Source organism: Tachysurus vachellii, chromosome 5 (assembly GCF_030014155.1).
Source record: "Tachysurus vachellii isolate PV-2020 chromosome 5, HZAU_Pvac_v1, whole genome shotgun sequence".
Classification (NCBI taxonomy): domain Eukaryota; kingdom Metazoa; phylum Chordata; class Actinopteri; order Siluriformes; family Bagridae; genus Tachysurus; species Tachysurus vachellii.
In genome coordinates this window covers 14,930,075-15,074,253 of record NC_083464.1, presented here as the reverse complement: position 1 = coordinate 15,074,253, position 144,179 = coordinate 14,930,075, and the positions used below count along the sequence as shown (strand labels likewise).

At 37.7% G+C, this 144,179-nt stretch overlaps 6 protein-coding genes across 10 annotated transcripts; 3 read left to right on the top strand and 3 right to left on the bottom strand.

The window, feature by feature from the left end:
* Nucleotides 1-23,187: 23,187 nt before the first annotated feature.
* On the bottom strand, nt 23,188-30,156 carry paqr7b (progestin and adipoQ receptor family member VII, b). Of its 3 annotated transcripts, none has more exons than XR_009648444.1 (3): nt 29,975-30,156; nt 27,023-28,172; nt 23,188-24,214 (listed from the first exon to the last, which is right to left on the bottom strand). XR_009648444.1 is itself a non-coding variant. In XM_060869956.1 (3 exons), exon 3 carries the CDS (start codon nt 28,137-28,139, stop codon nt 27,075-27,077), a length of 1,065 nt encoding a protein of 354 aa, XP_060725939.1. In that variant the 5' UTR covers nt 28,140-28,172; nt 29,014-29,039; nt 29,975-30,156; the 3' UTR covers nt 23,188-27,074. The 3 variants fall into 3 exon arrangements, 2 of the variants coding, with proteins under 2 accessions (XP_060725939.1, XP_060725938.1); XM_060869956.1 differs by adding an exon at nt 29,014-29,039 and having other exon boundaries at nt 23,188-28,172; XM_060869955.1 differs by having other exon boundaries at nt 23,188-28,172.
* An 839-nt stretch (nt 30,157-30,995) lies between these two features.
* On the bottom strand, nt 30,996-35,435 carry stmn1b (stathmin 1b). Its single transcript, XM_060869953.1, has 5 exons — nt 35,347-35,435; nt 33,338-33,383; nt 33,040-33,212; nt 32,648-32,839; nt 30,996-32,551 (listed from the first exon to the last, which is right to left on the bottom strand). The coding sequence occupies exons 2-5, from the start codon at nt 33,351-33,353 to the stop codon at nt 32,480-32,482; spliced, it is 453 nt and encodes a 150-aa protein (XP_060725936.1). The 5' UTR covers nt 33,354-33,383; nt 35,347-35,435; the 3' UTR covers nt 30,996-32,479.
* A 19,074-nt stretch (nt 35,436-54,509) lies between these two features.
* Nucleotides 54,510-86,577, bottom strand: LOC132845731 (cAMP-dependent protein kinase inhibitor beta-like). Its single transcript, XM_060869952.1, has 4 exons — nt 86,403-86,577; nt 86,067-86,124; nt 56,535-56,675; nt 54,510-56,148 (listed from the first exon to the last, which is right to left on the bottom strand). Exons 1-4 carry the CDS (start codon nt 86,442-86,444, stop codon nt 56,066-56,068), a joined length of 324 nt encoding a protein of 107 aa, XP_060725935.1. The 5' UTR covers nt 86,445-86,577; the 3' UTR covers nt 54,510-56,065.
* Nucleotides 64,817-73,573, top strand: serinc2l (serine incorporator 2, like). Its single transcript, XM_060869947.1, has 10 exons — nt 64,817-64,975; nt 65,597-65,758; nt 65,860-66,053; nt 66,172-66,251; nt 67,040-67,177; nt 67,285-67,454; nt 67,852-67,942; nt 69,236-69,392; nt 70,220-70,429; nt 71,732-73,573. Exons 1-10 carry the CDS (start codon nt 64,937-64,939, stop codon nt 71,868-71,870), a joined length of 1,380 nt encoding a protein of 459 aa, XP_060725930.1. The 5' UTR covers nt 64,817-64,936; the 3' UTR covers nt 71,871-73,573.
* LOC132845728 (transcription factor HIVEP3) lies at nt 80,380-129,792 on the top strand. Of its 2 annotated transcripts, XM_060869949.1 has the most exons (8): nt 80,380-80,666; nt 110,062-110,246; nt 117,319-121,799; nt 121,910-122,058; nt 123,876-124,051; nt 124,236-124,337; nt 126,847-127,463; nt 128,116-129,792. In XM_060869949.1, exons 3-8 carry the CDS (start codon nt 117,678-117,680, stop codon nt 128,887-128,889), a joined length of 5,940 nt encoding a protein of 1,979 aa, XP_060725932.1. In that variant the 5' UTR covers nt 80,380-80,666; nt 110,062-110,246; nt 117,319-117,677; the 3' UTR covers nt 128,890-129,792. The 2 variants fall into 2 exon arrangements, with proteins under 2 accessions (XP_060725932.1, XP_060725931.1); XM_060869948.1 differs by lacking the exon at nt 110,062-110,246.
* LOC132845729 (endothelin-2) lies at nt 129,631-138,362 on the top strand. 2 transcript variants are annotated; one of them, XM_060869951.1, is made up of 6 exons: nt 129,631-129,741; nt 135,320-135,393; nt 136,078-136,219; nt 136,887-137,000; nt 137,438-137,611; nt 137,710-138,362. In XM_060869951.1, exons 2-6 carry the CDS (start codon nt 135,336-135,338, stop codon nt 137,798-137,800), a joined length of 579 nt encoding a protein of 192 aa, XP_060725934.1. In that variant the 5' UTR covers nt 129,631-129,741; nt 135,320-135,335; the 3' UTR covers nt 137,801-138,362. The 2 variants fall into 2 exon arrangements, with proteins under 2 accessions (XP_060725934.1, XP_060725933.1); XM_060869950.1 differs by having other exon boundaries at nt 137,420-137,611.
* Nucleotides 138,363-144,179: the final 5,817 nt, after the last annotated feature.

The following is a 144,179-nucleotide window of genomic DNA, read 5'->3' as shown; positions in this document are numbered from 1 at the left end:
AAAGGAGCGTGGTATTGCTTTAAAAAAACTGAAAGTAAAACAGGACAAAGAGCTTGAGGCGGAGGCCATTTCCATTTTCCTCTCAAATGATCCATGTTACGACTTGTGGGTTTTTTTTTTACCTCTTTCTTGGTAGTGGACCTGTAGCTCGACATCCATTAAATTGAGGGCCACATAAAAACATGGCTTTTAATGTTATTCTATATGCCAACATCAAAGAGCAACAACCCCAGACTAAAAGAGAATTACATTTTATTTTGCCTGTTAAATTGGCTGTCAGCTACTTCACAGTGCTAAATGCTAACTTGATTCTTCCTCTCTTGCATTAATAGAGGTTAAACATACTGTTTGCCATAATACCATTATATTATTATTGATGCTCGAGTGTTTACTGTGTGCTTCAGCTGAACACGTGACATTGTTCTTTGTGAGAGAGGTGATCTTGCCACCACACTGCATTTCAGGCTTATTGTGTTGTCTTCAGTGTTAATGCTACAACCAGGTTAAGCTGAGCTGCTGAGAGAGAGAGATAGCAGAGCGAAACAAGAGAAAGAAGATTGAACTTAGAAAAGCAATAAATAAAGAATGGGGATGAAACCTACAGGCTGCAATTACAGAAACAAGCTTATGGAGCACTATTGTTAAGACAAGTGGTGTTTTTTTTTTAGAAAGACACATGTGACACTTTGATAATACTTTTGAGTTAAAAAAAATAAATTAAATGGTAAAACTGAATGCATCAGCTATGTCCTAACTCAGTTAATATGAATATCATTTTCCAGTTACTGTTACTGATGTTCTGTAGTAACCTGTAACCTGTTGAGCTGTCAGCGGTAGCATTTTGGATGATAAACAGTTAAACATGTTAAAGCAAAACACACATTAGAATTACTTCAGTCTCAGTATCATTATAGAATAATATAAATTATATGTTTTGTTTCATTTTACTGGGATATATACAGTAGTTTTCTAAATTTAATTGTTAAATAAGTTGTAAAGAATGATTATATGACTTAACAGCTCCAACCACTCAGACCATTTTTCTCTGACCTCTCTTATGTAGAATACATGTGCAACTATGCTTGACTCTTAACTTTAGCATAAATCGGAGGAGTGATGTGTCAAAAGAGGTCATTGTGTTAATTTATGAAAGCTATCTGAAAGCATAACCTAAGAATTAGCATTAACCAGCAAGTTTTTATTTTGTTTTCATTTAAAATTGGAAATAAACAGATTCATTTTGTTTTCTGACCAATCAGAATCAAGAACGACATCACAGCGATTAATCACGTTAACAGCTCTGTTAATACTTTTATATTAAAAGGGTCTCCATCGTTACGTGTGAGATTCTAATCAATCACAAATCATGGCTAAGTGTACACTTGTTAACCCAAAAAGAAGACATATTGAACAAAATTAAACTGTGAAATCCATGTAAATATTTTAAAGATTCTACTTGTCAATATATCATTTGTATATAATTGTATATATAATTTGTGTTGTATATAATTTGTAATGAATGGTGTTGTATTCAATTAGAAAAGAATGCAAAATGGCTATTTTAATTTTAAGCCTTTAAGCAGTAACAGTATTAACCCAAAAATTCCAGTGAGAAGAAGATGAACCACAATATCATGATGGTTCCAGTACTACCACAAACACATATTTAACTTTTTAGAGATGATCTCTCCCAAGGAGATCAAATAGAGAGATATAATAATACAACACTGTTATTGAACATCCAAATGTAGAGCATTTTACACAGGACTGCACGGGATGAAATGCACTAGCTGTTCTTATTAATCACACAGTTGGACTGGTTCACATCCATCTATTTTGTTATGACAATAGGCTATACCAGATCAGATCGATTTCTTACCATAACATACAGCCTCCTCATCCTGGGTTAAAGCTAATAAAGCCCAGTTTTATTTCCCAGAGCTCCTACTTCAGCCAGATCTGTCCACACTAAAGAATTGCAGCCAGTCCCGGTCAGCACAATTTCCCTTTCATTATTCCACACTAGTGTTAGTCCAGGCTCATCAAATGCTTCAGGTAGTAAATTCAGCTCATAAAATATAGAAGACAGGGATAGAGAGGGTCCCTTAGGCATGGCACTGGCCTCTACAGGGTGATCAGAACAACTCAACATCCTGTCTTGACCCACCCTAAGAAAGGTAAACAATGTCTCTTCAATCAGAAGTGCAGTTACATGCATACAAACCTCTGTAGTTAGTGTGCAAGATCACTATTTTGACTAACTTTAGAAAATCTTATTAAATTAGGAATGTTGCTCTGATGTAATTAAAAGATTTATAAGAGTAATGCGTCATACATCAAAAGCACAGCAGGTGATTAGACACCAATGGTCTCATTTGCACAAATTAGTTGTTCATGTGATCCTGTATGCACTGCTTTCACACATTTACACAAAAAAAATTCTATTCACATACTGTATGCATGGCAGCCTAATGTTTGATTTTAACATTTTCTATTATGTATTATTCTAAAAATAAAATAAATAAATAACATAAATGTTTAAATATGTTCAAATTGCACATATTACAATTAGAAACAAAGAAAGCGTTAGGCTAAAGGAAAAACTGATCAAACTGTATTAGTATATCGGAAAACCAAATTATGCCAAATTTCAAAAAATTGTAATTATCAGCATCATCCTCATCTTTTGAGGAAAATTCACACCATTTAAACACAAGTCTCATCATCTTTTCATCCCTCAACTGATCTCTGTTCATGCTAATACCTGTGATTCATTTAATCAGCTCTGTACTCATGGCTAAAATTACTCTATGGTCATTCAAACATATAAAACTCTACCTGCTGTCACCTGTACTGAGTGTGTAAGTTTTCTTTTTTTAATGATGGTGTGACTGTGCATGAGGATCAGGAATAATAAGTCAGTATGTGATCACTGACTAAATTGAATATGCTTTTTGTTCATTTCACTATAGCACATTCTGTACAGTTGCCATGAGAAGAAACGATCAAAACACTTAGCTAATAAGGTCTCAGTCATCTATAGAGAAACTGATTGCGTACTCATGAAGGATCTGAAATTCTGAACAAATGCTTTGTGCCCATTTATATAAGTGCTATAAAAAATAAAATTGAATTGAATTCTCAGTGTTGATGGAGCATTAAACAAAAGTAGCTACTGTAAGAACGGGGAACAATGTATTATATATCTAAAAAAATATCCACAATACTGTAGATATATTCTTACGGTCCTTAAGCCTTGCTGAATTATTTTTAAATGTTATGTGTGCTGGGTTGAGGGGGGAAAAACTGTGCATGAAAATTTTAACTATAGGATGAAAATGGTCAGCCAGCTGCTGTGCTAAAAATGATTTACTGTGGTCCTGTAGAGATCTTTTTTCTTTAATGAAGAGTATAGATGAGTGCTGACAAATTGTACATAGCAACTGGCTACTGTTTGTAATTTTATATCTATCATGTGATGGGTGTACTTGATAAAATGTGATGTCATGTAAAAATAATCCTGGTATAAATAATCCAAAGATTCAAGCACAGGGACAAGGGACAAGCACTCTTAAGAAAAAGGTTCTGTTGGGTTCTAGATAAAATCTATACATTTTACCCATATTAACACTATTGAGAGCAATGACCCTTTAAGATTGAAAAAAGTTCTATTTTTCAAAGTTTGCATAAGATAAATGCTAAGCTAAATGCTCAGCTAAATGCTCATCAGTGATTCAGAGAAAGACAAAAAAATCTAATTGAAGCTAAACAACATGACAGGGAATAGAATGATACACAAGACTACTGTATACAGTAGCATCACAGGGAACAGAGAAAACCAGAATGCTATAGCATCACAGAACTCCAAGGCAGTCTAGACAGTCAAACAACACCTAGCCATAGCTCACTGAAAACTACACATACTACTGTAAGTGGCTAAGGGGGCATTCTAGTTTTAGCTAAATGCTAAGCTAAATGCTCAGCTAAAGGCTCCTTAGTGATTCAGAGGAATAAAAAACACTAATTGAATCTAAACAACATGACAGGGAACAGAATGATACACAAGCCTATTGCATCACAGAACTGCAAGGCGGTCTAGACAGTCAAACAGCACCTAGCCATAGCTAAGGCTATAGATGAATGGAAACTGCAAATTTAGCTGAGGGTAACGTGACTCGAGGCAGGCCTCCACCCACCCTGTTGTATTTTATAGCTACTGATTGAAAAAAATAAAAACATTGAAATATGACTTGACATATGACTTGACATGACTTGAAATATGACATATGAAATATGAAAAAAAAGCCATTTCGTCAATGTGTAAATAATGTTGCCAGATATTCTGAAATAATGTGTATAAATTAAATTTTTTTAAAAGCTCAAAATACAATGTTGGAATTTTTAACAACTAACTTAAAATCATATTATTTTTAAACTAAAAGAATCATCTAAGAAACCCAAGATTCACTGGGTTCTTTACAGTCAAAATGGGCAGTCAGTGGCAGTGGGAAAAGCCCATCCAAATTTGGGTCTTTCCCACCTAATCAAAGTATTATTATTTTTTTTTTTATTTATTTTAGACAAAGCATGATTTCTAACTTCTGATTGGGTTGGCATCCTACAACCAATGGACAATAATCTGCAGCAGCCTTATCCAAAGCCCCACCTTTGCAGTGCAGAATAGTTTTTCATGCTACTTTCAGTTTGACATGCTTACATGACATGTTTTTTTTTTTTAAAGTTTAGTCACTTTTCTCAATTTGTGATTGCTGTGCAGCAGCTAACAGATACTCATAATTTGACTGACATAAAATTTTATTATTAAGTTTTATTACGTTACAACTTGATATATTGTGCAATGTAACCTTTTTAAGCCTATAAAGCAATACTAGTGCTGCCTGTGTCTCTGCTGCTAGCACATCAGAGGATACAGCTAATTCCAGCTTACCCGTCACAAGCACTGCTCCTCCCCAGTCTTCAAAAAGCGCCCCAAGCAGACCCATCTCTCAGCTTCTCAACCCCAGTCCAGGTCGTTAACGATTTGAACAACGACCCAGAAAATGTTGAACACTACCACTGACTGCCCACCTATTTGTACCAGCTCACCGTAATGTAATTAATTGGAACTGGCCCTGCAATCAAACCTTCTAAATGGTTCAATTTAAAGCAACAATTTGGGGTACCATGTTTAAAGTAATTGATAGAACCACTTTAGGTTCTATGTAAAACCGCTCCTTTTAAAAGTGTAGCTAAAACACAATGTTTCTCCTCCAAATTCTGACTCTATCAGTCTCATTTTGCATAGTTTTTAAGACAAAAGTATGTATTGTGTTGAGAATCACAGCACATGTCCACTCCTCATTTCAGTAGCTCTTATGGCTGCTTGCCCAGGAACAACAAATCCAGGAAAATAATTGAAAGAGGATTGGAACGTGATTGCTATTTTCAAGTTTACTACTGCATTCTCCTCCCCACCATCTGAGTCAGCATCTGTCAGCACCACATTCACTTTAGCTGCTTTGCTTGGGAAATGTGAATAGGTGTAGGATCTGAGTATGACAATAGCAAATTATTTAAACATTTATAGCTATACAAGCTACAAACTATTGCATTAGTCACACTGTTACAGCAGTAAGATTATATTTCTTTATACATATTATTCACAGTTTATTGCATTTGCCTCTTCACTGTAAAGAATAGGAAGCAGTTTTTCTATAACTTTCTGAAGCTCATAAAGTAAATAAATGATAGTATATTCATATATAGTATATACTGCTGCATATTCCCTTTTGCCAATCCACCACTACACCACATACTGTACAGCTTTTAGCCAAAAGCAGAATAACAAGTGTCGCCATCTGCATCTCATCGGTTTTGCCAACTCTTCTCTCTGTACATACTGCAACTTGGCATCACGGGGGCCAGAGAAACCCTAGCATGCATTACCTGCTTGACTCTTGTTACACTGGCCTGCAGAGAGCCCTAGATCCTGATTAAGCCACATTTGCATTTTAATTTGCTATTTTGCACCAAGGTTTCTGTGTTCTTTACTACATTTTGCTTGTTTAATGGTCCTCAGTGAAATGAATGGCCAAGTTTGTAATAAACAGAGGACTTCATTATGCAAATTCAGAACTCAAAGTACACCATAGTGTTATAAAATTGTCTCTTGGGGTGGCCCTTAGCCCATGAAATTCTACATGAAACAGGACATAGTATACATGGATGTGTCTTTCTTTATTAGATAGTTGTTTTTGTAGTAGTGGTGATATTACTGCTGGAGATTTGAGCATTAGTGGTTGTGTTAGATTTGTTAGGGTGGGGTGGGGGGGGGGGTGTTATTGTTTGTGAAAAATGGAGTCAGTGAGAAAACATGCCAGTTTATCTTAGCGCTAGGCCATAAAAGCTTTTTGATAAAGAAATTATTGATTGTGTAATTTAGACATGAATGACAAGAGCAATCCTTTACATGGTCCTATAAGATCTTTAACTGTCCATAATAAATCTTAACTAGGTTACTTTTATCATAGAATGCAGCTATACATAAAAAAATAATTTAAACTTAAATTTGAAAGTTTTATCCAGTTCTATTTGGGGAAGACCCAAAATTTTTCTTCTTCTTCTTCTTTGTGTATTTTTAAAATTGTGTATTTGCTATTGTATTATGTGTATTATGCTAGATAAAGATGTTATAGGAAAATAATTAACAATGAGGTGGTATGATGCAATGTCAATTATTTTTATTCCATTTGTAGTAATGAAATTTGCCAACAGTCACAAATGCATATTTATTAAAGATGGTTTTATCCAATTAAAGTCACATTTAATGCTGTGTAATACAGTACCTTTTATTGATAAAGCACCAAGTGCTGTTACAAAGCTCTGGTGACTCCTTCCAAAAATGCTAAATAAACCTTTCTGCACCTGCAAAACCTCACCATATCATTGATTATACAGTTGCTTAAATCATTTTATGTGGAATGTCATCAGCACCGCTAAGGTGCCACTGTTGGGCCCTTGAGCAAGGCCCTTATCCTCTCTGCTCAAGGGACACTGTATCATAGCTGCCCTTGCACTCTGACCCCATAATCCAAAGCTGGGATATGTGAATAAAAGAATTCTACTTTGCTGTAATGTATGTGTAACAACAGTAAAGGTTTCCTACAATTCTAAATACATCAGTTTTTTTTAATAATTTATTCTGTTTTAATAATATGACAAAAAAACCATTGCTTATAGTTAAGATGTACTTATTACATTGTATTCAATCACTAAGCCTTTACCTGGCATTGTGTTAGAGAAGGAAAATTGTTATGCTGTGTTGTGATCATCCAGAGGTGGAACAATCCACATAAAAAGATTTATCGTGTATCTATGCCTGTAAATACCCTAAACTATAATAACACTAAGTCATTTTGCAGTCTTTCTCAAACCATTAAACAAATCAGCTCTTTCTCTAAAGATTGATAGCACAGATGGATATGATAATGAGAATTAAACAGGCTATAATTGGCATTGATTTACAGACACATTACTCAGTTCCCTGTGTGACAGACCAGGCATGGGTATGGCAGAGATAAATTGAAATTGCTCATCATTTTGACCTTGTCCTTTCCAAGGATCATGTTCCTGGCTTGAAAATGTTAGCTGCCTATAAAAAATGATACCCTCACTTCCTTGAAGAGATGACAGAATTATAGCTTATTTGAGTCACCAACACACCCCCAAAATCACAATCTTCCGCCAGTCTATCTGCAGTCCTCTGAGAATTGTCGTCCTACATCATGCCATCTTATACCATATCCTCATCTTACCCATATCTCTTTCTGAGGCTTTGAGTCTTGTCCAAAACCATTCTGTAAATCTGTTATTTATTTTTAAAGATGGTCAGGAGACTTTGAAAATATAAGAATATCTATTCCCTGTGGAAGATTTTTTTGCATTTTCAACATGGAATGTCCACTAAGTGATACACTATATTCTGATAGTTGAGTCACAAATACACTCACAAAAAAGGAAGAATCAACCTACATAATTTAGATGGTGGAATGAAACTGACAAACCAGGAAAGATTCTTGGGGACACAAAGAGAATGTGTAAAATTTATTAAATTCACAGTTACTTTATTATCTCATTGGATTTACAGATCTTTATTTATATCTTTATAAAAAACAACATATATACATGCAGTGTATTCAGCATCTAGGAGCATATAAGAGTTTGAGTACCATTTCAATTCAACGTCTTTCTGACAACTCTATATTTTCACCCTCCAAATGTCTGCTAACTTATTATCTGTTAATGTCTCCAACACTACTGCAGTTCCTTTAGTCATACTCAACAACCAGCTCATAAAGCACTTTTAGTACCAGTTCAGTGTGTATTGTAGATAACCCTGCTTCTAAACTCTCTATATAGTTTCATGCAGCAAAGATTGTTAACAATAGTTTAAAATTTTAATGCAAGTAGTTTAGACTTCAGGTTTCTGACCAATTCTGACCATTCTTTATTGGCAGAATCATAAGCTAGAAATACTGAAAGAAACACAAAATGTTTGTCTTTGCTATTATGAAATCATATTCAATGTCATTTTGATTCTGCCATTGAAATGGCCTATTAGATTTCTCAATGACATCCTCTTTTGAATTAAATCCATTTGGTAGCATGATGTGGGTGTTTGTGTATTTGTGCTGTAGATTGCCAGTTTAACAGGATATTACTGTGAACAAATCCTTCTAGTGAGCATCTTACTGGCCTTCTATCTGACTTCATTAGATTGAATGTTATATGAGTTCTTGTATTCTTCTGTAAATGATTCCTACAGAACTTTACAGACCTGTTTTATGTTTTAGCCAGTCCTGAATCAGAACAAAGATTGATTTAAGCAGATAATAAACTGCTCTCTCTCTCTCTCGCTCTCTCTCTCTCTCTCTCTCTCTCTCTCTCTCTCTCTCTCTCTCTCTCTCTCTCTCTCTCTCTCTCTCTCTCTCTCTCTCTCTCTCTCTCTCTCTCTCTCTCTCTCTCTCTCTCTCTCTCTCTCTCTCTCTCTCTCTCTGCAGATCTTCACATCTAGCCCAGTCATTCTGCTATTTCAAAGGAGTGCATCAGTTATGTGTTTCTGTCTTAGTACCTGCCTCTTTTTAGATATTAAAAACAACTAAATCTATGCATCTGTCCACTTGTGCTTTTATCAACATTTTAATAGCCTTCTCCAATACTGTAGATGACAGTCCACTCACGAGACAGGATGACGTATCAAAGACGTTGATAATGAGATTATATAGGGCATGATCACTTTATAGTTCTTTTTCATTTTGTAGATTGGTGCCAAAAATGATGAAGATCTCATTCACTGCCTGAAATACCAGTCCAGTACTAGTTCTTGGGTTACCTTGTTTACAGTGGAAATCTAACTGTAGACTAGGAGAGCAAATGCATGACGACTTGGCAGTTATTCTCTATTTCATAATCATCTACTGCCCAGGAAGTTGCGATTTTCCTGTGTGTGTGTGTGTGTGTGTGTGTGTGTGTGTGTGTGTGTGTGTGTGTGTGTGTGTGTGTGTGTGTATGTGTCTGTTGAGATACAAAAGCTTCTCCTGAGCTCCCAGTGTTTCTGACCAATTCTGCTCTCCGGACTTGCCTGCCCTACTTCTGGTTGAAGTCTCATCACTGGGAGTCCGTACACTTCTGCTGAGGATGGCCTCTCGTGGACTGCCTGGAGCTACATGGGACTGCTGTTCTTAGTATCACTTGGAGACCAAATTATTTATAATCGCATTCCCCAGTGTCACACAGATGAGAATCTTTTGAGTCTGTTTCCTCTCAAGGTTTCTTCCTTTACCCTATGCTCAATCCAAGGAAATTTTCCTTACCAGCATTTCGGTTTGCTAATTAAGGATAAATATAAATTTTAATTTTAAACTTTGTCATTTGTATTCTCAATTTTTAGATTACTGTTAAGTTGCACGGTGACATTGTCTACTTTAAAAGCGCTATACAAATAAATTTGAATTGAAAAATGAAATGAATTCAGAATTGAGGTCTTCAGCATGAGAAGAGCCACTAAACATGGAGTATCAAGAAGGCTCTCTATCAGGAATTAATCCATCCATTCACTTCCCAGGTTTACCACAGTAACGTAATCCTAAATAATAAGGCGGGTACTTGTCATTTTAATATTTATTTTTACTGTATCTTATCAAGCATGCAATTGACTGCCGTTGCATTCAGGGTGTCCAGGAGAGTCTCTAGATCCAGAGCTGAAACAAATGCAGGATAAAACAGTTACTGAACAAGAATGTATGCAGTTGTCACAGGGCATGCAGGTATTGCACACACCGCACAAAATGAACATTTTTACTTATTACAAATAATACCGCACTTATTACAAATAATACCGCACTTATTACTTGGCCATCAACTATCGATAAGATTATTTCTTTTTTTTTTATTATTACAAATAGATCTCTAAGTTTGTTTATTGAAGGAAACTACTGAGACATCTTGTAAGTGACATAGTCGTATGTTTAGCAGCACAGTGTAGGAGGTGAGAAGTTGCTGTAGACAGTAGACATTTCATATTGTTTTATTCCATATAAGCGTGGGTTTTATACAGTGCAAGGGTTCAGCATAGAAACTTCTCACTTACAGGTTTTCTATTGCTCTACATTTTAGCAGTGGAAGCCAAACTGAATGGTGTATGCTACTGATGAACATATTATACCTAATCGATTGGCTTTTGTCTGTAAGACAGCTGCTCAATTAAAGAGAACTTGTTGCCAAACTCAGTAGCCAATCCAAACATTCTAGGTATGCATGCATGAAAAAGAACATAAAATATTCTTGCACACAAAGTCAAAGTGCTTTAAATGTCTGTGTTTTATATACTGATCAGCCAAACACAAAGGCTAGCCCATCTAGTATGATTTCACAGAAGAGCTACTGTAGAACAAATAGCTGAAAATACTAATGCTAATGCATTGCATCTTGCAGTCTATGTGACTGCATAATGGCAACAGGTCAGAATGCCCATGCTGACCCTTATTTAGTGCCGAAAAAGCCGACAATGGGCACATGAGCATCAAAAATGGATCATGGTGTAATGTAAGAAGATTGCCTGGTCTGATGAATTACATTTTCTTTTACGGCTGTGTGTGTGCATTGCTTACCTGGGGAAGAGATAGTGCCAGGATGCTTGATGGGACCAGGAAAGCTGGCTGAACAGCATGATGCTGCAATGTTTTGCTGGTATTTTCACATTCATGTTCATGTTACTTTAGAATGTACAACCTACCTAAACATTGTTGCTGAGCAAGTACCAAGTTCATGCCAATAGTATTCCCCAGTGGCAGTGGCCTCCATCAGCAGGATAATGCTCCCTTCCACATCTCAAGCATTGTTCAGGAATGGTTTGTGGAACGATCCAATTGAGCACCTGCAGGATGTGTATGATAAAATTTCAATCCATAGAGGTTCCACATCACAACTTACAGGACTTAAAGTATCTGCTACTAACATATTGGTATCAGATACCAGTATATCAGTACACCTTCAGAGGTCTTGTGTTGTCCATGTGTCAATGTGTTTGAGTGTTTTGTCTGGTCTGGGCATATTTTACTCAAAGCTGTTCATTACATGAACAAGTGTTGTTTTTTTATATTAGTATTTTTTCCTTGTTTTTTTTTTTTTTCTTCTTTTTCTTTGTTTCTGTTCCGCTTCCTTCAGCCATCTGTTGGAGAGATAGAGAAGCCCCTCGCTCACTGGCAGTGGCTGTCAGGGGCCTGAAGGCTCACCACTACACTGTGTATCACTTTCTCCTTCTTGGCAACTCCTCCCCCACTCCATATGTGCGATACTCAAACTGCCACATGATGACAATTTAAAATCCATGTCAGACTATAGATAGAGGGAAGCTGTTCTTTGGTTCTTTACTCAGTAATTAAGGTAGGCATTTAGAATAGAGTCAGTCAGATGGATCTATTGAAAATTCTTCCAGTTACCTTTAAACAAAAAAGTAAAGATTTTTGTCTGAACCTAAATGAACTTAAAAGCCTACCAATGAATGTGCCAATTCCAAGATCCATTAAACTGCTGTTGAACTCCTCATACCTCATTACTTTCTCAATGAGTCTGATTAATCCTTATGTGAGAGTGTATCTGTGAGCAGGTCAAAACAATACATTGTGAAATGTTTATAACTGCATGCCAAAAATATTAAAGCCACAACTCCCCCTGAAACACAACCTCTATATAAACTGTATGATCAGATGGATTTGTAAACGCTAAATTACAGTGAAGTTTGTGTTATTTACATGCCTCTATGGAGCTAAAGGGGGTCAATTAAGCCTCTAATAAACCCATCTTAACCTTTACTGAAGCCATAGAACCAGTCCCACAGACGCAAAAAGCATTTAATTAAACATTCTTTCTCATATTCCCAGGTGTTATCATCAGAAGACCCCAACTGCTTATCGCCCTCTGCCAGTCCCTCTATAAATATTTACAGCCAAACTAGCTGGGGCTGACAAATACAAATGCAAAGCCAAAGACCTTTAAATATCAAGAAAGGACTGCATAGCATGCTATTGAGATTTTCACCAAGAAGGCACAGATTAATGCTGCAAATATTTCTCTTTAATCATTCAGTGGCTCTTTTTAATGTGTTTATTTAGGTGAGATATCCATTTTGAAGGAGAGAATGCTACTTGGGGTTGAATTTTAAATGCCCAGTGAGTGCACCTATGTAATATTTTAGACAGAAGTTTTTGGGTTTTTTTGGCCTATATGAATAGGCCACTATCATAAGAATTCTGTCTAACCTTAAGCCATATTGAGGAAATGGTTCATGTGATTGCCGTTCAAGGCTTTAAAAGAAACTTTAGAGAATATTCGTATCTGAATGTCCAAAGCAATGATAATGTATTTCTACTTATTTAATTAAGAAAATAAATCCTGATCTAGAGAATATTTCCTTACCTTATCTATAATTCTGAGACCTGTGATTACCAATATGCAGTTTAACAGGACAAAATAGGTACTGATAAGGCTTCAAAGCAAACTGCTTCATTTATGGAAAATATTGGCTTAAATTCTGAGCCGGCAACTTTCTCTCATAAGTACTTAAAGATATCCCAAAGCTTAAAGAGTATTGCACAGCAATTTGGACTAAGCTTTGTATCAGTAGTTTTCTAGCAATTTCAGAATTCTTATCAGAATTCTTTAGTCGTTGCTCTTGCTCTTTATGATTTAAGACCATGTGTCGGAGTGTCACCACTGACTCCATCTCTATGAATGTGTTGATCCAAAGACAAGCCATTTCAAGATTTCAGCAACTGCCTGCTAATTCCTTGAGCTCTCTCAGACACTTCCATTTAGATTTTGTCAAGATACTTGCAACACACTGTTGTGTTTTGTGTAAAAACTGGGGCAAGGTTCTTCTATGCGCTCCTTATTTTTATTCTGAGAGAAGTAATATTATTGTTGCTGATGAGAATTTCTTTGTCACGAAAGTGCTTAAAATTGAATGAATCATTGGCATGTTTAAAGTGAGTAAAGGAAAACACTGCTAACTGCAAACTCTTGAACTCTCTAAGTATAGTAATTGTGTTTTTTGCAAGTGAACATAATTGAATTGCTGGAACAGAACCACACTTGCAATGAAGAGGCAATTCAAAATCGCAAACGCTTTATTTCGATGTTCAAACCTGCCTGAACCAGCAAGATGTTTTTAATGGGCATTTCCTTTAGTTTATTTCAATGAAGGTTTTGATCATATAACTGAGGCTCTGTTTAAATTTACATCAATATTAAATACGAAACTAACCAATCATGTGACAACAGGTCATAAAATCATGCAGACACAGGTCAAGAGCTTTAGTTATTGTTCCATCTAACATCAGAATGTTGAAAAACATGTTGCGGTTGTTGGTGCCAGATGGGCTGTTAATCTGGGATTTTCTCACACTACAGTCTATAGAGTTTACACAGGATGGTGCAGAAAACAATCAATCACATGACTGGCAGTTGTGCCAACAGAAACACCTTCATGAGAGAGGTCAGAGGAGAACTGCAACTCAAACTGACACTCTATAATAGACAGTTTATATATAAAAAATATACAGGTCAATAACAGTATTTTTTAATCAATGAGAATTTTGACTATAAGGTGTTCATAAAATAAAGATGATATGGCCTTCTATTTCCAGAAAGGACTCTTAACTGCTGAATCTTGACTAATTTGAACTTGTTTATGAACCTACTGATACATCCAGACAAAAAACATTATAATAATCCAACCTAGAGCTATAAAATACATGAACTAGTTTTTCTGCATTGTGTAGTGACATTAAATTTCTTATATTAGCAATATGTCTGAGATGGCAGAAGGATGTTGCCTCAGGCTTGTTCATTAGGGATAAGTTTTAAATTGATAATTTATGCCTTGCATTTATATCGTTCTGTAAAGATTTCCATTCCATGTCCATTGTTAAAGGGGAAAATAAAATAAAATAAAATAGAATATAAATGAATTAATTGAAAACTGTATTTCAAACCTTAAGGCAAATGGGGCTATAACACTAGAACAGCTCAGACTCTATGAGTTTATAGTGGGCACTGTTTGGAAAAAGAACAAGTGTTTTTTCCAGGCTGTAATTGTCCATACTTTTTTGTACTTTATTATATACAACACAATTCAACGGGGGCACGGTGGCTTAGTGGTTAGCACGTTCGCCTCACACCTCCAGGGTTGGGGGTTCAATTCCCGCCTCCGCCTTGTGTGTGTGGAGTTTGCATGTTCTCCTCGTGCCTTGGTTGGCACTCCGTCCAGGGTGTATCTTGCCTTCATGCCCGATGACGCCTGAGATAGGCACAGGCTCCCCGTGACCCGAGGTAGTTCGGATAAGCGGTAGAAAATGAATGAATGACAATTCAACAGGTATTCAAACATAAAACTATAACATGAATTTATAACATAAATTAAGAGGTAAAAAGAAGGAACAAGAATAAATAAACAAAGTACACTGTAAAATATCTAAATATCACTTGACAGTTGTTCTACCAAGTGATATGTCCTTTACATTGTCCAATGCTGTCCTACTGCTTTCCCTTTGGGATTAATGGGAATGATTCATGATGCATGCTGTGTCTAAACAGTTCGCTGACATTTTCCAACTAGCTGAAGTCCTTACCAGTAGATATCAGCTTCCTGCCAACCTGCTCTACTACAGTGATTTCTCCAAATTAACCTTCTTTCAGCCACCTCAGAGAAGGGCAATTACTTAAAGCAAAGAAAATTACCTAATGTCAAAGTGAACACAGCTTGAAGCCATGCTTTTTAAGCTAATATGTTAAATCTCTCCATACAGCTCCCCTGCCAATCAGTTTCATTTATGTTTGCATATGGTTTTGAATGAATTGGAGTTGTCATAAGCCTCCTGTCAACTCTACCAACGGCTCATTCACTTTTTAATGTTACCAACATTGTTTTTTTTTTTTTAATTATTCACTGACATATTTAATTAATCATTTGCTCTACTGCATTTAAAGCTGCCTGGATTTAGTTTACATTTATTTATTTATTATTATTTATTTTATTTTATATATATATATATATATATATATATATATATATATATATATATATATATATATATATATATATATATATATATATATATATATATATATATATATATATATATGCTTAAATATATGCTTTTAACCACTGTGACTTAGAAGTCTCAGATTTCAATCAATTTGGCTGTATTTACCATTAGGAAAAAATGATCATGATCCTGCTGTAATACTTGCCAGTGTTAGAAAGTGTGTATTATTAATTAGTCTAAATTGAACACACTTATTAAACATAAGCAGAAAAAAAACTAATAATAATAAAGCAGACTACAGATCCAAAAAGTTTCTTTTTCTCCATTTCATAGGAATAACCAATAACAAGATTCAATAAAATCACAAAGTAGATGCTTAATATAACCTTTACACCAACACATTTATCATCAATTGATTGAGTACGTTGTTTGCTGAAGCTAATTTTGACAGATGCCACAAGATACATCATTAAAAAGCCTGCCACACAAATTAATCAATGATGTTCAATCACAAATTCAATCCAATCTCCTCTCTAACCTTCCAAACCTGCAAATGACCTGATGAGCAAAATATTAAGTCCAGTAGCTGAGAGGTTAAATTAAGGTGAAAATAAACAGGAGCCTTATTTCCCAGAACGCACCATGGCCTACTTACATAGACACTCCAGACTAGACTGCACACCTGTCCCTAATCTCACATAATCCACGCATGCACTGAAAAGAGAATTGCATTCCTGGTCTGGCTGAGAAGTAACACTCAGTGTATTTGTACCTTATTTTACTTACTATTTTTTTGTTTACATTACTCTCACGCTAGTTTCTGCCACTTAGATTTGCTCATATTGAATCTTTAGCTCTTCATCTGACCTTTTTTTGGATAATGATTTTGTCAGCATTTGCATTTGCATCAGTTTCAGAGTATATTTCCTGACAACTTCCTGTATAGAGTCAAAACTAAAATATAAAGCAGAACTATATATGAACAGTAAGTGTTTGATCTCCTGCTTAGACATGTCACTGACTCTTAGATCTATAGAGTTATTATTGTACTTACTGGTCAAAAATGGAAACTAAATATGAACAAAATCTAAATATTATATGGTTAGGGTTACTATGAATAGAAGAAGCAAACAATAATGCATACATACATAAACAAATGCACCAAACTTTTCTAGTTCAGAAATATTCTGCAGACACTGACCATTTTTATACATATAATCAGAACTAAATCTAAAAAAAAGTGTACATGATGTTTGGAAGGTTTTCTTTTGTAAGATAGAAATGTAAGAATGTAAGAATAATTCAAGACTAGGAAATGAAAAGTGGAATTATGGGGTGGATAATGTCTGTACCTCAGACATGCTTATGCACAGTGATGGCCTTGTTTCTTATATACAATGCAGAGAAAATCAAGAAATACTCTTCAGCATTATTTAGTGCCTGAATTCTTGCTAGTTTAGGCCTTTCTTAGTGTTTTTTGGTTAATTTAGTTGCTGTACCATCTTTTACTGAATCCTGGCATCCTTGGTTTGTTAGCTGTTTTTGCTAGCAAACTTGCTGTACCAAAAATAGGTGGACAAATGGTACAGCTTAAACTGTTCAATATCAGCTGCTATACTGTATTCTGGATGAATATATTTTGCCACCTCTCAACTGCATATTATGTTACTCTAAAAATTCACTAGATTTATATCGATTTGTATCGCAGCCTTATATTGTGACAGTTTATTGACTTACATTTGTTCTGAGGCTATGTCATTATTAATGTCGTCCTCACCCACCAAAATCTATGGTCACAAGCCATTGCTGTTCATTCATTTTCAGTAAATACGAGTTAAATCAGTAAATCAAGTTGGATCCAGAGCCTATCCCAAGAATATTAGACATAAGGTGCACTGAGGACAGGATATCAATCCCAGATTTATGTCCCATTTTCAATTATTTTACATTCAACAAACACAAATTGACTCATCTAAGAAATGATATGAAACTGAGGGGAAAATATTTGGACAAAACCTTCACTGTATGACAGAAACATTTAGTCTTAGCTTGGGGAAAGCAGAAAGGGGAATGAACAGGTTTTCAGCACATGGCCTCTGCCACAAAGCTATTACTCCTTCTTAATGAGGCCATTCACGTCAGTTAAGTCAAGGTAGACAGAGCACCTCTCGCAGCTAAGCTAAAATACAACTTCTTGCACAATCATTAGCCGTCTAAATGCCCATAATGTTTATGTTGATCTATTGAACCGTGTAGTCAGCTGAAAGCACTTTATCTCCTCTAAATTGATCCTGCTTAAGGATAAGCTTAAATCTCTTAAAATCATTTAAATGAGCAAAGTGATATCCTGATATTATGCTTCATTTGAGCTGCAAAAGATTTCAATATGTTTTGAGCCAAAGGTGTTCATGGCTTACATTTCTGACCCTGTCTACACCTCAAGGAAAGGACTTTTTTTACAGCCTTACTGGATTAGCCACAAGAGATTTTTTTTATGTTTTACATTTCTCCAGGAGATAAAATTAATAGACAACTGACAAAGAGAAGGTAGAAAAAAATTAACTTATTCAAGAGACAGCAAGATTGAAGAGAAAAGAGGGTAGAGTTTCTGGTCACAGGGAAAGGATAGGGCAATTTAATAACTCTGAACAAAGCTGAGCCTTCCAGTAAGTCCAAATTTTAATTACCCTGCATGATCGGACATGCGTGCTGTCTGATATTACTTCACCAACCTTGATACGAATCATGTTCTAACAGAGCAAATGAAACGTTTAGAAAAAGACATGCAAATTTGGAGAGGGTCTATGCTCTGGAACGGTGGCAAGAGGAAATGTGGACCGGTGAAGCGTCATTTCAAGTCTGAAGATTGAAAAATTGATGGGGACAAGAGACGGAATTGATAGTTTGAGTAGCAGGAAGCAGGTGGCAAGGTGATTATTGCTGTCATGCCTGTGTGATCTTGAGGACTCTAACCAAATAATAATACAACACAAGGAATTCATCAGAGCAGAAGTATCAATTTTCGTTCTTTATGTATCAGAGAAAATATCTATAGAAGCAAACACAAATTTGATGAGATGTGTGTGAGTATGATCCGCACAGTAGAGTCATTTATGCTATCTGCTCTCACATATGTGTGTGAGTGATAGTGTGTATAAGTACATACACATAGATGAATTTTCTATCTCTCTCTCACACACACACGCACATACACACACTTGCAGACAGGATGCGTTCTGCTGACATAGCTCTCTGTATAGCAAAAGGTTGAATGTGTGAACCACTTGTCTGGTTCCTCTACGTGGGCAGAATTTACAAAGGTATAATTATCTTTAAGCTGCACTTAATTATCACCTGCCCACAGAGCCTTCAACCACTCAGTCATTCATCTTTTCAAAAGCATAACTAAAATGTCTGAAAGCAAGAGATGTGGATGTGTGTGCATGTTAGAAAATGTTTGCATGTATTTAAAAACAAAATAAGCATGTAGAGCAGAGTGTCCTCGCTCCTTCTTCTTGGCGTAATTGCTGTTTTTAAAGTGTTCCTAACACTTTTAGACACTACATGTGTTAGTTAGATTTCATGCTCCACTTAAAGGTCATTTTTAGATTTCATAATTTTGGCAATCATGGACCCCTTTAACTGTCAAATAAATCCCACACACCCCGTTAGTATGGATTCATGTTATAAACATAATTCATAAATTTAAAAATTTGGCAAGTTATTTAAATGTTTGCAGTATTTTCTTCGTATTAACTGGAGGCAAATAACTCTTTTATTTCTAAATCTTCCACTGGCAGAAAACATAAAAATTTTCATTAGATTCAAGATGGTATAATGTATTTGTGGTGTGGTAGCTCAGTGGCCAATGCTGAATCACACAGCTTCAGGGTCTTGGGTTTGATCCTGAGCTTGGGTTAGAGTTCATGTGCAGTTCAAGCTCACCCTTTGTGGGTTTCCTTGAAGGAATTGTAGGTGGATTGATAACTAGAAAATGTGTGTGTGTGTGTGTGTGTGTGTGTGTGTGTGTGTGTGTGTGTGTGTGTGTGTGTGTGTGTGTGTACATATATGGGGCCCTTCACTTAACTGGATCCCATTTGGGGTAAAGCACAATGTTTCCAAGATAAAACAGTTACTATAATGATAATTAATAAGCTGTTTATGAGCTAGATATTGTAATACCATTGTGTTTATAACTCTAAAACTCTAGAAATGGAAATTTCCACCACTGTAACCAAATTGGTTTATAAAATCCCATTCCCACTAGCTAGTCTTCACAGACCCAACTCTAAACAATAGCTTCTTGTATTGCACCTTGTAAGTCGTCGTGTTTAAAGAGTTTGAAACAAATGAATAAACGCACAATTAAAATGTAGCACAAGGAATGAATAATACTTCCCTAAAAGAAACAACTTACACTTGTAAGTTTACTCAAATTTACTCAAATTTCAAATTTACTCCCAATCCTTCTCTGTTTGTTCTATTTTCTTATGTAAATGTGATGCAATCCTCGTTTGCAGCTGCAGTACATATCATTCCTCGCTGCCAGTATCGGGATGCAGACGCTATGATGGTGTGTGGAGCATGGTTTCCTCAGCGAGAAGTGACTTTTCAACTGTGTTCTCAATGAGGCAATCCATGACACAGTCTCTCATGAGTCAAACTGCATAACACGATGTGGTCCTTCACACTCACCATCATTCTTTGCTTAGCTTAAGATTTATAGGACACACACATTCTATTACCCACTGAGAAAAAAATCCCTGAGACCTAGAGGGTGAAAAGTAAGCACAGATTCTGGACTATATATATGTATGTGTGTGTGTATATATATGTGTGTGTGTGTGTGTGTGTGCTCTGTTTAAAGGGAAATAAGTGTGCTTTAAAATTCTGAATAACCTTCAGTAGCAATCTGTCTTTTTTCTTGACAAGTTTCTGTTGTAAAACTGGGGAGGGAAATTTCATATACGTTTAATATTGTTAACAGTCGTGCTACTGGGATAAACAGGGATGCTGTTTAAAGGTGAAAGCAAAAAATTTGGGAAAGATCACCAAAATTAGAAACCATGTCTATCATATCTGAGGCAGAAAAACCGTAAGATTGGAACAAGGTGGTCTTTTTAGATCATATATATAATCCTGCTAAGATGCAGCACTCGTATCACAGGTATCAGACCTCACTTTTCTTTTTTAACACAACAGCTCGAGAGCTTGAATGGACAGGAAATGGAAGGCTAAGATAGGCATTGAAGCGCACAAAGCTCTTATCTGAAGTCATCCTGCCCTTTCTCAGAGGGAAAAGTAACACAGCTCATGCATCTGCACCAATAAGAAGAATGACATTTCTGTTAAACAAGTTCATAGATCCTTGAGGTGTAATCAAATTCTAATTAAAATCTAATTACAGAGACTATGCAAGGACCTATATATTTATATTAACTGGAATTATTATGTGCTAATTCAGAGTGTTGCTCCATTGCTGTGTTCTTTCAGCAAGATAAACCTGTGCTGATGGTTTGGATGTTTCCAGGCTTTGGCAAGACTGCCACCTTGTGGTCATCTCTGTTACTATGGAGATTTAGTGCCAGATCTTAAGAGCACTTTGTAGTAACGTGATAGTAAATTGACACTGCAGTTGTTGCTGAGTTACATTTCCACATGCAAGATTAACATTTTTAATTTAAGATTAACATCATAAATGTTGTTCTCAACATTGTTGTTAGATTCCTTGTTCTCTCAAGTTTTTCATTATTTATTTATAGGATGGATTGCATTTATGTACCATACAAGCTTAGAGTTCTCCTCCTCAAAGCAAAGTTATTAACATTTATAACACAATACACTACACAATATACACTACACCATTTACTTGTTCATGTCTCATAAGAGCACAAGGCCAGAATTATTATTAATGATGCATTATACAAGAAATTGTTCCGTCAGCACACAGAGATATCATCACTATTACCTGTCAAAAAAGATTCATTTTATCATTTATTGAATATCGTAACTGAACGAAGGGCTTGATATCTGAAGAGCTGTGTATCTGAAGAGGAATGACTAATTTGCTGTCCTTTACTCGCTCTCCACTTGTCTTTACCCATTTGCAGTCCCACTTTTAATAACAGAGTGCAGCAATATATCATATTCCATTAAATAGTATAAAAGAGAGCTTAATAAGGACTGATGAATTGAGTGGTGAAACTAGAGGTCATATGGCAAGTTTAGTTAAGAATCTGTTAATCTTTAATTTAGAAGGTATCTCTTTGAATATTACTAATCATTAATAATAAAATATGAAATCGTTTTCAAATAATTACTTGTAATATTTCATTGACATAGCTGAAAAGGCTTGATGCTTGTATCACTTCAATGATTGTATCAACTCGAATTCATAGGTTTCATATACTGTATACAGTAGATCTTCACAGAAACTGCATTATTAACCATTTATCTAGACATATTCATCTAAACACCAATATATCCTGTAAGTGCTGCATTTGTCTGTGGATCCTGTTAAGATTTTTGTTGTTGTTGTTGTTGTTGTAATTATTGTTCTCTTTATTTCTAAATTAAAATTTGTTTTAATTTTATTCAATCCTCTTCAGTATGTATTATATCCTGTGCAGGGTCACACTGGATCTGGATCCCATCCTGGTAATAGTGGGCATGAGGCAGGAAAAACACTCGATGGGATGCCAACCCACCACTAACTGGTAGGTAGGAGGGAAGAGTAGAACCTGGAGAACCTGTATGTAGATACATACATATATACACACACAGTACTGTGCAAAAGTTTTAGGCAGCTGTGAAAAAATGCTGTAAACAAAGAATGCTTTCAGAAATATAAATAATGAGTGTTTATTTCTGTCAATTTACAAAATGCAAAGTGAGCAAACAAAAGAGAAATCTAAATCAAATCAATATTTGGTGTTACTACCTTTTGCCTTCAAACCAGCATGAAGCGATGGCACGGCCCCCACAGAGCCCTGATCTCAACATTATTGAGTGTGTCTGGGATTACATGAAGAGACAGAAGGATGTGAGAAAGCCAACATCCACAGAAGATCTGTGGTTAGTTCTCCAAGATGTTTGGAACAACCTACCAGCCAAGTTCCTTCAAAAACTGTGTGCAAGTGTACCTAGAAGAATTGCTGCTGTTTTGAAGGCAAAGGGTGGTCACACCAAATATTGATTTGATTTAGATTTCTCTTCTGTTTATTCACTGCATTTTGTTCATTTATGAAAATAAATGTTTAACACTTCCATTTCTGAAAGCATTCTTTGTTTACAGCATGTTTTCACACTTGCCTAAAACTTTTGCACTGTGTATATGTGTATGTGTGTGTGTGTGTGTGTATATATATATATATATATATATATATATATATATATATATATATATATATATATATATATATATACACACACACACTGTTGTACTATAGATTTATTAAATATTTGTGTAACAAAATTTATATTATTATTATTATTATTATTATTATTATTATTATTATTATTATTATTAATAATAATAATACCATGACAAATGCATGTATCACAATTTACAGGGACAACAATAGGACAGAACAGCACGTTTATTTATTTTAATTCCACAATGCAACAAGAGTCATTTTATACATTGTTGGTTTTGTTGCTGTTTTAAACAGATCCCAGACAACTGAACTCCCCCTTATGTCTCTGCAGTATGACATAAGAGTGTTAGTCAGCGTGAGAGCAGAGTTTACCACTGAACTTCCAGAGAACTGAACAGCGCAAACCCCAGTGAGATAAACCTTTCCCATGATGTATGTCTGGTTCTGACCATAACACAAACCCATGAATTGAATTTATTAACTAAATGTATTAAAACATTTAAAAATCTGCTCAGTTTCTTTCCTGAGCCAGATTAAATGTAAAATCGAGTTCACAGTTTAGTTGTGTCATTCATAGGTAGTGAGTTTTTCTCTTGAAGCTAGATTCTGACAGGCTGTTCAAGCTTGTTCGTGCCTGGCGTTGACCTCATCGATGTGGTATCCATACTGACATGGTGCCAGCTTTTTGCTTCCACTTAACATCTTCCTTTTGACATTTAACAAAGTATTTTGAAATACATAGCTTCTTTCACACACACACACACACACAGGCTAAAGATGCTGCTGTTAAAAAACTTAAATGAGTTGTTTTTGTGATAGCAACATGCACTTTTTTCTGTTAATAATACATATTACAAATTAGTCCCATATGGCCTGGTAAACCAGACATTTCAGTTAATAAGGAAGAGGCTGCAATCATTTTATGGCACAAATTTTTAACACACAAACCATCTTTGGTCCAACAGTCAGTCACTTCATTAGACTTCATGAGATGGTCAATGATATCATCAGTCCATGAATCCATCTATCAGTGACATCATACTTATTGTGCGCTGCTGGTGCACATTGGCTACATTAAACACACTTCATACAGTATACCAAAGACACACATTCCTAAAAGCACTGCAGAGTTGTACCCCTCTGTTATAGGGTGTTCAGACTGATGCTTTGTCTTGCACTTGTCGGTGCTACAAATCTTTTGGGGAACTAAGCCAACATCAGGTAACATGTTATCTATCAGAAAAAAAAGAAATAATAAAATCAGTTTAATGCCATGTGCAGAATGTGTGCTGAAACTAAATCTAATGAAGGAAAAAATACATTCTAACACAGATGACACCTGTTTATTAAGCACAACTACCCTGTAACTACACTCAATGGCCATTTTATTATCTACATGCACTTGTAGACCTGCACACAGGTGTTGAGGAGCGATTACTGACTCAAGCCTTTTCACGTCACGACGCTAATGCACCTGATACACTCATATTAGTGCCACCAATATGTCAGTGTCTCTGCTGTGCTCAGAATAATCTAGCACCCAAATAACATTTAGTCTACTCTAGGAAAGTCTAGTGGTCCTGTTATGGTCCCTTGCCAGTGACAGTAAAGGCAGGCTGAAAAACACTTCAGTCAATGGCATGTCCACATTCTACAAAGTGCAAGCTAGTGTAATGTAATAAAATGTAAAGTCAATGAATGAAGACATAAGGTAGGTCCCTCATACGCTGCTAAACATTATGTACTCTCACACTGCATTTATCACGAGCAGTCAAGTAGTGTATTGACTAGAAACTGCACATGCTCACAACATCTATATGTTCACTGGCCCACATAGATGCATGCACATAGCACATTATCACACACTGTAACACTAAACACTTCACCCAGGAAACAATATGCACAATGGCATTGACATCATGAAGTGCTAAAAGGCAAACTTCAACACTGTAGCCCTTTGGGTTCTAAAATAACATCTTGATGACAAAAGCAGGCATCACTTACAATTACATAATCAAGGGCATGCGAGCTGTTTCTCTAAAGCCCCCATAAACAAATGTTAATAATTGACATCATAAAGTAAACATCCATACCAAATCAATTCAGTCAACATTGGGTGCACATTTAACTTCATATAATATTTGTCTCTACACATCTTTCCAATCTCAAAATAAATGTCAGAGATCTGGTTTTACTGCAGTGCAAAGTAAAAATCTTTCAACCAGAAGCATGACAATAAAGCATATTGGCACATGTGACTTGATAAGAACAGGCATATTGATTTCATTTCTTCAGGGCAACACCAAATGGCAGTATTTAGAGGCACACACGACACCCAGAGATTGCATTCACACAATCATGGAACATTTTCAGGTTTGGAGATGCTCATAAGCATCAGTTGGTTATTAAAGTCACCAGTCAGCTTACATATATACAGTATAATCCTCAAAGCAAAACTGGTATCATTATTTTCTCCCAATTTTTTTTAGGATGTAAAAACTGATAAAAATGTCACTTTTGGCAGCCATGCACTAAATGCCCTTTAAAGCACCAATAAAGAAATTGTATTTGAGTCAAACCCATTTCCTCTCATGCTGCTACCTGATGCTATATACATGTGATAAAGAGCATCAGACTGAGAATGTTTTAAAATAAAAAACAAACATGGATGGTGTGCAACAAATTGGCAATTTTTGAGAGTAGAGCTGTGTCTCAAATGGCGTACTATGCAATACATATACAATGTATAGAGATGTGCATCTGAACTGGGATCCCAAAAAATCAAGTGTCATGGGAGCTTTTATTTTCACACGGATTGGAGCCTAGTCATGTGAAGCACACTAGATAAAGGCCTCATTCATTGACCGAGAGCATACTGAGTGCTCATGCGGCAGTGTATAAAGCATTCTCCATTTTCATTCATTCATTTTCTGCAGTGGTGCAGCGGTTTCCTTGAATATTTTTTAAGTATTTAGGGAAACTTATCCAACTATGTCCATTAACTAACCATAGCAGGTTGCTACTGCAGGGATTGGTCAAATGCCAAACGTCCTGCGTGAGCAGGACAGGATTTTCTTAAAATTTATGCTGGATAGGAAAAAACAACAACTCATGCACACATCTCTATTACACGCTATGAAAGAAGTACCTAATTTGTATATGTGTGTTTGTAACATCTCAGATCAAACACTAACTTATGAAGGCAGTGATGATTAAGGTTCAGGTCAGCTGATGAGAAGGCACGGCAGCACTGGTAAGCTCCTACTGCTGGCCCTTGAACCATGCCTGCTTCAGAGGTGTTTTATCAATTACTGATCCTGCACTCTTTCCCTGGCTTCCTAACAAGAAAAAAAATTATTTTACTGTAATTGTGTCAATAAGGGTTGTCTTTACCATGCAGGACCTCACATCACTGAACTACACCAGAACAGCAAAAGGAAGCATGTTTGTTGTTTAAATTTGTGTCTAGCAATGTACTCACTCAGTAAAATATACACTACAGCACCCCCTGGCGGCTCTGGGAAGTGGCGGTTTAGTGCAGAAAGTGTGCACACTCTTTCCCACGGTTTTAGTCCATCAAAGTATTACTAGTTCACTACATCTCAGGTTTCACAATGTGAACGCATTACTCACAATAAAATATGCATAGTACACCATCTGAGCTGAGGTCAGGATTTTTGTTTGTCAACATTGCAATTCAGTCTACAGTGCCTTTGCACCCACAAAACAGATCACACTTTCATGCAACTGGGCTTTCAGAAGCATTTTAGAGTAGATTTGATCAAAGTAAAATCTCTCAACTTGTATACTTTAGTTTTCTGTCTTCATGTGAGTATTAATCTATAAATGTTATAAATGGTAAATCACTGATTAAAAATACGAAGTTTGTTCGGTTGTTTGTTGGTATACTCCAACAGACAAACACAAGGCTCAACCTTCAAGTCACTTCCCCACCCACACAAAGGTCATTAAATGACAGCAAGTCCACCATTTTCAATCTACTTATTATATTAGTGCGATCAGTTGCTCAAAGTCTCCTACTTGATTCTTGCCTTCCCAAATCTCCTCACTCCTGCTTTTTAATTGTAGAAAGTTATTCTTGTTTTTCTTCAAGGTAGGTTTTCACTCGCTTCCGCACGTAGAAGGCTGTGAGGGCACTGCAGCAGGTTGTGAAGACAAAGAGAGCCGCAGCATCATGAGCCAAATCACCGTGCAGGCGCTCGTACAAGGGTCTGCGCTCAGTGTAGTCCATGCGCACAGCCTCAATCTGCATCAGTGTGCACAACACAAGAAACATGTGAAAGATCTGGTGGCCCTGGCCAATAAAGTCGCAGCGGCCAGGGAACCAGCACTCTGGATGAGGGTAAGAGAAGAAGAAGGCACTGACCAGAAAGAAGAGGATTTGATAAACGTGGAAATTTATTGCTGGGTCAGTGCAAGCTTGCTGTGAACTGTAGCATGTATAAATGCGATGCACCACAGGGCTGATATCTAAGCAGTAGGCCAGGGCTGAGGGTACCATCTGACAGAACTTGTGGCCGTACCTCTGTAGACTCTGACTGGCATACTTGCCATAGCAGCAACCAGCGCACGAGAGCCATGCCATAAAGGCAGCAGTGGGCAAGAAGAAGCTTCGAATATAAGCATGCCATGGTTCTTCCACCGCATAGTAGAAATGCACCAGTGCGCTGCCGTATTGGTACACAGCGACACCCACGTAGTCCAGGAAGTAGAAAGTGTAATTGGAGAGCTCAGACTTGGCAGACAGCAGGTGGGCGAGAGTGCTGCAGGCCAGATAGGTGAACGCAGTTAGGAGACCAATGAAGAGCGGCTGTGCATGTGGGTCACGCAGGAAGTCCACAGTCTCTGACACTTCCCGGAACTTGGCGAGTATGACTAGCGAGGCTAGCAAGTGTGTCCACACATTTATTGTCTCGTTATGCCGCTGGAAGAGTGAGAGGAAGTAATAGCGCCAGCTGTGATCAGGTGGCCGGTAGCCTGTAAGGATGTGCGTTTCCCTGAAGACGTGAGGCACGTCACTGATGCTCACAGTGCATGGTAACGTGGGAAATGCAGACTCAAGCAGCTGGGGAATCTGACGCAGTTGTTGCACGTTTATGAACAAACGGCCAATCTGCTCCATTACCACGGTCGCCATGGTGACGGTGAATCAAACAGAACAGTCTGGGATCTGTAGTGTGTAAAAGCAAAAAAATAAATAAATAAAACATCATTGTGAACAATCATTCTTGTTCTATTTGCCTTCAAAATATTGGCCAGTGTTCAGTGTACTGTGATTGTGTAGCCCTTTTAACTTTAGATATTGTCTCAAAGCAATTTTAGAAAGGTGCATAACAATGAAAGTGTTTAGATCTGGTCTTGTTTTTGGATTGTATACTGATAATATTTTAACCAAGTACATTTCCACTTGCAGATATAGTTCATATAAAATCTGTATACTGCAACCTAAAATATGCAAATTAGCCCATAACAAGTGAACACAGTCCAATAACCTGTGGTGTTTCTCATTCCCAGTTTCTGTATGCAAAAGCCTGCTGTCTAGTCACAAACTGCATTTTTGCATGTGGTTTATCTTATTAAAACCATCATAAGTTGCGATGGACTTCATTCATTATGTCTTCATGTCTTAGGAGGGTATTTATCATTACATTTTCTCATCATTAGTTGGCCTCTGACGTAGCGTTCCTTTCTCCTACCAGCAAAAATGGTCTACTGTACCAGTTTGACCAGCTCAGCCTGTAAAGACATCCTGGAGTCAGATGGCATTTCAGACAAGTTGAAGTGGTTTGAATAAACATTTTCAATAAAGCTATCATCAACATGTCAAGTCTGCGCTCATGTAAAACATTGGGCAAATGTAGATAAAATAAGTGCTAACAAAGCTAAACATATAAACCTTTAAACAAATTTAATGATTATAAATTTGCAAGTGCAAAGCCTGTTTCACAGATTGCCTTTTTTTAGATTATGCCTTGACCTGTAAACGATAGACTTGAGATTGTTCTGCTTACATCATCAGTCAGCATGATCTGGGTTCCTGCAGAAAATGGGGTTGTGTTATAAGTGAGGTTGAGATGATATGGATATTTTTCTTAACATTCGAAAAAATATGTGAATTTTCTATTAGGATGAATAAAGTATCTATCTATCTATCTATCTCTATTTGCATGTTTCTTTTATGTTTCCCTTGTCAGCAATAAGTTTGTAGCTACATTTTGCATAATCCGATGCCGCCAGTTTACTCTTGGAGATAAGTGTTGTAACAGAGTTCAGATAAGATGTGCAAAAGCAACATCTTACTGTGTAAAACCTTGATTAAGATCATTTTATGCTGAATTTGGAACAGCCATAAATGACTGACACTAGTAAGAAAGTAGTACAAACGAGCACATTTTACCTTTAATAGAACATGGAAGGATCAGTGATGAAATATAAATAGCTAATGTTCCGTTTGTGAGCTGTGTAATTTCTCAACTATTTTGAACAACGTCGCGTTACGTCACAAACCGTCACGTCTTCAGGTGGTGAAATTCGCCTGTTAAAGGGACAATAATGGGGAATAGAGAAGCGCCTGTAAATTAGCTGTAAGGGTAAATAAAATCGCACAGAGGCCTAAAGACAACTTGTGAATGATGTAGTAACGACATCCGACAGCAGGCCACCGTTCTCCACACCCTCGAGTAGGAACGCTATCGCTACTGAATGACTGGAGAATTTTCTAGATCATGTAGCTAGTTTCATGTAGCTAGATTAATAATGACAGACTATCAGATGTACAGTTTCTCAATTCAGATTGTTCTCCGTTATTTTACTTACTTTTTCGGCATTTCAGTCTACATGAAACATACATATAAAAATAAATACATAAAAAAAATCCGAGCTCTTGCTTTATCGAAGATAATATGGATGAATTGTATTAACATTTTCTCGACATTTTCTCATCAACACTCTTCGGTATTTATGGCAACTTACCTTTCTATGAGCCAATCAGCGAAAACGGATGCATGCAGCTTTTATACGTTTCTGTGAAGACCTGTAACATAAACATGATGAAGGAAGCTGAATATTCGTTGACAATTGTTTCCTGCGGGTGAGGCTCCTGTCAGCGCCCTGCTCAACCAGAGAGTTGTACAGACGGTTAGAAAGACAAGCGCCTCAGCCAATCCGGTCACCGCACTGTTTTCTTCTGTTAATCCACCAATGGTAGAGAAGTGTGAAACAGACCCGCCCACTCCCTAATAATTTCGCCTTTACAGCAAGCTTTGTAAAAGATTATTCCGTGCGGAAGACGTTTATTAACGTTGAAACTTGTCATGGCTTTGCTATGATATGAATACAGGGTTACTTAACGAGGGGAAAGGTGTGGTCACGATATTGAGAAATGTGACAGTCTAAGTCAACACACATCTTTAGTAACAGTGGGTGTCTGAATACGGGTGTTATTTATACACCCACAAGTGTGTCGTTTTTTTTTCTACCTCTCTTTATTCTAGGCCTAGAATAGGAGCAGGTAATGTGTTAAAATGTGCATTTTGTCCCTTTTGGTTGGGGACTAGTGTGTAAATGCCTCTCTGTTGAATCGTATGGAGGAGGGTGATATTAACAATGTTGCTTTGTAAGCCTGTGTGTGTCAATAGAGCTCCTTCATCATAAATGTAGACACAGCAGGTCCATAAAGCATTTAGTTCCCATTGTAACTGTGCCATTTATCATAGTGTGGGATATGAAGAGATTTTTGGCTTTGTTGTTGTTTTCACATAAGTGGACAGATTTTTTGCTTGCGGCTTAACTCCATTGCTAAAATAGTTACTTTATAAATAAAAAAAAAACTCAAAATAAATTATAAATAATAAAAGCATTTGAATGGCCACAAATGTCTTGTGTGACTTGACCCTCACAAAAGGGAAGTGTTGAAATTAGCAGCAGAACTAAGCATCTGTTCAGAAACAAAACCTGTTACCACATTTGAATAACCACACTTACACTTCAACACTTGAAACACAGACAAAATCATTTTTAATTCTTCATGCTGAAATTGGACAGTGCTAGAAAGGAGTACATGAAATTGCAAAAGGATTAAGTTGTTTTACGTTACTAGATTGAAAAATTGTCCTACTTAGTCAAAAAGGCTTAAGCGGTAATGTAAAACCTTAAATGTAATATTATTGTAGTCATAATAAGATTTAAGGGAAAGACTGTGTTGGGATTTAGATTTGGAATTTTGGGATCAGTTTGTAAAAAGTAATTGAAATGAAAGTAAAACAAATTCACATTGCATGGTATTTGATAAAAGGAAAATGTATTTACATTGTGGAAACATACAACTTGCTTTAATCAAGAGAGTCAAATGAATTCAGATTTGATTTGCATGGTTATAAGCTAATCATATACCCTCATGCAGTCGAGATTTTAGTTGCAAGTCATGTCTGACAGCCTCTTTGAAAAAATTTTCAAGAATGAAAAAGTGTCATGCCTTCAAATGGGCCACTAGGTGTCAACACATACAAAATAGACTAGACCTTACTGCCCATTATTAATAGGAATGTTTATACGAATGCTCAATTTTGGTACCTCCAATATAGAAAGCGTGTTTATGAATATCAAATACAGGTCATATTGTCTGAATCACTTGGTATTGGCATCTGGCAGGCCACAGTTCTTCATATCCTCAAGTGGGAAAGTTAGCGACATGGGCTGAATTACTGGAGAATGTTCTAGCTATGTGCAGATAATCAGATGAGGAAAAACACTGCAAACATGCAAAAAAGGACAGCCTTTTAGATGTACAGTTCCTCTGGAGACAATTTGCTTTGTTCTTTACTCTTTTATCAACACACAAAATGGACTAGACTGAATATCAAATACAGGTCATATTGCCTATGCACATGTTTGTCTGCAGTGTGATATTAGTTCTGATCTGTGTTTCTTCAAAAATATTAACAAGTTTACCAATGACAAGGTAAATGCAAGAATGTGCTTGTTAACCAGATGGAAAGAGAGTTACACAGACAAGCAGACACATTATTTGTTCATAAATGAACATCTACAAAAAAAAAAGAGGCAGATCTAAAACTGTTAAATTCTAATAATTAACACGCAACTGTGCAGCTTTATTAAGTTCAAAGAACTGCAGTTTGTGACATACACAGGTACAGGTCAACTTGCACGATGCAATAAACAAAGCCAGAGACCTATGTGTAACACAGGCATGCTTCCCAATATGATAAAAGACTGCTTATTTAACAGGCCAATGTTGCAAGAAGAAAACTCTACAGGTGATGAAGATATAAAGAAGGTCTGAGCACAGGAAGATAAAAAGATAATTATGCATCTGCTTCTCCCCTAACCTTTAGCCAAAAAGTGTCAAAACCAATGCATAATACTGGCCATATAATGGAGCAAAAATAAATCTTTGGATAAGTAAAAAAAAAAAATCCCTAAAATCGAGTAGCACAAACAGAAAGAAAGAGAAAACCCTCAGTTCTCATCACCCTCGGCTCCATCTTCTTTTGTTTCTTTGTTCTTTCGGACTTCTTCAATTTTCTTGTCCTAAATTGAAATATAAAATACAGAACAAAGTCATTAATCTAATTAATTCCAAGCTTCATGAGAAATTCATGAGAAATGTCTGACATGAAGGCTTACCTTTTCCTTAAATTTCTCATTCATTGCTGCCATCTGTTTTGTACGGTTTTCTTTGTTTGCTTCCATCTTCTGGTTGAGTTTCTCCTCTGCCATCTTGCTGAAGTTGTTGTTTTCTTCCATTGCTTTCTGGAGAACCTCCTTCTCATGCTCTCGCTTTTCAGCCAAGTGCTTCAAGACCTCTGCTTCATGATTCTGCAGAGTATTTTTAAATAATCACTACTTCAAACTAGCAATCAACACATAGAACAAAAACAGTGACAACCAGAATAACCAAACAGCCATTAAAGGTTATACAACATACAGTATACTGATGACATTATATACAGAAACACCCTCCCCTGTGACACTGTATTTATGCCTAAATAACTATGTAATTACAATCATGTCATTACTTTACGTCTCTCCTCTGCTGCATCAAGTTTCTTTTGGATCTCATCCAAAGAGACCTCCTTCTTTTTTGGGGTGGACAGTGGGAACTCTCCCTTGGCATCTGGTGCCGAGGGGCTCAGAATGACCTCAAAAGCTTGTCCAGAAGCACGCTTGTCCAGCTCCTTAACATGGATGTCTGTGAACGATAAGACCCTGTTGATAATAACTATAAAATATGATGCCTCGTATGGACAATGACTTCAGTAAGATGAAATAAAATATGCTGTGAAGAAGTGCATGACTATTTGTTTTCCAGATTACCTCCAGAGGACGCCATTGCACTCTTAAATTTGAGGGCTTCAAGTACCTACAGAATAAAAGCAAATAAAGGATTTGAAAAGATGTATCTTCATCATCATCATCATCATCATCTTGCATGACAGAAAGACCACATCATTCTCTCTGTGCAACAAAAACCAACAGTCTGTCAGTGACAAATGAACAAGATATTCTTTGACCATCCTGTTCTCCGGTAAACAATAGCATTGTCTACCCATGTTGTCCTCGATACATTATTATTTTAACAACGTTTCAGAGGTAAAGTCAATAGCTGTTGCAAAGATACAATGGACCTGATCTGCATTGTGTTTGTTCTATTCTTTATATCTGTCAATTTATTTGTATCTTTTGTCTATTTTTTTTCTTCTGTAGGCATGCTGGTATAATCTATAACTAATATGTGTATGTGTGTGTGTGTGTGTGTGTGTGTGTGTAATTGTGTATTTCCTTGGTACTGTATTGTCCCTTTGCTAGAGTCAGTGGGATTTGGGAGTGGTGTCTCCTGTTCAGCATCTTTTTTTCACTTCTTGTTTAAAACACAGCTGTTCTGTTTGCAGACATCGTGCAGATTTTTTTTTTTGATAAAGTTGGCAGTCAGGGAAGACAAAAAAAAAACAACAACAGTAAATTGGCCTCAAAACTGAAACCTGCTGTTCGAGCAATTCATCAAAGCTCAACACCTGAAGCGCCTGTAAACCTGCGGATGCAAACGACAATGTGAGGGGGCATTAAATATATTCAGTATTAACTAGAAATCAAAGTGCCTGATTGAAATGAGAGACATGGATTTGCAGGTCATAGACATCGAGCCTGTTTAGTGGAGTTTGGTGAACTGGGCGGCAGCTCAGGGACAGAAACAAAGGAGATTTTGTGTCTGAAACGAACAAAGGCGACGGCGGCGTTTTCCTCCAGACCATTTCACACGTCCCAGTGCATCCAGCATGACGACTTAACATCACACTGGACCTTTTATAAAGCCCCGAATGAGCAAAAGGAAATCCGTGTGTGGAATAATAACAATGTTATTGTTAACCATTAGACACGAGATTATCAGTCTGTGTGATAAATAACAAAATAGCTCATTCGTGCAATTCTAGGATTAGAGCAAAATGAACAATGTCGATGCACAACATAATGGCTGATGAGTTTCATAATCATTACAGATAAATAACGTGTCACGTGGCATGAACCAAGCGTCACACCCAAGCTCACTCGATGCTCCTGCGTGTAAAAATGCGACTTCCAAATGTCGATGTATATATTATAAGCTCGTTAGATATATATTTGTTTCTAAACAGAAAATTATAGCTTTGTATTGGCATTTCATCTGAGAACAATCACTGTGTTGAATGAAAGGCTGCGGAGACAAAGGCATGTGGTACTGAGCAGGATTGTTCCAGGTAGGGTTTGAGACATCACTAATGAGAAATCATTAAATCACTGCTGAGATGCGGATCCATGAATATTATGATTATTTTGTGTTTATACATATCCATCTCATCGTGTGAAAGCAACATCGGATCCTTTAGCCAAAGTCTCAGCAAAGAGCCTTTACGAAAACGTCGCAAGCAATGAAAGACTCGCACTGACCCCAAAAACAAGCACGTCAAAAGCTTTAAATTAGAATTATAATTTAACACCATTTTACAAATTCACCTCTAACAAATGATCAATTTTGCTTTTGATAATTCATACCCGTGGAATTGCAACATCAAGGTAAAACCTTGCAACATCAATCTGCAACATCAAGGTAAAACAATCTATAGCCTTCCTACTGAATTAATAACAAAATTCTACTAATCACCCAGCCAGCTCTCATTACTGGAGGATTATAAGTGACGTTGGAGTCATGCATATTATCTATTTCTAACATTTATTTGTTGATACAAATGTATGGAAACACGTTTAATGCAAAAGATTTAACACGGGTTTTACAATTACTACAAATCAACACAAAACAAAGCAACACTAGATCTAAAGAACACACCCACCTCGGATGCTGTGAAAAACGTACTCCGGGTTTGACTCCTCACGCGCTCAGGTTCTGCTCTGCATCAGCACCTCGCGCTCGCGCAAAAAAGGACCAAAAAGGGGGTGACGTCACATGTGTATATAATCGCGATTGGTTAAACCGAACGCTTGAATAACGCGATCGGTTTGGGAGAATTCTGGGATGTGTAGTTAGTGCATCTCTGTCCCTTATAATGGATTTATGAAGACAAAGATTTACTTAGTCACACATGGAGGGGAGTTGAGCATTACTAGTCCACATATGGACATGTTTATGGGAGACGGATAGAAAATTGGAGAACCTGAAAGAAACCAGTGCATTTCCAGGAAAATCATGTGAAACACCACACAGACAGCAAACCAAATCTGTAGCATACATACAATTCAGCGTACATGAGCTCACAGATGCCCATCATTGACTAGTGGAGGGAGAGAGAGAGAGAGAGAGAGAGAGAGAGAGAGAGAGAGAGAGAGAGAGAGAGAGAGAGAGAGAGAGAGAGAAAGAAAGAAAGAAAGAAAGAAAGAAAGAAAGAAAGAGGGCGAGAGAGTGATAGAGAGAAAGAAAGAGAGAGGGAGGGAGAGAGTGAGAGAGATAGTTTCTGTGGCATCATCAAGAGATAGGAGGTTTGAATCCTGACAATGGAAAAGCATGAACACTTCTGCTGTGCCATAGGGATCTGCAGGCAACAACATTTCATGTTTGGGCAAACAAGGCCATCTTTTCATTCAGGATATTAGACTTTGGTGCACTCCTTAATCTACTGATTGTTTAACATTGTCTTCTGGCTGTTGCTGTTTTCTTTATCTGTGCACAGGAAGCTCACATTTGCACATGCATTAATATTCAGTACTTTATTATATTATACAACATTACAGTCGTATGCAAAATTTTAGGAATCCCTGACTATTTCCATGATTTACATTTATAAATATTTGGGTGTTTGGATCAGCAATTTTTGATCTAGCAAATAACTGAAGGACACAGTAATATTTCAGTAGTGAAATGAGGTTCATTGGATTAACAGAAAATGTGCAATATGCATCAAAACAAATAACACAGGTGCATAAATTTGTGCACCCCAACAGAAAAATCACCAATATGTAGTAGAGCCTCCTTTAGCAGAAATAACAGCCTCTAGATGCTTCCTATAGCCTGTAATGAGTGTCTGGATTCTGGATGAATTTATTTTGGACCATTCCTCCTTAAAGGTCTTTAGAGGTAGTCTGTAGGCTGTTTTTGACCGTTCTCACCATCCTTCGCCTTTGCCTCTCCAATATTTTACGTGGCCTGCCACGTCTGGCCTTAACAAGAACTGTGCCTGTGGTCTTCCATTTCCTCACTATGTTCCTCACAGTGGACAGCTTATACTGTATCTCTGCGATAACGTTTTGTAGCCTTCCCCTAAACCATAATGTTGAACAATCTTTGTTTTCAGGTTCATTTGAGAGTTGTTTTGAGGCCTCCATGTTGCCACTCTTCAGAGGAGAGTCAAAGAGAACAACAACCTGCAATTGGCCACCTTAAATACCTTTTCTCATGATTGGATGCACCTGTCTATGAAGTTCAAGGTTTAATGAGCTCACCAAACCATTTGTGTGTTCCAATTAATCAGTGTTAAGTAGTTACAGGTATTCAAATCAACAAAATGGCAAGGGTGCCTAAATTTATGCACCTGTCTAATTTTCTGTTAATCCAATAAACCTCATTTCACTACTGAAATATTACTGTGTCCTTTAGTTATTTGATAGATCAAAATGAAATTGCTGATCCAAACACCCAGATATTTATAAATGAAAATCATGGAAATTGTCAGGGGTTCCTAAACTTTTGCATACAACTGTACAGTATATTCAATAAGGTCAGTACATACAATTTTAAACTTCACTCATTTAATGCATTACCTTGATTGTAATATCCTAGTTTGGTCTGAATTGTATGTAAATTAGGTATATGGCTTTACTGTATCATTTAAGCAGCATTGTTGCATTTTGGATGGTACTAGTATTGTTTTTGCTAGATTTAGTCATAGCAGACTCTCCCAGGAGAGGGGAGCAGATGGTACAGGCTGATTCACCCCCTGGGGGTCACTGCTTCATGTTCAGAGGCACAGAAAAAAGCATAGACAGAGAGATTCCTTGCTGAGTCTAGTGCTCTCTCCAACAGATAAAATATTTTCCTGTGGTGGCAGATCATTAAGTCATCTGTTTAAAATAAGAAGCATTCAAAGAAAACTAGTGACTTTGATATTCTGTTGTCACACGTCATTATTTGCATATTACGATTAGAGATTAGTATCAGATTCATGTTCATATTCATATGTGTTTATTCTTGTTAAGTATCTGTTAATCTCAGGTGTGAATATTTTGCACTACATTTGGATCTGTGAAGCTGAAAATATAACTTGGAGTTTTGTGAATCAATGTTTTGATGTTTAGCATTAGGAAGGGGTTTGTGTGTAACACCAAGTATGAGAGTGATTTCAGGATCTAGCTTTGTATGCTAGTGCACATGTCTGGTCATGTGAGCGCTAACAAAGAGACGTGACATCACTCTGTCTGCAGTGTCGTCTACTGAAGATCTGAAGATCAGACCAGAAGATTCTATTATTGTATTCCAAATAATCTTTATAAAAAAAAAATACTATGCTGACTGTTTTAATACAAACAGTCAAAATGAGTTCTTCAAGTAGTAATGCACATTCTGGATCAAATGCCATTCTGTCTGCAGGCACAAAGTGGGTCATTTGCAAAATCTCATGGTACAGCATGCTGAACAGGCATTAACACATGAAAGGACAGATTCCCATCTGAAGCTCCTGTGATTTTTAATCGCATGCCCTAACTCAAGTCCTGAATTCAACAGAGGAAGCAGATTTAAAATAGAGGCGTTGTCACTTTGAACACTTTGCAGCTTCATTTGGCTCTCTGAGTGACATCATGCTTAATGACATCACATCGTTATGTAATACGCAGCGTCTCATACTCTCTTAGAAGATATGTTCCCCCACCCACACCCTGCCAGGCATGACACACATTCACATGCTATGTTCATGCTGCATTATATAATATACATCATTCTCCCTTGTTACATCTCTCCCAATCAAAAAACATTCTCGCTCACACATATTAAGGGAAAATATTACTAAGAAAGGCATGTCATCATATGAGACAAAGCATTGAAATAACACAGCGAAAGGCAAGATTCACCAGTCAAAAAAAAAATTGCATTATGGTCATAAAAGGTAAGACTCACCAGTCAAAAAAAATGCATTATGGTCATGTGATGATACTGAAAGCTTAATGTATTGTAAACCATTAGTTTACCATCAAAACAACTCATATTCTTCCCCACTTTATTATATACAGACTCCTAAATGCTGTTTTCTATTATTAGCATATACCTCAATTATATGTGAGATGGAGCAGTACACATAATACTGTGTGATCATATGATTCTAAACATCATAAAAACCTCCTAATACAGTATATCCTAATTCATTCATTAAAATATGTTCAATTCTGTATTTATGTATATTTGTTCTATAAGTCCTGAAATCATACTAAGATCTGATGTAAAGCAATGTGTGAAAAAACTGTATGACTATTTTCTTCTTCTGATATCGCCTTTTCCCGTTCATCTGTTTCCACCACACATCCATATATCTCCACTTTGGACTTCCTCCTGGCCTCTTACCTGGCAGCTCCATCTGCAACATCATTCTACCAATACAGGGCTCTCAAGTTTTGAAGACAGGCAAGAGTGACATTCTGAAAAACTGATGCTGATTATCTGGGAAACATTCTCTAACAGCAGTCAAACTGTCATTGTTTGTGTCAAACAAGTTGTGAATTTGTTGTAACATTAAAACAGGAGATCATGACTCTGTGCTCAAAGTAATGCTCACAGCTCCAATGGTTTTCACTGTGGGTGAACGAGGATGATGCCGAACAATTCCAGGATATGCTTTTTTTTCATTGGTCGTTGCGTTAAATTTTACCCAGATACAATAGTGCTATTTTCTGATTGGTTATTGTGTAGCCTCTTTTTTGATTGGCTGATAAGTGTCAGGCTCGACTAAGAACTCCAGGGGAGACGCGCTTGATTCCTGACCGGTTCCATAGAGACAGCGGTGCGGAGTGATCCATTTTGGGTGCTGCGGTATATTAAATATATGATAAATAGTACGTTTTTCTGCATGAGGAATACAATGTGTGGTGGGAGTACGTGACAAAAGACCGAAATGAGTGACTGTCACGTTCAATGCGTGACACTTGAGAGCCTTGCCAATATAACCATCTCCCTCCTCTGTACATGTCCAAACCATCTCAATCTAACCTCTCTGACCTTGTCCCTAAAACAGCCAACCTGAGCAGCCACTCTGATAAGCTCGTTCCTAATCCTGTCCATCCTCGTCACTCCTAAAGAGAACCTCACCATCCTCATCTCTCCTACCTCCATCTCTGCCTCGTGTGTTTTCCTCACTGTTACAGTCTCTAACACATACAGCAGATCTGCACTCAATACTGTCTTGTACACCTTTCCTTTGATTCTTGCTAACACTCTTCTGTCACACAACACTCCTGACACCCTTCTCCACCCACTCCAACCCGCCTCTTGGATGGTTGACCCTAAATACTTAAACTACTGCACCTTCTTAACCTCAGCCCCCTGTAGCCTCACTGTTCTGTTTCCCTCACTATCGTTCAGACACATGTATTACTGTCTTACTATGACTGACTTTCATTCCTCTTCTTTCCAGGTGTTCCTCCAACTGCTCTCTACTCTCACTACAGATATGACCATATTTACTATATTTACTACTATACTGTATTTAATTAGGACTGTTGAATGAAGTATGTTATACAGTTGTATGCAAATGTTTAGGACCCCCTGACAATTTCCATGATTTTCATTTATAAATATTTGGGTGTTTGGATCAGCAATTTCATTTTGATCTATCAAATAACTGAAGAGCAATATTTCAGTAGTGAAATGAGGTTTATTGGATTAACAGAAAATGTGCAGCGTTATGCAAGGGGTGTTATGCGTGGCTGCAAAAGAACACAGCATTCCAAGAAAAATACTTGCTACCCACAGTAAAATTTGGTGTAGGTTCCATCATGCTGTGGGGCTGCGTGGCCAGTGCCGCTACTGGGAATCTGGTTAAAGTTGAGGGTTGCATGGATTCCACTCAATATCAGCAGATTCTTGAGGATAGTATTGAGGAATCAGTCACAAAGTTGAAGTTATGCCGGGGCTGGATATTTCAACAAGACAACGACCCAAAACACTGCTCAAAATCTACTCGGGCATTTATGCAGAGGAACAAGTACAATGTTCTGGAATGGCCATCCCAGTCCCCAGACCTGAATATCACTGAACATCTGTGGGGTGATTTGAAGCGGGCTGTCCATGCTCGGCAACCTAACTGAACTGGAGATGTTTTGTAAGACGGTATGGTCTAAAATACTTTCATCCAGAATCCAGACACTCATTACAGGCTATAGTAAGCATCTAGTGGCTGTTATTTCTGCTAAAGGAGGCTCTACTAATTATTGATGTGATTTTTCTGTTGGGGTGCCCAAATTTATGCACCTGTCTAATTTCATTTTGATGCATATTGCGCATTTTCTGTTAATCCTATAACCCTCATTTCACTACTGAAATATTACTGTGTCCTTCAGTTATTTGCTAGATCAAAATGAAATTGCTGATCCAAACAAATTGTCAGGGGTTCCTAAACTTTTCCATACGACTGTATCTGTAACAGCAACTAATTCATAGGAACTTGTATAGCAGATGCTGTACACAACAGCAGCAGCAAGAAGAAGTAGATGAAGAAGAAGGTAATTTACAGGTTCATATAACATTTATTGTAGGTGTTTCTCAAGGATCTACTGGCTTCTTTGAATCCTTTGAATCTTTGAATCCTTCTCTTTGTTTCGGGTGTGTGTGTGTGTGTGTGTGTGTGTGCATCTGTGCATATTGTCTAGTGTCTAGCTAATGTCAAGAGAAAGAAGAGATGTGCGGTGAGGTGAGCAGATGACTTTTTACAGCTGGGTTAGTCAGATGCAAATATATATATACTCGTATGATGCATACCAATATTTTTTGACACTATAGGGGTCACGCCAGCCTTCTTTCTCAGTGTCTGGCACTGTGATAGAAATTGCTGCCCCACTCACTCACTCAATATTTAAACACCAAATATTTCCCAAGAAAGCCCCGCTTACTGAAAGCCCATCAGCTAGCTGGCTAGCTAGCTCACAATGATTTGTACATTCTTGTAAAAGGTGCATCCTTTGAAATCGCTTCCTTTCTTTCTCTTTATCTTCATCTAACATGTGTTTAGATTTTGAATCAGAAGTTACATACTTGAATGTTGTATTGTTTACCATATCCACTGATGATGTTAACTCTACTAAAGTAACAGTATCAGTGGGACTGTTGCTGTTGGGAATGTATTTTTTACATAAATATTGCAACGTCCCAGTGGGATTACATTAAATATCGGCACTTTTAAGACGCAGCTTGATTAATCAAATTAGTGGACCGGAAATAAATGTTTAGTTCACAGTATAATAACTGTGTTGACTGGTCTATATAGAGCACTTAGGAGAAAGGCTATAAAAGAGACACCAGACTGAATTCAGACAAAATGAATGACATCACTGTGACCTGGCAATAGATCTGAATGTTCTGAATTTTCCTACCATCATAAAACCACAAAAATACTAGTCATTTTTAAAAAACTTTCATTAATAGTCATGTATTTGAATCTACTGTATATATGTCCCAGAGAGCTGTACACTAGCGCAATATAAAAAAAGAATAATGTAAATCAGTTTTCTTCTGTAGTAAACCAAAACAAAGCTTTTGACTGATATGTGACCTCTGGCTTGACTTGTAGCCTTTGCTACATGTGGGTAGATGCCAACTATGCTCTTGATAACATCTTAAAAAGTGTAAGTTTCCTTAATATATTGGCATGTTTTCCCCCCTCTAGCATGTATAATTATTCCCTTACTAGCCTTTCTTTCTACTTTCTCACTGCAGAGCTTTATTTGAATCTTTCAACGGCAGTCTCTCGAGTGGAAAAATACCAGCATCTCCTTGGAGGGAGGACTGAAAGAGTGACGGTTGCGCCAGTACAAAGTTGTAATCCTGGCAGCGTTCCTCGCGAAACAGTACAATGAAGAGGCAGATATCAGCTGCCCAGGCCTCTCCCAGCCAGAGGAACCCACCAACATCTAAACAAAAGATCTGATTATAATAGCCTGAATCAGATTGAATAAGCACCCAGTGGCTCACAACAGTGGGGGACATTTCAGTTAAATCTGTCCCCTTGCCTTTCATCCTAGTGAGTAATGACACTAAATGTTTTCTAGCTCTTGAGTAGGGTCACTGGGTTCTACATAATGTCGACATATTTTTAGACACACAATTTACTGAACTTTCACATGTAACTTGTGTGTTTTGTTTTTGTGTGTGTTTTGTTCACATGTGATTTTTCTATTTAGATGATTCAGTTATTTTATGAATTTTTTTAAACATGCTTCTAAACATTTTATTTTTCACAATTTATTTACACACGATTGATTTCTTTTCATATGTGATTGGTTACATGTGATGAATTTATTGTTTTCCGGTGATTTCTTTTATACATGATTTTATTTTCACAGGTAATTCTTTTAGATGATTCATTTATTTTTACATTATTTATCAAGCTTCACATGTGATTGTTTTCCAAATAACTCAGTCATTATTATCACTTTTCTATGAATTCATTTCTTTTAATATGAAATATTTTTCATGTGATTTTATTTGTCACATGCCGCAAATTCCTGTGCTCTCGAAGCCACATCCGAGGTTTGATTCCTGGGCAGGGAACCCACTTAGCCACTGAGGGGTTAACTATCAGTCGCAGTCCCAAGTCTAAATAAAATAGGAGGGTTGGGCCAGGAAGGGCACCCAACGTGAAGCCTGTGGCAAACCAATATGTGTGAATCAGATGATCATCTGTGGTGACCCCGAACAGGGAGCAGCCATAGGACAACAACAGTAACATTCAAATGATTTCACATGCAGGTGCTTAAGGTCAAATGAGTAAGTATGTGCTTCCCATGTGATCAGACTCTATTCGATTTGTGTTTGATCATATATAAAATGTATGAGATTTATCCAATAGGTTGACACTTTGATTTCTGTTTTTTTTTTTCTTCTTGCTTGTTAGTTAGTTGTTCCACTTTATCTACCAATGTTAAAATCATCAGTGTCTGACCAGCTGACCAAATCAATGACTGGGAGTGTCCAGTCTCAAATCGTTCAGGAACACAATAACGGGAATCTGGTTCAAGCATCATCATCATCATCGTCATCATCATCATCATCATCATCATCATCATCATCATCTTTAAGAGTAGATCATCATTATACCATCATGCCTCATCCCTATTTCCCATAACACATTCCTGTGCAGTCTGAATCCTTAATCTCAATCTTATCCTGCTCTCTCATTGGAGATGTGATCATGTGATTTTAGCCTTCAGATTTTTCATTTCTCATATCATATCATTATGCAGCATAAGACATTTTGGTGCTCATCTTAACAATCCTAAGCACTCCACTGTTTTGCACTTTGAATGAAATATTAGCTTTATATAAGCAACACCATTTTAGGATTATTGTTACTGCACTATGAGGTCTGCTAAGAGTTCAGTCTTTCTGTATTCTGGCTCTACTGCATGTTCTCTAAACCCTTTTCTCTGTGAAAGTGTGTATCCGTGTCATTTCCAACTTGTGTTAGAGCTTATATTATAAGTAATATATTACAAGGTGTTTACTGTGGTGATACTCAGTGGGATCAGTTGTTATAGCAGCAGTTGTCACAGTGGAGGCCGGGGACCCTCTGCGGTCTGTTGTTTTTTTATTTTATTACATTGTGGTACTACAATGTGGATCTGCAATGTACCTTTATCATTAGAGATTTGTTATATTTATTAAGAAGTTCCTATAGAGATTAATTCAGTGGAACTTCACTGGAAAGTTCAAGAATTAAAAGCTTTAACTAGCTCAAATATTATTGTAAGCATTTAACTTATGAGGCAAGATGGATTGTGTTTGTTTGTAATACAGTTAATGGGGTTTATAAAGTTTAGTTTATGTCTTATTTACTGTCTGCAAAAAGTTTGAACACCCCTGCGTTTTGGTCTCTCTCTCTCTCTCTCTCTCTCTCTCTCTCTCTCTCTCTCTCTCTCTCTCTCTCTCTCTCTCTCTCTCTCTCTCTCTCTCTCTCTCTCTCTCTCTCTCTCTCTCTCTCTCTCAGTGGAAGGCAGGCTGGCAGAGTGGCACGTTAAATGCCGTGTGCAGTGTCTGAGTGTTCACTGCTCACTCCCAGCCCTCCCTTACAGCAGCACTGTTCTAATTACATTTTGTTGACACGTCTCGATGCATATCATTTACTACACCATTGTGGGGCAGCCAGCACTTCTACCCTAGTGGAGCTGAGCTTTCAGGAACATTGAATATAATGGCGCTCTGATATATTGGTAGACATGCCAATGCTCATTGCATTCTGAAGCCACTCACCAAAGGTCAGCCATCAGATCAAGTCCTTACTCTAATTTATTGCTATGTTAGATCCAAGTGAGCTAAAACACATGCTCTCTGTTTCGGTTTCTCGAACCAGCCATGCTTGTTGTGATATGAGATGCAGATATTGACTGATTAAATGTAGCCAAGTAGTTTCCCTTATGTGTGACTAGACAGACTAGTTTCTTACCAGTAGGATGATGCTCTGATATTTTTAGCTCTGACTGTGGCCTTGCTTCAGGCATCACCCACCCTCCTGCCTCCACTCCCCCTACCCTCCTCCATGCACTCTCTCACTTTTTGCATATATCTATTGTGGTGTACTGTTAATACAAACATTGCATTCCTGACTATTACTATTCCTTGGTCATTATGCTGTAAAATGTATTTTCTTCAATAGCAGATAGATTAGCTAGAGGCAAGCATGGGCATAAAATATTCAAGATTTCATAACACTGATAAAAGTATTTTCAGCAGTGTTGTTTCATCAAAGATGGTTTCCACAGCAACATGTTACTATGGCAATAACATCAGCCCTCACCATCCTGGAGTGTGAGGTGGGGGGAGGGTCAAACCATGCTACTGTGATTTTTGCAAGGATACATTTGGGCCAATACTATACCCGGTATCTATGGCAACATGCTGTGCAAACAGTTAAGGGAAAATAATGCAGAATGTACTGTTGATCTTATTCAGAGTGCTTTGTGGGTAATAATGCTCTATATGAGTTCCTATAGTGAAAAAAAATATATTCTTTTGAATTACACGAGAAATGCATTATATCTCAGTGGTCATTTTGACAGCTAAATTAGATTTGATTATTAGTATTAGTATTTTGTGGGAAAAAAGAAGTTTCAATCAATTTCAGTCATTTGGATAGTTTTAGCTGAAGTAATTATACTACAGTAATTTTAGTCCACAAAAAAAAGGTACAAGTTTAATTCAGTGAAGACAAAAAGCTTCAGTTTTTTAATACATGAAGATTTAAATTTCAAAAACACAAATGCTTTCCATTTATATGATTTAATTCTCTCTCAAGCAGAACAGCAGATATCACTTTACAAATGCATCTTTCTACTCCTGGTTTCCCAAACCTTACTCCTTCTCTAAAGAGTTCTAGCTACAGGAAAGTTATCTACTGCAGTGGCAAAAACACACAATGTATCCTGCATGCAGCATCTCACTGATGGGGATATGCTGTATATACAACAATACCATAGTGAATGTATTTAATACATGGTATACATCTTAATACAGCTGAAATGAGGGTTATAAAACTGGGGCATATCATCTGGTATGATAATGCTGCTAACTCAAAAAACCATTGCACAATATAGCCAAGAGGAAACCATGTAGGATTAGACTTGCAGCTTAGCTCAGTAGCTAGGCATCCTAAAGTTGAGCTAATTAAAGTTTTGTGGTTTATTTTCATTATGGGTCACAAATATTTTGCTTGGTAGCATGTTTGGATAACATGCCTGCCTAGTTTAATTTTTCGTCTTTGCCCTGCATGCACAGAGTTTTCACATGCTCTCCCTGTTCTTTGAGGGCTTCCTCCAAAGACATGCACTGTAGGTCGATTGTAGGTCTTCTCTAAAATGTCTATAGTGTGTGAATGGATTTGAGTGAATGCATATGAGCAATTGCGTCTTGCAAATGGGTTGGCACCCCGTTCAGCGTGTCCCCAACCCTTGTGCCCTGAGTCCCCTGGGATAGACTCCAGGCTCCCTGTGACCCTGCGTAGGATATGCAGATCATGGATGGATGGAAGGGATTATCTTAGAAGATGAAACTGTTTGTTAAGGGATGTGGAGCTCCTGTGTAGCTGCTTTGTTTTTATAAAGATGGAGCTTAACCACAATTAAGCATATCTACTCTGCATTATGTATAAGTCAACTAGTTAGTGATAAACTCAGGTTCATGTCCTAATTTTAGCATGACAGAGAAAATGAAAAACTAATGCAAGATATATTGGTTTTGAAGTTGTTTGTTACACACAAGTCAGGATTGTTTCAGAGAATACTTTACAGGGGTCACCAACGCGGTGCCCGCGCACCTGGTCGCCCGCAAGGAGCACTTAAGGCGCCCGCGAGGCACGTTCTAAAATAGCACTGGTCAAAATATAGCTCCTATATAAAAACATTTTCTTGCTGTAGTTTTTGAATAAAAAACCCTTGCATTAACGTAGATTTTAAAATGACGATATTTAATTTCATTTTATTTAATTAAAAAAAATGAAAACAAAAATGTTTTATGTATATAACGAACTCTGGCCTTTTCTGAAGTCAAATGTCTATATTGCGCGCACGTCACGTCCGACTCCTGACACAAGGAATGGTGCAGCAACGATGAGGAGTTAGTTGTGATTTACCCCCAAAAACATGGCAGAAAAGCGACAGAAAACATAACCATTTTCACAGTGTTTGGGAGGAAAAGTTATTTTTACGTCAGTCAAAGAAAAGTGTGTTTGTCTCATTTGCGGGACGACTGTTGCGACGGCAAAGCGGCACAATGTGGCGAGACACTTCAGTCTGCGTCACGAAAGTTTCAATGCTAACTACCCACCCAGTGGGGCATTAAGGACAGAAAAAGCCGTTACAAATCCTTCCATGAAAGTGGACATGACATGCACTGCTGAGCAACTAAGTGCTCTGTTCAAATTGGATGCTGGACAGGTAGAGATAGAAATCCTAACGTTGCAAAATGACCTCCACCTCAAAGCCCATCAGTCTGCATCAAACTTCTGGTGCCTTGTGGACACAGAAAAGTACAGTGGTGTACTGTATGTACAGCAGCTATGAAAGTTGCATGCCTTTTTGGTTCAACCTATCTCTGTGAATCAGCCTTTTCTAAAATGAACTTTATAAAGAACAAACACAGAACACACCTTACTGATGCACATTTAGAAGACTCACTCAGACTTGCAGTGTCAAATTATTCACCAGATTACAGTACACTGGTGAGCAGAATGCAGTGCCAGGCTTCCCACTAACAGACATTTACAGACAAAGAAGAGATAACATGTTCATTGAAAACACCATAACATTAAACTAAAAATGGTGCACAGAAATGTGAACTTTTTTTGAAAAAGACTAAATTACTTGTGAATATTCCTTCCATCATTGTTGTATAAATCATTGTTAATAATTGTGGAGAATAATTAACATTGACATGTGAGCAGTCTCTTCACCATATTATTATTATTATTATTATTATTAAAAAGTGATCTGTGCAATTTTGCTCTTGAGGTAGTTTGTATCAAACAGGTAGCCCTTCATACTACTCAGTTCCCTTGAAGTAGCCCTCAGTCTTAAAAAGGTTGGTGACCCCTGCTTTAGAGCATAACCTATGCTTATCTGAACTACCTCGGGTCACGGATCTCAGGCGTCATCGGGCATCAAGGCAGGATACACCCTGGACGGAGTGCCAACCCATCGCAGGGCACACACACACACTCTCATTCACTCACGCAATCACACACTAGGGACAGAGATGCCAATCAACCTACCCATGTATGTCTTTGGACCAGGGGAGGAAACCCCCGCCCGAGGCACGGGGAGAACATGCAAACTCCACACACACAAGGCGGAGGCGGGAATCGAACCCCGACCCTGGAGGTGTGAGGCGAACGTGCTAACCACTAAGCCACCGTGCCCTCGAATTAACTAACAAAAGACATCATGGAAGCATATGAATTAAAATAAGCACAGTGCAGTTGGTTTCAAGTTTCTTTGTCTTTGTGCAAATTGTCTGACTTCCTGACTGGAACAGGTCAAGTTTCATTATGATACTACACAGGCAGGTTGAATGGGTAAGTTGCAGAATATGGCAGGAGGGAAACAGTTAGGAGTTTGCTAGGAATTGAACATAGAATCAGATAACAATGAAAACTTAAGTACAGGAAGCATAAGTTTGACAGTGCCATGAATTATGCTCCTATTTGTTAATATGAGTCATATCCAAAAGCACAGAGTATTTGAGAATCAGGTCAAAGTAGTGTAATTTACTGTAATTTGATTTGAAATCTAGGCTTTATGTGTCATATAAGGAAATGTTAAAAAGTGTTCCAATCATGATTAAAGCACCTCTAAACTTTCTAAGGCATTGTGACAGCTGGAAGGATAACAAATTGTAAAAGGGAAAAAGATCTATAATGAGTTGTTTTTAAAAATTAATGAAGACTGTATTAAAAAGTGAAAAATGAACTAATCTGTATGTCCTGAATACGAAAACAAAGTGGGTTAACTCTGTGTAGCTGTAGATCTTGACGTGTCACACATGGACATGCATGTTAAATGGGAGCAAACAGCCTGAGAGAAGGCGAGGGTAAAAGACTTGAATCATTCTGTTTGACATAAAAGCAGAACATTGAACTCGCCAGGTCTTTAGATCTATTAGTAAAAGTACTGAAGTTAAAGGATTAGAAGATGTAATGTGGCACAAAATATCAGTGTCCTTTATAGTTACTTCAGTAATCATTCAATTCAATTCAGTTTTATTTGTATAGCACTTTCAACAATTGACATTATAGAATAAACATTTTTAATGAAATTATTATTCATGAGCAGGCCTGAGGCGACAGTGGCAAGGAAAGGTGATATGAATAAGTAACCTTAAGAGAACCAGACTCAAAAGGGAACCTATCCTCATTTGGGTGATACAGGAGAGTGAGAATATACAACTTTTTATAGTCAAGTGGAATTGTGCAACCAAGAGCACCTTATACTGTACTTATAGGTCACGTAATTTCTGCATAAGTATCTTTCCGGTTATTCCCCATGTTGAAGTAAAAAACACTGATAGAGTAAGACATAGTGGCTTAGTGGTTACCATTTTTGACTTGCACCTCCTGGATGATTTTTGGTTGTTCTCCCCATGCTTTGCTGGTTTCCTCTGGGTACTCCAGTCCCCCCAGTAAAAAGATATGTGCTGTTGGCTGATTGGCATCTCTAAATTGTGAGTGTGTGTGTGTGTGTGTGTGTGTGTGTGTGTGTGTGTGTGTGTGTGTGTGTGTGTGTGTGTGTGCGAATATGCCCTGCAATGGCTGTGTAGGATAATCATTACAAAAAACTGATGTTTGGATGGATGGAAGACTAGTAGCACTACTCCATCACAGCTTCATGGTCCCAGGTTTGATCTCTGAGTTACTGCCTATGTGGGGTTTCAATTATCTCATGTCCATGTTGGTTTATTCAGGTTCTCTGATTTTCTTCCACCTCTCCAAAATATGCTGGGAGGTGAATTAACTAGGACAAATTGTCCATAGGTATGAATAAGTGAGAGAACATTAGAATGTAATTCCTATCAAAGACGAATGAATGAATTAATAAATGAATGAATGAATGACTGAATGAATGAATGCATAAATTAATAATTTAACGAATTAACCATAACACTACTGTTTTGAGTTACATATTTCACTCTCTATGTACTGAATTAGTAGTCATTTTTGGATTTCTAGTGACTTCAGCATGTTCAGCTTTACTGCCTACCAAGATTATTATTATTATTATTATTATTATTATTAATAATAATAATCATCATCATCATCATTTATTTATCTTACTTATCTTCCTCTTCTTCTCCTTCTCCTTCTTCTTCTTCTTCTTCTTCTTCTTATTATTATCATTATTATTATTATTATTATTATTATTATTATTGATTTCAATTTTAAATGATAAGCCAGAGAAATTCTGTTTATATTGATCAAAAAGAATATATATTCTTTCTGAACCATAGCCTTAACAATCGATTTAGTAGACATCCATTTTATTACAATCTTTTGTTTGTCTTGGGTTGCAACGTAAAAAAAAGGTTTCGTTGCTGGGACTCTTAGCGCCACCTGGTGGTAAGAGTTAAAAATAATAATAAATAAACGTACATTATTTATTGCACTCAGCGTTGTCCCTCAGGAAAACATAATAAATATATTAACATATATATTAAATATATTTTTGGTGCTAATTTGTTGGTTGGGGCTGTAATTTGTTGTATTTTTGTATTCAGCTATCTCTAACCACATCTCATTTTATATTTGCTATTTGAGACTTCAACGTGTTAAAAGTACATTTACATCCACTACTGTAGAGAGATTTACCAACAGTCTCCCAGAATTATCATCCATAGAGTCAGTGTTTCGCTTCAGTTAAACAAACTAAATTAGCAGCATTTCGATTAGCATGGAAGGAAAGCCTTCAGAGCTACAAAACATCTCGTAGTGCTGCTAGATCTCTGTATTTCTCCAGCCTTATCAAAAATAACAGAAATAATCCTACATTTTTATTTAATACGGTAGCAAAATGAACTAGGAATAAAATCAGTGTCAAAAAGCTCACACCATCTATTTGTAGCAGTAACGACTTCATGTATTATTTCAATGGAATATTATTTAATAACATCAGGCATAAAAGTCAGACCATTATACCAAACAAATTTATAGATAATGCCATAGATAACATTTCTATTTTTGATTGGTATTTAGACCGATTTAATCCCCTTCAAGGGACTGACTTATTTTTACTGATTTCTTCTTCAAAATTATCACCCGGCGTACTGGATCCTTTACCCACGTGTTTCTTTAAACAGATATTACCAGTATCTATCCAACCCATTCTAAAGATAATAAATTCTTCCCTTAGCACTGGCTATGTGCCAAAATCTTCTAAGCTAGCAGTTGTCAAATCTTTGATTAAAAACCTGACCTCGACCAAAGCCAGCTGTCCAACTATAGGCCAATATCAAACCTCCCCTTTATCTCCAAGATCCTAGAAAAGGTCGTAGCTCAGCAGTTATGCTCATACCTACATAGGAATAATATTCATGAAATGTATCAGTCAGGATTTAGGCCTCATCATAGCACAGAGACAGCACTGGTTAAAGTTGTAAATGACCTGTTACTGGCCTCTGATCAGGGTTGTGTCTCTTTGGTAGTATTATTTGATCTTAGTGCAGCTTTTGATACCACTGACCATGCTATTCTTCTTGATAGGATAGAACATGCTGTTGGTGTTAAAGGGACAGCCCTCTCCTGGATCAGGTCTTATCTGATGGATCAATATCAGTTCGTCCATCTAAATGGTGACCACTCGAAACAAACTAAGGTAATGTTCGGAGTTCTGCAAGGTTCTGTTTTAGGCCCATTGCTTTTCTCCCTATATATGCTACCCCTTGGTGCAATTATTTGTAAACATTGTATTGGTTTTTACTGTTATGCTGATGACACACAGCTATATGTTTCAGCTATGTCAGATGTGAGTCACCAGCTTAATGAGATTGAAGATTGTGTGAAGGACATTAGACAGTGGATGCTTACTAACTTCCTCATGCTTAACTCTGACAAGACAGAAGTGCTTTTATTAGGTCCACAGGCAACCACAAGTGTAGCCTTCTTTCATCTCAGGAATATTGCTTAGATAAGAGATATGATGCATTACATGATGCAGAAACACTAGTTCATGCATTTGTTTCCGTTAGGTTGGATTGTTGTAATGCTTTACCGTCTGGATGTTCCAGTTGGAGCATAAACAAACTCCAGTTAGTCCAGAACGCAGGAGCTAGAGTCCTAACTAGAACTAGAAGATATGAACGTATCACCCCTGTCTTATCCTCATTGCATTGACTTCCAGTTAAGTTTCGCATTGATTATAAAATACTATTATTAATCTATAAAGCACTTAATGGTCTCACACCACAGTACCTGAGAGATCATTTGTTTCTTTATAAACCATCACGCCTACTTCGATCAAGAGCTGCAGGCTATTTGGTAGTACCTCAAGTACAAAAGGCTACAGCAGGGGGCAGAGCTTTTTCTCACAGAGACCCACAGTTATGGAACAGACTAAAAACACATTTGTTCAGTCTAGATTTTTATGAATAGCTTTTCTTAGGTAAAGGAGTAGGCCTGGAGGGTTTATGGGCATAGAGTGTTTGGTGAACTGAGATGTCCGGATGTTGTCGGCTTGCCATCCTCGCAAGTCACTCAGGTTTGCAGACTGTGGAGTGGTGGGACGCTTTACATCCCAGGAAGCCCTCATGTCTGTCACACCTTCTGGCTCTAGCCTTTTAGTTATGCTGTCATAGCTAGTCTTGCCGGAGTCCCTGTTTGCACTTTGCACATAATTTACATTGTCCATAACCTGATTACAGTCATACCTAACAATTTTTCTCTGTCTCTATCGAGCTATGTATGCCACTCCCGAGCTCCCAGTGTTCTGAGTTCCTAGCCTGATCATCTCTTCTTAAGGAGCGACTTCACCAATCCTGATTTTTTTTTTTCCCGCTGGCTGGAGTCCATCGCCCAGTGGTCACCTTGCCAGGGATTGATCTGCATGGTCAGACAGTGTCTCAATGGATTGTTGTGGATGAATCCGCCCGGAGACTGTCATGCCTTCTTTTGAACTAATGTTGTGTCAGTCAACTGTATGGTCTGCTCTTTATCTGCAATCAGGTTTGTGCTGAACTCAGAGATTACGATGACCCATTAGTTCCTCAGGAGCTCTCAGCTGCACTATTATAAACTGCTGTAGAAAGGACATTATTTACATTTTCATTATTTACTGTAGAGTGTCTCCCAAATGAGGATGGATTCCCTTCTGAGCCCAGGATGGGTTCCCTTTCTGATTCCTCTCAAGGTTTCTTCCTCTTATCACCTCAGGGAGTTTTTCCTTGCCGCTGTCGCCTCCGGGTTGCTCATTAGGAATAGGGATAGATATACAGATATTTATATCTTAAATTTTAATTTTATCTTTTTTAAGTTAATTTGAAACTTTAATTGTATATATTCATTTGTTTATTTTTATCCTTATTTTTTCTTCTTCTTCTTCTTATGATTATTATTATTATTTTATATTTATTTCTTTTTCTCTCCTCTTTCCATACTTTGTTAAAAAATTGCACTATACAAATAAACTGAATTGAATTGAATTGCTATTCTGAGGTAAACTGGGACAGTTAAAATTTCAGAGAATTTCAATGTCATACATAGATACACGATACAGTACCGAGTTACAACAGAGACTCGGCTCAGATCGAGAACTATGTACGAGGTGACAATCCCAGTGGTGTTGATGGCAGCATCAGCACAAATGTTAAAGCTTTGGATCTTTATATGTTTAAGTAGAGTGAACAGATGAGGAGGATAGAGCTAAACAGACATAAAGACATAAAGTGCTTTTGGTAGAGATGAAGCCAGGGCTACCTCCTCCTGGCACTTCAAATACATTCTCTTTAAATATTTCATTTTAAAACAAATCACAAATTATAAATATTATATTTGTTCAGTGAGTTTTCCTTTATCTCCTTACTGCTACAACATTGCATTGTTACAATACGGTTCATAAGTAATTAGACAGTAAGGTTTTCCTTAGCACAAGGAATTTAAAAAGTAACAACAGCTAAATGTCAGTCTTTTAAAAAAATAATAAAATTCAAGACTTTAATTAAAATTGTGGTTAATCTCATAGCTATTGTTTCATTTTAAACCCAGCATGTCCGAGCAGAGAATCACAACAACTAAATCATTGTTTAAACAGCATGTACTGTAGTGTTAAGACACATTAGATAAGCTATATTCAGTAAGTACATGTTATGTGGCATTTATAATGATCACTAAACAATACTGATGATGGCATTGTCATGTTATTGAACAGAAAACAGTCTCATCCACAAACGCTATGGCTTTATTGATGTGCACTTTCACTTACATTTATAATAATGTCGGTTATTGCCATTTAAAAAAAATAGGTTGGCACTGATAAAATTTTAATACACATACATTTAACAATTTGTTGTATACTGTAGGTAAAACAGCACTGCAAAGTTTTTAGGACTTTTATAAAGGGAGGAAATGGATATATCCATAATACATCATGATTCACATCAACAGTCTCATCAGTGACATATTCTTCATTCAAAAACAGAAATAAAAGCCCCTGAATATTGTTAAAATGGCATACCACAAAAAGACTGCGGCTTTGATAAAGATTTGCTTAAATATTTGACCGATTTGCTTAAATATTCAAGCTTGATTTTGACCAAATAACAAAACGGGGAAAAAAGAATACTCACAAACTTATAACACAATAACTCTCAATCAGAGAAAGATTCTAGAGAAAAAAAAAGCCTTCTCGCTGCTGAACAGATCTTAAGCTGGCTTAAAGGTGTTTCCCTGTGTTAATAGTAGAAGTCATTAAACAGTAATTAAACTTGATGACAGGAGGATGGAGTATTAATAATACTATAACCTCTATAATACTATAACTTCATTGCCTAGTGTGTTAAGCACCTTTACTAATTTTTCTAGCAAGCAGTTTGAGCCACTCAAGTGTTTTACAGTACATTAATTAATCTTAATTGGCTCAGTGTCTTGACTTTATGCATAGAATATTTTCAATGTAGTGCTGGATTTAGCTTATTTATTAACTGGCAAATTTTGTGAATTTAATGGCTTTAGAATTCTGGATACAGGATAATGCTACATAATGTACTCTCTCTGTCTCTCTCTGAATCAAACACACACACACTCATTCTCTATTTCTCTCTCTCTCTCCCTCTCTGAAACACACACATACACTCATTCTCTATTTCTCTCTCTCTGAAACACACACTCATTCCAACTCTCTCTCTCATGCTTTCTTTCTTATAAGCGGACACATTATATAATAAAGACATATGAAATCTCTTCAAGCTGATTTTTTTTTTTTATGTACACTACTATCACACAATACAAATCGACTCTTCACAATAGGTGTTGGAAATATACAAAACTCATAAAAGAACAGCATCAGGTCAAACAACAGGAAAAATTCATTAAAGCACTCATTAGTGGTATCCTCCCATGATTTGGTTTGTCTATTGGCAAAAACTCAGAGTTGATCTTCGGAGTTTGCCCACTTTCAAAGTTCAGCTCCAGTCTTTGGACATACTCATTGCACTGTCCCCTATAAGACCTGGTTTTCAAGTCCCTTCTTCTATCCACTGCTTGCTATCTTTTCCATAACAGTCTGAAGACTCCTAAACCCAGTGGAAGCAATCTGCAGTCATGCAGCGAGGACAGCAGTGATGCCGCAGCTCCATCTCTGAGCTAAAGGCTTGATGCACACTGCTCTCCTTTAGGAGCCTTCCTTGCCCTCTGGACTCTCTGTGGGTGTAGGGGGCTCGTCCGTGTTAGGAGACTGAGCTCCTGCTGGCCCGTCTTAAAAAGAGAGAAAGGAATAAAATGGCAGAGATGTACTATTTCAAGCATTTATTTCTACAAAGTAGAAAATTATCTGGTAGCAAGAATATGAGCACATATAGCAAAGAATATAAATGAGCTTAAATATTCTGGATGTATCAATAGGACTGACAGGAGTGTTTCACCTTTGTTACCTTACACTTGCTGTTATTCTCTCCAGGGCATGCATCATAAAATATTTATTGTTAAAGGGCATTTTTTTATCCTATTTTTAATTTTTTTAAAGGGCAAGTATATCCAAAACGTTGCCTTTTTTCTAAACATTTCTGTTAAAATGAAGAAAGATTACAATGACTAAAATGCTGACTACTTATTTATGGCTTGCTTTAAATTCATCGATTTACCAGTGAGAGACAGTTCAGCCAGTTTGAGTGACAGGTCAGGGGGGACTCCAACAGGAGATCCCAAGATATCAGGCAGTGCATTGCGGCGGCCAGATCGGCCCGACGAAGCAAAGTCCAATACTGGCTCCAGCTCTGTCATTTCTAGGAGAAATAGAGGGGTGGGAGAGATGGACGGAAGGATGAACGGAGGGTGGGAGAGAGAAAAGAAAGAAGAAAAACATTGTAAGTATTACAAGGACAGAAAATGCATTGCAAGTACTAGACACATAGTCTTTATTTTCACATTTTCGTATTGTTAATCCCAATCACTGAAATAATAACACCCCTCCTGTCACCAGAGGGAGACAGAGCACTTAAAATATTACACATCCTGTCACATTCCCTAGCATTCCTTTTTGGCAGGCCTAGGATGCAACATAGACAAGGAAAAAAAGTTCATATTACAATATTTTACAACATATAACATGGATTTATAATATAGAAGATAGTTTAATGCACCTAATCTTACTCTGCTTTCTGGTTCAGTCAGGGAGCAGTAACCATAGCAACAACATGGGATCACCTATCAGCTACTGCATGGCAACAGGTAATCTCTTTTGACAAATTGCTCCCAGGCTGCAGTTTGGTTCCATTTTCTTCATCGGCTGCATTTTATTTTTGTCGTTTTAGCAGAAATGTCTGGACAACAGTCATTGCACTCTGTTTCACTTATAGCTCGTTAAAGTAATCACTGCTTTTTTTAGGGCAGTCATCTATAATAATTAACAAAAAAAACTGTCTAATATGTTCATGGTTCATTTAGTGTATGTCCTGACTGAACAGGTTGTAATAATTAATTATTAATTACCCAGATAATCATGTTTTTCCAGTGTTTCCTAATACAGGAGTCAGACAGTCTACATCTATGCTTTATTCCTTTAATAGTACATGTTTGATATGTCAGTGTTGATTGGTAAATGTGGCCACTAAAGTTGTATCTGGTATTAAGTGTTGCTGATTGCTTTGTTCCGGTGGGCAAGGCAGGTTAGAGAAAAGAATGTGTACGGTCTTGGAGTTCTTAAGTGCTAGGTTGTTATTTAAACTGCGGAAAAAGAGGGTTATGAAGTGTAAGAGTTAATTGTGAGAAATTAAGACTCATAAGAGGTCCAGATTGGAATGTTGTGTTATATAAAAAGTCTCTATAAGAATTAGTATTTGTATTTTGTATCCATGCCTACCTTAAGTAACAATCTGTATCTGCTGTCATATGTTATATAACCATTTTTAATAAGGTGCTATTTTGTGCACTACTGGAAACGCCACACATTTTAAATATGCATTATGTATGCAGGAATCGTTCAGTTACTTCACTGAATATAGACAGTGCCAATTAGGAAATATGCAATATGAGGAGGGAATCTGTGTGTGGGGGTGTATGTGTGTGTGTGTGTGTGTGTGTGTGTGAGTGCATACACAATCTCATCCCCTTCTTTCTCTCTGACCTTTTCGTTAACTACATTAACATTAACTACACTTTATAAGGTTTCAGAAGAGCACATTGTTATGTACTGTACTGACTACTACACAAAATGCATATCTGTTCCCTATAGCCTTGTACATTTTCCTTTTTCAATAATTCAGGTTTCTATTGGTTGGTTAAAGTCTAATATAATAGAATCTTCAGAACGTGCTCCCTCATCCGTTCACATGGATTTCATGTAGAATTTATAAGTTAAAAATTTATAATCTATTTCAATAAAGTTTCATTTATTACATAAACACGATCTGAGTAAAAGCATTTAAACAGAATTAACAAACATCCTACTTTACATCTTTTCAGATTAAACCCTTCCTTTTGTCACTTCCCTGTTTATGTTTAATATATTCCTTTACCAATTCAATCTCATAATGAATAATTCAATACTAGAGCTAGCAATACTAGCAATATTTGCCTTTCTAACTCATCATAATCATGGCTTTTTTTATCATCTCGTTTCTGTTTCTTCCCCCAATATCTCATTTCCACTGGCCTGTTTGCGGTCTTGCTGTGATTCAGGAAGCTTTCTAATCCATTTTGTATGAAGCCAGAGGATTACGGAGCAGTCAATGTTGCAGAGCTCATCCACTGCTCTGTAGAAGACTAACACACTTCTCCTCATGCTTCTTTCACTTTTTACAACATATGACATATGAAACATCAGAAAGATATGATTTGCTATTAAACAGTTAAAATGTATACCAGATATCATGAAACTCCTGTTGCTTCCGAATATAGATTAAGGTTAAAAAACGATGGAGTAGAAAAGATAACTGCAAAAACAATTAGATTAATAGATGATTGTGAGGATCCGACATATGTTGTTTGAGTCAGATAAAAATAAATAACAGAATATTAGCATCAATAAACTATACAGTTTTAGGTCAAAGACTAAAACGACAAAGAATGAAATATAAAAATTTCTATGTAATAGTATATATTAAACTGTATTTACTAAAATATACAAGGTGACTTGTCTTGTCATCCACCTAGTAATCTTGTTGTTGAATCATTTTTATTCAGAAAACAGTTTGAAGTGCCCACTGCTAGAAGTACACTTGAATGTTCTTAGGAAAGTAATCATTTAAACATGAAAATACTGGCTTTACAGGCTTGATTGTTCTCAAATAGCTAGAATGTTGTAACAAGGTAACACAAAGCAAAAGCAAGACTCTGTGGGGATCATCCTGACAGAGACCGTGTTAAATTTATAAACTGAATGTCTTTGTACCAAACCATTACACCTCTGTAATATAGATTAGGAATACATTGCGAACACATTACAATCAACTGCAATGTAATATTTGAGTATTTCCCAAAACAGGTTATTAAATTCAGATCCTTCCCTTAACAGGTCTCAGCTCCAATTTAGCTTGTCTGATAAACTGCTATTACAGTCAGCACTATGACTGCCTCATGTGTGTGACTGCCCCATGTGTGTGACTGCACTGCTCAGTTGAGTCACAACACCACTGAGAGAATACGTTTCCTCAGGCAGGTTGTCATGACTGACTGATGAAGAGAGTGTTTCTCGTAATACCCAAAGAAAACCATGTGAACTGTTATATTATATTTGTATCAGCCATAATGATTGTTTTACCAGTGCTGTAGAATATTTAAAGTAACCCTGAACTGTAGATGATGATTGTACATCCTAATTGAGTATAAGTTTGTCTACCTGTGATACATGTTCATTCATCTTCAGTAAATAGAAGATGAAAATCGCTATCCTTGGGCAGGAATGCCATGCATGAATATTCACACACATTCTCAGGGCTCTAGAGGCAATTCTGTGTAGCCAGTCTACCTACCAGCATGTTTTCAGGAGGAAATTAGAAAATCTGAAGGAAACCCAAATTGACATAGAAAAATTTGAGTTTATTTATTTTATTTTTTCTCTCTTAAATTTATTTGGCCAAAAGTGGCTTATGACGGAACAGTTATTAGTTAACAGTGATGCTCAAAGACTTAGCACTGGAAACTGAGTGGTGCTTGGATTTAAACTCACATCCTTCTGATCAGCAGCCAAAAGATTTGCAGTAACTACAGAGCCACAACTTCTCCATTTTTGTGAATCAACACTGACATTTCGTACAGACAAAATTGAACCCAGGGCCCTGAAACTTAGAGGTGGCAAAGCTACCTGATGGACCTTTGTGCCACCTACACCTCCTCCAAAAATAGAAATCAAATCCATCACATCATGCACAGTATTTTTGTAAGGCATGATCCCATCAAACGGTTCTCAATCATCTAAAAGCAGTACACAGCCAAAACACAAAAGTGTATAACGTCCAAAACGCAAGCTGAAGAACCCTAAATTGACTCCCTATTATCATGCCTCATGTCTTTTTTTCTTTGTAAGTTTCAAACAATAATATAAGATGAAGGTGACAGAAGCTAAATGATGCTCTAATATAATGTAACAATTTTTTTTTAAAGATCCATGCAAATATTGTAAATATTGCAAATATTGCACCTAATAGTAGCCAACTGCACCTAATATGCATATAATAGATATCCGTATGGAGGCCTGCAAACAAACATCGGATTTCACAATGGCCAAAAACAGCTAAGCTAAAAACATCTTGGCTATCTTAATGCTAAGATCGTGATATGTATGGAGCCTGTTTAATAAAAATGTTGGTTAAACCAGTCCATCTGCCTAAAGACGCTAAAAACATTCACACCTAAATGCTTTGAGTTAGTTTTGTATAGCTACATGCCATAGTGAGATGGACATAAAGCTAAGTAATTTAGTTTGTAATCAGATACTAACCCGATTAAAATTTAATTTTTAAGCGCCGTTCTTTCCGTTAACACTTTTGCAAGTAAACAAAATTGAAAATGCCTTAATTTGACTTGTGATGGAGATACAAGTAAAAGAGAAAGATATTTCATTTCCAGGATGCCTTTAGTTTACAGAACGTTGTATAGTAGAAAATATCTGCTCTTACAGCACACTGAGAGTGTTTGTGATACAATGCGAACTATCTTCCACTGCTTAATAAGCAAAAACACTTATCCTGATGCTCTGTATCAGTGTGTCTCCAAGCAGGCTCAGAGAGTGTGTTGCATAAGAGGAAAGGGCTGTGACAAACCCTAGATGACATTGTGGAAGTAAACACAGAGCACAGAGGGCTCAGGAGCCAGATCTGTTCATCGACTGACCGTCACAAATCCTTTGTGGTCTTCTTTTCAATATATAAATTATATTAAGGACAGCACACAGTCTTTAGCAATGCATGTGCCATAACTGTTAGTGACACTGAAAACAGGGGTACTTTAATCATCAGAATACTCCACAGACAAACCATGTATTCATTTAGGTTACTATGATTAGATATTTAATATACTAAGCTTAGTGCATCTTGTACAGACTAGTAAATGCTGTGCATAACATGTATACTCTTTCATACATTATACTTACTATGCAATCCGTACAATCAGTATAAACTGCACATTTTGTATTTGCTACTCTTATTTTTCATGCTTGCATTATGTATGGAACAGAATAAAAATGAATTTGTCAAACATATCCCTGACATGAGAAACTGAATAAGTTGAGCGAAAGATGACTCTTACATCAGAATAAAAAGTCACTGGAAATTTGTTTGGTCAAGACTTCAGCCATGTTCAAACCACACAACAGCCAGAGGCAGTTCTCGATACTGATCTGTTCACATTTGAAATGATTTTAGTCCAGAATAATATCTCATACATTTTGTTTTCTATTAGTGGCTAATGTCATGTAAAATAACTAGAGCTTCTCAGTCTTATCTGCTCCTAGTGTATAACCATACAGCTCTTGCTTGTCTGTTATTAATGTAAATGAACCTCATTAAGACAATGCAAGACCTTTACACACAGCCTGTTTAAATGCTACAAGCTGTCAGGGCAATAATGACCAGGAGGCTATACAGAGATCTTCTCTTACATAACGACTGTTCCGTATCATAACAAAACGTTGAGCCCATGTCGTATAACGCTGTGTAATGTGTCGGAATACATGGCATAGGCCTAAATAAAGCACGGCAATGATTGTAAAAAAAAAAAAGAAAAAAAAGGTTTAATAATAACAATAATAATGGGGAAATTAATAAGAAACAGCTTACCGGTGAGTGGAGTGTCCAGGCTCTATGTGCCCCCTATAACACACACACACTGATGATAGACATGGTGTTGAAGGACCACCTGCCTCTAATGTGTGATATGATTTCACCTCTCTCTCTCTCTCTCTCTCTCTCTCTCAGTTGCGAACTAGGAGACTACAAGTGAGGGGGTGTGTATAGATATAGACACTGCCAAGCAAACGGGACTGTACCATTACGCACAGGAAACTGGGTGAGAGAAAAGGCTTGACTTCTTTTGGTTGGAGCTTCCAGTCAAACAATACAGCCGACTGGGAGCAAGGTTGCCAGGTATGCAAACAAAATGATCCACAAAAAAACAAAATGCCCCCAAAATCATATGCATTTATTTTAACTATTTTTCTCACAATCGATAGTAGTGTTAAATGGCACATATAGTAAACACTCTGATATTATTTTGATATATATAATGATAGAATTTTAGAGTCGCCGTTGTATACAGTGTTGTTGTTATTATTATTATTATTATTATGGTTATTATTCTTATTAGTATTATTATTATTAGTATTATTATTAGAATTATGATAAAAGAGCTGTAGTTGTGCTGTCCATTTTATCTACCAGTGTTATTGAGAGGTGTTAATTGTTTGCCCAACAGGGGGAACTCCACCCTCAACTTTCCCATCATCCTGCTCACCAGCAGCTGAAACAGCTGAAACATGATTCACTCCATACAGAAACCCAACAATGTCCTACTAAACTTATAACAGTTTTACAGCAATAAAAAAAATCTTTATCTTTGTTTATACTGATTGAATCACAAATGCCGCTGCTATGTGTACTATCCAGAAGAGGTTCCCTTTTTTAGTCTGGTTCCTTCCTTTAATGTCAAGGTTTCATCTTCATGTCTCACAGAGATTTTCATTGCCACTGTGACCTCTGGCTTGCTCAATACGGATGTCAGTATATATATCTATATACATGTTTATTATTAAAGACGTGGATGCAAATAGAATTTAACAGAATCTTCATTCATATAAATTGTGTGGAGGCCTGAGATAAACTTTCACATGGTCAAACTTCATATTTAGCTTTTAAAACTAATTGTATGTATCAAAACGTTATTTAAGTGGTAGTTTTGTTTTGTTTTTGTTTTTTGTTGTTTGTTATTTACTTATTGAAAAACAATACTAACACGTGTTCTTCTTTGTTTTGATGATGATGTAACATTTCAAAATTCAGGATCTTGATTTCAAACAGAATTGACTATGAATTTCATATGCAGCAATTTTATCAAATTCTAACATTCGCTGTAAGAGGTAATCACACTAATCATTTAAGGTTTCAGTGCAATATTGCATTTACTAGTGTTAGAAAGAAAGAAAAAATAATTTAAAATGGACAAAAACTACATTTCTACATTGTTCAGATATATTTTTATATTTTTAAAGCTGAGGTGTCTCTACTTATCATGCAATTTGGTCGAAGTTCTAAGTTGTTGTTGTTGGGTTGTTTTTTTTTGCCAGAACCCCAAATACAAAATTTAAAACTCAGATAAAATCAATCAGTGCAAATTTTGATATTTTTGCAAAGTATAAATCCTTTAGTTGGACTTTATATGGTTCATATATTCCTTTTTAAGGCCTTAACTTCACTTCATGGTGCAAGAGTAACAGATGACTTTGACTGGCTAAATGCTTAATTTAGAATGCTTTGTTTTTTGGGTGTAAAACATATTACATGTATTACATGATCCCCTGCAACCCTGACTGATATCTAATGGTTGCTGAAAGTGATTACATGATCCACTGCAACCCTCTCCAGGATTACTGAAAGTGATTACATGATCCACTGCAACCCTCTCCAGGATTACTGAAAGTGATTACATGATCCACTGCAACCCTCTCCAGGATTACTGAAAGTGATTACATGATCCACTGCAACCCTCTCCAGGATTACTGAAAGTGATTACATGATCCACTGCAACCCTCTCCAGGATTACTGAAGATGAAGCAGTTAAAAAAAAAATGCACTAATCATGACAGGTGCTAAAACTCATGCTCAAGTTTCTTTGGTGTCTGATTTCCTAATTAAAAAGCTCTTTAACAGCATAATGACAAGCATCATTGTAACTTTTAATAAGCCTAGGAATGGCTCTTTTAATAGATCTAAGTTACAATCTATAATACTCTCTAAATATATACACTACAACTAGAATAACAGTTACTCAGTGTTTTGGTCGAATATTTTAGAGATAAAAAGCTTTGATGGCAGCAGTAAATAAATATGATAATGCGTATTTTCCTAATATTTTAATTGTCGTGTTATTTATTGTCAGGTTATAAGAATGTCTGAAATTCGAAGACTTTTATTATGTAGGGTTGCTTGTACTTGTCTTCAAGCAAATATTAAAATATAATACAAGCAAACCTACATAATAAATGTCTTCGAATTTCAGACTTATTCTTATAACCTGACAATAAATATCACGACAATTAAAATATTGTCTTCGAATTTAATTGTAGTGATATTTTTTCTCAAGTTATAAGAATAAGTCTGAAATTCGAAGACTTTTTAATTTATAAATATTTTAATTGTCGTGATATTTATTGTCAGGTTATAAGAATGTCTGAAATTCGAAGACTTTTATTATGTAGGTTTGCTTTTACGTGACTTCACCCTTCAGCTCGTGAAGCGTCATATTACTGCTAGCTAGTTAATAGTTAAAGTTAGCATAAGATAAACACCCAAGTGACAAAGACCTGATACTTGTTTAGCGTCTGTTCGAAAAAAAAATGGGCGCTTGTATGGCTTTATGTTCTCTTGCGAGCTGCGTAAGTGTTTTATTTCTTTTGTGGTTTTCTTGTTGTGCTCATAAGGAAGGTAAAATTCTGCTCTGTATAAATATAATGTTTATCAGCTACAATTGGGGCTAATTGCAGTGGTTCAGAGTTCAAACAAGCGAAATAACGATGCTGTTGTGTTTACTGTGTAAAAATTTGTATCTATTGTCGTTTATTTACATGTGACTGCGATGGCTAGTCGGTTCGTCACAAATCACCATCTATATGTTGTACAGTGTAACTAGTTCAGGTGATACATATTGTATTAAACAGTGATTAAGGCTTTATTTTGGATAAATCCTCCTGTTTGTTTAGTTCAACTGTTTTATCATCTCTTTACATTTTTACGACACAATCTTCAAGAGTCTTATTTTTACTTTACTTCTATACAAAATTCTATACAAAATTCTATTAAGAGAACTTTTCTCCTGATGACGTCAAGACTGTAAATAAAGAGAACACAATGCACCTTGTTCCACTCCTACACCTCTGCCATAGTCAGGATGTGATTCATTGACTGTTTGTCATTGTTGTCCATGTAAACATTAGAGAAAACTGGTGTATTTTTATTTATTTGAAACGTCTATTATATATGATATTATTATTCTCTAGGCATCATGTTTGTGCGGCTCTGCTCCATGTATTCTCTGTGGGTGCTGTCCATCATCCAACAACTCTACAGTCACTCGGTTGATCTTCTCCTTTTTCCTTTTACTGGGCACTCTCGTGTCTATTATTATGATCCTGCCTGGAATGGAGACTCAGCTTCGGAAGGTGAGAACGGCGTCATCCCATTTGTGCTTTTTTTTTTTAAATGTGGAAGTGTGACCACATATTGGTAGTGTGGCCTACATATTTTTCTGCTATTCCTCCAGATTCCTGGCTTTTGTCAAGGTGGGAGTACTATACCTATACCAGGAATCGAGAACCAGTTTAACTGTGATGTGATTGTGGGTTACAAGTCCGTGTACCGCATGTGCTTTGCCATGTCCTGTTTCTTCTTCCTCTTTGCTGCCCTTATGATTCGTGTCCGGACCAGCAAAGATCCTCGGGCTGCTATTCAGAATGGGTGAGCTGTAGGATTTTTTTCCACCTGCCTGAGATTATGATTGTGTTGTGGAAATTTACATCTTTCAGTAATTCCTGTGTAGTCTAAACTATCTACTCGATTGCTTTTATATTTACAGATTCTGGTTTTTCAAGTTTCTAATCTTGGTAGGAATCACCGTTGGAGCCTTCTTTATCCCTGATGGAACATTTCATAATGGTACGTCTAGCGTAGCAATATTATTGTGGTGTGGATTATCTGTAGAACAAGGTGTCAGTCGCAAAACATCAGATTCAGATATCAAATTAAAGAATTGTATAAAATAAGAAACTGAATTTAGGGACAAGGAACTTCTTTCAGTTCGTTTTCTTCCTCGTTTTCTTTCAGTGTCGCCATATATTAGGCTTCGCCTTTCTTGTTATCAATCCTGACTAGTTTCTCAACCCCTGCTGATGAACAACATCCCCACTGAACCAGTATGAACCAGATGAATGAGAACACTGACTGTTTGCCAGGCCTGCTAATCCAACATCAATGCCAAACTTACTGAGGCTCTTGTTTATGAATGATCACAAATCCCGACAGTCGCACTCAATTCTATTGGAAAACCTTCCTAGAATAGAGGAGTCCATTGTAGCACAATGGGGGATCAATTTGCAATGGGAAGTTCAACAAGCACATATGGGCATTATGGTTACATGTCCACATGTATTTGACCATATATCTTATTTATTTATATGGTCTGTTTGGAATGTTAATGGCATATAATGTATGTGTTTGGAGTTGCTCTGTGGAGCGGTCATTGCGTATTATTGTATTTAACATTGTACAGTTACAAGACAGGAAATCGCAGCATTAGTTCAGCAGGCAAAAATAAGGCATTGTACCAGTTGTTAAAAATAAGCACTAGATAAATATCCACCAGGCTAGTTGAGCAATGTTTATAATTAATGATCCTGAGCCACTTCATATGTCATGAAATTTCTTCTTTCTTTTTGTATACAAAGTTTGGTTCTACTTTGGCATTGTGGGCTCCTTCATGTTCATCCTGATCCAGCTGATCTTGCTGATTGACTTTGCCCACTCATGGAATGAGGTATGGGTTAGGAACGCCGAGGAGGGAAACGGGAAATGCTGGTATTTCAGTAAGGGTTTGATTTATTTCATTATTTTTTCTGCTTATGATTGCTTTTCTTAGGATACACCTATACCTGATGCACCTAATCTTAGTATGGGGTTTGTTTGTGTATAGGTCTCCTCTTCTTTACCATCCTGCACTATGCATTGGCTTTTGCTGCTGTGGTGCTTTTCTATTTGTACTACACCAAACCTGACAGCTGCACCGAGCACAAGGTCTTCATCAGTCTCAACCTCATCTTCTGTATCATCGTCTCCGTGGTGTCCATCCTGCCCAAAGTACAGGTATGATCACAGGACACTACATTTGTTGGTGTTATGAGATGGACGTGCTGTTGTATTTTGTCTTTATTTGATCATGAGCTTGCAAATGTTTTCATGCCAACACTTTGCCTGTGCTAATTTTAAGCTATTGTTGATGTTTCTTGAATGCAGACCCTCTGTGTTAATAAGGATTCATGGAAAGTTTTAGGTTTATTTTATGAACATAATCAAACCATTCAAATAAGAATCGTTTATTTAAAATCATGCAATAACAAAAGGTTTTTGTATAAAATGTAAGTCGCTCTGGATCAGGGCATCTGCTAAATGGCATAAATGATTAATGAATAAAGTTCTCTGCTCTAGAATCTGACATTTCAGATACTGTAGTCTTGTTTTCTTCTTACTGTCTGTGCCTCAGGATGCCTCGCCACAGTCTGGTCTGCTCCAGTCGTCCCTCATCAGTTTGTACACCATGTATGTCACCTGGTCAGCCATGACCAACAACCCTAGTAAGTCCTTCACAAGATGCCATTAGTTTTGTGCTGGTAGATTAATTCATGTTGTATATATTGTAAAAATGGGTAATCTTTATCTTCCTCAGGTTAATGGATTTGGGGGTGTGAGTATCATGCGGTAGAATAGGCTTGTGATCCTCGAATGTATCGTGTGTTGTTAATGTATTTGAGAAAAGGGCTTGCTTTTAGTTTGCTCTAGTTATCCCTCCCTTGTTAACATGTGTGTACATATGCCAAAAGATTTCCCAAATCATTAATAGACAATACTGTGCAAAAGTTCTATGCACCCGTAGTGTATTCATGCAAATTTTGACTACTAGATGTTTTTGTTAGGACTACTGCACATTTCTTTTGTTTGTTTGTTTCTAAAGTTTTTTCAAAATGTTAATGATACAGGAAATGTAAAGAAAAAATGTAAAGCATTACATAATGAACCACCTTTCAGAGAAAACGTGTAACTGTGAGGGATTACAAAGTCTTAAAATGAACCGTGTCAGGTTTTTATAAGATGCTGAGAACTTACCAGCCAGTGTCTTTTTATAAAAAGACAAATAGTCTACCAAATATTAGTGATTGAATTTTTTACATGGAATGGTTTGTTAGACCAAATACTGAATTTGTTTAGAGTACTGTAGTTTATTTCTCTCTGTAGTTTTTAGGTAGTCAGTGTTTCGTTTAATTATTTGTCAGTGCATTATTTGGTGTAGAACATTCTGTGAGACTTTTGCACAGAGCTGTACATACAGAATATATGGACAGAGCTCCTTTATGATCTATCTAAATGCTGTTAATGTATGTAGCCGATTTACAGTGACACAAATTATGCACATTAAGACCCTGCTGTAGTAAGGAAGCCTTCTGTAGGAATTCTTTCCTAGTGCATTTCCAGTTTCAAGTTATTACTCTGAATCGTTTAAATACTGCTTAAAACTTAAATGTACTTTGTGTATGGAGTACACACAGAGAATATGAAGCTATTTTTGGATTAGATTGATGTTTAAGATGCCAATTTTATTTCTCATTGCTCATAATTTAAAAATAAATAAATAAATAGCTTTTTAAATCAAATAAATAGCTTTTCATCAGAGGAGATATAAAAGCATTGTCCCACAGGCACTATACTGCTTATGTATGTTGTGCCATGCTGTCTAATAAAAAAGCTGATCTCACCTAGTAATGATCACCAGATACAGCAGTCTTATGCATTATTCTTTTTTACGTAGTAGACATTATGCCATAAGTTCATGTGCCTCCACTGAATTAGGTGTTTGTGCAAATGTCTCTTAGATCGGGAGTGTAACCCGAGCCTGCTAAGCCTCGTGTCCAACACAAGCATCAGCACTACGATGCCCTCACCAACCAGTGTCCCAGGTGTCGTGCAGTGGTGGGACGCCCAGGGCATAGTGGGGCTTGTCATCTTCCTCTTTTGCACTTTTTATGCCAGGTACATCATGTGAACAAATGCTATAAACTTGCAATTGTGTTCCAATTTCCCATGATTCTCGGGTGTGATGAAAGATACTGTTCGTCTGATGCAAGGATGTATCTTGTGGCTTTTTTACTCATCAACCAGCAATTCGGAAAAACTGTATTAATCATCCTCTCCAAAGCAACTGATTGTGGGCTGTGATTTTTTTTGTGGCTGTTATATTAGCGCAGTGAAATGTGAATAAACAGGCAAATTACAGCTATAGGCAAATACATATCCAGTTTCATTGCTCTGTTACGTTTTTAAAGACAAACAAATAAACAGAGCAGTAAAGCTGCAAAATAATAAATCTGTGTCTAGTTAAGGATATACCAATTCTTAAATGGTGGACACTGGTGGCTCAGCTGAAAATATTGATTCTGTAACTGAGATCTCTGTGTAGAAGCTGAGACGTCCTTACAGCTCGATGACTTTTCAGTTTTATATAGCTTATGGGCTAGTAAAATCTTTATTTCCAGGTCAAAGTGACATGTTAGTGCTAATATTCCATTAAATAGGAAACTAGTATGCTACTTCTACATAGTCTTACACAATATACAGGTGACTATAGAATTTACTTCCTCTTGTCTCAAATACTGCTGCTTTCTCTCCTGCCTTCTTTACTTCTGTGACCTCTCTATTTTTTTCCTTCCTCCATGATTAGTTCACTGCTCCCCACATCCTCGTAGCATTTGTATTAGTCAGCAAATCAGCCATTTTACGCAACCCCTAATTTGTTGTAAAGAAAGACTGTGCTGTTGTCAACATTTTCCTGACCAAGCACTCCTCCTTTCTGTACACAGCATCCGCACTTCCAGTAATGCTCAGGTAAACAGGCTGATGCAAACCGAGGAGGGTCACGGCTCAGATGCGGAGGGACCGGTGGGAGAGGACGGCCTGCGGCGAGTGATGGATAACGAGGAGGAAGGAGTCACTTATAGTTACTCGTTCTTTCACTTTCACCTCCTGCTGGCTTCTCTCTACATCATGATGACTCTCACCAACTGGTACAAGTAAGTGGGTCTGTTCTACTGGAATATATCAGGCTAGGACTTGAATGTGATTCTCATTGTGTAGTGTCTAGTAGCAGAAAGCATAGAAACAAGAACTGAAGGGTTGGGAAATTCTCTGGTGTTTTATCTAGTGTCAGAAATGTAAATACAAGATGTCATTAAACTTCGCCATGTGACGGATTAATCATATTCCAAATTTCCATGAGAAAGATTTGGGTTATAACTGAAACAATAAGTTCATATGGTGTGTCTTCACTGTGTCTGTTTTATCAAAACTTAGACCTGAAACCATGAAAATGTGAAGTCCAAAATATGAAACTTTGAGCTGGTTGAGGCAGTGAAGTTTGTCCTGCTCCTTATTAGTCAGTAAATCTCTGAAGGCAAAAAAAAAAGCAAATAACTGTTTTATTACTTTATTTTCTTACCCATCATTTTCTTTAATATACCTTTTTATGCTGACCTTAAGAAACTCCTAAACTTTGGAACCTGTTAATTCTCCTCGACTTTTTTGTTTCGGCTGTAGATTTGGCTGAATTTCTCATACTTCAGATGGGAGGAAGGTGTTTGTATCATTACAGCACTAGGAGTAAACGACCTATTGCCTTTGGGGCAGTTAAAAACTTAACACTTAATGTTATGAGACAGTGGTATGTTGGGATGATGAGTCTTACTGTAATGACGTTTCTGTTCACCTACAGCCCACACAGTCCTAAATAAAGTTTACTGTGAAAAATAGAGGTGTGTAGATGTAGGCTCGTGTACTCAAGCAAGAAGTGAGATAGACTTTAATAAATGCAGCAGGACAGATGGAGTAACTTTTACAGTTGTACGTGTCACAATGCTGCCGTGGACGGAATCATCACATCAAATAAAAGTGTAATCTGTTTGCTGAGATGAGGCCAGGACCAAGTTTTACAGTGGGAAAGTAACTGTTGAAGTTTTGAAGTGTGAATTGAAGCAAAGTTCTGCCAATTGGTGAGTCAAGATAAAATGTCTGCTTTCCAGGAAATGACTAATTGTGAAGGAACTAAAACAAATCGCTTTGTTGTACTGGGAATATCTGTCCCAATGCAGTTTGATGAAAGGTGTCTGTGATTATATTATTTTGCGTGTGTGTCATTTGAGTGGTTTTATTTATTTATTTATTTATTTATTTTTATTTTTTTATGAATTGAACTGCAGTAAAGCTACCTCATGTACAAGTAGCTAAAATGATTTTTTTTTAATGATTTAGTACCAAGATTAAATGCCATACAGCTTCTTTGCCTTAAGGAATATTCCTCTGCTTTTCTGTTCTCGCAGACCTGACACTACCACCCAGGCCATGCAGAGCAGCATGCCTGCAGTTTGGGTGAAGATCTGCTCCAGCTGGTTGGGACTGGCTCTCTACCTTTGGACCCTTTTGGCCCCAGTCATCCTCACCAACCGAGATTTCAACTGAGCCAGCTTTCTACTTTACATGGGGATGTGTGTGCATGTATATGAAAGAGGAGTGCGCTACTTCTTTTCTTAATATTGTGGAATCGCTGTCAACATAGAGAATATATTATAGGATAAATGGTTGAAGTATGTGCTGTTCATAAATTTCTATCTTGATATTTTCAGATTTCATGATGACTTTAGATGCATTTTATGAATTCTCTTTACCGGTGCAATTTTTTTCCTCGTATCTTAATTTACTTGCTATTTCCTAAAGGGAACTGAGAAATGAGGTGATGGTGCTGTACTGTTTAATTCATTTACTTCAGTGATCTAGCCACGAATATGAGTATGCATGTTACTGCTGCTGCAAACCTTCTCTACCTAAAAGTACACTCGGTAAATACACTCTTTACCGTAGGTTCATTTCTCTGTCGAGGTTTAATATTTCGTATTATTCAAGCACTTTGTCCTGAAGCAATTTCAGCAAGGATGAGAGAAAGCATGTGAGCCAGAACTTGCTGATCGCCAGGGGGCTATCTGAAGGGCTTGTTTATTTCCAGCCCTTACTGTAGCCCCACGGAGGCAGTGTGTGGGAGAGATAAGCACACCCTACTCTGTTGCAACTCATGCTGCATCACTCTTGCTCAGAACACTAAACACTAAACGGTTTTGCAAACAAGGTGACGATATTGGTGCTTTTCACCCTGTGTTGCTGTAAATGTTAGACGGACAAGCACAGGTATAAAACAAGAACTGTGCTGTATAGTGTCACGCAATAATTTGAACGTCATATCAATTCAAGGGAGGCCATGTTTGTAGTGGATTTTCGTGGTCGAGTTTTTAACATTTCTCACGGTTAACTGTATAAAACTATGCATGCGCTAAAATATTTCACTTCTAAATTAAAGGTTTCATTGGCAATGTCAACTATTCAAGGTACTCGAATAATGTGTTAATCAAAGTGGTAGAACTCGGTAGTACAATGCATCGAATTGCTGTGCATTTGATGCAGGAAGTCAGTTGTTTTTTTTAAATTCATTTCCTACTTATTGCTTTTGATATTGTGAAATAAGTGTGTGACGGAGTGTGGTTTTTTTTTTTTTTTTTTTGTATTTTTTTGTTAAGTGAAACATTTCCTCTTTAAAATGTACTTTATTTCTGTCATTAATTATTGAAGGTCGTCTGTATTTTAACATTCTGCAATGTATAAACTACATTTTAAGCCACTCTTTCATTTTAAATATTGTAGATTTTGAATCCTGTTGTGAAGGTTGAATTAGTGGAGTATCCTATATCCTTTATTTTGTTTTTTTACATGAGTATTGTAAACTGTGGGATTATACTTCTTGCATTTAGAACTGTCTTCATGGTCACGTTGGGAAATATCGGAAGATTAATAAATAAGCACGTAAATGCGTCTAGGTTACTTTGCTCAGCGAAAGCAATTAACAGAAGGGTTCTAGTGCATTCATGGTATTAATTTTGAAGCAACCTGCAAGGTTTTCAGTGGTGTCACAACACTTAAAGTGCCTTAATTGATAACCTGGCTTATCGACTACGTCCAGGCCTGGACACAGACCTGAAGACAAGTGCCTTGTTTAATTTATAACATCCAAAAGGATCAGTTCTGGCATTGCACATTGTTCAAGCATAGTGATTTATTGTAGTTTGATCTGCATGTGGCAAATCTAAATACTTCAATAAAACCCTCTCTACAACTAATGAATGTGTTTTTGTCTGTTTCTCCCTTTGTGATGTGTAGCAGGTATGCAGGTAACCTTTGTTTGGAGAGATGAGATTTATAGTGTCCACTAGGTGGACCTGAGGCACTGCTCATATCTGTTATAAGGCTGGAGGAAGAATTTTGCAAAAGATCCATACTGTTGATTATTATATAGAGCAAGGCTGGTGTGCTCATGTACTGAGCAAATAAGCTCTTCATTGATTTTGATGATCAAGACTGGCTTTTAAATGAGAATTTTTTGTTTTATATAAAAAATGGTAGGTGCGATGGGCTCTTCACATGCAAGCATGTGTTTCTGATAGCTTTTGCTTTAGCCTTTTTTATATACTGTAAAAATGCATTTTTGTGTTTAAGCTGTTCATCTGTGGCTTCATCCATTTTCAGTTTCAGGACCTCACTTTGGCCCCATGGAGCTTGAAACCATTTTTTATTTACAACCAATTACCGCTCTCACACTTCTGAGACGTTTGGCACGATACACAGCTCAAATGAGTTGTCCATGGCTAAGAAAAACACAGGCGTATAAATTTTAGGAATGGTTCCGTTTCAAAGCGGCGAGACAAAATATAATTATGTTTGGTAAATTCCACAGGCTTGGAACCGGACTTGTTTTAGGTGGCCGGAACACAAAGAGGATATTCAACATATTAAATGCTTTATCCTTAGCAATTTGGAAGTGTGTGTGCTTTAAAAACACATAACTGCACAAATTATTGTTGCTTATTTTGTCATACAGTAATATACTGTCCGTGTTTGCAGGTACCTTTCCCCCCATCACAAATGAGATGGTACAGTCCATCCTTCTGTCTTTAGAAATACAGTAGTGTGTAATGTGATGAGTTCTTGTTCTCCTACATTGCTCTTGTCAAATATGTGTAAGCAGTTAGTCATTTTTCTCAATTCAGACCCAGAGGTACCACCACTGTGCTTGTTTTTGGTGTTTTTTTTTGTCACATTTAACCAATCAGCTAATAGGCCTAAATTAGGTTGAGTTAATAAAAGGAAAACACCAGAAAGTGCAAGGCAGTGACACTTCAGGACCAGGAGTGTTAAACCGCGAGTTTGAACATCACCAACTGAATCTTATCACTGCAACGAGCATGACACCTTTAGTAAATGTAATATGTTCAGCATTGCTATGTGAACATATTCCATTTTAAACATTGAGAGTTAATTTGTTCATTTCAGGCAAACTGTTGAGCAAGTGTAATTCAAGACAAATGTTTTTTCATGCCTTGAGAGTGAGGAAAGTAGGAGACCATGTGGAACAGACAATCACATTAGCTGGTGATACTGAGTTAATCATTATACAGAAAAATACAAAAGGCTTCCTAATATGAGAGAAATTAGGAGTGTCATGTCATTATGAAGATTAGTCTAATACAGTATACAGCACACTATACTATCTAAAATCAACAATGAGGAGTCAGCAGTTCACTACTGCCAAGTAGTTGTACATTCCATTTTTGTCTGGCTCAGAAGATGAAAAAAAAACCTCATTCTGCTCCAAACACTCAGGTGAAGAATAAAGTTACCATGGCATATTCATTACATTTGGCTTCTATCCTCATTTTCTTGTACTCACGGGTTTATACTTCCTAGAAGCTCAGACCTATGCTGGGCTGTGTCCCAATAAACCAAAACTCTGACAACACAGCAAAACCATCTAGTTTTTGGCACTGATTACAAAAAAGATCAGATGAGGTCAAAGACTATAGCAGCTGTTGAACATGTATTAGTGCTGCCAAAATCAACACCATACTGTCTGGTAGAATGACTTGGGAAGAATAACTTGTTATTCAGACTCTGCTTGATCAGTCTAACACATTATTAATCAGTGCTATTCCATGAGACACACTAATTATCTGCTTTTTGTCATCATTACAAATACAGTGTTACCAAGTGCTCATTAACATCCAGTGCAGCTTTTTAGGGAAGACAGAATGTGAAGCTGTGCATCTGTGAGATGTTTTTCTAGGTGATACATCTCAATTTTCTTTACTCCGTCTCACTTTGCCCACAGAGAGACATTTAAAAATAACAGTCTTGAAGATAAGTGTCTGTACTTGTCTTAAAGCTAAAAGTCTATTGCCTGTCTCTTGTTGTTTAAATTTGCCTACAGTGACAATTTGTTGTATGAGAAACAGGGTTGTGCTGGGATACTCGCTCCTTCTCTAATGTTGAATGGTTTACATTTCGCAGTCAGGGATATCAGAGCCATCATAACGCATCCTGTAAATAATCGTGCATGTACCATTTAATTATGCAAATAGACATTCATTTTGGCTACCTCAAGTTAAATTTAAAAAGCTCTTTCAGGAAGATGATATCCTTATAAAGGGTATATACACTGACCCAATGGTGGGTGGACAGGAAATTTGTCACGGTTGCAGAAATTACATGTGGTAACCACTTTACATAAGCATTCTCATCCATTGAAGCCACATCATTAATATTAACCTGGAACAATTACAGAGCTTTCTCTTTTATCATAGGGCGGAAATAATAATCAAGCTGGAGAACAAACAGAACTTATGATGAATGTTCTCTGTACCGACCTTCCTCTGCACTCAGTAATTTTCTTTGTTCTTAATCCAAACTTGCCAAAGCAGCTCATATATCCTGCCATAGTAGCTTTTCGTTGAAAATATTCATTTTGAGAAGGACTGCACAAACCATGCCCTAATTGCAAAATGACTGAGCGTGCCTGTCAGAGGTGTAATTGCATTCTAAGTGTAAGACCCAGGCACATTGGATTACAGTGCAGTATACAGCACAGCTAATTGAGTTTGGGCACTGCTGGCACATGTGCTCAGAGAACATCTACCCGACATTACCACGCTATTAGTTTCTTTAGGACATAGAGTCTGAATGCCAGTATGGGTTTGTACGTTTGGAGCAGTCTGATTATCCTGTACCTGAGGGAAAGGAATAGTTCAGCAGTGTTCATATACTGCATATACACCTATGCACATATTCTATATAGTCTTGTAGGTAGGCAGGAGTATTTATAGGTTATTAAAGTACCACAGTAATAGTGTTAGTGTTAATGAAATGTAGGTATGTTGTGACATTTATTGTAGATGAGGTGTTGCGTATATTACTCAATTCACTGAACTTAAAAACCTGATATATGGATATGGTCTATTAAGTAATTACAGAGCTGAAATACACCTTGTTGTTGATTTACTTTTATACTAACATGAGTGCATGTTTGAGAGAGAGAGAGAGAGAGAGAGAGATTGATTCACCATAATTTTTAGGACAACATTATTTCGCTTATTGTTCCTTCTAGCTCTGCAGCATTACTGAATATGTTGGTGTCACAGCAGCCTGCAGTATAGTCTCTCTGCTTCTCTCTTTCACTATCCCTTCAGTGTACACTGTGCAAATGCAGCAGGCCTCTGAGGGGAGACTAATGTAGTTATATAATACTCACTGTGCTGGTCGTCTGCTTGAAGAGATGCATGCAGGTAGCAGGATTACATAAGCCTGCTACAATCTTGTCAATGTGTGGCGCTCTCACACTGTAGTGTTCTTGCTGTCCATTCTTCTCTTTCTGTCTGTCTTTCTCTCTCGCCCCTTTAGGGTACAAAGCTTAACATGGTGGACATGAAAATAAAACAGCAACACTGATGCCTTTTCAAAGCGAGCGTAACTACATGGAGAGTACAAAGAGTTTTTGTGATGCACACATGCGCAAACATTTGAGTGCAGATAAAAATGAACCCAACAGAACAGCTATTTTAGACAACATCTTCTTCTCCCCCCTACACACTTTACCCTCCATGCAGCACCATGTGTGAGTCAGCCTCGCGCAGTGGCTGCCATGACGATAGACACGCCGCCCCCTCATTCTCTGCGGGGAGTCTGAGCAGTGTTGGCATCCGATGACAAGGCCAGAGCCCGGAGAGCTGTGACTCATCACCTGAGTGCCAGGTGAACTTTACTGTGCGCTGCAGGAGCTCCAGAAGCCTGTCACCTCTTTTTCAACTCAGAGTGCCAAATGATATGCAACCACAGACTTTTTATCGACCGCTTTACCGTTTCTCTTTTTCCCCCACTATAAAGTCTGCATATTTGCATATATTCTCTGGTGATGAATATGCAATGGTTTTTCTGCTCTGTGAGCATTAAGGAATCATTTATATGTGCATTTGCCCTCTAGCCAAATGATCTCAGCACCATAAGAAATGAAACTGATGCAGCTTACAATAGTAATGGTTATATATTCGCTCGAATTAGTCCAATTTAACCAGTACATCTATTAGTTTACACTTACACTACTTGTGTGTGACACGTCATAAATATCTTCATGATGTCACCAGCGATGTATGAAACTGCACCCCAAAGACCACACAGAATGGACCGTGCTATAATTATGTATTTTATTCCATCTAACAATTTAAACAGGCTGATGTTTCACAGTAGGATATATGTGGAGAGGAAAGGGGTCTCTGGAGAGTGTTAGTGGAAGAGTGAGTAACTCCATGTGAAACAGTGGGAGTGTGGGCATGAGTAATTCCGTCTCAATCAGACCATGGGAGAGCAAGAGAGAAAGAGGAAACAGTCGTGTCTGTACAATGCTGCCAAAGTAAACTGACAGTCTCCATGCTGCATAATTTGAGTACAGAAAAGACTAATCTGACCTCCTGAAATGACAAGACACCAAACCAGTTAGCCCAGTAGAACGGGCTTGGTTTTAGGTTTTAGATGACAGGTAATTAATTCACTGCTTCAACTTGCTTTGAGTTTTGCTCACTTAGTCGCTTAAAAAAACTTCAATGCTGTTAATATTTTATAGATCTTCACAGTGGAATATATAATCATCATTATTCATTCTTAGGTCTAAAGAGTATTGCTACAATACAAGAATATAGAAAATGCAATAAAATATCCAGAGCTTCAAATAAATATCGCCACACATGACAATTGATTCTTCAGTCTGTTAAGGTTTACATGAATCTCTAAGAATAAATGGCGTGCTTAAAACTTAACACTGCTTAACTGGTTCTTTAAGGCACATTTTGTTAACGTTAACATCATATTAAATGGAAGATTTTGATATAAACGAGACAGATGTTCATTGCAACCTTGGCACCACGGATCAGCCTCTCATCTTAATCACCCACTTATTAACCATTCATAAACTGGGTTAACTGAAACAAAAAGCATGCCATGCAATAGTTCCCAAGTGGGCTATTTATTACTTAGGGTTGCATTAAATAGCTTTATCTCAAACTGAGGAAGCTAAACAGTACTGGGGAGTAAGAGTGCACAAGGGAATGAAGAAAAATGTGCTGATTTCAGCAACTGTCTCTTCCCTGACACATGATATACTCACTAAAAAAGGAGCCTTGTCATTTTTTAAAAAAAAAAATAAAATAAAAAAAAGACAGATTTTGAGTGATTGGTGTGCAAATCATCTATCCCACTAAGGTATTTTTTGACATTAACGGGACTAGGTATGTATCATTATGGGTGGCACAGGAAAGCGTTTTCTATTACAAATGCTACCTAAACTCTTACTTCAAATCATGGATCATTTGGACGTTTATTCTCTTGTCTTTCATAAATTCAGTTCATGTAAAGCATACGTTATCAGATTGCAAAATAATTAATAAGAAATTACTCCCTCATTAATTTCTTAAACCTTATTTAAATATCTATTCATCCCCTTTCATTGCTGCTTATTGTAACAAACCTGTAGGCTATGCCAGGGGACTTGGGGCACAAAGACGAGGACACTGGATGTGGTACCAAGTCATTTGCACAATAGCCCCAACCACCCCAACTCTGAGAATTTAGAAATGCCAATCGGCCAAAAACACATGCCTTTTAAATCAATGAGGAAACTGGAGTACCAGGAGGAAACAATGTAGATTTATTTAACTCAGTAAACACTTTATTATATACATGATTGCTTTGGATCTGGGGCCTATCCAAGAAACACTGGGTGCAAGAATGGAGAATTCAACATGGATGGGACATCAGTCCATATCAGGGCACTACGCACACACCATGCACATTCACAAACTTATTCACACCTATAGGCAATTTACTGTAAATTCAGTCCACTTTACAGGTGCATTTTTAGGTCACCATGAGCAAACCAGAGAACCTGGAGGAAACCCACATAAAAAGAACCCAGACAAACAGAACCAGAGATCTGTACCAGAAACCCTGGAGCCATAAGGTGATAATAAATATAATAAGTTTGATCATGATGGTGTTTCCACTGCTGTATGCCCCAGGTATGCTTCACAAACCACACAGACCGCTGTGGAACATAAATGTCCATGCCATTATGTAGCTATTCATTTTTGCATGAAGGACCAAATCAGATATTGTGCTAATGGAACCTTGTCCTGTACATAATCAGATGTTTCCATCCTCTTCAGCATCCTAGACACCCCACTGACAGTGCTGCCTGTGGAGCAGCAGTCATAAACAGAGCTTGTTAAGTGGGGCTCCATGAGCAAATATGTATCCCAGTGTGAATGACAGCGTATGAATGAAATATATATAGTTTCTGTACAACTGCGACGTGTGAAGTTCGATTCTTGAAGGTTCTCCATTGAAGAATGCTGCGAATTGGAATTTTTGGAATGTTCCATGACGTCATCTGACAGCGGCCTCAGGCGAGGAGGAGGGGGGAGAGGAAGGAAGAAAGAAAAAAAAAAACCGGAGGGACTTCTTGAGCCAATGAGCGCCGAGGATTGACGCTGCCTCATGATTATTAATGAGCATAAAACCTTTAAGAGTGTCCAGTGGCGGGAGGCAAGAGGGGGCGTGGCCCTCGAGGCGTCTCGTGCGGGGAGGTGCGCAGTGGCGCGAACTTGTTTTGCGTGGCTTTCAGAGTGTGTGTTGTGCTGCGCGGCTGGATGTCGGGATCGCGCTTCCCGTTTGACAAGAAGGAGGGGAAAGAAGGAACAGCCGAGAGAGAGAGAGAGAGAGAGAGAGAGAGAGAGAGAGAGAGAGAGAAGCAGAAGTGCTCACACGTCGTATAACAAGGATGCGGACCTCAGGACTCGTCTTTATGACGGAATAAAACGACCGCAGCAGTGACAGGTAAGAGCGGGCACGTGCGCTGTTTACCTGTGACATAAGGTGTACACAGATGACACACAAATCCATGCAGTGACACGGAAAGTACCATTAGTTTTTCCTAAGGGTTAGTCAGCATGGACTTCCTGTAACCCAGCTGGCACAAAGACAACAGCAAAGCAAAGTCTCGTTTGTCTGCAGTCTCAGAATCACACATGATAAATACAGGGGAGAGAGAGAGAGAGAGAGAGAGAGAGAGAGAGATCTCATTCTTGCTGTGTATCCAGAGTGTTCCATGTAACCTGGAGAACTGCTGATGTGAGTATTTATTTAACAGCTGTACTGCTATAACACACACTGACACACCAGCATGGTCTAGGTTCGTTGTTCACTCCTGGCTACAAATATTCCATGAAGTTTATACATTGTTCATTCAGTCAAACTGCAGCTCCTGGACTGACAACCCGATCTGCCTGAACAAACCGCCACGCTTTAATCTCAGTCCACGTTACTGAAACCTCACCACCCTTTATTTCGCCTGCTGATGCCAATAAAACTGATTTATAATTTAGAGCACATCTATTATTTGTGACACCTAAGTGTACATTAACATAACTCAGGTGTAACCAGTCAGACACCTGTGCAGATCACTTTCGTACATCGTCTTGTGCCGTGGTTAAACTCTGACGCTTGTTTTGGGGGCTGGATTGAAAAAATCTCCTAACATCAGGTGAGGTTCTCTTGACCTTGATACCGTTCACCCACCGCATCTCTACCATGTTTGTCATTGTGCTGAGCATCTTTACGCTTGTCTAAAGCAAGGAGTGTGAGCAAAGGGTCTGACCATTCAGTGCAGTTGAGTGTTATTATAACATGTTATGTGCCTTAGACGGGGGAAAGTGCTCAAGATTACTTCATATCTACTTGTACTGTTCTAAATACTGGAAAAGTGTTGAATACGGAAACAGATTTGACTGCGTTTTCCCCTCAGGATGAACCAATATTTTATAGGCTGCTTGTCCATTTTCATGGAAATTTGATTGTCAATCTAACGTTTTATATTTCAGAAAATCCAGAGTATTATTTCCTTTGTTGTGAATTTATCTGGTTGTGAATTTTTATTGTTTGTTTGTTTTTTGGAGGCAGGGGTGTTAAAATTGTTACAGTTTCCATCTCAAGGGTTTTTTAATCATCATACTCTGATCTTGGTTTGGAGATATTAACAAACATATTATAATGATTCAATAGACTCAATCTGTCCCTGTGGCAGAAAATTCGAGCTACAATACTGTCGCTTTACTCTGACAGACAATATATGAGGGATTTGAATTGAATGATTATTGTGCCAGAAGTTTTATATCTGTCAAGAATTTTAATGAATACTGCTTGCATTATTTTTTAAGCAAGAAGTGGCCCGGCTGCTGTTTTTTTCCCCCCTTCTTTTAATTACTCATTACTCTTGGGTTTTCTAGCTCTAGCATTGTACTCATTGGCTGAATCAGCAGCATTATAAATGCTAATGTGCTATTATGCTTGAACATGCAAAATGGGGCATTTGAAAGAAAATTTGTCAACATAAGACTGAACCTCTGTGTGTTTTTCTGGGTCAGTCCGTATTTTTACTGATTTGTGTGTATAAACGCTGCCTGACAGATGTTTGGGGGACACCTTGCTTTTCACAAAGGGTTGAAAGGGAGAAAATCAATAATGTACATATATAAATCTTTATAAGTATTTTTGACCGTTGAATCGTTATTTTATTAATAAAGCCTCCTGTAGGTGCCATTACTGTTGCACACAGAGATCGCAGGCCTTCCCAGACACTGGTGGAAAAGGATCGTCACCTTTTGATTCCCCATCTCTCATAACAGCTCGAGTGGGTTAAGGTCTTGCCAATCAGCTGGTCATTCCATTACATCCAGCTCCGTCTCCTTCCTCTCCACATATCCTGCACAGCTCAGAGGTGTGCTTGAGGCTGTTGAAAATCAAACACGACTGGCTGTGTATGTCTACAGATGTGTTCAACAGCTCAGGTGGTATCTGGTGAAGATTACCAAGTGACACTCTGACTTGAAAGATAATTTTTCTGAATGCTTTGGGATAATATTGTACAAATAGCACTTATTCAAACTACAGTTTTTACCTTTGACTTTCTCTCTTTGTTACCATAATGATTTTTGAGGTTTTAATGAGGTTTTGCTTCTGCTCCCTGGTCACGTTTTTAACTGCTTGAACAGCTCTGTTTGAATTGGACTTTAGTGCTTGATTGATATTATTATTATTATTATTATTATTATGAGTAGTAGTAGTTGTAGTAGTAGTAGTAGTAATAGTCAGTATTTTAACTGGCATAGTAGTGAGTGAAAAATAACTTTTCACTTCTTCTTTTTTGCCTTTACCCTGAAGAATTTTTTTGAAGCCTTTTGTAAATCCACAGAAAGATTTTAGTCCGATTTGCTAGTATTAGGGAGTCAGACTGGTGTTAGAGTTTGTAGAAAGCAGGGGTTGTAAACTGGTGGATGACGTGAATCTAGATGAAGACCATGCAAATTTAGTCAGTGGGTCAAAACCAAGCCCTTTACAACCAGTTTAAGGGAAAGAAAAATGCGCAGATAATGAGTTGATCACTGGATACAGTATCATCAGGTGACTGTTTCCAATCATATGTATTTCTGTAAATTATTTAGTTGGAAGCTCATCGAGGTAGAAGCATTTTCACAGACTTATAGATTTCTTTTATTTGCTCTAGAGACAACATGACTTAGAGGCGAAAAGGGAATGATGAAAAGCGATTGTACAGATTTTATTTTCTGCGTCCAGTTCAAAACTGACGTGTCTCACCTGTTCAGAGTCCATGGAACTAGACCTGTGTAGAGACCTTTATAAGCACGGAATTTTATTTCATTCATTCATCTTTTACCGCTTATCCGAACTACCTCGGGTCACGGGGAGCCTGTGCCTATCTCAGGCGTCATTGGGCATCAAGGCAGGATACACCCTGGACGGAGTGCCAACCCATCGCAGGGCACACACACACTCTCATTCACTCACGCAATCACACACTAGGGACAATTTTCCAGAGATGCCAATCAACCTACCATGCATGTCTTTGGACTGGGGGAGGAAACCGGAGTACCCGGAGGAAACCCCCGAGGCACGGGGAGAACATGCAAACTCCACACACACAAGGTGGAGGCGGGAATCGAACCCTGACCCTGGAGGTGTGAGGCGAACGTGCTAACCACTAAGCCACCGTGCCCCCCGGAATTTTATTTAGTTCACAAATTTTAGCTGCACACCCTAAAACTAAATCCAAGTTATAGCAGGTATAATAGATAAAATATTCTTATTGGTCTATATTTTTCAACATTTTGCCCCTGAGCCATTATTCAGTCTGTTACCTCTTTTCCCTTTAGGTGACAGCACATTTCTCAAAACACTTGGAACACCCCAAGCAAGTCTAACAGCATGAAATAGTGCACATAAAAACACTTAAAGGTCAGCACTGTACACTTCTCATTTCACTTATTAATCTCTTGCTTACAGCCTTGTAATATATCAACATAGAGAGAGTATGGCATGCGCAGTTAGGAGGATGGATGAAAGATGCAAGGACATGCATGTGAAGTACAAGGCCATGCTGCATAAGGTTGACCTACCTGAGCATCTACGTTCACCCGTGCCTCGATCTGCCATGCATGAAGATGTTACATGGCTGTTAACTCCTGCTTTGATTTTTCGATGTGTGCACTGTGGAAGAACAGTCTCTCAATCGTATTAAACCTAATTCACTGGCCATTGACACTCTGCCAGAGCCCTGTTTTCCATTTAACACTGGCTAGTTTAGATTATTACACAGCTCTAGTTTGATAGTTTGAGTATGTTTTATTTTGGTCTCATTATTCTTTTTTGAATCAAACTTTAATGGTTGTCTCACCTTGCTTCGATTAAAAAAAATAAAAAGATAAAAAAGCTATAAAACCAAGCGATGCTGCTGAAATATGAATGTGCTTGTGTTTAAAAACCTGGCATAAGAACTGTGTCTATTTTATGGCTAGTCTCGCACCTTCCTTGTGTTAAAATCCTGATTGAGAACACAATCTTTTCTGGTACAGAGAGTGAACAATTGTGTTCATAACACTGTTTCTGTGCATAATGGTATAAATAATACCTCTCTCTGTTATTTTGCCATCAATCCAAATATTCTGCTTCTCTTTCTCCAGCTCTTGATCAGAATCTTTTACCTCACTCCCCCGAGCAACTGCTAAACGTCTCACTCGGTGTCTGTGTCTGTGATCGGTTAATCATTAGCTATGCCATTGCAGCTCTGCATGCCAGCGTCAGCGCCGCCATTCCGACCACAAGCTCTTCGTTGCATGCGTTTTCATATCAGCATTGTGTGTTGGTTTGACATTGTGCAAGTTTCACAGTTTAGTTAACGTAAGGTTAATTTCATCATGTTATCCTAGAAACATATCACCTGCAAAGCAGAGGTTCAGGTCCCACATGAGAAGGAGGGAGGACTGGTTCTAACACTGTTGCTCTATTGGCAGCTGGCTTATTTATTTGTGGTGGTGTTCGCTTAGTATTAGGCCTGAGCTGCAGTGCCGTCAGACATGTATTGTGAGGTAAGTACAATGCAGTGTGGATTAGCAGTCAGGGTTATTCAGAATTATTTTAAATGTACCTGTGCTACTATAATGACAGTGGTATTGGTGCGATGGTCAGGAGCTCACACACATTTGGCCGTGTAGTGTAGGTGGATTGAATGAGGCTAATTTGGTTGGAAAGCCTACTGAAGCTATTTTATGCAGCAGCAGGAAAATCCATGACCATTTCAATGACAGTTACACCATAAAGCTGTACATTAAAAAGATGATATAGCTTGAACAAGACAACAGAATTTGTGCATTAACATCATACCGAGTGATTCTAATCATTACACATCTTTTGTGTATGTATATCATTCTATTCTATTAAAAAACTGACCCCATTAAACTGGTAAATAATTTTACAAAAACTTTCAGCCATGATGATTTACAAAACATTTCACGCTGACTAAAAGCGGATTTGTACATATTTGATTATTGCTGGTATGTCTTCTTATTCGGTCCATGTAATGTAAACCCATGCTCACACACTCACACTTGGAATATCCCTCAGCCATTGTTCGTAACGTGGCTGTGTACAGACAGGCTACAGAGTCCCCTGGGACAGAAAAAACTCAGGCTGAGACAATTTTTTCATGTCATTAGTTGTTGCTCATGTTCTTTAAAACATTGAGGAATAATTGAGCACCTGCACCCACGAGGAAAAGCATGCTGAGGTCTATAAATATAACTCCCACAACCACACACTCACACACACACACACACACACACACACACACACACACACACACACAAACACAATGTCCTCACTTACTCAGTCTCTTTTGACTCTTGAATATTCCGTTGTTGGCATAACAAGAAATATGATGCATCTAAGAAACATGACCTTGATGTTAAGATTAATGCTTAGCATGGGGTTTAGTATGAAGCCCTACACCTATGTGTAAGCTTGTACAATCACTGTGTTTCCATAATATTTTCAAAACATGCCAACACACACACATACACACACACACACACACACACTGTACCGCCGTTTTTAATGAAAGATATTCACAGTGCTGTCATGAGTGTATAGACCTTAACACTTGTTTACAGCAGTAACATTTCAGACTCCTGGGCCAAGTGGTAGAATTTTGTAATTTCTTACTGAAAAGAGCTCCTCAGCAAAGTATCGTCTCGTTGTCATCATTTTTGTCCATGGATAAAGCGCTTTTGTTGTGTCTCCTGTTCTTCGTAATTGTGTAATATATCTTTTGTTACCCAAGTGTCGGACACTAGCAGTAGTTTGCAGGTTTGTCCTGGAGCGCCGTGCTGCTGACTGGGTGTAATTTAGGTCAGGCGTCTAGGCGAATGCTGTGCGGTCTTGTTAAACATTATTTGGCCTGGACCCAGGGGAGTGTTGGCTACCTCTGCAGATGAAGATAGCATTTCCTCGTCTTTAGAAGCAAACTCAGCTGATCAGCCTGACTGCGGTTCCACTGTAAATAGCCTAGAGTAGCAATGGTGCATTAAACAATAAATATCTGCGTGATGCTTAAGTGACACAGACTTGTTATTGTTTGATGATTTACAACAGTTCACCAATGTTAGCCATGCTTTTAGCCGCGGTGACTGCATGAATAGCTGTGATTACTGTGTGTTCCGCTCACTTTTGCAACACTGCAGTGCATCACCACCATGAACACCACAAGTATGCCTGTAGGAACTCATAGCACTGTCCTCAGTGACCAGTCGCAGGACAAAAATGCATTTATAGCAAGACTTGTTTTAGAGGTTTTTATGGCTGGATGAAGACTTGTGTTTAAGATAAGCACATATATATTTCGTGCATGAGGCACAACTCGTGTCTGAGTTCATCTTATTTTAAGTTCTCTTCCATTTGCACCTTAGAATCTTTTACATTTTATCATGCCATTATACACAGAAATAGTGTATAAGGACTAAATCTCTACTAACTACGTTAGTGTCCTTTTGTGAATAACTTCGGATCTGCTTTTTTTTTTCTTCGGATTTTTTTTTTTAGTATTTAGCAGAAGTGCTTTGAAGTCTCCATCAATACATGCTCACTGAAGTAGATATAGCTCAGACTCAAACTATACTATGTAGAGGAAGTACAGTACAACTTGGGTTTTTTTTTTTCATTATTACTAATACTCATTTAAATTCTTGGCTTGAAGAAGTAGATCTTGAGCGTTTGTGACTCAGCTGTTTGAACAACAGGAGACAGACACTGTCTGCTTCATCGCTTCGCTTCTCTCACTGACGTGTACACACACGCACACACACACACACACACACACACACACACAAAACACCTCCACTTTTAAATCTCCTATGGTTTTCTGTATCTGACTTCCATTTTCTTTTGTTTGTAACCTCAACTTCCTTCTCTGTCTGTGTCCATGTGTTTTCACCATTTTTTTCCTTTACTTTAGCGCTCTCAGTTGTCTGAGTGGTTGTTTGAGGGAGTTGGTGAGATATCCTGGAGCATGCACGTTTAGCTGGAGCGATGTGCACTCAGGGGAGGAAGAGGTTTTGGTTGGATATTCCTCCAGCTGTGAGGCTTTAGCAGCAGTAGGCAGCACTCCTGAACACAATCCCTCGCCTCTGTGGTATTAGATCTTTGGGTAAGACACTAGGCAACCTTTAGATTTGTTGTTATTCTATCCCTGTACTATAGATGAGTAGCCTTCATGTGCTTCATAACCCTAACCCTAACCCTTGGTGTAGTGGTGTGTCTGTGTTTGTGTAGTCGTAGACATTATAAACCTAATTATTCAATAGAATAGCATCTTTTTACTTTGGTATGTTCCAATAAACAGCCAAATGTTTTTTGACACCTGACTATTGCACACTATGTGCATACCTAATACCATATGCCCATATATATATATATATATATATATATATATATATATATATATATATATATATATATATATATATATATATATATATATCTAGAGTACAGTAGTTGAATGTGAGTATTTGCAAAAAAGCTTATCAGTCTGATCCAGAAACCCTGGGTCTCGTCCTGTAAGCAGAGTGACTGAATCAGAGCTTCTGTCACTGCTTACATAACCAGGGGTTCTTCGAGTCCCTGCTCTCTGCAGCTGTCTGCCTTGCTGCCAGCAGCAAGAGTGCTGCCAAACCCAGTGAGAGATCACACACACCCACTCTGTCCAACATATCACACACCAATACTGTCCAGCATTAGCCAACCGTCACTGCACAGCTCTCAGTACCACCATCAGACCTGCTGTGCATTTTAAACCTGGCCTGGGTGGCTGTTTAATTGAACTCACTGCCCATTTGGTTTTAGGCTCTAAAATCAAATATTCTTGGTAAGTTCCCCTCTGAGACAGTCCATTATCTGGATACATGCTATAAATTTGATTTACTATGTTTTAAACTCTGCTGAAGTTTACTGTTTCATACAATGTTGTCTCTGCATTGTTTAAATGTGTAACTCATTTATGTAGTAAATTGTCAGTTTGTCAGCTCCACAGCAGCCTCTAGACAGCCATTTTAAGGTATCTTGATTGCAAAATCCTTCCAGAGCACTGGAACATTCGCTTTTTCAACCACAACCAGGTGAATGACTAAAGAACTTTAAAACAGATGTCTCTTTACCTGCACAAATCAGGTAATGTGTATGTATAAATACATAAAAAGGTATACCATTAAGAGCAGTAATGTTTATTTTATATTAGGCCTATATTTTATAATAATGGACCCTAACAAGAGGTTTCACATGAATGAAATTTCCCAGGAATTGCACCTTTTAGCAAACTTTGCCTCACATTGTGAGGATGATGAATAAAGAAGAAATGAGCCCATAATCATCCGTTAAACACCATTTTCATAACACCATTTGAAGCATTGGAAAAAAAAAAAATCCTGACTGAATCTGACACAATGCAGCATCTGAACATCGCTATAAGAGCTACAGTTGCCATTGTGTGTTGTGGTCAGGGTAAACCACAGTCAAACTTTTTGGTCATTCACACTGTCAAAATGTTGGCAATACTACAGGGCTGCACACAATGAAATGCACCTGATACCCGCTGTAAAAATATGGGGGTGGATCACTGATGCTTTGAGTCTGTTGGGAGTATGCCAAGCTTCCTGGTTTCTCCTGCCAGGACTTGGCCACAGTGTTGAGCAGGATGATGACTCAGGCATACTTCCAAATCAATACTGAAATGGTTAAAGAAACACAAAACCAATGCACTGTAATAATCACCTCAATCTCAGACCTGAACATTACTATAAACCTGTGATGAAAATCCAGATGCTCAAACTTAAGATTATGAAGGAGCATAAATGGTTCTCATATAATGGAATAATGGACCTAGGGACGATCACAAAATATCAATTGTAAAGATTTTGATCATTAAAGAACAAAAAGCAAACAAACAAACAAAAAAATACCAAAAAGCATTTGGTGCATCTAGCAAAATATTTTGAAAAATCAGGTTTTAAAAGAAATTCTTAAATTATTCCAGATTTTATGCTTTAATGCCATTTTATATTTAATTATCATGTTTAGTAATTTTGCATTATTAACTGCTCATGATGGATGGCAATCATTTCTGTACATTTAGGAGTATGAGTCTGTGAATCCATACAATGCACTGATCAGTGGGATGTGTTTAGTGTACCAGGCTGTCCGTTCTGTCTGAGGCCTTTGTTCCACATGTAGAACTGCAGCTTCACATATCCTACTATCTCATCACTCTCTTGTCTAGGTTTCATGATTCCCATAGCTGTGTTTGTGCCTGCTGCTGCCAGGTAAGGTCACCTAAAGAGCAGATAATTTTAGCAGTCTTTAATTATTCATTAAGGAGTTGTTCTAGAATAGAGGAGGGTACTGTAGTTGTCATGTGAACAAGATTCACGGGGGATGTGGTAGCTCAGTGGTTAAGGTGTCGGGCTACTGATCGGAGGTCATGGGTTCGAACCCCAGGTCCACCAAGCTGCCACTGCTGGGCCCCTGAGCAAGGCCCTTAACCCTTAGTTGCTCAGTTGTAAGTCACTCTGGATAAGGGTGTCTGCTAAATGCCATAAATGTAAATGTAAATGTAAATGTAAGATTCAGTTTTATCAAATTCTACAGCTGAGTACTAAAGTACAATAAGATTTCGTATTGCCTATCCTGGGGATTTATGTTTCCATATTGAGTTGCATAAGAGTATCAGTATTAAAAAGTACAGAGGTGTAAAATAACTGACAACAGTACACTGCTACATTTTAACACTAGTGGCATGAATTAATCTCCTGTTGTGTGTCTAGGGAATGAAGCCAATGACTGAAAACTGAAACTGTAAAAAAAAAAAAAAATAAATTCTAATTTGGGCACGAACAAGCAGTCACACAGGCACTTACCTGTTTTACCTGTTAATTATTAAAGCATAGATTCCCTTCACGTTAAACCACATCCATGGACACAACAATGAATACAACAGTGAAATGAAACCGAGTGTCGAGCAGTGAAAGTATAGCATAAAGTATTTGTTGGAAAATATGTACTGTAGGTTGCTGTGGTTAGAGTGAATTAATTTCTTTTTTTAACGCCTACGAATCAATCGAAGAACTGATTGAGTTAGCCATAAAGTCTTAGCCAGTTCTAGTGAAGGAGGAGGGATTTATCTAAGGATGCAAGACCGAGATTACTATGCTGTTAATGTAAAAAAGGAAATATCCCATGTTCTTATAATACAGGGCAAGAACTTAAAAATCAAAGCCTGTTCCTTATTTCCTTGCAAGTTGGTTTCGTGGTCTAAGGTACAGCATCAAAATGTCTCTGCATTCTTGTACTCATTATAAATGAGTAACAACAACATTATTTACTATTTAATGAATATTCTGAATGACCATGTTATGTCTTCTGTGTGGGTCTCCCTCTTGTAAACACAGACATGCGATTTGTTCACTTATACTCTAGGAAGCCCTATATTTTTATGAATGTCCTTGAAAGAGAGTCTCAGCTGGGTTTCACACACAGTAAAAGTTTGTGTGTGTGTGCGTGCCTGTCTGCCTGTGTGGGAGATGTAGTCGTGTATCCTCCACACACATACACACAGTGGTAGACTGTGCAAACAGCCTGGCTCTGTTCAGAGTGTATGGTCCTTCCAAATAAGGTTGGGCGAGTGGCCAGGTATGCAGTGTTTCCTAACCAAGCAGTCCACAGTTTTCTCAATATTTACAGAAAAGTGGTTTACACTTTAGTCTAAAGCAGCATTGAGGTATGAGAAGTATCATGCTCTACATGTCTGAGTATGATACTCGTAGAAAACCCATAGACAAACTGAAAGCTTTTCTACCAGACTGCTTTAGAACCAAAGGAACATATTTAAAAAAAAATTCTACCTTCAATAATTAATCGCATGATGTGGCAAAAGCCTTTAGACAAGAGCAAAAGACAGGTTGTGAGTTTGAATCCCACTGCCACCAAGCTGACACTCCAGGGCACCTACAGTAAGCAAGGCCCTTAACCCTTAATTGCTCAGCTGTTTAAATGAGATAAAGGTTAGTCGCTCTGGATAAGGGCGTCCGCCAAATGTCATAAATGTAAAACATATCCTTTTCTTTTTTTTAAGCTAATACAATAGCTAGCTAGCATTGGTCTGGTTGAGATTTTGTAAAGCTCAGTCCATGGTTGTTAGAAGTTAGGATATGAGTCTTTGCAGTAAAACGATTGCATCTGAGGATAACAATTATTTTGATAATTGATTAATCTCCTGGTGGGGTATGGTGGCTTAGTAACATGGTGGAATCTCTGGGGTATGGAGTTCAATTCCCGTCTCCACCTTGTGAGTTTGCATGTTCTCCAAGTGCATTGGGGTTTCTTTTGGGAACTCCGGTATCCTCCCTAAATCCAAAAACATGCATGGTAGGCTGTTTGGCATCTCTAAATTGTCTGTATGAGTGTTCATTTGTGCCCTGTGATAGTTTGGCACCCCATTAAGCCTTGTGCCCTGAGTACCCTGGAATAGAAGGGTCAGTGGTTTAGAAAATGACTGAATGGTAGGATCAATCTACTTATTTTTGTGGAATTTAATCAAATCAACAAATCCTACTGCGTTAGCAATGCTTACTAAACGACCATACAATGTTGTATCTTTCATAACAATTATCAACCACATGTTGAGCCTTTTTTTTTTTTAAACCAGACACCTTAACCAACATAAGGCCATGAAATGACTTACATCTTTACTGGTTGCACAGAGGAGGGTCTTGCCTGTATTCTTCTCTAATTTGTTCAATTCCGACCAGTCAGCTTAAAAAAGGCCATTGTCCTCAATATACAGCACTTGGATGCTAAGTTTACTTTCTTTTTTTTTTTGCTTGCAGTGTTGCATGGTGAATCATTTTCAGTGTGTGAATTTGCGTCTAAAGATTTGGAACTGACGTGTAGTGCCTGTTATCAGGGAATTGACTCTTTTGGTATTGACTCCTACATCCTTCCATCTGAACCAACCTTTTTTAGATATATATTTGGGTATGTTTTAAAAAAGAAACGATGTGTTGTTTGTCAGTCAAAATCCTAGGACCACCAAGTTGCCCCTGCTGGGCCCTTGAGCAAGGCCCTTATCCCTCAACTGCTCAGATGTGTAAAATGAGGTAAATGTAAGTCACTCTGGATATGGGCATCTGCCAAATGCCATAAATGTAAAAGCTGCTGGTTTAAATTGATTCTAAAAGCTTTGCTGCTTGTGGTGTGAGGTGAAGTGACGTAGTGCTTGCCTTAGCAGGCTTTATAAAAGAAATCAATATCTAAATTCTTTGCCAATAATTTCAAGTATTAAAGCTATCGAGTAGCTGTTTAAGTCCTAATAAGTACTTTGGCTAATGATGCGTATTGTATGAAGTAAATGATTTAGGTAATTGTCTGTGCTCATTGTCTACATAGAATGCTTACTGTACATTAGGTGCTTATAATTGGTTAGAGCTGAACTATTCCTAGTATTCACTACTTTTACTCATTATTCATTCATTCATTCATTTTCTACCGCTTATCTGAACTACCTCGGGTCACGGGGAGCCTGTGCCTATCTCAGGCGTCATCGGGCATCAAGGCAGGATACACCCTGGACGGAGTGCCAACCCATCACAGGGCTTTTACTCATTAATAGTTGGTTTTTTGGACATTGATGAGTAAAATGCTGGTTTATTTCTCCCGTTATTCCTGTTGCAGGTCTGTGCTCAGTATAGTGTGAGGCTTAAAAAATTAACTTTTTTGTTTTCTTTCAGCTTGCTATCCCTTTAAGACTCCAGAAGGAACTACTACTACATCCTTTCTTTCACAATGAGCTCATTTTACTAGTTTAAAATAATACTTAATTTCATTAAGACCAGGATCCAATAACATTGCATTACACCATGCCTGAGTGGAAGATTTTGTGGAGGGAAACAATCTGACAAACAAACACCCACGCACACCGTAGCAATCGTAGCTATAGTTGGATCTGCATTGTTAACACATTATATGAGCTCATCCTGTGGAACTGCAGTTAACCACATAGAGTATTTGGAGCGTGCATGCTGCTGGTGTTTTAAAAACAAATATGTAGATTTATGATTCAGGTCTCTTATAGTGCCCACTAACTTCTCAGGCCTCCTAACAGCTCAGATGCCAGATGAGGCCACCACATCATTTATATTTTGCTTCACACACAAGGAATGAAGAGAGATAAATATTGTACGTTACACATTCGTGTGGAAAACATGAGAGAATCTGAGACATCACAATTATCTTTGAGGAAAAAAACTGAAAGCCCTGAGGTAGGCAGATCGTATACAGCAATGTCCCATCTGAGCCTGTGCTTGTGACAGGTGTTGCGTAATTCACATCAGAGTCTTCATGGATTTGTTCTCCTGGACTGATAAAACTGTAGACGAGATGAAAGGGACAGTGGGAGTTATCTAAATTAAGAGAAGGTAGATGGTCCTCAAACAGAATAAAATGGGCCTCTTCTGTTGAGAGCCACATGGTAATGTGTCTGAGTTACTATGTTAATGAAGTCTCAGATGAAAATGTCATGCCAGGTTCATCGGCTTGCTTCAACTTCTCTCTTTCCATCTCTTCTATCTTTATCTCTTTGTGAAACATTAAAAGTAAGCATTCACAAAAAATGAAGCATACTGCTAGAAATACAGGCTGACAGACTATCCAGTAACCATGGAAACACACTATAAATGTCTGCAGTGGCTCATAAGAAAAGAGTAGATGTGCAAGACCCAACTTTTCCCTTCTCATTAAAATGAACTGAAATGGACTCTGAACAGCAGCACTGGATCTAGCTTCTTGTTGCTTTGATAAGTGGCTACAATAAGCTAAGTCTTGCATGCTATGATATATTGGTTATATTGGTGTGGCCTTTCTGATGAAAGTCTTTTTCTCAGGACTCTTTGTTTTGCGTATAATATGTTCATACCCGCAGAATTGTCGTGTGTGTATTGTCTTGTAAAACTAGCATACTTTATAGAGTAGTTTTTCTCCTCATGAGCCAGAGGGTTATTCCGCATGACCCCGACTGGGATAAAATGGTTACTGATAAATTAATGAATGGAACGCATGAAAGAAAAGTTGAAAGGTCATATCTGCAGGCAGCTCAGGGTAGATATGGCAAGTGAGCACAAAATATTGCTCTGTGTGTTTTCTATCCTCTAACCAACACCACAGTGGATAGAGCCAATAAAGATACAAGGTTTTTTTAGGCAGTTTGGTGGAAAAAATCCTCACGTTCCATTTAGACAGACAAAACCCCACTTGTGCGGCCAACTTAAATTTATGTCAGGGAAAACCCTGATGCTGGTCAGAGGACAATCACAAGAGCATCTGGGCTTTGGCATCAGCTACTACTGTGAAAAATGCACTCATGCACTCTGATTGTGGTCACCACTTGGTGTTTGGCGAGCATTCTGAGGATCTTAGCTCTATTTTGTTTCTCCTGCATGAATTCCAGAATGCAGAACTGCAATTTGCATTCTGTAGTGTTTTGCAAACAGACAGAAGCTCATCAGTTTCACTTTTAGTCTCATGTTTCAGGTGATTATTTCTGAATTTGGGTTCTGTATGGAGCAAAACAAGCATGGAATTGACTGTAATGATCATCTTAACAAAATCAGTGTGTAATCTTTTCTGCATAGGCACTATACTTTGCTGTGTGCCTGATGATGGCTTTCATTGTGTGCTTGCTGTAGGATGTGGAGACGTATATGTGAACAAACACTTTACTTTCTCTAAATATACTTTATCCAGGCTGTGGCTGATGCCTCCAGACAGATCTGTGTAGAAGAAAGGGAGGTGTTTGGGAAAGATGCAGTATTAAAACAACACCCAGTTCTCCAAAGACGGAGCTTTTTCACTGTCAGCACTCCACATTGTCGTATTTTCCATTCTTGTACAGGACATTTAAACATCTAAAAGCATCATGACCATCAAGCACAAGTTCTGATTGATAAGTGGGAGTTGAAAATGGCAGACATTTGACGGAAGCTGGTGGGTCCCACTGGGGTTCTCTCTCTCTCTCTCTCTCTCTCTCTCTCTCTCTCTCTCTCTCTCTTTGACTTATGTGCCAAAGCCTCATTTCTTCACTGGACTTGAAGTGATTAGGATGTTAATCTGGCATTCTATCAGATTGCTCGTTAAAGAAACCTTGATTGCATTCATTGTAGTCGTCTTTATTATGCTTTGGTTATATTTTACATTTAATAGCACAGTTTAATGGAAACAGACAGGAAATATGCGAAGGTCCATAGGGCCTCACAGACTGGAGAGACTTTGTAGTGCTTGAACAAACTCTAGAGTATGTCCATGAGCGGTCAACCACAAACTAGAACTGAATTCAGGAACACTATAGGGAGCAGAGAAAGAGAGAGAGATGATTTAGTGGTAGATTCGGTGCTTCAGAATGTAGTTCTATGGTAGGACACCCATAGGGACACTACACAGAACACTTTTGTCAGATCTAGCAGAATGTCAATCATTCAGCTTCTAGCTATTCTTTGATACACATGTACTTACGAGTTTGTACAGTATGTAACCTTACATTCACACGTTGTTGTTTCTCTTGTAGTTTGTCTCTTCTGGATGTATAGCAAATGCTGTTGTTGTTACTTAATGCACTGCATGCACTATCCAGTGCATTTCCAGATTTATCTGATCTGTTCTCCGCTTCATGCTACTTTGCAGATTAGCAAAGAATGGTGATCTATTTACACTCAACAGACACAGAAATCATCTCTGATGCATCTTTCCAAGCTGTAATTGTTTATGTCTCTATAATCAGTTTAGATTTGTTGTATTAAGAAAATTTTGCACTGTCGTTTTGCTGCTTGGCTGATATTATGGCTCTGTGTCTCACAAGTACATTATAGTGTGAGCATTGCTTTGTCACTTACTAGCGTGAACATAGGGTGTTGTCATAGTTGGTGTAAACAAGCTGGTGTGTATTTCCCACATCTCAGAGAGAGGGAGAGAGCGAGAGTGTTAGTGGTGACAGGAATCTTTTGACTGACTGATGGATGATTAATTGCACTGTTGTAATCTTTGTTCTATTACATACTGGGGGTTAATTTGGCTTTAGAGTGCACATGTGAAAGGAAGCAGATATGTTTTATCGAATGCTGACTCACAACTTTCTACCCACTGGCCTACACAAGCTAAGTGTAGTTTTATTTTTTAATTCTTTGATGAAGTGATGAAGTGACTTCAGCCCAAAAAGTAATCAATCAACCAGAGGCAGTTCTGACGACTGAGCAGATTTTTCCACACTACTGTTCTACATATTGATTTCCGAGTAGATTGAAGGAGGAAAGGAAACGGGCAGAGAAAAGTGAAGGGAAAGGCCCTGGTCCCCCACCAGCATTTTAGCCCTTCACTGAAGAAAGAGTTTATGAAACTATAGCAGAGGGAAAGAAAGCCAATAGCTTCACGTTTAGATTTACTGCACTGAGCCTCTGAGATTATTGGATATGAGTCAGAGCTGGAAGCCCTAGGATATCAAATATTGTGGTCTGGGATAACCCAAATTCTCAGTCTCATCCTCATGCTTGTTTGCTTTATATGCTTTTTGGATTTTCAACGTTTTGTTTATTCCTAATCTGTCATTATTTGATTTTTTTATTCTTCTTATGCAGTTGAATCTTATTTGAAATCTTTCCAAAACAATTTTAGCTTTTTAAAAACTTCAACACACTTTAAAGGTTTTGTTCAAAAATGCATTAATAAATTAGTATAATCATAATATTATCATAATAGATTCATTTAAATACATTCATTTTCTACCACTTATCCGAACTACCTCGGGTCACGGGGAGCCTGTGCCTATCTCAGGCGTCATCAGGCATCAAGGCAGGATACACCCTGGACGGAGTGCCAACCCATCACAGGGCACACACACACTCATTCACTCACGCAATCACACACTAGGGACAATTTTTCCAGAGATGCCAATCAACCTACCATGCATGTCTTTGGACCGGGGGAGGAAACCGGAGTACACCTCCCCCTGAGGCACGGGGAGAACATGCAAACTCCACACACACAATGCGGAGCGGGAATCGAACCCCGACCCTGGAGGTGTGAGGCGAACGTGCTAACCACTAAGCCACCATGCCCCCCATTTAAATACATATTAAAAATCCATTGATACAGAAGGGTAACTGACATGTTGGGCATTATAATAAAAATACTGATGCCCACAATATATCAAAACCAAAAGATTTTATTGTAACATTCAGTTATCATATTCTATTGTACCATATTATCTTAACAGTTTCTAATGAAGCACATTGGATTGGATTTTATGTTTCTGTGTTCCTGCGTGTTCCTGAAAAGATTGTCATCTCTCATCTGTGTATGCAAATTAATCCATCCAGAAAAATAACATGCCAACCAGAGCAGGCTGTGGGCTTCAGAATCTGTATCATGCTCTATAGTTACAGTGCTGAGGTGCTTCACATCAGGAAGTGCTTTACATTAACAAACAATGTTGTTGTTGTTCCCATAAAGTCAATTATCCCAGGCTAAGGGTTTATTCACCCCTGTCTTGGAGGTGCAAAATCTTTGAAAGTATAAAATTTAACTTGATGATGCTTTTACATATCTAGTGTATTCATGTTATCCAATGTATTATTCTTAAACAGATGATCCGATGCAGCCTTACACATGATGCCCAAGGCTGAATAGCACACCTCTGTTACTATAAGCTTTATAAGCTTTTTCATGACTCCTCATACCCTCTCTTTCTCACTCACTGTAACTCACTCTGACTCACTCACTCTCTGACTCAATCTCTGACTTACTGACTCACTCACTCTCTCACTCACTCTTTGACTCTCTATACTGTAGATACTCAAAGTATTTATCCATCTATCTATGTCTATCTGAACCGACTCACTCTCTGACTCACTTTATGACTCACTCTCTGACTCTCTGTCTCACACACTCACACACTCACTCACTCACTCACTCACTCACTCACTCACACACTCATTCACTCACTCCCTGACTCACACTCTGACTTTCGCTCAGTCTTTCTCGCTCTCTCTCTCGTTTTTTTTTCACACACACTCACACACACACACACACGCACACACACACACACACATTATATGACTATCAGATTTAGAGCTCTACTCCAGTTTGCTTTTTAAAAAAAGGTGAGATATGTAAGGCGAGGAGCGTGTTGCTTTTTATATCTTTTAAAAAAACTGTTAAAGCACTAGGTGAACTAGGTGATTTAGGCACACAGGTGGGTGTGCTGGATTGAAGTAGACCCCTCACTCACAACTGATTAAATCTCAGTAAGTTATTTTTTTAGTGCAATCAAGGTGTTAAAATAAGATGAAAAATAATTAGTAGAAATTTGCTGTTCGATATTCTACCACCTGTTCACGTCTGAGGCACAGCATTTAAACTGAGCCATCATTAATCAAATTCATACTCTTGTCTACACTCATGTCTGCACTTGTATAGATTCACTACACTTTACTATACTACACTTTCACTCTCAGACACACACACCCACTTTTGACTCTAGGGGCATTTTATTAAATCCACCTACATACAAGATGTTGAGTGGTGGAAGGAAACCAGAGAAGCCAGAGGAAACCATGATATAACAGACATAGACAGAACATGATAAAAAAAAATTCCACTCACACTCAGCCAAGCTCAGGATTGAACCCAGGACACAAGAGCTTTTAAGATCTAAGTAAATCAAAAACAAAGCAGAAGTAAAACAAGAAACAGATGCTTCAGAAAAGCAGTGAAATAAGGAAAAATATTAAAAGAAGTAAAAAATATTTACTTGATTATTAAATACATGGCCACCTGAAGGGTAAACTACGCTCTTTTCAGTGCCGTCATGAGTGGCAGAGTGTCCAATAGCTCTGTCTGTGTCGTGTGTTTATTTCATTTATTCGTCTGGGAGTAAAAAGCATCTATTTATTTCTATCTGTCTATCTATCTATGTCTGTCTATCTGTCTGTCTGCACCTAAAATGAATATTTATAATAAGTAAATATTAGTAATTAACCAAGTGGTTGATCAGGGCAAAGGCGCAATGAGAAAAACTCCTTTTGTTTTTTTGTTAGCACTGTAAATATTCTAGTTATCTCTGAAAAAGGTTTTACTGGTTCCTGAACCTGTCCTGTCTTTGAAAATTTTGACACTTGTACAGCACCAGGTCTCTTCCAGCATAAACATTTTTCAGTTCACTGACACCTATTTATAAATGTAGAGTATTCAAAACTACACATTTATACAGAGTACAGATTTATTAATGAACCTTTTTCCAACAATTTATATATTAAGCTCATTATTTAATGTGTGTAATAATATCTTGAGCCGTAGAGCTCGTTATTCCTGATGTTTCCAGTGAACGGATGTATTTGGTCCAAGATAACGTTATTTATAGTCCTACTGAGTTTTTGAGGTTTGGATTAAATCCGTTCAATTCAAGTGACCAGTCAAATAGACTCATGGCTTTAATACTACTGTAACAAAATGATAAAATCACAGACCCCTAATTATGCTTCATGGCGCCTCTGACCCCACTTTCCATGTCTCTAGAGTTACTTCTAATACCAATTGGTTTTAATCAATTCATAGATTTATTTCGATCTTATACATTTATTTGAACAGGAAACAGAACCTTGGGCCATTGCCAGTTTATATGCCATCTATATGAGTGAAACACTTTTTATACTTCTGCACATGATTTTCAGCATGAAGTGCTTATTTTGTTTCATTGTTTTTGAGCTTTGAATATCAGATGTGATTTTTATTGCTTTTTTTGGATTTCACATTCTGTGAAGTATCTGGTATCTAAAAGCCTATGTTTCGTTTATAAAAGAGTCTCCTGTCTTATTTGTGCAGGTTCTGAGTAAGTGATCAGTTAGAGAGCCCAGACAGGAGAAATGCGTTCTCCAGCATTTTTCATTAGAGAAAAGCCCTCGAGGGACTTCTTCACTGAGCTCTTAGAAAGACTTGGACTCAGGCAGAAGGACTGGAGGGTTAGAAGGTTTGTAAGAGAACTGCAGGGAGGAGGCATGGATGCTGTATGCAGGGTCAGATTTCCCTTCAACAGATTTTTATGAGCTGATGACAGCTGCCAGAGCAGGGTACCAATCCCCCTGACAAGGGTCATGTGACCTTAGATTCACTTATTTCCAACCGTTGTAATTTCACATTGACGCTTCTGGCATGATGTGCAGATATTCAGTTTCCCTATTTTCCCTGTCAGCATGCATAAAATGGGCATACTAATTCACTATTTCAGTTGTGTGACCTCCAATTTATGTGTTTTATATAAGTTGAATCATAGAACAGAACTAGTGTTAAGTGTCTGTGTGGTGTTTTCCTGTTTGAACATCCCTAAATGTGTGTGTGGGGGGGCCTGTATTTGTGGGTGTGTGTCTGGATCCCAAGTGTCCATTCTGACCTCATTTCAGATCAGTGGCGAGTTAGCTCCTGCTCCTCTGACACACTTCTTTCCATGTGACGGAGAAAAGTGGGCCAGTTGCAGTTGTAACTGAGAGCCCCCTGCAGTCCCTTAGCACATCCCCGGGACATTATTACTGACATATTATGTGTCACAGCGAGCTGGAGATCTTCTGGATATGGCTGATACTGCTGCGAGTGCGTATATCACTCTCTCTTTTTTTTTTTTTCTGCTTTCTTGCGAGATATGGCCCAGAGAAGTGACTTGTTTTCTGGACTTAGCACTTTGTTGCCAAGCAGTATAGAGGTGTTGACACTGGCTAGATCCCCAGTGAAGTTCTGTTTATTTCAGCAGTGCAGTGTATTCCCTGTAGCTGACCTCATGTGACTTGCTGTGAAATTGGTTGAGCAAAGTAAAGCCAAAACAAACTCTTAGCACAGTTAGAACTGCACAAGATGGAGCAAATGTTGTGTGTTGCTCAAGTTGAGATGTATGTTAATCAAATACGTCTCTTCTTACACTACAGTCACCAACCATTTCTAGGTTTTATACATTTATGCTATTCTCACTGAAGTATTTAAGTATTTTTACTGTGCTTTTTTTATGATGTTTCTTCTATAATCTGCTCTTATTGTGCAGTTTTTATGCTGACCATCTAATAAAGTAAAACTACAGTACTAAGATTGTACTGTCCTGAAACTGTTACATAATATTTATTTTACTTTATTTTGTGTTGTCTGTGCGTGTGTTTTCTGTGCGTGTGTTGTCTGTGTGTGTGTGTGTGTGTGTGTGTGTGTGTGTGTGTGTTTTGCTCCCTGAAGAGTACCATAGTGGAGCACAGGAATAGTGTAGTCCCTGTGCTTTGCCGTCTCTCTTTACCAGCATGCTGTAATAGTGAGCCAGGAGACCTGCATGAGAACAGAAATAACCTCTCCTGTCAGAGGAGGCCTTTCTATGAAAACAGAGCCGACTTGCGAGAGTGAATATAAAGCTGAGCCATCTGTATGTCTTAATGTAGAATTAAGTTAAGGCTCGTTCAGTCTAATTTCTGAAGTTTGTGTAATGAGAACTATGGGACTATGAGATTTCTGAAGAAGGCAGATTGCGGTTTTGTAATATTTTCCTCTGGCATCTTATCTTGGCAGTGCGGTGGTACAATTGGTAGCATTGGCATCTCACAGCTCCAGTGTCTTTGGTTTGATCCTGAGATCGAATTACTGTGTGAGTTTTTGCATGTTCTCCCCATGCATGCACAGTTTCCTCTGGGTTCTCTGCTTTCCTTGCATCACCTAAACAAATGCATATATGTGGATTGGCTCAGGTATATATGTGTGTGTGCATGGTGGCCTGCATTCGACTGGTGTCCCATCCGGGGAAATTCTTCTGCCTTGCGCAGTGTTCCTGGGATTTACTGAATGGGTTAAAGCACTTAGTAAAGATGAATGAATCAGTGAGTTATTACCCTTTGTAACAGTCATCACATATGAGCATTTCAGCATGAATTGCTCAACTGAGGTGACATTAACTCCATCAGCCTTGTTGTAATAATAATTTAATAACCGATGTGTCAACCTAAAAACAATGTGTTTAAAACAAGAAGAATTATTGTTAGAAAACAGAAGGACTTTGTGTATGTGATGTCATGTGTACCGTCTTAATGCAAATCATGGCAGATGGCATGTTGACACACATTTAAGCAGCATAAATGTACACTACTCAAAGCTTGCTTCAGTGCTACATGCTAGCCACTGCTGTAAAATGTCACTCAGGGACCTGAGTGCAAGCTCTCTGGCATGTGTATGAATGGAGGTGCTTGTAGGCATGGCAGAGGTGACAGAGTGGATAAATTGACTTTGGTGTGAGTATGCTTCCCACTTAGCAGGGCCTCTGAGTGCCCAGCAGGGTTGGGCGTTTGTGGTTGGAAGTTGGCTCACATTCTGCAGCCTGTTCTTCAGCCTGTGTACAGTATACGGTAGAGCAGTGTTCCATGTTCACCCTCTGCTACTCTTTGTGTTTTGTATAGCGTGGAGGTGTAGGTTGAGGCCTGTTTATGGAACAGATTGAATTAGCATTTTCATTAGAAAAGCCACAGTGTCTCCTGACCTGCTCTTCACTTGCCACTAAAGCTTAGGTTCTCTCTTGGGGTGAAGACCACAAGTAGGGTCTCCTGTGCGGATGGAGCTGCAGGAGGTTTTTTAAAAGCACTATTTATACCATAGTTCTAATGCTTAATTAGTTTAAAGTCTTGATTTATGGAGTACTTAATCCTAATTAATGCAATAGCAGTATTTATTATTCAGATAATGATGCAAATATTTGTCAGCTATTATTATTAAAACGAGGGCTTCATTCAGTTTGGAGCTCCTCTTGCACCTCAGCATATTGTCATGTAAATTAAAGTGGGTTTTATGCAGACACTGACAGAGTGAAGAGTGGCTATTTAAACAAAATATGTTTATAGTTTCTAGCTTTAAGAAAATAAAAAAAATCTGTATCAATGCTATATTTTGCCAGGTATGCCCATAATTGAACAATTTTTCAGTATTCCAAAAACTACAATAATTTAGTTTGTTGCTAACTGTAAGATCTTACATTATTTAAAATCAAAACCTTTTGAAATGACTAACTACCACAGAGAATAGAAGAATCTGTGGATTGACAAACTACAAACTTTATGTACTCTTATGCTCTATACTGGTAATGAATTTTTTTATTCATTTATTTTTTTAAATATTTACAAATATTTGAATATTAGATTTACTAAAACTAAGAAAGCACCGAAGTGCAACGTTTGCTGCAGGTTACTAAAACGCATCAAGTCAAATCAGCAGCACGTTGGATGGAGGAGATGAGCTAAGATGCAGCTTTGTCTCCTTGTTAACTTTGCTCTTTGATTTGAACAATTTTAACAGTAAAATTATGTGCAGTTTGCGTGTTTTTATTTATATTGATTTTCTAAGATGTTCCAGTGATGGCCAGCTAGTGAAGATAGGCTTTGAAAAGATTCTTGGATTGACTCAGTAAGCTTTAAAAATCAAGCAGCAGTTTATTTGAACATTCTACCCACAGCGTGTGAAACCGGTCTCACTATCACGCCCCCACACTTCATGCACTTTCTTGTGTCACACCAACTACAGTACCTGCCTCTGTGACCACTTCCTAGACATATAGGCCATGCCTTTGTTGATTGAAGGAATGTTGTAGAATTGTTTCTTTGTGGTTTCCTTCGAGTTTCATTTGCCATGCAGTGACGGCGAAATGAGTAGGTTTAAAGAGATCCGTGGGTGGTTTCTAAATATGGAACTTCCTCTTTCTATAAATATCTTGTTTCTTCTTGCGTATGACGCATCAAAAAACTTCCTCATTCAAACCTTCTGACTTTTGCCTCATTTATTTAGATTCCTATAATGACTGCCATGACGGTTGCCAGTTTCTTTTGATAGAAGTTTTTTTAAAATGCCAAACGGTTTATTTTATCTCATCTCATCTTCATAGCTTTCACCATTTTGCTCTCATATATTTTTCCTCCATCTGGTTCTTCAGGTTAGCCTCATTATTTTCCCAGTTAGATCTTTTCTTGGTCATAATCAATAGGGCATCAGAGTAGAGTTGTTGTTTTTTTAAAATAACATTTTTAACTAAATGTGAACTCACACTACCTCTTGTTTGAGTTGTGGCTACACAGATGTTTTACTGTCATATTAGCCTGTACCACTAAATCATATTTAAACTTACTTTACTCTGAGGTTCTCAAGTGTATAAGCAGTGGAGATGGCTACGACACTCTGAATGAACCACATCAATGTTAAAACTGTACATCTAGGTAATTATTATTATTATTTTTATTATTATTATTATTATTATTATTATTATTTCTGTATATATAACTGCCCTACCCTACCCTGGAGAGAATAAGACTTGGGTTTAATGCAATGCATTGAGATCACAGAGGGGAGGTCTGTCAGAGCTTTATGGGATCAGATGTCGGGTCCAAAGAAGAAATGTATTGATCTCCTATAAAAGAAAACAAAGCACTCACATTGAGAAGTCCATTAGGATGTGGCTCAGTGAAGCTTGCTGTATGAGTGGGTGTATCTGTGCATGGCAATTTACTAGTCATGTTGTGAATGTTCTGTTCTTCCTGGCCTTTGTTGTACCGGATGGAAAGCAGTCTCAGCACTGTAGTAAGGCAAGAGGGCGAGTCTTTCTCAGACATGTCAATCACTGTATGGTAACACCTGATGAACAATGAGACCTGAATTCTGACTTGAGCTGATTGAAGTGTGGATTTTTTTTCAGGCCTACTTCTGTTACAAGTCTCCTCTAGACTCTATCACTTTGCTTTTCTGTGTTTACACACATAAAATCCCCATGCAAATGTTTTTCTAAGAAAGCTCCATTTTTACCTTTAACACTTTTTACAGATCCCAGGGTTTTCTGGGAAACCAGCATAAAAATATATTCCATCTGTGTGCCTGTCTGTAGAGTCCAAGACCAATAATTTAGTCTAAATTACAGTTCAGCATCCTGCCAAAACAACATAAACGTGCCTCATAAAATTTGATATGAACATTTGGCAAGCCAAGTCTGTCGCCCCCCTTCAGAGCATGTGTAACCACGTTACATGCCCAACAATGCTATCAAAACATTTAATAACAAGTTACGGATCGTTCTGTCGCCACACAATGAAGAGTAATTATGGCAAATTGTCCCGTTGTTGGGGGAAAAGAGGTCATAAGTGACATTGTTGTTGGCTTGAATGCCTGAGATCGAGTGTGGTGGGTCAGTTATGATTCCCTCGCCCACAATGAAATCGAGTGTGAATAGGTTGTGGAGGTTGCTACCTCTTCAGGTGTTGATGTTTATACATTCAGGATGGGGTCTATTTTTGCTCTCTGCAACGCCACCCTCAGGCCATGCACTTTGAGTGAGACTGTGTGGCGACGTGAGGGAAGACAAAGGACTCCTGTGTCTTGTGGGCTCTGAAAACAAGCCCCCAACACACCCTCTGTCAGGGAACACAAACAGTTGAGAGACTAGGCTATTGTATGGAGGCTGGGAGAGTGAGCAACCTTGCTTGCCTCTGCAAATTAGATAACCCAACTATAAGACAACCCAAAACTCCATTTCTTTAAGGATTAGTCATTTTTGACAGGCTTTAAATGTAGCATGACAGTCTGAGATGCTAGTGACTTTCTGACACTCTTTAGAGATTTGGTGCATTATGCATTTTTTATGTAAGCGTTTCCTAATATATCCCAATATACAGTAGTTGACTCTGAAACTGGCTCCACAGACTTATTTTTGGTACTACATGATTCTGATTCTGATACTGAAATAAGTAACCTGTTATTAATCAGTTAGCTACCTTAGTTACCTTGGATCAAGTAGGGTTGCAGTGGAGAAGAGCAGGTTTTGTTTCTCTTCTGTACAGGTGTAAGGAAAGTACATTTTGTTGTTTTTATTGCATCAGAAGCTCTTATTGTCAGTGGCTGAAAAAGATCTGGAACAGTATATTGTGTAATATTCACTCACCTAGGTTGTCAGTAGACATTTTTCGCACCTTGCTGTGCTAATGAAAGCCTCATGCTGAGTTTTATGTTTAAGCTGTTTTTTTTTTTTCAGATTACTTCTCTTGATAGTTAGATCATTTTCTTGACTTTTCCGCAGAACAGAGTTTGCGCTGTGTTTTGCTTTCATTTTCAGGAAATGATGTGACATACTGTATGTCCAGATCATTGTAATTTTGTGTCTGTATATTAGTTCTGCGATGTAGGTTTACGTCACATATGTCAGATATTGGATGTTTGTATCAGAGCATATTTTAATGAGTATGAGTCTTTAAATGCTATCGGTGCATCCTTACTCTGAATAAAGGATTACATAAGCAGTTGCATAAGAGCAGGTTAGGGAATCCCAAAGGAACAGAAGTCATTAGGATAGAAGACAGATATCACAGATCTAACCCCGTCGTCTTGAGTAAAGCGAGTTAGCACTCAGCTGCTGCAACATCTGGGGGGTGGAGGGATCCATCTGACCATCTCTGAATGATGCCCTAACATCTGGCTTTTCCAGCAGTGATACCAACTGTTCTTCCTGTGGGTTTAGGTCTGAATAAAAGCACAGAGCCACAATTAGTTTCTTTTTTTTAATTGGTTTCAGTGCAGTATTGTGCATTTATTTAGTTATCTAGCTGATAATATCTCTTGCACAATTTGACTAGAATTGTAAATGTGAATCAAATGACCACAGGATATTAACAAGGTGCCGTTCAACTGCTGCCATTCAAATTATTTTTACACCATTTATTGCATTCTCTATTTGTCACCAGATTCACATGATGCATTTTCATAGTACATTTCTTGTAAGACAGCTGGAGCCAGAATGCATCAGCACTGATGCTCTCAGAAGCAGAAAGCATTTTATTGTTAGCCATGTTCTTGCCTCTGCTTTTATGAGATCAATTCAAGAACTTGTGGAAAAAATGGAGGAACAGTAAGATACTGGAAACCTGTAGCCATCAGTGCTTCATATAACCTTTAATATTGAAAAAGAGGCCATTTCTGAGGGATGAATTACAGTTAATGGCACAGTCTGTCATGTCTGTGTGCAAGCAGCTTCATCCCGTTGCTCACGCCAACACAGCCTCTGTTGTCTTTCAGCAACCCCATCTCTTGGAAAAACAGAAGACAAAGGTGACGGAAGTGCGAATTCCCCTCGCAGAGGAGTACAGTATGGCTGATGTGTGGTGTGTGGTCCAGGCAGGGTGATGCCGATGACCACAGAGATTGCATTCAGCCGCACACAATACGGTCACTGCTACAGGGCATGCACAATGGGGTGCACAATGTGCTGCACACAGCTGACCATTATCGCCAACAACACACTCTTTGAGCATGATTGATAGAGATGGAGAAGTAGAGGGAGAGGCAAGAACGAGTGCACACACAGAGAACAAAGCTTGTGAATATAAACATTTGGCGATGCTGAGGGCCAAGAGTCACAACTGAGGATACACAGCCTGTGATTTTGTACCAAAACATGTTGAGTAAGGTCATTAAGTCGTCAGGTTGTAAGCTACAAGCTACTTGGGTAACATGAGGCAACTCTAGCACCAAGTCAATAATATACTGTACAAGTACAAAAATACTGTGTAATTTAACTTGGCATTAAGCTTGGGATGGAAAGTGAGAGGGTTAAAATGACCAAGAAACAAGTAAGATAAGTTTGGTCTGTGTGATGATTTGCAGTATGAATACTGTTACAGATTTAGCTTAATTTATAAATGTTAATGAAACTAAGATTCATTTACTTGAAACGAGTGTCTGAAGGGCAGCACAGTGGCGCGGGAGATAGCATTTCTGCCTCAAAGCTCCAGGGTCTGATCCTGAGCTCGGGTTACTCAATGTACCGTTTCACATATTCTCCGTGGTTCTCTGTTGGTTTCCTTTGGATTCTCTAGTTTCCTCCCACCTTCCAATATATCAGTAGTTGCACTGGCTATGCTAGACGTATGCTGTGTGTGAATGTGGTGGACTGGTGGGTTTCCACATCTTTCCTTGTGTTTACGGGAAAGGCTCAGGATCTGCTGTGACCCAGACAAAGCAGCTATTGAAAATAAATGAATGAATAACAGATTTTTTTTATTTCTATATTTATTTTTCATTATTATTGACCTCTACACATGGGATAACGGATAGGCCGTTATAGGCTGTTTATTTAAACTTCACATTGTAGTTGTAGTGTTAGGAGGTCGACCACAGTTTAGACCTCATTTTAGGTCCTGATCATCTTAGAACCTCTTGGACACATTTCCACTGCTCTTCTTTTTGGTAAGCAGTGAGGAAATGTTTTCTCTTCTTTTCAGTTAAGTGGGAAATCCCCTTTTGAGACATATTTTTAGATCCAACACACTTTTCCAAAATATGGCCTAGTATTTTCTACAACAATCTATTCTATTCTTGTGTCATTATTTCAGCCAACAACATTATGTGCTGTAGCTGTCTGAGTCACATAAACACACTTGGACATTTATCAACAATTAAAGCTGTTCATCACTGCTAGGTTTTCTTAACAGATAGAAAATGCATTTGAGACACATCTGGGAATGCCGTGTCACCTGCTATGCATTTTTATAGTCTCAGTCTGTATTAACTGAAGTTAACATATCCTGCTTACTGAGTAAAACCACAGATGTTTTTGGGTTTACCGCTTCTTGAATGCAGTTAATTAAGCGGACCGATACACTTTATAAAGCCTGGCATTAAAATGAGTACATTATTTGTAATTGCATTAAGTGGAAAGTGTCAGACGGGCTCGAGTTCAGTTTCACTCTGTGTGTGTGCAGATTTTTCATGTTCTCCCCAAGCTTCTAGGGTTTCCTCTGGGTACTCTGGTTTTCCCCCCTCATTTAAAGTCTTGAGCATAAACTGTTTTTTGGGAAGTGCGAATCCTTAGTGTTTCCATGAGGAACCTCCCGCAGAAGCCAAGACAGCTTCCTTTATTGTATTTGTTTTAGATTTATTACAAAGTTGCTGTTATAATTGTAACAGCTTCTGCGTTTGAGTAAGAACAAGCTTCAGTGAGCTAACGTAGAACAATTCTCCTCAAATATTCAGCTCAGAACTGTGTATTTTAGCTAAACTGTGGCGATCCACACCGGCCAAAAATGCACTGCAGTGCTGTGTAAGAGCAGTGCTTTGCATCAATGACAGTGTGTGTCCTTGTTTTACACCTTATTTTCCTCTTTCTCTCTCTCTCTCTCTCTCTCTCTCTCTCTCTCTTTCTCTCTCTCTCTCTCTCGCTCTCTGTCTCTCTCTCCCCCTCCTTTTCTCCTCACTTATTTCACAGAAATACACCCACTCAAATGCAAACATTCATATCCGCTGTATCACTTGGTGGCTCTCATTCATGCTGTAGCTGTGAAGAGCAGGAGGACTTGGGTGGAGGATTGCACTGCCTTCTGGCTCTCCTCTTCCATACACTGTTGTGTTTGAACAGCTGACACAAAGCGGAATTACAAGCCTATTTTTACTGTGAGTACTCTAATGTATTTGAAATAAAGAGAAGCGGAGGTGGTTTCTACACGGGGTAATTGCGTGTACTTGTAATTACTTCTGTAAATGGGTGTTGAGTTACTAAGAATGTAGTCCATGACACAGCAGTACTTGGGTGAACTCTTATGGCATATATACTTGGCGTGAAATCAGTGTTTCCGTGTACTATTAGACTAGGGGATCATTTATCCTTTGACTTGAACTTGTGCTGATGTGCCATGTTTTTATGCTGTATTCTCAGCATACTTTGAGTTACATTTGTTATTACATGAACCACATTCCTAAAAGTGAAGTTGGCCTAGTGCTAGACTATCATAACCCAGGAACATCCACACACTTGCTCTAACACAAATATTTATCTGAAATGAGAGCCTTTGTCGTGATATTTAAAGGCAATAGATTTTCTAACAGTCATATTAACATGGTACCTGTTGAAGTAATGATCCACTCTCTAAGTTATGAAAACTGTTGTCAGTCATCACTTTGCAGCTTTCCTTTTTTAAATCCTTAATGTCCGTGACTGCCAGTACGAGTCTCTGTCTGTCTGGCTGGCTGGTTGTCTCTTTCTCTCTTTCTCTCTCTCTCTCTCTCTCTCTCTCTCTCTTTAGCTCTCTCTCTCCATCACGGAAAGGATAGTGAAGTGCAGCTAAAGGGCACTTCTGAAAGGCATAGTGAGACTTACTCATTAACCCTGATTTGTTTCTAGAAGGTTAAGCAAGGGGAGAGTGGAGAGGTGACTGTAAGGAGAAACTAAAGAGGCTCTGAAGCACCGCCGAAGGATGACTAACCTTATCAAAGCGCCCTGTGGCGGCTGAGGAGGCGGTTGTTCTCGTTCGTTAGGGTGCAGCAGGGTGTCTGATTCATACACGTTCTCACTGGCAGTGGCTGCATTTCATTCACTTCCTGATGTGGGTAGATTCTCGGCGTCACACTTGAAAAGGCAGGGAGCAGGCGATTGACGGGACCGCATCGAAAGTTGATGTGGGCGACTTGGCAGTGAAAGCAGCTTCAATTGTTCCAAAGAATAAATGAATGAGACCGACACTGCTTGTAAATTAGATGAATTGTTATCTTTTCTGAATGCTGTTCATATGTTGTTCCATTCACAGCTCAGCCAGCAGTAGTAGATGTTGCTTTGTTTGTTTGTTTGCTTTTTTTAACTTGTGATCTCAATCCTTGAGATCATGAAACTTTTGTTCTTCAGCATGTTCTCAGAGAAGGAAAGTAGCTTTTTGCATCTCCAGCTTTTCTGGAACAGTCTCAGCTCTCAGGTTCATAGCAGTGCAGCTCTGCAAAAATAAATTTTCCTGCTTTTTTCCCCTTCATTTGAACCTTCATTTGTTTGCCTGACTTTGCTATTGTATGCAAGATCCATTTTTTTTTCATTTGTTAAACCTCTCCTTTTAGGAAATCGTTTCATTTTATATACTGTAATTGGAGCTAACCATAAGATTTGGCATGGATTTAAAGAGGCAACAAGATGCAAACAGGTTGTGTCTGGGTTTTGTGTGTGTGTTTTTTTTTGTTTTTTGTTTTTTTTTATAGATTAGTCATAAGTCTTGCTTCCTGATGTTTAATATTGGTTACATTAAATCAGGATGGATTGTGATACTGAGACTTTTTACCTCAATATAAATAATGCACATGTCCACCTTTTAAGCTGTTTGCTTTAGTGTAAATACATTCATGTGTTTGGCTGAAAAATGAAGCCATGGTCTTTGTCGTGGATTCCGATCATTTTCAGTAAAGTCCTTCAGGGTGGTGATGTTTTTTTTTGCTCCATGATGGCATTGATGTCCCTGCCAGTTTGGGCAGGTGGTGAGCTGTGCCTTTGACTCCTGTAGTGTGGCATTTAAAAGGGTCGGCCAGTGCTGCCGGTTTATTTTGAATGAACATGTTGAACACCCTGCAAGGGGTAGGTGGGGTCATGAGACAGTGCCACTCACGTGCCGAGGTCAGTCTGATTGCCCACTTCCTGCTGCCAGCATGTTGCTGTACTCGGAGAGGATGCTGGGAGACAAATTTAGAGCTCCAACTCACCCTCCATCTGCCACGGCTAGCTCTAAGCCCGTCTCTATGGGAACCGCCACTAGGCTGCCAGGAGTGAAAATAGGAAGAGAGACAGTACAGTTTGTATATAAATATATAAACTATTTATTAAGAATAGATGGGTTTCCATGCAAAAATGAAAGCAAGGATGATGACATATTACTGTTCATCTGTTTCAATATAATCAAACAGTATGATAATAGTAAATTATAAGTGTAGAGAATATCAGCTTGCTATCCACAATAATGACATCATCTCTAAAACACAAAGGCTTCACATTTTCAGGGTCCACCTGCAAACTATAAACAAAATTCAACTGCAGTCACAGAATATCTGACATGAAAGTAAAGCTACCTTATGCAGAAGCAACTGGCATTCACTGCAGAATAGTCAGCAGAAAGCAAAGGAATGTGTTTAATAAAGAGCAAAATGCTTATATAAGCTTATGTGTATATATATATATATATATATATATAACAAGCTTTGGCATACACAAAAATATTTTTACCAGAAATGACATTAAAATTTTTACTTTTTTATTTTAAACCTTGCCTTGGCTGTCTGCCTGCAGAGTTTATGTTGGGTTAAAAAGCTACCTAAATCTCAACCTAAATATACATCATGCAAAAATCCAGTCAGCCAAGCTTGGGGCAGCAGTGCAGTACATGAAGCATAGACAGGTCAAGAGCTTCTGCTAACGTTCCAATTTGAGTAGGAGAAAAATAATTTTTTTTTCAGTGACTTTGGCCTGTTTGTTGGTGCCAGATGGGCTAGTTTGAGTACTTCAGAAACTGCTGATCTCCTGGGATTTTCATACACAACAGCCTCTAAAGTTTACACAAAATGGTGTGAAAAACAAAAACATTCAGTGAGCTGCGGTTCTGCGGGCAGAAATGCCTTGGCCATGAGAGCGTTCTGAAGAGAATGGTCAGGCTGGTTTTTGCTGATGGGAAGGATTTAGTAACCACTTGGTAAAACTGTGGTGAGCAGAAAAGTATCTCAGAATGCACATGGTGTACCTTATTGTGTATGGGCTTCAGCTGCAGAAAGCACATCAGGTTCCACTCCTGCCAGCCACGAATATGCGGCTACAGTGGGCACATACTAACCAAAACTAGACCACTGCAGCTTGGGCAATCATCATAAGATTCTATATATGTCCTTCTTGTTTATCTCAGATATTAGAAAGTTTAAAACCATGTGGACGAGCCAAGACAGAAATTATACATCCCTAAGAGTACAGAACGAAGCTCTGCTGTAAGACTACATTTCCACCTAAACAAAACACAATTGCGTAGTAAACATTGTGAACACAACAAAACACACAAGCCACAAGCAAAAAAAATACAAAGACACAAGAAATCGACCATTACACGATACAAACACAACCAGATTGTACAGATTCCAATGGTATAAGTATAAGCACTTTGTGACCAAAGAAAAACCCCACTTTTTTATTAACCACCAACTATTTATTTATTTATTTTATTTTATTATTATTTTTATTTTATTTTTTTTCTTTCAGACTCAGGCACCACCTCTTAAAATATTTGGCCTTGTTTCCTTTTATTTATTTATTTATTTATTTATTTAAGTGTTGTATGAACTTAGGCTTCTTTTTTTTTGATGGGATTCATTTTAATTGAAATTCTTTCATGTAAGAGTAAAAGAAAACCCTGATTCTAGCACATCTGCTTATTTTTTAGTAATTTTAATTATGAGGACTTGGTTTGCTGTCAATTCCTGAGCTTCTCTAGAACCCCAAGTACAGATCTCACTTATACACAGACTGAGGTGGTTGGAACTACAGTTATGATGTCACTAAATATTATTGGCAACAAAAAATTGACACTGACAGGAAAGCGTATTTACCAGTCGCATTCTGATGCTTTATAACCTTTATGCGATTACATTAAAGTGGTTTATTATAAGTAGTTGAATGACACATTATATGCTCAAAAAGTAGGAACTATCAAGGGAAATGCGTTATTGTCAGCAGCTGTGTTCCAGTATACTGTTCTGTTGCTCCCGGTTGGACATGGCTATATTCACTGTAATCAAACAGTGCATAGAAATTGGGTATTAATAGTATCTCTGACAGATTGTACCATGACTTGACATGAAATAAATGCTAATGCAGTACAGGTTGCCGATGACTTACTAGTTACTAGCTGCCAAAACGTTATGAACATGAAAGCATTAATAGGAAAGGTGCCTTCTATCTAACATTCTATTTTTTTTCACCATTCTTGGCCAAATTGGATACAATGGGTTCTCAGAACATGGTAAACAGAAAATGTGTTTATTTATGGCTCATCAGCTTACCTGGGCACAATGCCAAAGTATTACATATTTGCGGGAAATAATGGGTATCTATTATGTTATTGCCTTTTTATTTAGTGTTACATTCTAATATATACTCAAATAAACCTCGTCATTCATTTACAGATTTACAGTCATGCCCAATGTACCTCCTAAACACTTGCATCATAAATTACTTTATAAATCACCCATCTTTTTCCTTCATACGTACAGTATTTTGATGGACTCAATATGTGACTGCTGGAAAACTTTCAGTTTCTGTTGGTCATAAATCCACACAGAATACAAGACATTGATACTGAGACTACATAAATTAGCTGTAGTTTTCAGACAAGCATTATTTTCTTCAGAATATAATAAAAAAATTTCTGAGTATTTCTTAAAGTTGCAGGATAAATTATTTTTCTTTTGGTAGAACATTTCCATTGCATCAACATTGGAAGAACATTGGGTAACAAGGGTTGTAATTTCTACTGTGCAGGTTAATCTTGTGTGAGTGGAAAAAGTCAACATGCATTCAGAGAGAATTCAAGCCCAATAAAATGCACACCATCTAGTATGCCTAAATACTAACGATTCTCGTGGTCTGGTGAAACTGATATTAGTATAATAGTAGTGTTTTGGGACATAATAGATAATAATCAAGACTCTAATTTTGATGAAAATCTTCTTATTATGCACTTCACAGAGCAGAATGTTTTTTATCAATGGCAGTGTATATGTGTGTATATGGTGGTTGCTATCAAGATTAAGCTACTGAGTGGATCTATTTAGTGAATTCAGTGTTCTGAAAAATTTCACCAACTTAAGCTTCCACATTCTCACTGTTTAAGCTCCATCGGACTGATCATTCAGGTATCAGATTTTCTCTCCATTCTTCCCTTGCCCAGCAGTTCTCTTTTGTATTTGCATTTGCATTCACTTATCATTGTTTGTTTTCTGTCTTTTTGCGATTTCTAGACACTCTGTCATGTTATACTAAACTGCGTCTCAGTCTTGGAAGAGAAGCATATGGCATGTTTTTCATGTGAGGTGTTATTTCATAATTAATAGCAATATACATTTCTTTTTTTGTAATGTCTTCTTTCGGGTGAACCTCTGGTGACTGAGTCATTTTCTTGACTAACAGGAGTGGAGCTAAATAAAGAAGAACATTTGTGTATACATCACAATGAAATACTTTTTTTGCATATATCATATTGGATCAGAGCACAGGGTCAGCCATGATATGATATGGTTCTCCTGGCCCGAGTGTGGTAGCTTTATATTGTGAGATACTTTTCTGCTTAAAGAGTGATTATTTGAATCTTTGAATGCTTTGAATCATTCTGTCCATTCTCCTCTTACTGCTGTCATCTGTATGGCATTTCCACTCTCAGAACTGCCAATCACTAGATGGTTGGTGTTTTTTGCACTGTATGAACATTCTAGAGACTTCTGTGTTTCCCAGGAGATCAGCAGTTTCCAAAATAATCAGACCAGCCTGCCTTGCATGAACAACCATGCCATGGTCAGAATTAATTCCATTTTTTGTATATTCTGAAACTTTTGACCAGTACCTGTATGAATGATGAATGAATTGCACTTTTCCATATGATTGGCTGAATGGATAATTGCAAAAATGTTTAGGCATACAGTTGTTCTTGTTAAAAACCCTGTGAGTGTACTGTGGTGTGCACAATAAAGCTGAAATTTGTAAAATGTGCATAAGTTGTGATGTACAGTATATTTGTTGCTGATCATTTTAATCTGTACACACTATAAAGTTGTTAATGTATAATATGTCAATTGTAAACCCAAAACTGACTGGGAAACTAAAGGATGAGTTCTAATACATGACTGTAATCTCAAGAACTGTACTCTTTCAACAGTTGCAAAGTTTTTGTCGATAGAGTGTAAAACACAACTGGGTAATGATGTGTTATTACTGGGTAATAATGTAATAGATGATTAACTAATTATGTACTTGTTTAAAAACAAACACCAAAATTCATTAGCAACAATATGGCCTTGTGTTGCACCTTAGGGCTTTCAATCTAAGACTCTCATTGGCTTAAATCCACAGCACCATCTAATGGACATCTCTCAATAAGTCTTTCTTGGTGTTTCTTTTAATAGTTTTGTGGCATTCATGGGTTTAATGTAGTTTGCTTATAAGTAAGTTTGCATATGCACCCTTACATAAGAATTTTGCTCTTCTCTGTCAAACAAGTATTAGCAGTCAACATCAGCTAGGTAAGGCCAAGGTCTAGAGCTTAGTGTACTGTATGTGTGGCGCATTCTATAATTACTTAAAAATGCCATATTCTGCATCTCAATTTCAACACCTAAATGTGTCAAATTATTCATGCTGAACATGAATTGATAAATACATATTGTCTTTGAAATATGAAAATAGAAAAGGCAGTTTGTCTGGAAGCCAGAGACTTAGATAGAAATATAAGCTTCATAAATAGCTAGGTTCTTTTGAATATTTGTCCTGAGCATTTGGCACTGAATGTAATAGTGTAGTTCTTTTGGCTATGATATGTATTTTAAAATATACTGGATTAATTTAAAAAAAAATCTGGCTTTTGCAGCAATTATAATAAACTGCTAATGTGTTAACTGCTAAACTGTTAATGTGAACGCATGTAAGTTTACACAGTGAAATACCTTTCTTTTTTCTGTTTTTCTATAGGTGCTCTGCTGTGTGGTCATATGACAACTTGGGAGAAGAAAAGGGCTTGAATACCTTCTCAATTGAGTGGAGAAAATCATTCAAATATAGTCTGTATTTTCCTCTTTCCTTCCAAGTGCCAAAGGAATGACACGATGATGAATTTGGGCTGGGATAAAAGAGTATCAGCATAGAAAAGACATCTGCTCTTCTTTGGTCCAGTTTAATTTCTTCATCTGATCTGTGCACACTAGTACATACTTTGCAAGTCATGTGCTATTTTTCTTTAGATGATTCTGTGCTGTGGGAAATAATGCTAAGGGGTGAGGTTATCATAAAGGCATTCCCAGTGTGTCCATAAGGCCTTCTCCCTACATTCTATGGAGGCAGAGCATAGCCGGCCGTCTGATGGGGAGCGAGCTGGTGGACAACAATCTGTGTCTGAATCTTCATTTACCGGTAGACTTCTTCAAATACAGGAACAGTCTACCTTGCTACCAATTCATGGATCACATGGCCGGCATCAAAAAAGGCAGCCAAAACGACGTGATTTGCTCCAGAGGCAACAGCAACAGCAGTCTCAGATGGGGGAAGCTTGGCAACTACAAGATGTCCCAGGCCCCTCTGGAGGAAGATATTCTTCATCATCTCTTGAATCCTCTACCCATGTCAGTCATCTTCAGAGTATTCCATCTTGCCGCAGTCAGGAAGAAGGCACAACATCTAGAAGGGAACGTAAGCCCCAAAAACCAGGGAAATATGTGTGCTCATACTGTGGAAGGCCATGTGCAAAACCCAGTGTGCTCCAAAAACATATCCGTTCCCACACAGGAGAAAGACCTTATCCTTGTGTACCTTGTAGTTTCTCATTTAAGACTAAAAGTAACCTGTACAAACATCGTAAATCCCATGCCCATCGAATAAAAGCTGGCTTGGCATCTAGACGTGAAGAGTCCAGTTTCAGTGGAGCTGAAAGTGGTAAAGTAGGAGATGAACAGGAGGAAGCAACAGAAGCAGACAGCACAGAGTCTGAAGATGAGACTGGGCAGCATCAGCCACATTCTTCTCAAGATAGGCCAGCTCTAAGAAAAAGCTCCAAGTTTGAAATCTCATTTTCAGAAGAAGGACTAAAAACAGAGGACTCCCAGGCAATCAAGCAGAGGCTAGCTATGCGACTCAGTGAAAGGAAAAGAGCTCCCATGGAATCACCAGATGAGAGCCCATCATCTTCGCTGGGTCCTGGTAGTAAGGGTAGTACTGAATCTGGCTACTTTTCTAGCTATGGAAGTGCTGAACTATCCCAGGTGAGCCCTCCCAATGCCAATGTTAAATCTTATGCTGAAATTATTTTAGGAAAGTATGGACGATTAGGTCAGCAACAGAGAACTCCCCACCAACATCATCAGTCATCATCAGCATCTTTGGGTCATGAGGAAAAATCCATCCCTTTTACTGTGCCCAAAACTCAAGTCATTGAACATATTACAAAATTAATTACTATAAATGAAGCTGTAGTTGACACAAGTGAAATTGATAGTGTCAAACCTAGACGTTCTTCCCTCTCTAGGAGAAGTAGTATTGAGTCTGCTAAGTTTTCTTCACCAAAAGATCCAAAGGAAGATTTCCCTGGCACTAGTGGCACTACCGGACAAATTATTTTAAGTGGTTATGCCACTGACTTACAGCATTCACAATTAATTGAAGGCACACTTTCTAGTCATTGTCCCAGTGGAGTTCTTTTGAGGAGCCATTCAGTTCCATCCTCTAGTGTCAAAGATGATCCTACTAGCTCATCTTCAAACAGCTTTCGTCTCAGCCAATCTTTTGATGAGCAGCAGGCTGTATCAGCGGAGCTGAGAGCTGGCCACCATCATCGAATGTTAAGACGCCAGCCTGCCATTGAAATGCCAGTTGGTGTTGACCTTACAGCAGAAACTGGTCTCTGTGTTCCCACAGAATCAGGATGTAAGCAGCAAAAGGGAATGCAGCTTTATGAGTGTGAGATATGTGGAACTCACTTGATGAAAAAGGACACTTATGAAGCACACAGAGTTTTGTGTATGAATAAGCCTTCACAGGAACAGCAGTGTGAGAATAAAGTGGCTGCTGAACAAGATCATCGACAAATAATGCACTATAAGTTTAAAGCAATGGCCATGGCTATACGAAAGAGGAGGAAAGAAGAAAGCCTAGAGGAGGATCCTCCTAGTCCAGGTCCAGCAGCGATATCTTTTAGCAGCCATCTCACCACTTCAGCAATAGGGAAAAAAGATGATTTTCAGGGCTTCTCAGGTACTGCACCACATATTGAACCAGAAAAGATTGGCCCTTGCAAAGAAATATCTGTAATCCAGCACACCAGCTCCTTTGAAAAACAGGAAAGCATGTCTGTAGATATTCAGGAGTCAGAATTTGAACAGAAACAATCAGAGGAGCCCAAGCAAACCTTTACATCCAGGTTAGTTCGACAACCCAAAATTCAAGTGCCAGAGATCTTGGTGACAAAAGAGCCAGATCCTGAGATGGTTTCACCACCAGCAAGTACATATATTCCAAAAGAATTAGAGAAGGAGGAGTTCCAGTGGCCACAGCGTAGTCAAACTCTGGCTCAGCTTCCTGCAGAGAAGCTACCACCAAAAAAGAAGCGTCTCCGTTTGGCAGAAGCACCACAGTCATCAGGAGAATCTAGCTTTGAATCAGTTTCCCTATCACGCAGTCCTAGCCAAGAGAGTAATGTTTCCCACACCTCTAGTCGGTCTACATCTTTTGACGAATCAGGAAAGATTGACCCTGAAATGCAGGCTGGTACATGGAGCTCCCAAGGGTCTCACATGCTGACTGTACCAGGTGCCTATCAACATTATCACAGGGAAATGCATCGCTCTGCCTCTGAGCAGGCTCCTGCAAGTCCACCACACCCTGCACAGATAGTAGAGACAAGAAGCAAGTCATTTGACTGTGGATCTCTGTCTCAAAGGCCTACTTCATCTTCATGGAAAGAGAGGCGAAAATGTCTCTTGGTGAAACATGCAACCCTTGAGAAGCCAGATCAGGAAGAATTATCATCAAGTATCCAACAGTCTTATTCTGGCCATTCTGCTCTCACAGTTGGTGAGCACAGAGCAAGCACCACTTCCAGACTTAGCCCAGAAACTTTGGGGAAAACTTTGCAGCTTTTTCAGACTCCCCTCCCTCTTCCAACTACAGTTTACCCTCTGACTAGACCAGAAATATTTTCCTCACATCAGATAACAGGACTTCTACCAGTTACAACACTATCTGAGGTCCTTTCTAGTCATATGCTTCAGCAGGCTCTCATACAAACAGTGCCATCTACATTTCAGGCAAGACCACTTCATTTAGCTGAGCACCTAGGCCTTCCTGTTCAGCCTTTTCCTACTTTGCTCTCTCTGCAGTACCCAACAAGTGGTCTTATCATTCAGGATCCCTTGGCTTCACCAATTGGTGAGTCTAGTTCTTCTTCTTCCAGTACACATAAAAGAGGTTCTCCGTATCACCATCTTGTCACTCGGCACCAGCCTCGCCCCATCATTGCTACTTGCCTTGAGCAGCTTAGACCAGTGGTGTCACTTGTGGTTCCTGTGCGCTTACAGACTCACATTCCTACTTATGCGAGTGCCATGTACACAACCATTTCTCAGATTTTAGCCACAACACGGTCTCAGCAACCAATTTGCTGTACAGCCATGGTCATCATGGAGAAACTTGAGGGCACTAAAGTTCAGAGATCTTACCTTAGGCTCCCTACGCCTAATCTCAAGACCTGCATACCTTTATCCCTTCCTTTAGAATTTCGAACCGAAACTGCATCTGATGATAGTTGTGGGCCACTTTGTCCTGGAGGAAATAAGCGAATGCTTTCCCCTGCAGGTAGTCTAGAACTCAGCTTAGAGGCACAACGACAACAGAAGCGAATCAAGGAGGAAGAAGAAGCAGAAGAAAGTGGAGAAGAAAGTAAAAGCTGTGAGAAGTCTCTGGAGGAAAATCAAGGAACTAACAAGGAGGGGCTAAGGAACAGAAAAGGAGCAGAGGTAGTTGTGGAGAAAGAACAAGAGGGAGAAGGAAAGAAATCTGAATTTGTGGTGAATAAACCAGAGATTTCCCAGGTGGAAACTGGACCTAAAAAAGAAGAATGGCGGGAAGAGGGCCACAAATGTGTATCAGTGGTTGAGATTCCAGAGAGAGACACAGATTCCGCTGACCCTTTATACCCCAGCCTTCATACCAGTACATCAGTGAGCTGGTGCTACCTGAATTATTTGAAGCCTAACCCATCAGCCCATACAAATCCACAAACATCAGTTTATTCCTCTTGGAGTGTGAGCATGTATAACCCTAATCTTCCTGGTCTGTCCACCAAAATTGTAATGTCACTACTGTGTTCGAAGCAAACGTACAGCTCCGAGGTATATACCATGGCTACAACACCACCTCTAACAACTGACCAGCTGGTTGGCAACAAAACACCCAGAGTATCCGAGGTAAACTTTACTGTAATTTACTACAAAGTCCTATTGATTTTAGTAATATTGTATATAGTTTAGTATCATTTGGGTACAGATGTGACATGTTATGTCGGTTTGGGGTACAGGTACATGCCAAAACACCGAACACGCCTGTCAAAGAGAAAGAAAAGCCTCAAACTAAGAGGGTTGAGAAAGATGTGAGAAGTTCAGAGGAAACTCCTACCACCTCAAAGCAGCACAGTGAGCCACTTCGTGTTCGCATCTTTGAGGGAGGGTGAGTGATTTATTTTGCTTTCGGATAATAATTTATACATAATTATGTCATTTTCCAGTCTTGTTCCAATATTGTATATCTTGTACAACCCCACCAAAGTCTGCATAGATTGGAAGCTTGTTTTTAGACAGTTCATCACTTATATTCTTTGGCATTACTGGTTGCATTTTGAGTAACAAAGGCAAGCTATATATATGGACTATATTCAGTACTATCTCTCTCTCTTGGGCTTTATACTTCCAAAACAGAAAAAGAATATATGGAGAGTGCTCTGTTATCTTGAGAGAAATTTATGGCTGAAGTCTGCAGCTTATTGAAATCACATGAGCTCGAAAATGAGTGTCCACTGATTCATGACTGACCTTTTTTTTTAAGGTTTATTGGTTTTTCTGGAATAATGCCTATGGTACGGCTCTATGTGAATCCACAAGAAGATTAGGTCATTTGTTTTATATTTAGTTTTGAACACTGCTTGTTGTGGTTAAAAGAAGAACATTCCATCTTTACTGTATATTTGTTATTTGAGTATAAAACATTACATTTACATATTTATCTGTTAAGGTATCATTGTCTCGAATGGATAAAGCACCAAACATTTTTTTACACTTTAATGATTTCCTGACAATTATAAAAACTATTGTCAGAAAAAGTAAAGCACTACAAAGTAAAAACTATTAGTAAAACAAATGTATGTATGAAAATAAATTATTATTACTCGTGTATCTCACATACTGTAGGTTTTCTAAGGACATATTTCCAATTTTGTCATGTGGTGTGTTGTTTAAGTACCAATCACACCACACCGGCCTGCTTTACTTTGAAGAATTATGTAAGCGAAATAGATGCTGCATGAGATACAGTCACACACCCACATACTCCCTATTCACATCCGTCTCTTTTTGTACCCTTTCTCTTTCACTCTGTTTCCACTCCACCATTTCTCACATCAGTACTCCTGTATCTCAACATCTCTACTGTCTGCTTACCTCACTCTTTCTTTATAAGAGGCAATTACTGACACATTGAGAAAATGATGTAAATATGGTCCCTCAATCTGTCTTATTCTCTGCTCACTCACTCACTCACTCACTCTTTCTTTCTTTCTACAGTGCATATGGTTATTTAAACAAAAATTCTTTCTCCTACTGTATATCTGCTTATATCACTAACTACAAAACACTGCTAAAGAACTGCTACCCAATTTATGGCTATTATTTATTATCATATCAAACTGTGTTGTGGTACTTAGTGTTAAGCAAACAATTACATAACTGTGAGGTGATATTGCTCAAACAATAAGGTTAAATAAGGTTTTGATTAACACTGATTGAGATGCGTACATTTAAATTGACATTTACGCCATTTGGCAGACGCCCTTATCCAGAGTGATGTACAAAAGCGCTTTTAAGTCTCTGTGAATGAATACAAAGCTAACGTAAAGCCAGCCACTGGAACTTTTGGTAGTGCTGCTCATGCTACATCCTAGGGCTTCCGCACAAACTTGGAGGAACATGCTAACTGCAAACATGAGATCACAGATGCCTAAAAATTGGCTAGTGTCTCTTTGATTGACAGTAATGCCATTTCTTCCACCTGGAGAGCCTGACTGATCATGCATTATTAGACTTGGATGGCTTAGTTGGCCTTATTTTGTTGGGTGATTCAAGTGCCTTATGCATGTATATCATTGAGGACAAAGAAATAAAACAGAAACAAGCTTTAATTATATGCCAAATCATTATCAATCAAATTTTTAGGTAATTATTCGTTAAGATCTCCGTTAGAGTAAACATTTTTGTGTCTCTGTTTCTCTTTAGGTATAAGTCTAATGAAGAGTATATATATGTGAGAGGGAGAGGGAGGGGGAAATATGTGTGTGGTGAATGTGGCATCCGCTGTAAAAAGCCGAGCATGCTGAAGAAACACATCCGCACTCACACAGATATTCGTCCCTATGTCTGTAAGCACTGCAATTTTGCCTTCAAAACTAAAGGTGAGTAACCCAGTTTTTATGGCACACTCTACTACTCTCAGCAGATCATAACCACAAACCTTTATGTAAAAGAATAAAAAAATCCATAATGCATTACTGCTCTTTGTTAGTGATCCTTTCATATAACCTTTCATACTTAATTCAATTTTGTAAATTGCTCCTCTATTAATTTCCTTCCTGACAGGGAACCTCACTAAACACATGAAATCGAAGGCACACGGTAAGAAATGCCTGGAGAAGGGAGTGTCTGAATCATCTATAGATGAGCTGGAGACTGAGGACCCAGGTAGGATGTTCAGATACACTGGTCCAATAAAACAAATTTTATTAATCCATTGCTTACCCATTCAGAGTGCCTGTGTAATAAACAAAATATCTCTGATTATGGTTCGTTTTTTTTGTTGTTTTTTTATTTTATTTTTTTTATGGTGGGGTATAAATGAAACATTAGGGCATTATATTTATATATTATATTTCTTTTGTGGAAGAGCTTATCCAGGAAATTTGAATCACAACCAAGACATAGGTGTAGAAATTTGCCTAAAGTTAAGTGACTTTTACCTCAGTACTGTAGTCTAACGCATATCTTGAATTTGTATAAAATATGCAGGAAATAAAGAAAGAAGACTCCACACCATTTGTTTACTCTTCTGAGCATCTGTGAATGCTTGAAATTGTTTTATTTATTTATCCCCTGCTGATTTTATATGTTTTCCTTCTGACAAAGAAACGATCAGTCTATAATCTTAATGGTAGTTTATTTTAACAATGAGAGACAGAATATAAAAAAAAAACATCAAATGCATTTCAAAAAAGTTATAAATTGATTTGCATTTTAATGAGTGAAATAAGTATTTGATCCCCTATCAAACTCTTAAAGGGAGTGCTCCTAACCTCAGCTTGTTACCTGTATAAAAGAAACCTGTCTACAGAAGCAATCAATCGGTCAGGTTCCAAAGACCAAAGAGCTGTCCAAGGATGTCAGGGACAAGATTGTAGACCTACACAAGGCTGGAATGGGCTACAAGACCATCGGCAAGCAGCTTGGTGAGAAGGTGACAACAGAGGGTGCGATTATTTGCAAATGGAAGAAACACAAAATAACTGTCAGTCTCCCTCAATCTGGGGCTCCTTGCAAGATCTCACCTTGTGGAGTTTCAGTGATAATGAGAACGGTGAGAAATCAGCCCACAACTACACGGGAGGCAGCTGGGACCATAGTCACCAAGAAAACAATTGGTAGCACACTACGCCGTGAAGGACTAAAATCCTGCAGCACCCGCAAGATCCTTCTGTTTAAGAAAGCAGAGGTCCTTCAGAGGTCCGTCTGAAGTTTGCGACTGAACATCTGAATTATTCAGAGGAGAACTGGGTGAAAGCGTTGTGGTCAAAGGAGACCAAAATCGATCTCTTTTGCATCAGCGGAACTTGCGGTGTTTGGAGGAGGAGGAATGCTGCCTATGACCCCAAGAACATCATCTCCACCATCAAACATGGAGGTGGGGACATTATGCTTTGGGGGTGTTTTTCTGCTAAGCGGACAGGACAACTTCACTGCATCAAGAGAAGCTCCTTTCCTCCTACTTGCCAGGGCACTGAAAATGGGTTGTGGATGGTTATTTCAGCATGACAATGACCCAAACACGGCCAGGGCAACAAAGGAGTGGCTCAAGAAGAAGCACATTAAGGTACTGGAGTGGCTTTGCCAGTCTCCAGACCTTAATCCCATAGAAAATCTGTGGAGGGAGCTGAAGGTTTGAATTGCCAAACGTCAGCCTCGAAATCTTAATGACTTGGAGAAGGGGACAAACACTTATTTCACTCATTAAAATGCAAATCAATTTATAACTTTTTTTGAAATGCGTTTTTCTGATTTTTTTTGTTGTTATTCTCTCTCTCTGTTAAAATAAACCTACCATTAAAATTATAGACTGATCATTTCATTGTCATTGGGCAAACGTACAAAATCAGCAGCTGATCAAATAATTTTTTCCCTCACTATAAGTCACTCCTAAATTGTCTTTGTTAGGGTTCATTTTTATTTTGATATCTTGAGTTCTTTATACAAATTAAATAAACATTTTAATGAACAAAAAAGAATATTTAGAAATATATATCTACCCATATAACTACCTTTATTCATGACAAATTACTATTATAAAAGCAGACATTTTCATAATAGAAAATACAAAGCTTACAATTTTACAACCATGGGTTTTTGCATCATTTTTTTTTTTTTCACCCTTGATAGGACCCGTGGGTGAATTTTATCATTCAGTTTCTTGTTGTACAAACCTTGAAAATCATGTGTACCATTAATACAATAATAAATGTGGTCGTGCTTTCTTGGGCACTCAAGCACAGTTTGCTCAGTATATGTGAAGGCCAGTTGAAATTGACTGGTCTGACATAAAGAGAGGTTCTCTAATCTGGACTCCAATTTCTGTTGGTATGCTGTATATAGAACTGAAAATAAAAGACACCCATCTTTTTCTCCCTGCCAGACTGAGGAGCACCAAGGACACTGTATTCAAGCTTGTGCTATTCAGCAGGCTTTAAATATAGTCATGAATGGAGTAGGCACAACACAGTTGTTTGAACACACTTATTTAATTAATTAATGAACATTTATTGTCCGACTATATGAGGTTTTTTGTAATATACCTGCACTGCTTTGTCTAAATGCATTTGTCTGTGGCTCAGTCATCTGTGCATATTATTTACCTTTACCAGTGTGTTTACATTGTAGTTTAAATGTACACCTCTGTTTTAACAACACATATTGTGTGTGTCAGGGACCAGTGAGGGGCAAGTATATGAGTCAGAAGATCAAGAGGAGCATCAGTTCTCGGACATTGAAGACTCTGAAGATGAGGATGATGATGATAATGAGGAGGAAGAGGAGGAATTGTCCTCCCATGAAGATGCACCTTCATCCTGCTCTACAGATACCCACCAGTCAGACAGTTGTCCGGGCTCACAGACAGGTCCCCAAAGCCTTACTGTTTCAGAAAAAGAAGAAGGAGAAAAGCAGCTCTCTCTTGTCCAGGCGTGGAGGAGTGGACACTCTATATCTCCAGACAGCAAGAGGGCACTGTTCTCCTCGAAGGCCTGGGAGCATTCTCCACAAACCTTCTCGCCTACTAGTGAAGGCTCGCCTCTTCAGAGTGTCTCACCAAGGCTGGAACTGTCGTCTCCCTGTCGACATCTTTCCCCATCTCCTGAGAGAGGCCCATCTCCTCTCACAGCATCCCCGCTCAGGTCTTTCTCCCCACTTCGACCTCTTTCTCCTTCCCGCTACAGGAGCTCCAGAGCACGACTCTCCCCTGCGCCAATCAAAAATCAGCACAGAGCACACAGCTCTCCTGGACACTTCCACTGGGAAACAAGCACTAAGTCCAGAGAAAGCCAGGTGAGTCTCATGAACATGAATTAGGGATGCATGTGACTTTTCAATTGATAGCACCATTTCAACACATTTAGTATTGTTTGTCTTTTTATACTGTAAATATATCTTTATACTGTAATGAGCATAATATCGTTATTCATTTTGATTCCTTTTTGAGTCTGGTTCCTCTCAATATTTATTCGTCATCAAAGGAGCATTTTCTTATCCTTGCTGCCTCTGGCTTTCTCATTACAGATCTTGATCCAGATTTCCCTTGGGCTGCTTTTTATTATGTTGATTGTAAAGAGCTCTACAAATAAAAAATGAATTAAACAAAAATGAAATTTAGTATCAGCAGTCAGAGATAAATGGTTATTTTGTCCTGCAAGTTTGGTTGACCTTAAACCATCTGCTGGTTTGTCAATACTGTAGTGGAATTTTGGATCTCCTGACATTATTGCTGTTCTTGAAATTAAATCTGAGCTGTGGTTAGACATGTCTTAAATGAACCGTTTTTCAATTCTCATAATGTAGCCTTGCAAAAACTTTTTAAGTGATCAGCGGTATAATTTTGAAAAAAATTGAGTGATGGTAAAAGCTAGTCTGGATTAATTATTTTCATGAATATAAAAAAAGTGTTGGAAGTTTGATTGTATTCAAATGTCTCCCTCTACAGGAGAGGCCAAGTACACCCAGTACTGCACAGAGTTCACAGAGGTTGAGCCCTCCACATGCCAGCCTGGTGCCCTCTGCCCTACATTTCCCTCACACTGACCTGCCTACCCATGTACCATCCCCGTCAAGAACTATGGACCGCATGTTCAGCCACCTTCCCTTACATTCACAGCAGCAGGCCCGCATGCCTTACCACATGATTCCAATAGGAGGAATCCAGATGGTACAGCTTAGGCCCAGATCCTGTCCCAAACTAGAGCGAGCGTCCTCATCCACCCAATCCCCCAGCTCTCCCAAAGAGGAGTTCACATTCTCCCTAAGCAAGAGCTCCTTGAGCACACCATGGAGCATTCATTCTGAAACAAGCCAGAGTGTCAGTGGGACACAGAACCTGGAACACGAATCCAGGCCGTTAGGGCTGCACTGTCCTGCTACAAGCTCCACAACAGCCAAATCTTCTCCACCATATGACTCCGGTGAGCAAAACAAAAAAATGTATATTAAACAATATGGCAGCTTATGGCCCTCCAAGACTCAAGCCATTGTTTCTGAGAAATGTCAAGAAGAGGGCCAAGATACGCTTGAAGGAGACAAGAGAAGCTCTGAAGGCTCTGAGAAGGGATCCAGGGCCTCCTCACACAAAAAAAGTGAACAATCAGAGCCAGAGGAGCCTAAAGAAGGCCAGTCCAAAAATGAACCAGCTTCAGAAGAGACTGCAGAAGATAAATCTGTCCAGTCAGATCAGAGTCAGGATAGCAACCCAGATAGCACTTAATAGCCCGGGGGCTTAATCTCAAAATCAATTGATTTATTATTATTATTATTATTATTATTATTTTATTTTATTTTATTTTTTTTTTTTGTAATGATACATTTTTATACAACTTTTCAATACTGTTGGTATCTTGGTATATGCTTGTTTTTGCAATATTCAAGATTGAAATACGATGCACTTTCCCGTTGGACAAAACAATGTTTCTGTAAAACCGATCAGTTCTGTCCTTGAGTATTTACTGACATTACATTCAATCCTAATGTATCTATTTAAATGTCTATGTAAATTACTTCATAATATTAACTGATTATGAACATTTATAAATGACCAAGTTGAATACTTAAACCAAGAGTAATTCCAATATCTTGTCCCTTGTACCAGTATTACTCAAAATATAGTTGTGTGCCTTTCCTGTGAGGATTTCTTGCTTGAAGTGTAAAGATGAAGGGTTGTGAATTATTTTATAAATATATGATTTGTGTTTCAGTTGGTATTTGTACAATAGAGTTTTTCTAAATGCAAGTCAGGGTAAAAGAAAGCAGTATGTACTGAAGTCTGAGATTAAGTGCAAAGAAATGAAATTGCACTGAGTCATATTTTTTATATAGATAACAAGATATGCTATGATATTGTGTACAGATAAGAGCTTTATGACCCATATTTATTGCCATTTGAAAAAAATATGGAAAAGGTTTTTTTTGTTTTTTTTTTATGAAATTTTTATTCTTTACAAATTTCTTTGAAGAATATTTCTGTTCTGAAGACTTGAATTAAAGAAACTGGACAGGGTGATGAAGTTGGTCAACAGCTATGGGATTGGATGTATCAAGAGCCTTCCAAAATTTGTCACAGGTATGTATTATTCCTGAACCAATAAAGGTGCACCAGGAATTACTGAATATATCTTATTGTCAGATTTTTACATGTCACCACCAAGCCCTGTAAGGCCTTAGCACTGCAGAGCTTTCTCTTGTTCTAAACCCTAAACCATCATGTTCCATGTGGTCATTGTGTGTATGTGTGTATATATATATATACACACACACACACACACACACACACACACACACACACACATAAGAGAGAGAGAATATTGGTAGGTTTATGTTTCATACTAATGGGATCCATGATTCAACCATCCAAAGAGGATTCAAAACAACTCAGAATTAAAAGTATAATAAAAATCTTCAAAAAAACATACACCTGAAAAACAAGGGTAATTGAGTAAGTGTACATATTAGTAGACTTGGAAAGATTTGACCTTGTAATTGTTGCCAAAGCTTGCCCCTAATAAAAAACAATTACATTATAAAAAAGATGTTTTCAGTTCCGCTAATAGGGTCTGAAAAGTGACTGTAGCAACGTCTCTCTCCAGTGTACACAACCACTAGCATAGGATAACCATGTGTTTTAATTAAAGCTATGTTATAAAAGTATGAGAATAAGATACTCAATAACAGTTTCATTATAAAATTGATAAACGTATTTTAACACCATGTATACGACTGGGACTAAATCAATCAAGAAGTGTAACTGTGGGTCAGCTGTGATTCCTATTAGATTTACTCCACCTACAATATTCAGTGTTTATACAGATCATATAGAGAGGTGACATATTACAATAAAAAAGAAACTAATGTGGCTTTGTAAGCCAGAACAGTCTCTGGAAGAGGAATAAACACTGTTCTTCAAAAAATGATTTCTATAAGCTATTTAACACATCTGAACTATAGGTGTTCTAATGAGTGCAAAGGATGTAACATGTAATTGTCATAGTCTTTAAACCATTCTATGAGCCCTCGTACCTTGTGTTCCGTTTTCCATGTGAATCAGAGTGGATCATATTTCTGAACCCAAACCCAGTCTACTTCACTGGCTTCACATTACTTCACAAGACTGGTCCTAAATATATCATTATTTCTTCCTTTACTTGAGAGGATACATTCACAGGATAAAAATGTTCATGTTTTCAACGGATATCAATATATACAATATATGAGTTTTTATTAGTGTGGCTCATGAAATGTTGTGTCATAAATCACAGCAAGTAAAACAGCAATTGAGAAGGCTGTAGATATAGTGTATATTTAATAGATGCCCACAATGGTACTCTCCTTTGAAAAGTGAAGCATGAGATGATTATACAGACATATATTCATTAGCTTTCTAAATGTCCCCCAAACAAGTTATGAAACAGTCCAGTGTTCTCTGTGTTCTGCAGATCTCTACCCACTTTTTTTAAAAGCAAAAATATGAATAACAAAAGGCCAGACAAAATGAACAAAAAGGTGGTGAGGAAACATCACCAGCATCGACAGTAGTCTATTTTTAAAAAGCTGCGCTCTGGAACAGAGAGGAGGAGGAGGAGGAGAATAGGAGAGTGATTAGGCTGTTTGCTGAAATCTGGGAGTCTTAGGGAGGTCACAATTAAAGATAAATAAAGCTCCTTGGAAAAAAGGCAATAAGATACACTACAGGAGAGGAAGCCTCATGCAGGATAGTATGGAATCACTGACACAATGGTGTATGTGTGCTTTGCTAATGTCACTGCACAATTAATGTAATGAGTTCATGGGAAAAATGAACTTAGTCAAAGCTGATTTAATCTTTGTAATTAATTAACTGCAGTGTATAAATCCGTAACTTGTAGCTATAGGGTAAGAAATGCAAAATGAGTTTTTAACAACACACTGAAGTCATTAAAACCGCTTGATGTGTAATCCTTGTATTTTCCTCGGGTCTATCTGACCCTGCTGGAAGGTTTAATGAAAGTTTAATGTGTCATAACTTGGGTTTTCTTCCACATATTTGCCTGACATTTACCAGGATTGTTCCGAATTATGAACTTTGCAATTGAAAATAATTTTGTCTATTTTCGTTGAACTATGTGTTCGGACCACTATACAGTATACTTTGCATTTTGGATCCTCCAGGGTCAGTTGGACCCGGCCACATTTAGTGGGGCGATAGGTCACACCTTTGCCCTTTTCAGCGCAATGAACATACATACAGACACAAAAATTCACACTTAAAATGTCCACTAACACACGCACCCAAAACACACACTCACACACCACACACACACACACACATGCACACACATACAAATAGGGCATTGCATTTCATTAGGCCTCCAGAAAAAAAAAAGCTACATATTTGTAAATATTTCACACTTTTGATATGCCTTTGCCTAGCAGATTGCAAAATATGATCTACCGAAATGATGCTACACACACACACAAAAGTACCAAATGTAAGGCTGATCACACAGAATGGTGATAATTGTATAATTTTTGATTTATAAGCATTCAAGTCAATTTGACCTGGAACAAAACAGGTTTTATTATTGGCTGACATTAAAAATGGTCAAAATGGTTTCAAAACAATCTCCTGGCTTTGAAATATACCAGCCTGTAATTGTGCATCAACTTTTGTGCCTCTATAGTGAAAATCATTCAAAATTTCTGTTTTGTTTTTTTTTTACTAAAAAATTTGGCATTTTTGTATATAAATAAGGTTTATTATACCAAATGTTACATTTTTTTGCAAAATATATGTTAATATGTTGGAAACAAGTTAGACTAAAAAGGTGAAAAAAAAAATGTCTATCATATATACTTCATTTTTTATAAGCAGTCAAAACAGACAAGGTCAAGTTGACTCGGTGCTCCTAATTTGCATAGGCATTCAGGTAAGGAAAACAGGAGGGTTAATCTTGTAATTTCTTTTTTAGTTTGATTCAAAAGGATATTTTTTTACATTTCATAACATCTGATGCAGCTGTGCTATGTAATGCTTCGTATTAAAATGTTTAGACTCTCATCTAACTCAAACACATAATCAAACAGTAGTTTAAAATGTAGTTTAGTTTAATTGTCTGTTAGTTAAACATTATTCCTGCCATATTGCTTTGAGGATCGTCTGCTGCTGCTGCTGCTGCTGCTGCTGCTGCTGCTGCTGCTGCTGCTGCTGCTGAAAAGGAACGAAGAGGAGGGAGCGCAGGAATTCAGATGATTTCCAAGGAATAAGCACTTTGACTGGTTACATTTTATGATGTGAGCTCTTTAAAGTAGCACACCATAGACAGAGACAGGACTCACTGTAACAGAATATACTGTCTAATTTATCTCCTCAGCAATTTTACATACTGAGTGACAAAATTTGCAAACTAAAGAGCACTATAGATATCAGACTTGCATTCAAAAGTGACCTCTTTCTCTGACTACTGATCACTGCTGCTAATTAATGCTATAACATACTGAACCCAAATCTAATTCTAACCTGATTCTCAGTAAGTAAATAAATCATTTGCCTCAAAGGAGGTCTTTAAAAGATTTTGTTAAATAAATAAACAAACAAATGAAATAATTATTTATAAATAAATAAATAAATAATCAATCAATCAATCAATCAATCAATCAATCAGCGTCCCCATGAGGACAAAAAGGTCAGACATTTGCTCCACCAAAATATAAAAATGCTCTCTCACCAAAAATAAAAAAGGAAAAGCACTTACACACACACCTTCTGTACTAAATCATACTGTTGCTTGTTATAGCCCAGCAATAAAGCTACAATGTTATAATTCACATAAAATGTCACATTAAGTATGGGCCCAAACTCCACATGGTGCTGCTAAGATTATATATTATACAGAACTCCATGGTTAAATATTCCTTTCCATTTATATTTCATTCTTCTTTCTAACAATCTTTCTGTTTGAGTGATAGGATTAAGATGCTATTAAGATGTAACCTTACCCATAAGTTCCCGACCCTTAGAGAAACCTCTGGTAGAATATTCTACCAATATCCAGACCTCATACATTCAATGCCTGCTAGCTTTTATTGTAAATCATGCCTAACTCCACCTGTTTAAACAGTTAATTCTGATGAGGTATATGACTCCTGCTTAGTTGGAATGAAAACCTACAGCTTTATTGGCTCCTTGTACTGTTGATAAGATAGTAGAACATTTAAGCAATTCTACTGAAGCAAATCTTGCTGAACCATCCGGGAACCTTTGGCTTGTGTAAATATCACACTATCAAATCACATATTAATTTGAATCGGGATTACCAGATTCATGACTAGCTCTATTTCCCTGTCAGGGTGGTTTCCATTCTGTCATCCACTATGAGTAACATGTCTCAATCTCTCATTCATCTTCATATTACGAGTGATAAAATCATGCTAATTTGCCTGTGGGGAGATTTGTGCCTCACTGCATTTGCATCTAAGTGGCAGCTTTTGACTCCCACATGTACTGCTGTGAAGATATTGTGAGTGTTTGCTGGAAAAGTGCAGTCAATGGACACTGTGTCCTCATCCCACGCTAGAAAGCTACATTTGCAAGCGCTCCCTGGCTGACATCTGGCTGACACAGCACGTGTGTTTTATCTAGGTGCAGGTTGCAGTTAGCCATCATGCAAGTACCTAATTAAGGCTGCCATTTTTTTGAGAGCACCAAGAAGTGATTTTTGATAAAACTGTGAATTTTACACTAATGCCTGAGTCATCATACCATTCTATTTTATCATATCCAGAGATATAACACCGGATTGTCACTGTTAGCCAGATAAAACGTACAGTTTATATTTTATTTCACATATACTGCTAATGTGTAATAATATCACTGCATGTCAGGTTGTAGTCTGGTCAATTAATTGTTTTGTTTGGTTGTTTTTGTCACCAGGAACATTACTGTGTAGCTCAAGCATTTTATTTCTATTTAATGTCATGTCAAGAATCTTCTACATTTATGACTCAGTGAATACTATGATAAAGGAGTGCCTTTATCCATGCAAGCATAGTATGTGTGGATGCTTTCATCTCTCATTATCAAGCTCAGATTCTTGCTGAAGGGCACAGGAAGCTAATACTAATGCTTTGCACTCCCTCTACCTACACCACAATGTAGATGTGCTTAAATCTTCCAAATGTTCCTGTGGCTATCTGCTTTCCATGGGGTTGGTTTGTCCTAACAGAATTTATGCAAAAAACAAATCCTCCCATGTTTCCTGCTGGCTTCCCAACATCATCCTTTCTCCATTTAAGATGATCCATATCTGTTCCCTATGATTTTAGCACCTATATCTATAAACGGATATAGAGAATTTGACTGTAAGCCTTCAGCAGGAAGCACAGGCTTGTACGTAACACCATCTTTTTATGCTGTCCCTGTTTTCTTCCTCACCCATGACCTCCACATGCAGAGGGCAACCAAAATTCCTGGAATGTTGGAGGCAACCATGATGAAGCTGAAGTTGTGTAATAGTCAGAACTAAAAGGGGAGGGGACAGATCTGGCATACTATGAGAAGCAGTGACTATAAGTGTGGCCAAACAGGATGCAGCAACACACAACCACCTGCAGCTGAACGTGGATTGATCCTACTATTTCCTTTCACTGGATCCTTCTTGCATTTGCAGCTAAATTTGAAAAGCAATGGCACTGTGCAGCTTCATCGTCTTCTCTATTAGCTGGTCTGCAGTGCTTCATGAAGGTAAAAAAAAAAAATAAAAAATACAGATTTCCATTTGAATATTCTGTTTTGCATCAGTGAAAAAATTTCCAAAGACTTGAAGCAAATTTAAAAAATAAGTGAAAGATATAAGCATGAAGTCTTTAAATGGAGATTGTCTTTTAGAAAGCCTGCATGAACTTGGTATAGCCTATTTTTCACTAGATTTTATTTACTTTTTGATTAATATTAATATTATTGATTAATATTAATAGTGGATAAAGTAAGATAAAGTCTGTTGTAAAATATTTTGATGGCTTTATTTGCAGATAAAACTTTACAACGCTCATGGAGGTGACAGATATAACTGACGTTTATTGCATGATTCTGGATAGCTGCGAGCTTAGCAAACACTGTAAACCTTTGAGTCTGAGTCTTAACTCTTTTTACAAAGAGAATTCCAACAATGAGAAAGCCAGACATGGAAAATATCCCAAACACAGATTTAGCCCAATTTATTTGTCTAAATCATCCTGTCAGAGGCGCTTTCCAGGAGTAATTCTATGATAATTTAAGAAAACATACTTTAAAAAGCCACATGTAATAGATAATGTAATAAATCAGACCTAAGATTTCGTTCTCAGGTTTTTTTCCACAGCTGGGCTTTGGATGAGTTTGGTGTGTAGTAGTGTGCTTGGTTAAAAGATTCCCAACATATTCTTCTAGGATTCAGTTTGCCTGTGAAAAATCAGCCTGCTGAAATTGTCCCACATAGACAGCGCACCAAACGATGCTCTTGCATTAATCAGCTGGACTCTGAATGCCACTACTTCTGCCATCTGGACATCGTCTGGGTGAACACACCAGGGTGAGCACAAACACACAAACACAGCATTTACCTGTCTTCAATTCACTTTCATTTAGTGATACATCATTAAGGTAAATTTCGAAAATTATACCTTTTGTAATTTTATAGCTGAAAGATTGAGCTCAAAGGATGTTTTGCCTTAAGATGCCTTAAAAGTGAGATCTGTTTAATGTTTTTAATTAACGAATCATCATTATGTGTATTAAAGTAAATTTATTTAAATCATGCAACGACAATACAATATGAGAGAATTATAAAAACTTATTCATTTTTGAATAAACAATAAAACATTGGCATACTCTGTGTGGAAGATCTGAAAATATTTCAGTTACTTACAGTACAGTCCATTGACTCTGCTAGATATCCATTAATGTGTCCATTAACATCACAAGCTTTCTCTGAAGTGGAATTAATGTCATTCTGAAAATAAGTGACCTATTTTTGAAACATATTATACTTCACAAAAAAGAAAACGGGTACATCTGGTAAACTGGTGTTGCTGCTTATCTGCTGTCATTTTGTCAATGCCCCATATAAGTTAAATTCTTTCAGACATAAAGCCAATTCATTCAGGTAAAACAACACAGATTTTTAGTGAAATGAAAGGCTCTTCATTGAAAAAGAGATAATGGTTGGTTGGTTGGTTGGTTGGTTTTCCTGTCTGTAGTAAGACCACTGTGTATGGTCTGGGTAGTCCATTGGCCCGACGCCGCAGATCTACAGGCCGCTGCTTCTGTGACAATCCTGCTGACCAAACCTGTAACACCTTCTGCTCCCACAGGTGAAACAAATACTCTCTCTCACACACATGCACACAAAGCAACTTTTGCATTATAAAACATACCCTAAACTAGTAAACACAGTTTAATATTGATCTATTTGGCATCCTTATCAGAATGAAATCAGTGTAGAACTTTTCTTCAAGGTATAGTTAGTTAGTTGGTTAGTAGTTAGTTATAACATAGTTACCATTAACATATTAATAGTACAGTATTAACACAGCAATATAAACAAAACAAAAATACTGATTGGAATCATTAAAATACTACATACTGCAGAATATATAACAGCCAGAACTCTGTCTTAATAAGATTTTTAAGATCTTATGTGGAACATTTTCACAATATAAATACCTTTCCTTTTTTGATATTTCAGTACTGTCTTGTTCTTTTTTTAGTTTTCTTGTTTGTGCCTAATCAGGATTCACCATGTCTTTAGCTCAAATATCACAGCTGTCCTGCTGAGGAGCTTTTCTGAACCACTGCAGGAAAAATCAGAGCTTAACTCAGACCTCCATGCTGCTGTGGAAAACCGCAACAATGCTGATTCAAGAATAAAGGCTTCTAGTGAATCTGTGAATAGTGCTCATGTTGAGTTCCTGACATTGCTCAGGTTAGTGTATGGTCCAGTCTACAGTACTATTACTGTCTGTGCATTTAATGTTGACTCTGCATCATTTTGTTGTGCATCATATTTTTCTGTATTCACAGGAACTTGCTGAGAGCTAAATCCAGGGCCATGAAGATGGCTGATACGGTCAGGCCTAAAAGCTTGAGGGCACATAATCAAGGCCCCAGGTAAAGGTTTATGGGGACAGTAGTGTGGAGATTGAGCACTTGAACAAAACACAACCCCGAGAACTGTGGGGTAGAAGCATGAATAAGACGTCACATACAGAAGACGCAACCTGGGAGACTGAAAAGGCAGGAAATAGCAGGACAGGGGAAGCGACAATGAGGGTCAAGCCTTTAAATCATGTAGAAAGGTTTAGATACAATGAAGTAGACAAGCAAGTGATGAAGAAGGTCTGTGTGGCAAAAACTTCTGAAGAATGTGAATGCTGAGTGTGCGCTTAGCTGATAGCAAGGAAGGATCACATATGAATCTTTGGCAACTGAATAGGATAAGTACTGGCAGCATTTATATTGGGTTTGAAGAAGAAAACAAGCAAACTTTTCTTTTAAATCAGTATAAAGGGGCGTTGCATGGAATTAACGGATGAAAACTCTCAAGTAAAAAAAAATTATATATTAAATGCAGTGTAACAGGGAGATAAAAAGGACATAAGTTTTGAAATAGTCTTCATTTGTATAAAACATATAAATCATAATATTCATTATCACCTGGAAATGTTGTATACAGTAAGAACTTTATGGCCCACTTGCTGAAATGAGATCTCTTTTAATTAACTGTTTGATATTTATAATGGCAAATTCTCATATTCTGTGTTTGCCAAAGATACTTTAGCTATAATGTAGGATAATAGATTATAGATAATTATTCATTTGTAAATATTAATTAAAGCATAATTAGATAGCTTGTGATATAGTCCTGGTAAGAAATATTAGATGAAACTGGGCTTAAACAGTAGAAAAGGGAGCAGACAACATCAGGAGAGCTGTAATGATCATGCATGCACTTTATAATGTGTGTATAATAAGGGACATATAGTTTAGACCATATTAGCTTCCTGCTAATATAGGAGTACATATTATTTGTAAGAATGTACTCAGATATTGTTCATATTAATACTAATATTAGGAGATACAGTATATTAAATCTCTCAATGAAGTATATTGATTACATATTATTGTTGTATAAAGTATAAGTTGTAATAATAAAATAAACTATTCCAAGCCATTTTAAATGATTCATGCTATTTCATCATTATTACAGTTCAAACGATTCTGCTACTAATATTTCATCTAAGCATGTCCACGTTTAGACTGATAAATGGTTTCTGCTCTCTTCTGCATGAACAATGACTGTTAAGAGATGGTAATTAGTAATGCAAGTAAGTGAATAACGAAGGAATTATTGTACCGTAAATGCACATTAGAATGTACTGTACCACTTTACAATGGCTATGTGAGAATAACAACAACATCAACATGCCTGATGTGTTCCTCTTCTCCTATTCACATTACACTGTGGGTTTTGTACACTGCAGAGAGGTCTGTCTTCATGCATAAGGCCAAGACTTATATCTACCTCTTATATATAATATTTACCTCTTATATCCTGTTTGTCTGAGATTCAACCTATTAGTCTTAGAAACCCAGAATAAAAAAGGGCCAAGAACAAAAAGAAGAAAAAAGCAGCAGCGACAATAACAATAATAATCATCTCCAGTTCTGTTACTGGTGTCCCACAGTGAAAAACAGGATGCCTTTTTACACAGGAAAAACACACTGTCAATTAAAGGAAGTGATATGAAGTAGATATGGGTTTATAATGGAGTCATTAAACCGTAGGTCGTTTTTTTTTTTTACCTTTCATTGATGGAAACATCAATGTGTTTGTGCTTTAAATAAGTCATGTTGTATGTTTATGTCATTTGCAAGTCGGTTTAAAAATGTTTGAAAGCCATCAGTCACTTTAAGCTACTGTACATTGATTATGATGTGATACTTGTGCAAGCCACTTAAACACAAGCAGTTATTGAATCTGTAATTACCTTACTATGATTGTGTAATATCAGCCTATAATGATTTATACACGCACATAGCATCGATATAAGTACACTGTCTAAAGAAATGATTTGATTACTTTCATTGCAAAACAGCTTGTGAAAAGAATTAGTGTATAATTCTAGTATGTTCTTATGTATACACATTCACTTCACTTTAAGTCATTTCACTCTTAACTGCTTCAAGATGGTAATGAATTGGGAGCAAATTTTGCTATGGGGCCAAAGACAGAAATTAGGAAAAGAATGGATTAATTTGCCTTGAGAGACCAGACAGCAATGCTCACAGAGTATTTATTTATTTATTTATTTATTTTTGCAACTCCACTGGTGTTTCTCATGATCTCTAGTAGATCTCTAGTAGATCTTTGTTGATCTGTACTGTGCTAAATACACTCCACATCTCTTTGACCAAGTACTCTTCATCTCACTGATCAACTATTCTGGCCCTCAAGATTGCACTGCTATAACAAAGCAGTGAGCAGAATTTGGCCAATGAAATACATCAGTATGAAAGCACACTCATTAATCTGAAAGTAAACACCTAATGCAATTTTATTTCACTCATGGTTGTGTATTAAAACTTCATTATAGTCGCGTGAACATCTTAAGTAATCATCTCAGATCACAATTTGCATTTTTAATAAGTATAGAAACTGAATAAAAATTTTAAAGATTAAAGTTTAAAATTAAGTTACTATATATCTCTAACATCTTTCCATAATGAGCAAACCGGAGGTGATGAAGGCAAGAAAAGTCCCTGAGCTGATATGAGAAAGAAAACTTGAGAGGAACCAGACTCATAAAAGAACCCATCATCATTTGGGTGACACTGGACAGTAAATAATGTAAATGAAAATAATGTCTTTTCTACATAAGACATGGCATATATAGCTCAACAGAGAACGGGGGGATTTCGGGTATGATTGTAATCATAAATAATATCAATAACAATATGAATGTATGTCTCTGTAACAGTATTGCACTGTTTGACCAAATAACACCTGATAATGTGGTTCTTTTCTGTCAGGGCTTGTGAAGTTGTCTACAAGTTTGTATTAATATTGGATTTGTACATCATCAGGATGACACTCTATCCTCCAGCCATTCTATTTGTCCACATAGAAATGTCCTTTTAACTGCATCTTCTAGGAAATACATGCTTTTTTGCTGAGTGTAGCCATTCTTTGTAGAAGATAGTTTTTGCCTTTAAATGATATTACCAGTGTGCAGTGCATAGAATTTGAACCTCTTCTTCACATTTATTCAATACAGCAGCTTTTCCCACAAGCCCACAAGCACATTTTATGAAAATACCATTAAGGCCTAGGCTAAAGACATTCAATCTCCATTGTACACAACGCCACAAATTTTATGTTAGCATGTATTTCCTGTGTTAAGACAAGTAGAGTAACTGCTTTATTTCCTCAAGAGGTTAATTCAAAATAAAATACAGACAGGTTTATAAAATACAACACCTGCATATTTGAAATAGATTTGTGTCCTTTACATTGACTTTATATTGAATAGATGCACATGTGAAATTTACGCTTGTGGCTTGTAGTTCTTTCGAGTATTTCCTAATGTTATATTTCACTCGTTGTAGACATTTCATGTGTACATGTAATTTTCTTACTTAGTTTTTTCACATGATTTATTTTTACATTTTGATTATTTTACTTGATGATGATTTATTTCACATGAATAGTACATTTTGACATGTAGGACATGGATTTATTTATCAGATACTATTCAACTAATCATGTATTTGAACGAGTTGCTCACATATTACTCACAACACATATTACTCAAACACGTGAGCAAACAAATGAAACAAATCAAAATGTGATGTTTCATTATTTATTTATTTGTTTGTTTGTTTGTTTGTTTTTTCTTTTAAACTTGTGAGATGTTCCAAAGAATTTTCTATGTCTGTTCTGATATCCTCTACAGAGCTTATTAAACTTTAGAAATGAATTGGAAGATTTGTTGATGAATTGCAAGGTACAAGGCAAGAAAGCTATGATTAACATACACAGAACAATACCTATTCTTGCATTGTCTGCAAGTACGCATTTATATTTTATTTTGCACATCTACATTTGAATTTGCACATCTTTTACTTTAATTTGCACACTTATATTACAATTTGCACATACAACTGTCTATTATTTATATGTTCATGTCTTACCATTGCTACATGTTTACACTGTGGAGCTCCTGTACTAGAAAAAATTCCTCGTATGTGGAAACATACTTGGCAATAAAGACCTTTCTGATTCTGATTCTGATTCTGATTAAGACTCAGAGCTCAACCTGGGTCTACAGGACAAACAACACTTCTTGTTAGAGCACAGTTTATGTCAGAAAACGTAGACAAAATTCAGACCCAAACGTGAAGATAGCTAAAAACATGATTTGTTACAAAGAACATAAAACAAAAACACAAAACAGGGAAACACTAGGAAAAAGAAAAGAAACCAAAACACAAAAACAAGACCAAGCACGTGAACACAAAACGTAAACAAAAACACATGGCACCAGTAAAAAGTCTGGGCTAGATCCTGACAGTTTATATAAATTAGATAAAGATATCAGCTGGTTGGGAGAGACGGGAAGCTGTATTGTCTCTGTCTCTGAAGGTTAAAGTGTCTGCAGCACCATTCACACTGCTGTCATAACTCCTTTATATCAGCAGTTTCACACCAGTTCACACCTCCTGATGCCAAAAATTGCCAAGAGACGTTGCGGTCTGTGATATTATAGGTGTGAATCAAATACAGAGATAAAAAAATATACTAGGCACTTATTGAACAATTCTGATGAACTGTGAATACGATATCATCTATGAATAGATGAAGATATTTTTATTATTATACCTAATCCACTTATTTTGACATCACACTACTAGGTAAAATGCCCTGAATCACAGAAACCTTCACATGTTGTATTTATGGACTTTTTGTGGGAGCTACAGAACAATATGCATAAAAACATTAAATAAACAGCTAAGTCGTAAATTGATTTTCTTAGTACAGTCCATAATCTGGAGTAAATACAAAACAAGCAGGTGAATGACAATATCGAGCTAAAGTGGATATCCAACAGGCTGAAACATAAAAAAGAGTTGATCATAAGACTCAGGTGCCAGTAATAGAGAATGACTAAAATAATAATTAATATTTCTGTTTATATTCACAGACAGGGCACGTAATTCTTGAGATATTGTAGGAAATAATAAGTCCATCAAGCAAAGTGTATCAGATGGGATCATTGTTTATTAGGGTCATGCTTAGTAACAACTTGATACTAATAAACTAACCCCAATCACAATCAGTGAAAAGCCATTTTGAACATTGTAGAAAGCAGTGACAATCCAAATATAAAGCATTATTTAGATATGACATTTTTAAATCATGAGGGGAAAAAATTGAAATCAGAAATAAGCTACAAACAATTAACATTATCTTGATTTAAAAAAAAAAAAAACATGAAATTAAATGGCTTCTAGAAAATATATAAATTATATTTATAATTTAAGAAGGCCTGAAGAAGACCCAGTAGGGTCGTAACTTTGCTTTTTAATTATTTAATAAATATGGGAGTTATAAACATTGCGGACATTAAATTTTTTTCACTTTAGCAGTTTCTTTTGTCCTGTCCTGCCAGAAGGTGGGATGTGCACACAATTACTTGTTTAACAGATTTTATAGAAAATATATAACATACACCAATCAGGCATAACATTAAGAAGTGAAGTAAATAACACTGAGTATTGCATTACAATGGCACGTGTGAAAGAAGGTCATGTATTTGGTATAAGTGTGTATGGTGTGATGCAGTGTGATTAAACTAACTGGTGCTCATCATAGTAATTATATCAAAAACTATTTTAGTAGCCATTGTGAACATTGTACATAAGAGTGTAAATTAAAATGTCAAGTGTAATTTATATGACATTTTTCTCACAAATTAGCAATGCAAGTACTTTGTTTTAAAAAAATTAACTTATAACTTATAGAAAATATACAAGAACATTCATTCATCTTCTACCGCTTATCCGAACTACCTCGGGTCACGGGGAGCCTGTGCCTATCTCAGGCGTCATCGGGCATCAAGGCAGGATTCACCCTGGACGGAGTGCCAACCCATCACAGGGCACACACACACACACACACACACACACACACACACTCATTCACTCACACACTAGGGACAATTTTTCCAGAGATGCCAATCAACCTACCATGCATGTCTTTGGACCGGGGGAGGAAACCGGAGTACCCGGAGGAAACCCCCGAGGCACGGGGAGAACATGCAAACTCCACACACACAAGGTGGAGGCGGGAATCGAACCCCGACCCTGGAGGTGTGAGGCGAACGTGCTAACCACTAAGCCACCGTGCCCCCCTATACAAGAACATACAGTATATAACTTTAAGAAGTGCTTGCTCAGCAAAATCCTTTATGTTGAATCTCTTCAGAACTACC

Excerpts from the sequence above, each read along its gene's own strand:
- paqr7b (XM_060869956.1), bottom strand. The coding sequence starts at position 28,139 with ATGGCGACCGTGGTAATGGAGCAGATTGGCCGTTTGTTCATAAACGTG.
- stmn1b (XM_060869953.1), bottom strand. Across the intron at positions 32,840-33,039 it reads CAGCAGAGGAGAGACGTAAA|AATCATGAAGCAGAGGTCTT; the intron begins GTAATGACATGA and ends AATACTCTGCAG. Across the intron at positions 32,552-32,647 it reads ATGAGAAATTTAAGGAAAAG|GACAAGAAAATTGAAGAAGT; the intron begins GTAAGCCTTCAT and ends ATTTCAATTTAG.
- serinc2l (XM_060869947.1), top strand. The coding sequence starts at position 64,937 with ATGGGCGCTTGTATGGCTTTATGTTCTCTTGCGAGCTGC. Across the intron at positions 64,976-65,596 it reads TATGTTCTCTTGCGAGCTGC|GCATCATGTTTGTGCGGCTC; the intron begins GTAAGTGTTTTA and ends ATTATTCTCTAG. Across the intron at positions 70,430-71,731 it reads ACTCTCACCAACTGGTACAA|ACCTGACACTACCACCCAGG; the intron begins GTAAGTGGGTCT and ends CTGTTCTCGCAG.
- LOC132845731 (XM_060869952.1), bottom strand. The coding sequence starts at position 86,444 with ATGATGACAACGAGACGATACTTTGCTGAGGAGCTCTTTTCA. Across the intron at positions 56,676-86,066 it reads CAAGAGTCAAAAGAGACTGA|AAATGACAGAGCTGGAGCCA; the intron begins GTAAGTGAGGAC and ends TATTTCTCCTAG. Across the intron at positions 56,149-56,534 it reads GGCTGAACTGTCTCTCACTG|ACGGGCCAGCAGGAGCTCAG; the intron begins GTAAATCGATGA and ends TCTCTTTTTAAG.
- LOC132845728 (XM_060869948.1), top strand. The coding sequence starts at position 117,678 with ATGGAGGCAGAGCATAGCCGGCCGTCTGATGGGGAGCGAGCTGGTGGA. Across the intron at positions 121,800-121,909 it reads AAACACCCAGAGTATCCGAG|GTACATGCCAAAACACCGAA; the intron begins GTAAACTTTACT and ends TTTGGGGTACAG. Across the intron at positions 122,059-123,875 it reads GTTCGCATCTTTGAGGGAGG|GTATAAGTCTAATGAAGAGT; the intron begins GTGAGTGATTTA and ends GTTTCTCTTTAG.
- LOC132845729 (XM_060869950.1), top strand. The coding sequence starts at position 135,336 with ATGGCACTGTGCAGCTTCATCGTCTTCTCTATTAGCTGGTCTGCAGTG. Across the intron at positions 135,394-136,077 it reads GTCTGCAGTGCTTCATGAAG|GATTCAGTTTGCCTGTGAAA; the intron begins GTAAAAAAAAAA and ends ATATTCTTCTAG. Across the intron at positions 136,220-136,886 it reads GTCTGGGTGAACACACCAGG|TAAGACCACTGTGTATGGTC; the intron begins GTGAGCACAAAC and ends TCCTGTCTGTAG.